Source organism: Agelaius tricolor, unplaced genomic scaffold (genome assembly GCF_023055355.1).
Source record: "Agelaius tricolor isolate 1412-34295 unplaced genomic scaffold, bAgeTri1.0.p SCAF_7, whole genome shotgun sequence".
In the NCBI taxonomy this organism is placed as follows: Eukaryota; Metazoa; Chordata; class Aves; order Passeriformes; family Icteridae; genus Agelaius; species Agelaius tricolor.
In genome coordinates, this window is record NW_027269267.1 from 35,950,806 (window position 1) to 36,080,799 (window position 129,994).

The 129,994-nt window shown below is 40.4% G+C and overlaps 1 protein-coding gene across 11 annotated transcripts; it reads right to left on the bottom strand.

Annotated features, from left to right (window-relative positions):
- Positions 1-2,125: 2,125 nt before the first annotated feature.
- MBNL2 (muscleblind like splicing regulator 2) lies at positions 2,126-108,741 on the bottom strand. Of its 11 annotated transcripts, XM_071430953.1 has the most exons (10): positions 108,467-108,603; positions 70,583-71,423; positions 36,342-36,506; positions 33,146-33,346; positions 31,744-32,007; positions 26,085-26,138; positions 25,240-25,393; positions 22,013-22,048; positions 20,507-20,601; positions 2,126-5,074 (listed from the first exon to the last, which is right to left on the bottom strand). In XM_071430953.1, the coding sequence occupies exons 2-10, from the start codon at positions 70,754-70,756 to the stop codon at positions 5,060-5,062; spliced, it is 1,158 nt and encodes a 385-aa protein (XP_071287054.1). In that variant the 5' UTR covers positions 70,757-71,423; positions 108,467-108,603; the 3' UTR covers positions 2,126-5,059. The 11 variants fall into 11 exon arrangements, with proteins under 11 accessions (XP_071287054.1, XP_071287058.1, XP_071287056.1 ...); XM_071430957.1 differs by lacking the exon at positions 26,085-26,138; XM_071430955.1 differs by lacking the exon at positions 22,013-22,048.
- Positions 108,742-129,994: the final 21,253 nt, after the last annotated feature.

The following is a 129,994-nucleotide window of genomic DNA, read 5'->3' on the forward strand; positions in this document are numbered from 1 at the left end:
CAGCATTGAGTAAGCACCTCACACCAATACCTTCCTTTCACATTTCTTAGTATTGCATTTTCCCCCCTGTTACAGCAGAAGGTATTTTCATGTAATTAAACATGTAATTTATTTTTGACAATTTCTATGGTTTTTATAATTACAGAATTAGAAGACTAACACTTTAGAATGCATTTCCATAATGTATCCATTCACAGATAATCAAACTATCTATTGCATACCTATTTATGCTCAAATACATTACATACCAGCAATAAAGCAACAGCTGAGGTGATTTTGCTCTCACAAACACCCACTCCAGCAATAAACATCATCTTGACCCATGTAAAAAAGCCCCCAGAACTGTCAATTATACGACATTAAAAAGGCAGGCTACAGGATAAAAGGCTTGGCTAGAGAACTGATTGCAGGCATAAAGAGCACGGTATGCTCAGATGACCGTACGATCAGATGCCAAGGAAGGTGTTCAGCAGTTCCAGGCGAGGTATTTCTTTTGGTCCCATGAATTCATGCAATGTCAGTAGCAGGAGATTCAATGCCTGCACTGTTGAGCAGCCTTGCTCACCAGTCCTTTTATCTATTGTCACCCACAGTACAGAAATGTTGGGTTGTTCCTGAGCTCTCTTCTGGAGTGAAACAACTCTTTTGGAAAGAAAATCCAGTTACTGTTTTAGTAACTTGCTCAAGAGTCATTCCCAAAGAGCAGCATGAACAAGGTTCAACCAGTTTTGGCTTCCTTTGCTGGATACAAACATGCAAAACTATCCTAGCAGTCTCTGATCCCTCAAATGTCACATTCCCTTTTGTTCCATGCTTTTAATTCCAGTGGATTGCGAGAACACCACAGTGCTCAGATTACTTCAGATTTTTGAACTGACAACCAAGCAAAACATAGAGAATAAGTCTTATGGCCATGGCTACCCCATGTAGGGCCAGGGAAGGTGCATGGCCAAGCGCAGGGGGGAAAACCAAAGGTTTCTAAAGGCTCTTCTCTAGAAGTAGCATGCTCCATTTTGGAAACTCTGATGTTATCTGAAGGGGGGCCACTCTGCACGTGGACACATAAAGACACTGTGGGTTTGCTGTGGCCCCTGAAGGCTCACAGTATCCATGAGCACTTCTCCAATGCCAAGAAAGTGTCAAAGTTGACAAGAAACAAAGCAGCTTTTAGACAAGAAAAGTGACCCTTCTTGGCAGCTGACAACTGTCCAGGGTGGGGTTTAACATAATAAAGTGTCAACAGACAGGCTTCCCGCTCCTGAGTCATTAGGAGTTGAATTTTAATCATTTGCTGCTCCTTCTCTACAAAGCCCTTGCAGCTCTCTAATGCTCCAGTCCTTCCCTGTCCCTGCAAGTCATCCTATTTCTCCTCTCCATCCCACATACTCATTCTCAGCAGGCTTCTGGCTCAGTATGTCTATGATACAGCCAAATGGACGGGTTGACCTGGTGGTTTTCCTCATCACTTGTGACTCTGGGCTCCTTTCAAACCAGCCCTGTGCTGATGAAACATAGACAACTTCATGACACAAACTCTTCTTGATTCTGCAGGATTGTATTTCCTTTCTTTAAAAGCATTTAAAAAGATAAATCAGTGAAGGCAGTGTGAAGTAACCACAGAGCTGCCAGCCAGAGTGTTTAATTTAATCCCTCCTCTGTCACTAGTTTGCCATGCAATCCCTGCCCGTTGGCACACAACTCCTCTGTGATACTGCTCTCTCCAGAGGAACTAGCAGATAACAGGGATTATCTGCTACACTCTTCAAGATGTAGGAAAGAAAAGAAGATGCAAAGGATGTGCCACCAAAAATTCTCCACAATGGTCAGGCAATTGTGAGCCAAGCCCTGGGATAACCAGTGCCTGCCTGCACCCCGGCATGCACGGGTGGGTGGGAAGGGCTCAGGATGGCTGTTGGAGGCGTGTGGTGCAGGAGAAGGGCATGGGCTTCCTTGGGTCTGCATGTCCTGCACTTGGGGATTGCACTTATGGATTTGTTACCTGAACAAGCAATTAAGGAAAAAATCCAATTTAAAAAATACATACTTTTAAAGATTCCTATTTTTTGTTACCCCAGGCCCCTCTTCCCAGAGCGCGCCACAAGAAAGGATCGCCCCGACTCCGCTCTCATTTTAAAATGCTTCTTTTTATTTCAGTGGTTGTACATTGGGTGAATGAATTTAACGTCACAACAGAAATAGAATGGCTATTTAACAGACCACTAGTAATTATATATGCTGGAAAAGAGTGAATGGAGGGGTTTCTTTTAACTGTTACTGAAATATTCATTGTACGTGTCGTCAATTATGCTGGATGAGAGAGGCAAACAAAAAGGTATTTTGGTGAGGTGCTGTATCCTTTGAAGAAAATAAGCACTGAGACATCTCAAGTCACTTGAAACCATGTCCCAGCTACAGTATTTACTGTCTCCGTGTTGGCCCATCTCATGGTTCTTTTAGGGGGTTATATTTCTTGTTGTATTTTTTTAATTAAACAAAGCATTTAAAATTTAATCATTTTCATTAGACTTTTTTTTTAAAATATAAACAAAGTTTTGGCAAATAATATTTATACAGAAAAATAGTTTTAGATCTTCCCAAATTTTGAAATAGTCTATAAAATTACTTTATAAATAAATAAAATGCAGAATCTGTTGTACACGTATTTGCACATCTCTGTAATTGCCTCCTTACTGTTAGCATAGGTTTGTACTTGTACAGTTTTCAGGAATATTACAAAGTCATAAAGTCGGAAAGTGGATCTCTTATTAAAAATACATTTTCTCTTTTTGTCTGTCAGTTTATCTGGATGAAAGACCTGATGTATCTGAAGCTTCGTCATCCATGGGCAAAAAATAGTAATATTGGATTAATTGTAAAAAACATAGAATAACAGTAATTTTGAAACATAAAAAGTTCACACAAAATGATGTCTTGAAGAGTTATCTACATAAAATATTTAAACATGGATAATTTACCATTTAGTATTATACAATAAGCTACCCAAATGCCTAAATTAACTATTATAAAAAAATAAAAACAACTTTGACAGATATAGGCAAGTTGCAGTGTCAACTACCTAGTTATAATGACTGAGAAAGTCTACAAATATTAGTGTTTTAATAGTATATAATGGTGATACCTTAACTGCTAAATAACAAGTTAAGATACGTTATTTTTCCACAAATTAAACTAACGCAACGTTACAAGCACTATGTTAATTTTACAACCAAATTGTGATTATTTTTTTTTCTTTCGGATGATCAAATCTCCAGCTTTATATATAAATAGATAGTAATTAGACATCGGACAAACAAGATTTAGCCTGGAAAATAATTTCCTAGACAAATAATAATATGGTTAGTGCCTTCAGTCGTTCAGAACAGGCAGTGCTGCCAAGGTTTAAAATAGTTTACAATCAATCTGAAGAGGTTAAGTTAAAATACTGCAATCACTAGTAATGTCCACATAGAAAACTTATGCTGCAAACAATTATACATAATATCCACTTATAACAGCTGTCTTGCTTTTTTTAAACAATAATTTAAAAACTATGTCATTTATGTGATACATGTGCAACATATAAAATGTGAAATATGAAATATTTGGTACAATAGTGCTTGAAACAAATCTCAAATCAAACAAATGAAATTTTAATTATACATATATAATTACCTTGTAAATCAACAAAGTATTTAAAAAAGTAAACAACATTAAAATCTGCTTCATCCATATATATGTATGTATGTATATATAACATGTATATAATTGTATTAAAGATATCTTCATACTTTTGTGACATAAAATATGTTTTTAAAGGAAAACAATTAAAAGAACTATTTTTTCTCCACTCTAATCTGGTTACAATCTTATAATCCAATTTAAAAAATGCAAATACAGTAATTTAAACTGAATCTTATTCTACATTCTTAGTGTTGAGTTAATAGCCTAGATTAAAGTCACCTATGAAGTCTCAGTGACTCAACTGAATTTTAATTAAATTAGAGTATCATACAATCTCTTCATCTACAGCCTTTTTTTTTTGCCTTTCCTTTTGTTAGTTTGGTCTTGGTTTTTTTTTTTTTGTTTTGTTTGATTTTACACTTCTAGAAATTACTTCTTAACAGCTTGGATCTTTTTGGTAACCTGACTATGAGTTTCAAAGATTATTCACGTCTGATGAGATTTGACTGTTGGCATCAGGCTCACTTTCATCAAGTCTGATGTGACAAAATTTAGGCACTTCTGCAAAGTCTATTTTAAAAACATTATAAATATACTCGTAAAATAATATTTTCAAGACTTTGTTCTTTTGGGGATTGAAAGGGGTATGAAGTTCATACTGTGCAAAATTTTTAAAATTTTCTTCTGCTATTCTGCTATGATTCAAATGCAACTTCTCCATACAAGTCAAACACCAACCATGTGCATCTAAAGACTTTGTGCTTTACTTTGGACTTCTGGCTAAAAATATCAGATTGGCAGGATGATGTGCAGGACACCGGGCTGCGTTTCACCTCCCCTGTCTTGGAATCAACTCACCAAGGGAGCAAAACCAAGATATTTTTTTAACTGAGAAGAAAACCCCGAATCATAGTTTGGGTGAAAATTAAACCTGCAACTGGGGAGAGTTTTTAGTGAATGCAATTCAATTATTGCTGAGCTCGAAAGATTCATAAATGTGGAATCTCACGAGACTAACTGATCTGGACCATTTTCGTTAGGTGTAGTTATGGAGAAACGACAATATTTGCAATAATTAAACTATGCTTAGAAAACCTTTAAAACTAAATGTTATCCTTTATGTCTTGAAACATCACAGCTGGTATCAGGTAGTTAACTATTTTAGGTTGGAGTATAGTAAGCATACCATATTTAATATTCATATATGACATAGCAGCACTAGCTTTTTTGAGTTTTTGATTTGTCCATAAGAACAAATTCTTGACTTAGCATGCAGTTTGTGGCAACTCTAGAGAGGAGGAGACGGGGTAGTATGTACAGTAGCCGTGCTTGGCCGTCCGCAGGGAGGCTTCGTGACACTCCGTCCCGCTCCTGCCGGCTATTTCAGGATTATCTGTGGAGAGAAAGGGAAAGCGTGATCGCGCTTTTAGGTGACGTGGGGACAGCAGTGCGCCCCCCGGCCTGCGCTGGCCTAACTGGGCTCAGGCACAGCTCACACAGGACAGTGTCCCTTGTGGGACAGTGCCCCGTGTGGGACAGTGCCCTGTGTGGGACAGTGTCCTGTGTGGGACAGTGTCTTGTGTGGGAAAATGTCCCCTGTGAGACAGCATCCCATGTGGGACAGTGCCCCGTGTGGGACAGTGCCTCGTGTGGGACAACGTCCCCTGTGGGACAGTGCCCAGTGTGGGACAGCGTCCTGTGTGGGAGAGTGCCTTGTGTGGGAAAACGTCCCCTGTGGGACAGTGCCCTGTGTGGGAAAACTTCCCCCTGGGACAGCGTCCTGCATGGGACAGCATCCCATGTCGGAAAATGTCCCCTGTGGGACAGCATCCTGTGTGGGACAGTACCCAATGTGGGACAGTGCCTCATGTGGGACAATGTCCCCTGTGGGACAGCATCCCATGTGGGAAAACATCCCCTGTGGGACAGCATCCTGTGTGGGACAATGTCCCCTGTGGGACAGCATCCCATGTGGGAAAATGTCCCCTGTGGGACAGCATCCTGTGTGGGACAATGTCCCCAGTGGGACAGCATCCCATGTGGGACAATGTCCCCCGTGGGACAGCATCCCATGTGGGAAAACATCCCCTGTGGGACAGCATCCTGTGTCCTCAGGCTGCCTGGGAGGCGTTTGTGTCTCACACACCTGGTGTCTTCTCCTGCACATGTGTGAGAACACGCAGAGAGGGAAATTTATGTGTCAGAATACTGGAGGGCAGTGCTGAACCCAGGGCCTGGCTGTAGGTGGGTGTGTACCCTCAGCGCCCTGCCTATCAGAGGAGGTGGAAGCCCTGCACCTCCCGGAGGAGCTCAATGTGCATCAGTGCCTGGGGCGATTCTCAGCTCCACTGTGCTCCCAGAAAGTCAGGAATGACCAGGGGAAACAGTGGAGACAGGGCTCCTTGCCATAACAAGCAAAAAGATGTACTGGCCTGGGTGTTTTCACAAAGCAAAAGTGTCTTTTCATTACACTTCTAGCATTGCTAGCATGCTTATTCTCTAAAAAAATTAACTGCAGATCAGTGAACTTGAGAGGTTTTATCACGCTTCCTTATGGCAAGGATTCCAGGGGGAATACTATAGTGGTACCTCTGTGCATCTAACTAGTCACTAACCTTGCTGCTTTACCTTCATGGTGTCTCAAATGGAGGGTGAAACAACCATTTTACAGGTGTATTTTACTTGTGCTTCCAATATTGCAAAGGTTAAATGCACAGTGTGCTCAGCAACCAACTCCACCTGCTCACAGTATTGGAAAATGGTTCAGATTTCCATCACCTGCCTGAAATGGCTGTCAGTGAAAGTGATATCAAAAGGCAGAGGTGTGATATTTTATCACACCCTTGCTATCGTGTGCTCCAGACTTAGGCACAAGTCAAGGAATTAAGAGTGTATTGCCTGCTCTTCCTGCTTCATTTGGCACGTGGCATATTTTTAAGCTGTATCTGCAGGTGGTATGCAAGGTAGTCATGACAGCACTTGGACCTACTTGTGTATTATGACGCCAGACCACTGCTTAATGCAATATTTATATTAAAAGGGGGGGAAAATGTGTTTGGAAAGTAACTTAAGCAACATACTACCTCTGACATACACACCACCAAAAAGAAACACACTCGGCTCTGCGTGGCAGGCGCTGGTCCCAGTCCCCTGCCCAGCACCCCACTGCTCCTCATAGCTGCACTGCCTCTCTCCCTGTACACAAGCACCATCTCCCTGACCCCGATGACCTTGCCAGCAAGCCAAAAAGCCATCTTTGATTGCCATCAGCTCTGGAAATCTGGTGACACGTGAGGCCCCATTGTAATGACACTGTACAAACACCTGCTGCTCCAAAGGACTTAACATCTAAATACATCATGCACACAACAAGGACATATATTTTTAATGAACTTCCACCCATTGTGAGTTTGTTAGCTTATCACCTATCTTCTGTTTCCTTTTAAAATAACAAAGAAATACCTTTGCTCAAATAATAAAGCCCTGTCTGTGATAACCCTGGTCCAGCTCCAGCACAGTGATTTGACAATACATATAAAGAACACAGCCATGCTGAAAATAAGAAATTACCAAGATTTTCAGCACTAGTATTTTTAGCATGTTACAACCCAACATTAATGTAATTAATAAAGCAGCTTTAGCTACACTGGGTTTAGCCATAGTCACACAAGTGTATTTAAAGGATCCTGAAGTCTCACTTAATGGGACATAACCTGAAGCTTACGCAGTAAGTTTTTTACTCAATAAAAAAATCCCAGAATTTTAGACACTACAGCTGACTACATCATCTGCCAACTTTTGAGGGGATAAACTTGCATTTCCTATAGCTTTTTTTCCTCAAGTACAGGGAGACAGCTAACTGCTCCTAGTGCCAAAATTACTTTGGTCAAACAGTCCCACAAGACCAGTATTCACAGTTCCCCCAAAATGTGTGACAGAGAAGACAGAGGGCCTAATCTCAGGCTGTTTCTCAGGAAAATGGTAGGACTATTCCTGGAACTGTGATTAACCCAAGTGCCACTCATCCTGCTGTGGACCATCCAGGCAGGACAGAGAGGTCCTGGGCAATGTGAAAGAGCAGAGACCCCTTCTCTTCCCTGCCCTAGTGAGTGGCAAAGCCCAAGGTAAGGACTTCATTGCTGTGTCCCCATTCCTGCCTTTTCTCTCCTCCTGTCACAACTCAGGAAAACAGCAAAGACAATGTGAACACTTTCTTTTCTGTGCAAGCATGTCCTGTTTATGGGCTGCAGGTGCCAGAGGAGCAGCTGGAGCTCTCCCTGCCATGCCTTCCCTGCTGCCAGTGGCTGTGGAGCTGGCTTGCTCCCACCGCATCATCCTCGATGTGCCGCCCCTTGTACAAGGGCCGTAACTAGGGCATGTTGCACCCAGCTATTTCTAGTACACGTAGGAGTCCTCCTAGGAAAAAACCCTCAAGTCTCTCCTTCAGAACAAGCTTCTCCAGTGCAGCATCACAGAACTGAGGAGCTACATTTCTTTTTTAACCTTAGCCACAAAGTGTAAAATGTCTCCCGTAGTCTTTAATTACATGTTCACACCCTATTTCTCAAAAGATATCACAACTCTGCCACAGCTACATACACAGGCATCAGCTTCTGCCACTGTTTTTTTTTTTTTTTGCTGTGTCTGACAGAGAAACATGAAATGCTAAACTACTTTACATGGAAAACACACTGTAAACCTCTCCTGTTTAATCTACAAATGAAGTAATAATCTGTGATGGAAGGCAGAAGTTATCTAAGTCTGCTAATTGCTCCATCACTTACATGTTGAAAAAGGAGGAGCTGTACTGGAGAAGGAACATCCCTGCAAACACTTTCTCTACAGAGTCTGCATTCCTTTGTTACTTGTAAATAGGTCCAGCCACCTTCATGTTCACTACTCTTTGAAGAATTACATCTCAAATGCACATATATATGACTTGTCGCATTTGCTCTGGTACTATTATAACATTGTACTTCACAGCAACGGGATGCAATGTCATGACACTTTTACTATAGTATGTATAAGAAAAAAACCTGAAAAACAAGACTATACAAAGACAGGTCAAGCATGGGAAAGCATTTTCTCCTGCTCTGAATGGTTAAGAACGACAGGTGTGGATACAGACATGCCAGAAAACACATCTGCTGCTGCTGCAGTAAAAGATCTAATAAGAAGACTAATCCCAGCATAAGCAAAATGGCCTGGCACTGAAGAGTCTTGCAAAGTAGCTCACAGAAGATTTAATGACAGAAAAGGGCATTTTCTGGGTACCCTTTCCATCATCTTTTTTCTTGGCACATGTTTGAAGTGGCAGAAAGCTGTCTACCCTTTAGATTAAAATCATTCACACTGTGCCAATGACAGTTAACAGACCTCACTGAAACTAGTAACACAAGTGAAACTAAATTTCTGCAAACTACTTTCTAAACTCGCTACTCAAAATTTTCCAGCTCTTTAGAGGTGACATTTTCAGCTCCTAAATGTCAAGACTTTCTTTCCTACCAGAGCATGCCTCTTTTAGACCTTTACTTTCAGGACTTCTGAGTGATCATAGTGGTCATTAAGCCCCTTGTGCAACACAGAACATGCCGAAATTCAGGGTTGCTCATAAGGGTGATACAGTTCTGCAGTGTCATCCAGGGGAATGACAACCAAGAGAGATATTACTGCCAATGGTATCAGCTTCTCACCAACTACCAGCGCAGATAAATCAATTTGGGAGTTCCTCAGACCCGGCAAAGGTGGCTGTGATCAGTCACTGTCTCAAGACTCAAAAAGTAATATTGAAAGTCTTTTTAAATTAAAGTAGAAATTCCATTTTTGTGAACTCTTTTCTGACACCCAGGTTACTGCTTTACTTGATACAGTTCATGGAATTGACCAAATTACAGAGAATCGTGACTAGGTTCTAGCAATTACAAGAACACTGTTTGGCTTGAGATTTTCTATTTTGAAGCTACAATTCACAAAGCTTCTTTACAGTCTCTGACTTAAATGCATTTTCCAGTTCCAGATTTATTATACAATGATGAATACAGAAAATTTACCATTCTGCATGAATTCAGTGTACATGAACTCTTGTTCAACTAAAGATCTGTCACAGTGGATCAGCTGGAAAACATGACTTTGCATCTACCACTGACATGTTTCTTTTTCAGAAGTTTTGAAATTATTACTCCAAAATATACTGTGCTTTATAAATCCTAATACATTTTAAGAAGATGTTAAAACTGTATTTGATCTTTACATTACAAAGCACTTACCCCTCCAAAAATTAACTCAGACATAGCAAAAATTCTGGTCTGCCCAGCCTTCCATTTTGAAAGCAATGTAGTAACAGGAGTTTCTTGTAAACAGGATTTATCTCAGAGCATTTCAGACATGAATGCCTCAGCCAGTCACCCATTTTACATCTTCCTAGGCTACCTCAGGCAACTTATTTTAGCATGAGACAGATTATCAACTCATGATGCTTTTTTGCCCTCCACCAAATGAAAGAGTCTGTAGTGAACAGTTTGCACCAAAGTATTTAACTTTTGAACACCTGGGTCAGGATAGATGAACCCTTCCACAGTGACATTTTCTGTTTGCATGTTTTTCACAGAAGTAGCAGACTGGTCAGATATATCTGGGGTACACATTAAAAATGACAGATATTTTCAGACAGCCGGCTCATATCAGGCTGTCTCATAACTTCTCCCTCTTTCTAAAAATAAAAGTAACACCAAGTATTTCTTCCTTATGACAAGGAACCCAAGACTATTTATATTTCCCTATGCCTTTGGGAAATGCCTCCATGTCTTTATTTTTCATTTTCTGTTAGAATGTTCTCTTGTGGTATGTGTCTTGTTCCTTTTCTTCAAAATAAACAACTTTTCTTTTTTTCTTTTTTTTTTTTTAATTAGTAGTGGAGAAAGATGAATAAATGTTCAGACACTTACTTAAAGTAATCCCTATTGTATCAGTTATGCCTGGTCTTATTTCATTGTTACATAGGCTTACAGATGGACTTTCCCCCCTCCTTTCCCCCACAAATTCTGCAGCAGCACCTCCATGGAGCACCATGCCAAACATTCTATTTGCCCACACCAGGGCTCCCACCAACACTGTCCCACAGGATAGGTTTTGTCCCTGCCTCAACCACTGACAGCTGAGCCAGCTCCAACTCTTGCTTGCATTAAATGCAGCCTGGACTTCTCCTTTGCTACTCTTTCTCCCCTGAAACCTTGTTCTGATTTCCAGCATATTATCATTTAATGGATATGCGCTTTGTTTTATTCACTAACCATGGTCCTCTCTTCAATCCAGGGCTAAAGGAGGATTTTCTCTTATTGCTTTTCCATTAATCCAGTTCAGCCCCAATATACTTGTCTACTTTGCTCATCAATAAGATGACCTCTGATTTGAACACAGCCAGTAAGATGTCTGGGCCACAGATGGCTGCCTGCCCATACAGGGTCTAATATGGGGACATCAGGTATTTCCTGAGGGCTGGAGGTCCTATTTCCTTGGCTTTCTCATAGCCCATTCCCTCACATGGTAATTCCGGTGCCCTGTGCCATCCTCTCCTCTCTTCCCTAAATTTGAGAGTGCCCAGTTTTGCCTGTCCCATATGTTGATGATATGCCTCTGGAAATGGCTGAGGGTCAGATGTCCATGCTGAAGTGGACACATCTGCTTGCACATTTTCATTCCATCAGGCACAAGCTGTTGGCCATTAGAGTGTCATAAAGCTGACAAAGATCTTGTCTGAATCCAGCTCTTCATGATGAGCTAAAAAAAAAGTTCAAGGCAATTATGGGATCCCAAAGGGTTCAAGGGCTCAGCATCACCATTTTTCTTATTTAATTGTCACAAGGTCCTGAGAGAAGAGACCAAAGCTACTTGTGCTGCCAACTCCTTAGCTTGCTTGTGAGCTTCAATAGGTATTTACTCAAGTAATAATGTACAATATTTAAGTTCAACTTAATAAGTATTTACTCACTCTGGAGAAACAGAGGATTACTTGGTTTAGAAATGAAAGCAATCTGGCTTTATTTATTCTTCTTTAAAGTAATAAATAATGCAGTGCTAAAAATTGATCATAACATACGCTAATATATTCTACCAAAATCTATTTTTAACTCATTGCAGAGGCAGCAGACAGACTATATGGAAGTGAGAAAACCACTGCTGTAGTATTTTAGGAGCACCCATGCAGTGACTGTTTTGGATAGCCACTCAATTTTACCTCCCAGCAGGTCCAAGCTACTGCAATAATCTGTATTTTTCATTTCCTACTTTTAGGTAATTTTCCTCCTTTTCTTGAATTTAAACTACCAGAATAGGCTTGTCCAGAGAAACTGAGAGCACAAATGTGTGAAAGCCAAGCACAAGTTGTGCATCATCTGTGGAAGTGCCCATATTTCTCTTGCAGGGGTGTTACTTCTCCACCCCAACATCCTCACTTAGCCTTTTTTTTAACAAAACCTGCTTTGCATTTTCCTTTTAGACACCAAGCATGCCCACATCATGCAACATGAGGCTGCCAATACACATACAGCATCCTTTTCAGGCAAAGGCACCAGTGCAAACAGAGCACAGCTGGCATGTCTGCAGTTATCACCACTCTGAAACCCCTCCTCTCCCAAAACCTGGCACTCCAGACTCCCTTCAGAGCAAGAGACAACATCCAGAACTAAACTTGAACACAGAAAAGGACCAAATTTATGTTCATCAAGGCTACTCATAAGACCTTGAGTCAGTTTTATAAAACTCATTATACTGATAACTTCTCTGAGGAAACCTTAACCTTCCTGACTTTTGACTACTTACCACTTCCTTAATTTTCTGCTTATCTGATTACTCTCACATAAACAGATGTGCATACCAGTGTGTGCCATGGCAGGTAACACTGCACCAAAAATGAAGTCAGGCAAGTTAGCAAATTTTTGCATCCAGCTGAAAGTCACAACAGATAGAATCAACAAAACTAAATATACAGATGTTTCCAGTGTAGCCTCCTGCACACTCAAAGCCAAAGACTGGCATTTCTAGTAGGCAATAAATCATACACCAAGATAAAAATATGATATTTGCTTAATTCAAGGGAAAGTAATTGGAGCACCTAGAGATGTCCAGATGCAATTATTCTAAAGGACAGGATCCCAGACAAGTACATCTGGAGCTCCACACTGCTCTGTGTTGTTAAAATTTTATGATGGAAAAACCCAGACTCACATGGAGCTGTGTGTATAAACCACGAAATAAACTCATTTTCCCCCAAATGCCTACAAAATTAGTGGACCTCAGAAATAATTTTCTCTGTTTAAATTATAAATGCCCCAAAAGACTTTTACTTCACTTATCAAAGTATCAGTTGTTGAATAATTGAATGCAAGAACATAAAAAGAAATTATCATATCAAACATCAACATTTTTTCTTTAAATTTCTGTAACAGGGAAGGGAAATCTGTTTTGGTTTTTGTTATAGAAAAGAATGAAGCCTTTGCTTACTGCTGATATTGTGTGACACTGCCATCTAGCAGGATACCAGAGGAAGTCAGGTTTTGGTCCTATACAGGGGAGAGGGGTATGATGGGAGAATTTCTAAAAAAAGCCCAAAACAGAACAGAGATTTTTCCATTTCTTCCCCACTGGCTTCTTGTATATGAACATGCAATCTAAAGTTCCATATACAAGCCTGCTGGAACTTTTTATCATCTACAAAGAAACAACATGCTATGTTAAGAGGCCAAAAAAATTTATTAAAACAAAGACTCAGTAAAGTTTGCATGAAACTAAAATAGAGTTCCATTACATTTTCCAGGGTAATATTTTAGTTTTGCTTCTCTCGTGCCTTAGAAAATAGTTTTGCCACTTATTTTGTACCATCAGTTGTTTCAAGGCAGTTCAAAGGATGTTTTCTTGACACTGTTCAAGATTTGCTGTGGGCTTTAATATTGGAAACTCTCACTTCTTGAGTCTGTGAGACCCAGCTACTTACCTGTGTCAGACAAAATAACTTGAGTGAGATGAGGTTTGTGATTCTTGTGTGTCTAGCATGAAAGAAGCAGCAAGCAGTTTAAGTTTGCCCTTCCTACTGTGACAAACTATTGCTATTTAAATATCTTCTCTAGAGAAATGATTCAAGGGTCACTTAGGTTTGTTTTTCCAGCCTGGTGCAGGTACAAAGCAAGATGGGCAGACATTAGGTGGGCTTGCTGGATGCCCAGCACTGTTCTCCTCTGAGCTGGCTCCCTGAAAGTATTCCCTCTGATAATGTCTGAGGATGGAACCTGTTCCTCTGTCTCCTTTTCTGGACTTTTCCAAGTCAGATTCAAATCACTCTTTCTATTGTTGGAAAGGAATTTTCTATAGGAGCATGTAACTTGGAACTTTATGGAACTTTTAGACCAAAACTTTCAGTCAGAAAAAAACCTAAAACAAAACTAAAACTATTTAGATACTCATTATTCCCAGAAGAAGCGCTTTCCTACCTGTTTCCTCATTCCCTCAGAAACTGCAACTAAAGGTTTTCTATGAATTTTGCATAGGCTCTTATTTGTAATGTACTTGTATGCTGGCACTAAGGATGTAAATAACATTTGTTTCCACTTCCCACCTTCTTTCTCAAAAGCTTGCTTTTAAACAACAACAAAAACAGTCCATTTCCTACTATTTACCAGATTTTTCAATTCATTTTCTCAGCATATTGCTACTTTTCAGGTTTCCATGAGGAAGAAAGGGAACGTGAGACAGTGAAAGCCTTGTCAGCAGTGCTATGGGCAGCTCTCTGCCCTGCCAGACAGCCCCCTGAGTTACAGAGGAATGGAGAGGAAGCCCTGATGGGGGACATTGAGGAATATTTGCACAAGGGAGCAACTGGCATGTCTGCTTTGTGCAGAAGGGGAGATCACCTCGAGCCAGTGCCCCCTGAGACATTCTGGTCTGAGAAGAATCTGCCTCCCTTGGGAGTGCTGCTGCCTTTGCAGGCACCTTGGCAAGGAGAGGTGCTCTGTTGCTGCATGTCCCAGCTCTGCTACCTCCTGACAAAGCCACCACACATGGTATCCCAAATCCCAAAAGCTTGGCATGTTTGCATTTTACACTATGTTAACTAGTTTTTGAATTCTGGGGCAAATATTTTAATTGTCCTTTTGTTTGCGACACTCAAAACATAACTATTTTTATTTTTGCTTCATTGTATTCTAACAGATTTTGACAGAACTGAAGGCTACTGAATGATTTCATAATTAATATCTGCATAATTGCCACCTAATTCAGTGCAAATGCTGATGCATAATTTAAAGCAGCTGTGCCAGATAATCACAAGCCTTAGCATGAGACAGCCTGTTGATCTTTTATTTCTTTTTAGACACAGGCTCTAAGTATTTCATTTTTCTTTTGGATATGTTCTTTACTATTTCCTTCTTGATAAAAGGTCGTATAACCAGTAGAATAATGTCATGAAATAACATCTTTGAGCAGCACTCTCTATTATGCTATTTTTATACTATCAGTCTCTGCCCATTTTCATTGGTACAAAAAATAAAGCCATGAACTGTTCTGAACTGATGTGATGTGAGCAAGACTCACATTGCTTGGAATTTGGTATATGTCCTCTAAATAACCAGGAGCTATGGAAACACTCACTGAACCTGAGGACATAGATTAGGACACAGAAATGCTGGTGTCTTAACCCCCTGCCACACTCACTGAGGTGACACAACCCAGTCAGTAAGCCTACACAGCCTGGACATCCCTTCATGTCCTCACCAGCTGCAGGCTTGGGCCGTGTGCTCAGCAGGGGTTGATACCACTTGGGCTAAGGGCTAATGTCTGCTGCCTGTTATCCCACTGCCAGTTCAGAAGTAGGTGTGCACATTTGTCTGTAGGTCCTGTACTGCATCTGCCAAGCTTGTGAAAATGTCTTGGGTAACGCAGACTTCCAAGGTTATCTTGGGACAATCTCAAACATCACCAGACACATGTTTAGGCAACTGAACCAAGCCCTGTGAGACTTTTGAAGGACAAGCCAGGCTACTCTCCAGATTTCATCTGACTGTGTTGATAAACTTCACAGTCTAAAATAAGTACTTAAACTTGTATCTTGCATGTAGACACCCATACTTAGACACCAACACTTAAGTGTCTTAAATTTTGGGCTGAGTTCTAACCTTCTAATCCTTGTAGGACTCACCAAGATATACATATATAAATGGAACAGTAGTGAGGCTTGCTTTCTCATTTAGAAATTTAAAGCCCTCACAAGGAGGTGCTTGCCATTATTTAAAACTGAACTTCAGCCCCAAAAGTCAGAGTAAGATCTCTCTCAAATAATGTCAGGATAAACCATCCTCTGTTAAATTACCTTTGGTGTGAAGGGTGGAGGAAGTCACATTTTTCTGCATTTCCATTAACAGGAACATCGTCATCTCCAAATAGGCTCTATCTGATCTTTCTCCAAATTTCTAATCCTGTATTTTCTCATAAACAGCAAAACAAGAAGAGAAAAAAAACCCTTCCAAAATAATTTTCCTTAGGATCTATGACTTATATCATCCTGAAACTGCAGCACTGTACATCTTAGCCTAAAAAAACGGTCAGTAAATATTGCTCTTCCCCTCTACAACCCCCTGAAAGGAGGTGGTACCAAGGTGGGGATTGGTCTCTTCTCCCAGGTAACAAGGGATAGGATGAGAGAAAATCGCCTCAAGCTGTACCAGGGGAGGTTTAGATTGGATATTAGGCAACATTTCTTCATGGAAAGGGTTGTCAAGCACTGAAACCATGCCCAAAGCAGTCACCATCCCTGGAGGTATTTAAAAGAGGTTTTCTTGCTGCACTTAGGGGCATGGTTTAGTGGTGAACTTGGCGTTCCTGGGTTAACAGTTGGACTCAGTAATCTTAGAGGTTTCTTCCAACCTAAATGATTCTGTGAATCTACCTGTGAGTGAAGCTCAGCAGGTAACAGTTTCCTGGCTTGCTTGAGTATTGCTAGTGCACTGGCTGAAAGAGTAACAAAAGCTTTGTTAAAGATCTCTGAAGTACATATTCACACACAAAGACTGTATTAATATTTTAGGCAGGACGTCCTCCCTACCTCTGTCCACATGCATGCACTAGAGGGAGCTAGGACCACATCCTCTGTATTCACATCCTAATGCTGCTTCTCACCATCATTTCACACGGTTTCTAACTTTGCTCCAAGAAAATGCTGTCAGCATCCCCAAACAACTGAACTGAAAGTTCACCAAGCATCTGCTGCTGAAGTGGGGTTAAGCAGCTGAGGCTTCAAGCCCCATCCTAGCAGGAATGGCTGGAGCAATTGTGAAAAACAGAAGAAGGAAAAGGGGAAGGGCCTTTTACCTTTGACCAGTCATGCTCCTGGACCTTTCCAGCTACCTTTCACTGGAAAGCTGAAGTCCCTTCCCCTCCATTCCCTCTCACCACAGCCTGGCAGCTACAGTAAGGGGGGCATTTTGCTGCATCCTGTTTAAATTGCATTGCACTAAAGCAATTCTCTTCCCCTCTGTAGTACACTGCAAGAAAATTACTTTTTAAACCTAGCCTTTGTAAGTCAGAAAAAGTAAGGGATACCAAATTTTCCATATGTTCTTAACTGGTGTCACCCTGCACAGATGTACACAGTACATTCAGCCTTTAAGTCTACATAATCTTCTCATGTGCCTCAGGCCGTACATTGAACACACAATGCCCAGAGCTGCTGGCCAAGCATGACTGACAGTGTGTGCCAGTGCAGGTGTGTTTTGAGCTCTTACTCATGTTATTTTCTGAAAGAAAGGATATACAGAAGACATGGGACTTAGTGACTTTTTTTTTCAAAATAGACACTGATAGCATGTACTAAATAATTTACTGGACCCAACAGAGTTATTATGTTTCATTAGCCATCAGCTGAGACTCCATAACTTTTGGGATGTTGACTTTTCCCTTCCACTTGTGCTTCAAAGACACTGGGATCATCACACTCAATCCCAGGAAGATCTGCAATCTTTCCCCAGGTCAGAATACTAAACTAAATGATATTAAGATAAATTATTAAGGCCCGCTGAAACTTTCTTTTCATGCCCAGAATTGTGAGGAGAAGCTGTGGGAGCTGAAATGGGACAAGCTGAAGGCTGCAGGTTGTAAAAAAACCTATGGTAAAGACATTGGAAAGAGGAAACTGTACCTCACAGATATTAAAGCAATGTAGCACAGACTAGAAAAGGAAATTTTATCTGGTTGGGAACAAAAAAGTCCTTTTCTGAAATACTCAGGAGAGTTGAAACCCATACAAGAGGACACAAAGAATGCTATGACCATGAACAAAGTCATGCTAATTACCAAGTTAATAACCTGCTCCTGCTATGTTTCTTGGGCTAAAGAAATACTGAGAATTAGAGCCACAGAGTTACCGTGGGGCTTTCCGGGCATTATAGCTTTGTCTCCAACCTTAGGATGTTGTAAATAAGCAGAAAACTTGGAGTTTTGTCTCTTATAAAGGAGAATGAAATACTACCGCTTTCCCTACTTTGAAATACATGTTTTTTTTTTTTTTTAACAGGAGCTTTTAAAGACTTAAAATGACTAAAACAAAGACAGGAGAGAGAAAAAAGAAGACTGTGATGGCCATGCTACAGAAGCCAACAAGCTCCTGAGGTGGGACTCATCTCCTCCACATGCAGTGGTGCAGAGCTTTGGTAGCACACCTACATTAATTCTACAGGCAAGGGACAGAGGCAAGACCCTCCGGGGCAATTTTCCCAGTCCTAACAGAGACTTCCAGAAAAGCAGATGATCTAGATGCCAAACTTACAAATGGCTGAAGTTAAACAAGTGAAAACCTATCCTCCTGTTAAACCATCCATTAATTTCAGCATGGAATTGTATGTATACACACACACACATATATGCAACTAGATAAATACAGACACTTTCTACAATTCCTGTTAAATTTAAAATGTTATAATCCTCCAATGCAAACAAAATCTGCACTGGGAAAGAAGGGGCTCTGCCTGCCATCCTGATGGATGAGGAAGAGCATTAAGGCACACCTTTGTCTTCTCAGTGGCACTAGTTGCTTGCATGACAGTGTTCTCATTAACTTAAAAAAGCCCACCTGCTTACTGGTCCTTTTGCAGGCACCCATGTATTTATTCTACCTTCAGCCCCAGTCAGCCCCTCTGGCACTCAGGAGTGCAGGTGGTGGAGCTGCCCCAGCTGCGTTCCTGTGCTGGAGAGGGTCCCTGGCTCAACCTCTCCCCAAACCATCCCATTTTCTCATAGTCCCTTAGCATCTTCAAGTCCCTCTGTCACCACCTTGAGATCACAAAACTACACTGGATACCACCAAACAACTTTCTGCTGTAGACACTGTTCTGAGAAAGACTGTGTAATGCACCATATGCCTGCTGCACTTTCATCCTTAACCCCAGCATTTTTCACAAGCTAGCTCTCAGAAAAGTAAGCACAAAACAACAATCCTCTTTTGATGGAAATGCTAGAAGCAAAAACATCACAATGTTGGAAAACGAACCTTAAAAAAACCCAAAGAAAATGGACTGGTTTGTATTTCTTTAAGAAAGTAGGATGTATTTCAGAGGTAGTATATTTTTCCTAAATTATTAAAAATAAACTCTTGCAGCAAGTTCTATTTTTCCATGAGATACCTCAATAGTTTTGGGAATGCCAGTAAAAAAATAAACCTGTTAGTATATCATTATTAAGCAAAACATTTTCACATATTTCTTTGTAAGTTCTTGGCAAGTGGAGGGGAAGGAACCAACAGGACAGCATTTCTACTGGGTCTGTGACAGCTTGTCAGTCCGTCCAGGAGCAACACAAGGAAGGATGATGGGGACACAGCCCTTTGCTTTCTTCTGGTGAGCAAATCTGCTTGTTTGCTTTTCCATCTGACCTCTCAGAACCTGAGGGGAACACATCTCAGGTGGAAGTGCCTGAGCATGGTCCCAGAGCATGAGAAAAGCCAGAGTGACCCAACTGCTGTGCAAACTCCTCTCTTGGCACATCAGGGTGGGAACCACCCCAACAGAGGAGTCAAAGCTACACACCCAGGGCTGCAATAGATATATCTTCCCTGGGAGTTAGGTCCTACAGAAGGAGGGGAAACCCAGCCAAAATGAAAATTGCCATTAACGTAAACTGCAGAAGAAGAGGAGAAAATATCATCTTTCCTAGCCTACCTCAGACAATAATCCTTGGGGTTCTTTCTATCAACGTTCTTCCTTAGGGAAATATAATTCCCAGGTTAAAGAGACACTTTCAAATATAAAGCAGGCATAGTCATAAATATCTTCATGGCTGTTTTGATCACTAGTATTTACACAAAACATTCACATTTTTTTTCCAGCTGCCTCGTCCTGCTCGTGATTTTTTGACAGCTTCCATGCTTACAAATTAGTCACTTCCACACCTCATGGAGAAGGCTACATTAACACACCTGAATGTTTGAAACCTGTGACGATCCTCCTTCTGAACTTAGGAGTTAATAAGAGACTTTTGTAAGTAGTCCAGTGCTACGGTGATTCTAACTCCAGCTGGGTTAATTACACAATAATTAGGTACAAACATCGCAACACAAAACACAGCTACATCATTATTTGCAACAAATGTTAACTCTAAATAAGTGCAACCTGTCCCACAAACACTTGCTATAAACGACTTAAAAATAAAAGTAAAATTTGATGGGGTAAACACAGAAATAAAAAAAAAAATTCTCTGTGAGAATTTTTTTTGTTAAAAAAAATAAAATAAAAATCTCAGCACTCATTTAGAGTTCAGGATCTTGTGAAAGAAAGCTTTAAAAGGAGCAAACCTGATTTGCTGTGGCTGTTGCGGCGAAGGGAACACTTGTTGCAGGAGTTGTTGCTGCAGAGACAGTGGCGGCCGTAGCGTTGTGCATCATGGGTACTTTCAGGAGGGGAACCATGGAAGCAATGAACAGGAGGGTGCAGCATTATGGTAAGAGAAGTGGTATTTTTGGCATGGTGAATATCAAGAGCGGCAAGCCATCGTCATGGGTTAAACCGGCAGATGGCATGCAATCACAGTGCAAAGCGAGAAAGCGTGGCGGAGAAATAAAAAAAAGGGAAAATAGCTTATTACAAGTACAATTAAAGGAAGGTTGTCAACACAATCGGCGATTCCCAGAAAAAAAGAGTAAGGACCACTGAAAATGCAAGTGCTGTCTCTAAGAAGAAGATTACTTGTGCAAATGAGGCCTTTACCAAAATAGCCCATTACCTGCGGATTGTTACCATGTGTAATTTGTTTTCCCCCAGTACAGCTATAATGCATTTCAAAATAAAATCCTACTAAAAAAACCCCAGTGGTTTATACTGGGAAGAAAACTGTTAAATGTTCACCCTAATTTTTAAACAGAATTAAAAATGAATTATTTTCACGTATCTTCATTTTGAAGTATGCTAGATACTCACTGTCTTTCTTTATAATCCAATTTATGCGTTTTTTCCTACTAGCACCGCATAACTGTTCGATTTTATCAGAGTTAAATTACCATCTGCTTGAGGCAAAAATCAGGAGAGGGATGATAATAATTATCCTGATATATATACTACTTTGTTTGATCTAAAAAAGCAAGATCAATTTTGTGAAAGACACTGCTTTTGCTCATTTTAAGAATGAATTTTAATCAGCATCTTCATAGGGGAATTATAATTTGATGTTTTAAAGGCTTGATATTTTAACTGTTTATGTGAGTGGGCCCAAAACCCAGAAATAAAATCACTGGATAGGACAACAGAAGAAAGATTACTTTTCTGTCTCAGAGGCTGTGGCATTGGACTTCCACTTTGCATGCCCAAAATATTAATTTCAGGTTGCAAATATATTTAAAGAAGGAGTGAGATTCAGACCACGAGTTTCAACAGAACCTCTGTGCATCAAAGTAGGCATTTCTGGGAAACGCTGATAAAACTTTCTAACACACAGCAAAGGAGAAATAGGCACACCACTATGAAACTTTAAAACACTGATGAAATTTGCTGGCTTTTTCCAGTATTTTATGATTTTATAGTACTAGACAATATAAAATATAAAGGGAAATAAAACTTTGAAAACTGAAAAGCAGACTGGAATTCATGGTATTATGCTTTTGCAGTGTAGTTGTTATAGCAGGTGATATCATGTCTAAACTGCAGCTTTCATCTACAAATCTAAACACTCTGCAAAGTCAACCAGAAGGATAAGCAAACCTTTAATTCTAGTCAGTGGCTAAATCTCGCCTAGAATTTTTGAAACAAGTGAATATACATGATATACGGTATAAAAAAAGAGATCAATAAAGAAATTTGGAACCTACCAATACTGGTAGCGGGTGTCATGCACAAAACTGACCCTGCGTGTCATGCAATGATAGGTGAAAAAAGTGGATAAAGGGAAGAAACAGGTTAGCTGTTTAGAGTTAACATTCAAAGTGAGATTCAAGCATAACCACAGAGAAGTAAGTTAGTTAAATGAAACTGTAAGGTCATTCACAGTTTTGCTTAAACACAAAGAGGTGATTGTGTTCTTACTAAACTCCTGCATATACTGTGTGGGTTTTGGCAAGTTTCTGTACATATTCAAGATACTTCATAAACTTTTTTACTTATTGATGTTATCCTTTCACTTAGTGCTTTTGCACCAACAGGTTTTTGTTTATAAAAACATCTGTGGTTAAAGACCACAGTATTTGGGACTTTTAGAACTCATTGCATAATTCAGACAGCTCAATATTGTGCAATCAACATTCACCAATTTTTTGACATGTGGCAGGAAAAGAAAGTGGAATTAAGACAATATTCTACTGCAGGGGTTTTGCCAAATTTGTGTTTGATGTTAGCCTACCCATTCTTAACACAAAGAAAACAGTACTTTGACAAGTCCCAGGCTAAACACCTCAAAGCGTGGAACATTCCAGCAGAAGGCTCCCAGTGCACCTCAGAGATGCTGTGGGATGACTGCTCACCTGCCATGCAGTTTACCTTTGGTGCCTAGTCCACCTTTAACCTTTCTGGAAAGGCCAAATGAAAGAAAGAGATCAGCCTGTTTCCAGCACAGTGCATACAGCAAGCTGGTGAAGGCAAGCAGGTAAGGAGACTAGTGTGAGGTAGTGCATATTTGACACAGGGTCAAATATGCTTCCTGTATTCCTGCTGAATTACTACTGCAGCCCCATATGGACTTGTGTGACTATGAATGACCTTACCCAAGAACAGTCCCCAGAGAATACACAAAGTTCCTCCTCTAGAGGCTATAGAAACACTAACAAACAGCAATGGGAAGAGAGAAAAGATCTGCTGTTTTTAAGATCGCTCACCGAACAATAAGGAGAAGGTGACAAAGCAATCAAACTGATGTAAAACAAACAAAGTGCAGAACTTTAGAGGTAAGCCATGCTAAGTCAAGCCCCACACTTTTTATTAGGGGAGCCAGTGGTTAATAAAGCAGAGAAGTTATATAAAACAATTAAGTTTTATATATATTCCAGCAGCAAAACTTGTCTTAAAATTTAACACACACGCACACAAGGAACACATTTGAAAATTATACCAGTTTAGAAAATATCACATAATCATTTAAAATCCAACAGATAATGTCATGCATTGCTCCTCAGACGTGGGTTGCATGACAGTCCTTACACCCACCAAATCCAACCTTCCCAGGAAATGTGGGAATATCAGATGTATAAATCTTTAATGGAAAGCTCATGACACCCATTCTTGCAGAGGGTCTTCCTTTTCCTGAACTCCTCCCATACCCCACTCCTCTCTTTAATATCCTTCCTTGGAGCTGATGGTGTTTGAAAAGAGCAGGAGGGTCATCACTTTAAGAAAGGTTTTCTACTCTGGGGCTTGGGCTCCATCTGGTATTTTATACCTTTGTTTCTTCATTCTTTTCATGCACTTTGTTGAGACTTGACAACAACCTGGACCTTAAGGTTTGATTCCAAGATCTACCCTTCCTACCACCAGAAATTGGTCAGCTAAAACTAGAATTACAACAATTAGCTGGAAAGAGGGATGGACAATAAAAAAGTACAAAAAATGAGCTACTTAAGGAAGCATGAACATTCCAAAAGTCTGGAAAATATCCAAATGCTTTCTCACTGAAAAAGGTTTAAACTACTGTATTTTCCATAGTTAATTTGAAGTCCTTGTCAATTGCAAATAAGAGCAATAAGCCCTGAAGGGGAGTGCTTAGGTAGGAAAAATACCTATCATGCTACAAATTCTCATAGTTTCAATGTAAAATAAATTTGTGGACATTTCTTCAAGCACAGGGCAGTCTTCCATTCATGTCCAAATAGGCGGTCTCACCATTTATTTATTTTTTTTCAAACACTCCCATAAATGTCAGTGTGTTTTCTGCCACACATATTCTGGTGCACCAATGTGCTAAAAATAAGGCAATGCTTTTACTTACTATTACAAATACGGGGGCAGGCTCCAAGGTTGTTACTGAGGCCTTATAGAAAAATTCCATGAAGTCAAAGCCATCTGTGTTTGTTTTTTATCTTTAAAAACATATGGGAATGCTGATAGATTGGGAAATCATCATGTGTTGCCTTTCATTCCTTGTTTAACCGACATTATTTCTATAAACTAAAATAACATTGCTGAAACGTCAAGCACATTTGCAAACATGTAGTTTTAAACTATTCTGAAGTTCACACTCAAGAACACCCTGACACTAAACTATGTAATTTGTTAATTACAAATGAAATCACAGAATTCCTTAGGAGGGAAATTCTCCTTTGGAAGTTGGAGTGGGGGTGACTGACACAATTTAGAGGGTTGTGTTGTAACTGCTTACACGAGCACCCAGCACATCCCTTCTCTCGCCCTGCTACCAGCCAGGATGCAGGTCCAGCCATCTCTGAACGCTCTGATTTTCATAGAGCTCTGAGCACTGAAATGTAAATTACATTCACTCATCTTCAGATCATCTCCATCAAGAATTATAACCCCAGCTATGAGCCACAAATGCTAGGAAAAGTTCTGGTGGTGCTCCAAAACCACGAAAATGCATCTGATGCCTGAAAACCCTTAAGTGCAGCTGTGGGGAGTGATGTTTTTTACCAGTGCTTCCACGCAGGTGTTGACTGGAAATTTATGGCTGGTGTTCCCCTTCTCAGGGTGCTCGTGTGGGGCTGGGGAAATCCCCACAGCTGCAAGACAGCAGCTGAGGGAGCAGAAGGATGCTGTGGCACCTCTGAAGCATGATGCTTTCCCCGGCATTTTTGTTAGTGGAAACAGATACGAGTCAAAATCCAGCCAATTTACAGTAGGCAAAAAGGGGCAAAGGCACACTCTGGAGAATGATGAGCAAGGCTATGAACGAGCAAAAAAGCAGCTTAACGGCATGTTGAAATTTCTGCTTGAATTCTTGTCCTTTGCAAGAGGAATTAAAATAATGTGCAATCATCTGTGCAGGCTTCACCTCAAGTGGGGAAGGGAGCATGACAAAACCTTCTGTTAAGTGCAAGTGCCTGACACAGAGGCTACCTCAGGGACACTAAACGGGTTCAATGTGGATACAACATACCTGTCGGGATAAACGCTGCATGTTGCTGCAACTGAGCATTGGCAAGAGCCTGTTGATAGTGCAAGACACTGGGATTGAAAACGGCACTGGCACCATTGCTTTTTTCAAGTGCTTGTCTCTTTGGTAAAGGATGAAGAACACCAGGAGGAAAGGCCTGTAAATAAGAAAGTTAGTTAAAATGGCTCCATTTTTAAGACCTTGTCCGTAACATATACATAAATACAAAAACTTAGTAATTTTAAAAGCGGCTAAGGATGCCTCGCCATGCATATTAACTCAAAGCACAGCAATGTAAAATGAGTGAAATTTTGTTATTGGTAGCAAAAGCATGGTACTATTCACCTAGAACTGCAGCAGCACAACTACTGAAAAGAAACGTTTGCTTTAAAGCAACGAAAATGGCATTGCCTTTAAGTAGGTTTTCAAATATTACAGGGAGAAAAAACCACTTGTGTTTCATTGCCAAGTATTTTCTTTTATTTTTAAATTTAAATATAGTTTCCTATTATTATACAGATTAATGGATTACGTTATGCATTTTCAATTACAAAAGCAGTTTTATCTCAATTCGACTTTTCATGAGAGATTTAAAAAAGATGAAACTGTGTTAGGAACCAAACTAAATCGTCTGCGGTCTATTACGTATGAGAATGAGATGGATAAATAGAGCTTCCGGTAAATTAATGAGTATGTGAAATCATTTCCGGTTGATGTTTGAAAAGTAAAGCGATACAAATTTCATTAGTTGCTTCTCTGAAGGAAAAAAAAACCAAAAAAAATTATAATAAACCAAAATAAAATTAAAAAAAGCTACATGCAAAGCAAAAGGTGAAAGGTCAAAGTACCAGGTCTACAGTTGCTTCGAGAGGTCGCTTCATTGCTTTGGCAGTCGACTGAGTCTTTTAATAACAGGCAGCGAGCACATGATGGCAGTGGGCCAATGGGAGTCAAGCGAATTAACATACAGGTAAACAGCAAGCAGAGGTGCGTCATGGGAACGGCATTGCATTTGTGGATAGGTGAGAAGGAAAAAAATATTCTGAATGCAATATACAACATACAAAACACTAGGCATGCACAACAACAAAAATGTCTTCTAAAGAAATGAATATTACATTTTGAATTAGTACCGAAGCAAAAATGCATCTACTATACCTTAGTTAAAAGCATATAAGAGAGTAAAATATAGATGTTTGAAATTCAGGAAAGTTGAGTAAAACAGCAGCTTGCAGACACTATTAAGCATCATATAAACACTTCACAGAGATGCAGAAAGTTTTAAGGATACACCTATTGGAATTCCTGATAAGTCAGTTCGGTCACATTTTGAAGTGAGAAAATTGATTTTGGAGGTTACATTTTCAAACACAAAAAACTACTGAAAGTTGTAATGCATTACAAATGCTATTAATATCAGTGCTTACAAGGTGATTGTCTTTTAATTTAGAGAAGTGAATCATTCAATGGTCAAAATGAGAGAGGTTCTCATTCACCAATACAAACCACAGTACATAGGATGTCCAGTTACACTAACTTATCATTAATTCCTTTTCTTTCCTCCTACAGCTGGGTCATTTTTGTAGATTTTTTTAATCTTGTAACTTACCACATTACATTGAGAGGGAAAAAGGTCTTTCAGAATTGAAAACATACTTTCTAAATTTTGCTACAACCTTCAGTTACTAGCTTCAGAAGCAGGGAGTAAAATTGGGCTCCCAGTTCATATGCCAACATTAACATATGAGTTATGATACTAGTCCAGCATTATTAATTTTTCAAAAGAAAGTATTTAGGCATAATACATAGGCATATACATTTATGTATTCTTTCATAGTAAATTCAAAATTATGGCTGATATGACAGCATTCTGTAAAAAAATTCCTCATATAAAATATTACTTTCAAGTTTTATAGTGTAAATAATTCTTACAAACCTTTAGAAAGGAAAGAGAAATTTACTTAGAAATTGAAATTTTTACTTTTGTTTCTTAAGCACGGGCTGATATTTAGCTCTTTTTAGAATATGCAGATTATGTCTACCTTGAAATCAGTATGTGGAAATAGGGAACAAAAGCTGAGGTGGAGGAAGAGGGCAAGGCACAAAATGCCTGAGAACATCTTGTGGTCATAAGTTTATCAGGTGCCAACAGGGTATTCTGCAGAACAGTCCTCAAAATTTTACTTATTTCTTGTACTTGTCTCTGTAGCATGAGTCTTGTCAACACCCTCCTCATCTCTTCTTTAGCACTTTTCTGGATTACACACCTGATCTACAGGATCTGCTCATCTCTCTGGGCCCAAGACCCAGACACAACAAGAAACACCTAGTCTGAAGTGGGGATCAGCACAAACTTCTGTCTGAGCAGGACACTGAGCAGGTACCACTGCAGAGGACATCACTGCACTGCCTGGGGCACAGCCTCAGAGCTACTCTGCCTCCACCACAGAGGGAAATCCACACAGAGGTGACACAGTGCAACTGAATTCAGCACTATGCAATGATGAAGTGCACAAGTTCAAATCAACTTCACCAAGACTAAAGCGTTTCAGTTAATTACCTTTCTTATCCAAATACAGATCTTGTCTCATCTCACTTGTTAACTTATTATCTCTCTGTTTATTATTGCCTTTCTCCAATTTTTCTCCATGCTCTTCTTAACATCACCTCCCTACTTTGAAGCTTTCTTCTGGCTTTCCCCTCATATTCCCCAGCAAGTTCAGTCTTAGTCTTCCCAACCCAAAGGCTTGATCTGTTCTAAATGTACTCATCAACCTTGCTTCCATGTAGTCTCCCATTCTTTTCCAGCTTTCAAACTGCCCATTTTGCTCTCCTACATTAATATTTTCTTTTATTTCATCCTGATAGTAACACCTCCTTTGCCTCCTTTTGTTCCATCAGATTATCTCCTTCTCAACATTTGATCTACATAACTAACAACCAACTAATCCATAGCTACAGGATAGAGAGGAAGAGGATACAAAAAGGAAATAAAGATAATATTAAAAATGATCAAACATCCAAGGCATAGTATTTGCCTGCCATACAGCACATTGGTATGCTATAATGTCTCCTGGAATACAAACAAGATCCACACAGCAGTGGCCTCCATGAATGTGCAAGGAGCTCCTGACTAAACTCAAATGAAAGAAGGAAAGCCCACAAGAGGTGGGAGCAGGGACAGATGCGTCAGGAGGAACAGGGACACAGCCTGAACATGCAGGGATATGTTAGGAAAGTCAAAGATCACCTGGAGTTGAATCTGGCAAGGGATGTGAAAGACAACCAGAAGGGCTTCTGAGCAACAAAAGGAAGACTAGAGAAAATGTGTTTCCACTGCTCAGTGGGGCAGGCAACCTGGTGACAGGACATGGAGAAGGCTGAGGTTCAGAAAATCCTTTCCATCTCAGTCTCTACTGGCATGACTGGCTTTCAGGCCAGTGGGAGACCAGTGGGAAAGTCTGAAGTGAAAAAGATTTCCCCTTGGGGGAGGATGATCAGGTTAGGGAACATTTAAACAAGCTGTATGTACACAGAGCCATAGGAACTAACAGAATGCACCCTGGGTGGTGGCCAATGTCACTGCAAGGTTACTCTTACTTATCTTTGAAAGGTCCCTGTGAGTGAGGGAAATTCCCAAAGTCTGCAAGAAAGTAAATGACAGTCCTATCTTCAAAAAGGGCAGGAAGGGAGGTCTGAGGACTAGCAGGTTGGCCAGCCTCACCTCAGTCCCTGGGAAAGCAATTGAGCAAATCCTCCTGAAAACCATCTGCAAACACATGAAAGCCAAGACAATGATGGGAAGTAGTCACCATAGATTTATGACAGGGAAATTGTGCTTAACCAGCCTGACATCCTTCTATGATAAGACTGGCAGGGGGGTGAAGAGAGAGCAAAGGATGTGGTTTCTCTTGATTTCAGAAAGGATTTCAACACCATTTCATCCTCATGGACAGATTTATTTATCATGGGCTAAACGGGAAAAAGGGAGGTGGACTGACAATTGTCTCACATGCCAGGCTCAAAGGGATGTGACCAGCAACACAGAGCCCAGCTGGAGGCCAGTCACCAGTGGTGTGAAACTTGGAGGAGTGGTTGATACACAAGATAGACATGCTACTGCTCAGAAGGCCTAGGAAGTCTGGAGAAATGGGCACAGAGGAACTTCACAAAGTCCAACAAATATCAAGACCTGTACCTGGGGGGGAACATCACAAAGCACCAGCATATGCTGGGGGCCACAAAGGCTTGGCAGAAAAGACCCTCAAGATCCTGGTGGACACCAAGCCAGCAATGTGTCCTCAAAAGCAAAGGCAGCTAATGGAATACTGGGCTACATCAGGAAGAGTATCACCAACAGGTGGAGGGAGGTGATTCTTCCCCTCCACTAAGCCCTGGTGAGGCCACATATGGAGCCTTCTGTCCATATCTGGGCACCCCAGTACAAGAAAGATACAGGTGTACTAGAAAACACTCCCATAAAGGACTTGAAAGATGATCAAGGGACTGGATACAGCCTACAGAAGATACAGGGGAATCTCATCAGCGTATACAAATACCTGATTCCAGGGTAAAGATGGAGCCAGTGGTGCCCGGGGACAGGAGAAGAGGCAATAGAAACAAATTTAAAGAAAAGAAATTCCATTTAAATGTAAGATTAAAAAAAAAAAAAGGCATTTCTTTTTACTGGAAGTATGGAACAGGCTTTCAAGTTACGGAGTTTCCATCCTTAGAGACATTAGTAAACCAAACAGGCACATCCTGGGCAATCTCCTCTAGCTCCTCTGCTTAAGCAGGGGAAACAGGCTAGAATATTTTGTACATATTTCTCTGCAAAATGTTACCCTGAATTACAGGTCCCTGTTGCCTTCTCCTGTGATATTAGACTGATAACATTTCAATTCTGTGTTTCCAAAGATGCTTCATCTTGCTTTGAGGCTAATGCAACTCTAATTAAGCCTTATTTAAAACCCCAGGATATATATCTGCAACCATTACCAAAGCGCAAAAAAAATTAATCCCCTCATCTCTCTCCTTTCTTATTTAGTATAGTGCCTAGAAATATTACATTCTCTAAATGAACAATAAATATTGCACAACAGAAGCTAATCAGAATAAAACCCCAATCTTCTCTGCTTTAATTTCCAGATGGTATTCAATTTCTGCAAGCACAGGAAACTTTAACTAAAAATCATCCAATTTGAAACACAGGCTGTGATGCTATTAGAGAAAGAATATTGAAACTTAAGAAATATTCTTCTGTATGATGGTTTGCTTTCTTGCATAACTTACCCTTTGTCCCTCAGAAAAGTCTGGTCTTTTCTAATTTGTTAAATACAATAGCTTGGGGTAGTTATGTACTGTACTGTATTGTGTTTCTTGTAGGCCTTTAGACCAGAGAATAACTGTATTGTCTATAACTATTGTATGCACTGCCCACAAGTCCACAAACCACATCTGCTTAATTATTCGTCCACTGCCAGCAATGAGGACAATGATTCTTTGATTTGCTGCCACAGTTTTGTCTCTCAAGTCAGATCCTGGATGTTAAATTTATTTAACTTTATCGATACCACTGCAAACTCATCAACTTTCCTGGTAGCAACTGTAAGAGGAATCCAATCCTGGTGAAGAGGTGGGCTGTCTTGTCTGAAGAGTTTTAAGTAAGAGGTTAAAATATCTGAAAATAAATCAGATTTATGATCACTCACTCTCTTTTCTTCTGACTGTAGCCACAATGTTTCTTTGCTAATGATTCCCATTACAGTTTACTACTTTAAAACCTCATGATTCAAGTAACTGGCCCATAATAGAAGGAGAGGCAAGAAGTCTCTAGGCATGAAATGTGTCTAACCAAAGTTCAAAAATACACAGGCAACACTTTTTAGTCATTGGGGATAGCTGTAGATCTACAGAGGGCAGTTCTTTCTCATCCTCAAGCAGGTACTAATGGTACATCAGATGAGTGTCCTGGCTTTTCTACATTGCCAGTACAGTGAGACCAAGGTGGCTGGCTGGTTGTCTCGTTTCTAAGGCAGACTGTGCTGATCTCAGTACAGGTTTCTGTTCTACTACTGATCTCTGAAGCGAACACTCTCTCTTTGCTTTTCTTCCAAATTTCCACATGTATATATCTGCCATCAAAGAGCTAAAACAGCATATGTGTCCCTGTTTTCCTGGGAACACTGAAGCTTATCAGTTTTGTTTCTGTTTGGAAATACGAGGGGCAAATTTACATATAATTAAGGCAGAGAACAGAAGTGGTATAGAGTGTCATTTGCTTCACTGTCTTGAATAGAAATACACATTAAAACAAGGGCATAAAGAAAAGAAAGTGCTTCCTCCCATCAAGCAATAGTAATAATTTTATAAATTCTTATCTTTCACCAAAAAAAACAAAATTAAAAAACAAAAGAGGCAAAAGAGAAAAGAAAGTATAAGCAAACAGCATTAAATTGAAGCAAAATAGGCATCAAAAAAAAGGCAGCCATACATGCCAGCACTTACCATCACAGTCGCAGCTGCCGCAGCTGCCTGGGCTGCCACTGCAGCCTGGTTGGCTTGGTGTTGCGCCGCTTTGATTTTGGCCTGCAAATGTGCAGGAGGGTGAAAATACTTGCATTTCTCCCTCATGCAACGACCTTTTATGTAATCCATACACACGGTTACGGTGTTGTCATTTGTGTCAATCATTGTGCTGTCTGCCGGATGCGCAAAGCGGCAATCAGTCTCTCCACGCGCACAGTTCCCCCGCTGGAACTCCCTGCACACCTACGCGCAAAACAACACACATTGCAGGGCACAGCTCGCTGCAGCCTGGAAGGGCAGGGAGGGTCCCACGCCCCCAAAAGACAGGCCTGCCCCCTTCCCCTGCTAGTTCAAGTTTTACAGCAACTTCAGTTTAATAAACCCTGCATCTTTTGGTGGGTGAGGGGAATGCACCTATTTTATCTTCATATTGTTGGCTCCTTAGGTAGCTCTCTGGTACTGTGGTTAAATAACAGAAGCATTCCCAAATGCCTTTTATTTTTTCCTGTTTAAAAAGCAGCTGGGAAGGATACTTACATAACTGCTCCTGCAAAACTAGCTGGGAATCACAAAATATTTTGTCTCTTTCTGACTACACTTTGTATTCTTGCAGGTGGGCTGGTAGGGAAGGAGTTCCTCTTGCTGAAACCCAGGGAAAATACACATCAGATGCACTGCATTTTTTATGGAGTCTACAAACAAAACTGAGAGCCTACTTAAAAATAATTTTCAAAAATAGGCAGAATGAATACACTTATTTTCCTAAGAAGAAATGTGCTCAAGACACTGGTGCTTAGGCTTTTGGGAAAGGACATTCATTTCTGCAAGAGCCATTTGGCCTCCTTGTGTACTCGGATCACAGATTCCACTGAGTCCAGCCACGCAGTGATCCAGCAACTGCTGCGAGGCTCTGCACATAGCTGGGGGATTGTCCCTTCAGACTGCTGCAGGGTTGGTAATATTCCACATCCCCATTGGCAGCTCAGGGCTGAAGGGCTACACCATTCCCCTAATACCAATCCATAAAGCTATAAAATTACCTTATTATCAGTGCAGAAAAACCTAGACAATTATTACTGAAATAAAAAATGTGCTTGTTAGATATTTCATCAAGGGATGCCTTTACAGGCATGTATACATGAGGTTTTTGAGATGATGAACTTTAAAAAAATGAAAACTCATCTGTGTATTAAATATAAGCAAAAACAACCTTAAAAATAACAGTGTTTAATTACCACTGGCTGCAAGTACAGAAATCCTGCCTGGTTACAAGTTTTTTATCTGTAGCAACTAAATTTAAGCTTCGCTTCTAAAACAACAGTCATACCCTCTAAGATCTCTCACACAACCTAACAGAGAATGTGCTTCTAGTCTACAGTACCTCCAGTTTATCAGTCCTGAGGAGTTTCTGGGTAGCAGTTGAACTGGGGACTGAAACTGGTGGACTTCCAGGAACAATGACAGGCGGCGTGGGTAGGATCTCAGTCGGGACTAAGCCAACTCCTGGTGTTACTGGCGTTAGGTAAGGAGCAAAGCTAATAGCCGTGTTCGTTCCTATTGTGGGACCCACCGGAAATGTGGGCTGAAAAAGGAAAACACACACCAAGGTGAAATAAATACTCCTTAATCAATAGCTTACTAGTTGTTCTTTGCTTGCTGTTCTTTCTGGCACTGGTTCATTTTCTTGCTGAAAAAACTTCAAACAGCTGGCAAAATACACAGCATCCTCTCTTCTTTTAATCATGTAACATATTCCAGCAGCACATGAAGAACCACCTTTGTAACTCTATTATTGGAAAAGAGTCTGCAGATGCAAAGGAAGTCCTACATTGAACCTGAATCTGTGTGGAGGTCCAGCTTACATTGCAGGCTTATTTACACACCTAAATGTAGAAATAACATAGACTTTATTGCTTTTTCTCAATACCTGTTTTCCTTGGAAAAACAGGCTGTTTTTCAAAGTATTCAGATTTCATAGCTGAAGCATTATTAACTATATTAAAGCCATATTTCTAATAAGAGTACATATAATGAGCTCTTTGGCATGTAACTTCCAGTATGTTTGCATACTGTATTTTGCCACCTCCTGCAATTATATGTTACTGTGTCTCATACACTGAAAAAACTCAACTTCACAAAATTTGTGTGCTCAGCTGTCACCAGTGGCAAGCAGAATAAATATTATAATCTCAGCTGGACACAATATTTAGAAAGGGATTATTCAAGCTTATATTAGTTCATCATATGAAAAACTTTGATTGGAGGGAATGATACGGGTCTAAAAATCTTGTTTTGTTTCTTCCTACAGTGAGTCAGTGAAGTCATGACCAGAAGAAAGGGCATTTGTGTGATGCTACAGCAGCCGTGATGAGGCAGAATAGTGGGTTTGTTAACACCAGCTCCACAGGGGGTGGAGGCAGGACATCACCATGGTCAGCTCATGCTCAGACCTGCAGAGTGCTTTAGTTCTGCAGAGCTGAGTACCCCAGAGAGTGAAGCTATAATTATAAATGAGGAAAAACTTTGTGCAAAAACAGGACACTGATCTCTGATCAGCTTTGTCAGAAATTAGGTTCCCAAATAAGCCAGCAGCTAGAAACACAACAGCACAACACTAAGACTTCAAAACACTTTAACAAAGGAGAAGTGTCTTTCTTGTTAAAGTGGCCTGCATTACATAAGGTATGTAGAAAATACGCAAGAGAAAACACAGCAGCTAGAAGGCAGTTGTTTTTCTTTTTTGTTTGTATTTAGTTTTCTTGGGATTTTTTTTTGTCTTTGGAACCAATTACTAAATTATAAATGGATGTGACTTAGCACCAATAAGATGCTCTGAGTATACAGATTAACCAGGATAAGCAACTATACAGAAATGGCATCTAACTGCCCTTAAGAGTTAAAAATGCTGTGTTCTAATAGTGATCAAATCTGCTTGATATCAAGCAACCCAGTTTATATGTCAAACATGAGCTAAATTCTGAAGAGCATAATATTGAATATTTATATGAAACAATGGTTTGACTATGTTGAAAACAATATGTGTTATGTGAAATACAAATAACAGCTTTGTGTCAGACATAATTTTATGAAAAAAATCCACTCATCAAATGACTTCTATGAAATTTTCTTTCACTTTTTATCCATTTGGTCAAGGCTGAGTCATCTTAGTCTGGCAATTTGTGTGAGACAGACCTGGCATTTTTATCACAGCAATCAGTACAGAAGGCATTATGTCAAAGAAATTGTAAAGTTCAAATGATGAAATGGATGAGAAGAAAAAAGTATAATTTTGCCACTTCAATTTTTCACATAATATTAAGTGGTGGAATCTATTACTTCAGCAAAACGTTTTCTGGTGAAAACTCAAGCAGTAAATCCCTAGGAAATATCAAGATACATTAGGAGGCCAACATCACCAGATACAATTTGATGAACATGTACCAGAAATTCAGGGAGTCCTGACACTCAATGCCCAATCCCACCTGACAGTGGATGTTCTGAGTATAAAAAGGCATTACTGAAAAAGGCATCTGGGGTGAGCTTCCTGTGACCAAATGCAGATGTCTTCTTCTGAGATACCTACACTTGACTTCTGTGGTAGCCCATGGAAAGACAAAGGCACTTTGAAAACTAAATCACCTAATCCAAATGCTGATGTCTGGAACAAGCCAAGCAAATAGTAATTAGGAGTGCCTATGTCTTTTGATAAACTATAAATGGACCTTGGAAACTCACTGCAGAAGTTGATGCCAACACTCCAGATGCCTCAAGTTAGAGAAAAAAATCCCACTCTAGTGGGATGCCTTACACTAGGAATTTAGATTGAAAAAACATCATTAGCAGCCATGTGTGAAAAGTTTAATTCAGATTACTTGCCAAACCATGCTTTAGAAGTCTGCTACACTGAGAAGCCCAACTGCAAGGACTGCCCAGAGCAACTGATCACTTTAGTGCATATCTGAAGATGCTGGTCATGCATGCTAGACTCTAGTTCTATATCACCTTCTGGATATGAAGTGTCTCAGGCACCGTATGAATCACCTTGAGACAAAACACTGAGTTTGTGAAGTGCATGCACCACCAATTCTCTGTCTTATCCTCAGACACTTCAGACTTCAACAGAGTAAGAAAATGCTAATCGTTAACCTTTGTTCTTGGTATGGGATTAAATAATATTTAAAGCCATTCAGACCCATAGACTCCTGAAAAACTTTGTGTTCCTACTCAAATTACTTACTAGCAAATTATTGTTATTATACAAATTTTCACCTCCAGAAGAATTATAGGTAAAAATCTTGCAAAATCTTAAAAATTCATGACATGAAATGCATCAAGGGGGCAAAAAAAGAGGGAAAAATGCAAATTATTATGGCATTAAAGAAAAATAAATCAAGACTACAGCAACACTCCATTACATCTTGAAATGCAAATCTAAATGAGCATATCTCCAGCATCTTGACCATTCGTTAAGTAAACAGACAGGGGCTATTTTTATTGATACTATTTAGAGAACTTTTGCAGGTCAACAGAGTCTTAAACTTTACTTACCATTAAGACCACCAGAGAAATATACTTACCACTGGCTGTAGTGGTGTCCCTGGAAACATGAACTGCATTTGCTGGGCGAGCATTGCTGCTGCAGTTTTTTGCTGGATTAAGTTGTTCCTGCCATTGATTTCCAGTTGAGTTTTTAAATGTGTTGGTGGATGAAGGTACTTGCAGTTCTCCCTTGTACAACGACCCTGGAAAAAGAAGTCACAGTAATCAGTCGGCTGCTTTTGATGATAGTTCAATGCCTTAGAGCAAAATATTACATCATAAACTAAGCAACAACTAATGAAACACAGGGTGTTTCCTGGGAAATATGTAGAGGGCTGAGAGGAGCTGATGGCCTTGAGCTCTGCCTCAGCCCACCACCTCTGATTGATCATTAAGGCTATTAGCCACGGAAAAACAAAAGAGAAAGGCTGTGAATCAGCATTTTTATTGTTAAGTACAGATCACTGCCATACAATTAATAATCTCAGAACTGTCCAGACTGCCTGAACTGCCTCTCATGACATCCTGGCTGAAGTATCTGGTGTTACTGTAACATAAAAGTTTTTTATTAAATGACATCACATGATGAATAACAAATTGAAACCTTCTTTAAGAGAAATGCAGCCATATTAAAAATAATTGTGTGATCATGGCAGGGAGGATCTAAAATTGCCACTCACTGCTTGTGTTCTCTCATACATTCAGCCTTATTCCAGTTCACTGCCTTCCAGCCTCCTGTTTTTATTACATCAGCACAACTTCGAACTATTTCCATTCAAGTATAAAAGAAGTAAAGGTGGTACTTTTACAGCCTAAATTTAGAAGCAGTGCATGGTCCTAAATCTGAAGATACACAGCAAAAGGACAGCTCCAATCAACATGAAAGGAGGAGTTTTTAGACAGTTACAAGACAATAAGAGACTAAAAATACAGGTGGGCTGTCATTTTGAGGTGGCTTGGGTTAGAGGAGATGGATGTACAAGCTGACCACAAACACAGGTAGAGCAGCGTAGGATGCACTGATATATTTTCCCCCAGAAAGGGAAATCGTAGGGTGCACCAGGAGGTTGTGCAGCTGCAGGGCAGGACCTGCTGAGATCAGAGGCTCCTTGATGACAGGGCTCACAAACAATCACAGAGTTTTAAGAGCTGTGACTAGAGGGCCTAAAGCATTAGTCAAAGCGCATTGGATACACTCAACCTGTATAAGTTGTTTCCAAATTGAGATGTTTTTAAGTGTTTTTTAAATTTCCCATTCACTGGTATTAGGGCTTTACTATTTGCAGACAAGCAGGAATATCCTTCTATAGTCAATAAAGCATCCAGATCCCTATGCAGGAATATCACACAGTAGACATACAATGACTCTGTGTATGCACACACACACACTGCTACAAAACTTTCAACATGCTTCAAATGTCCCAAAACCAGTGTTACTGTTATACTTTTGACTTAGACACCAAAAAAGAGTGGATTCTGCCCCTAATTTGCTACAAGGACGTCATAACTAACTGTTAAGGGGTGAGTTAAACATGGTCAGGAAGCTTCTCCTGTGTCAAGGCTGATGGGAATGCAAATAGCTATTTCCACACTATTAAACTATTGAGAACAGCCCTTTCCTGAACTGCCCCTGGCTGCTGCTGGGAGTATGCTAAATAGCAGAAGCCAGACAATACAAGAAAGCTAAAAATTTAAGAACAAGCAATGGCCTCAACACTCAGGAACAATAGTCTCAGTGCTGTTTCAACCTCCTAGTACAGTTGCAACCACTTTCAGGACATTAGGCCTTCCTTCTGTTGAGAGAATCACTAATGCTGCCTGATTTAATGAATTACACAAAAGGAACATTACTCTGTCAGCTGGCATGAGCAGAACCAGTAATAGCTGTGATTTGATGGACAAGAAAGAAAGCTGGCTCCTTCATTTGGGGGGAATGTGGCCTTTACCATCATAATGCTAAACTGGAGCAGATCCAGCACAGACAATGAGCATATGCTTTTTTATTGGCTGATGAGGCCAACTGATTTAGACATTTTTAACTGATATTTATTTTACCTTAGCCCATATTGTACATGAATGGCTCCTACAGCAAATCTAAAAATTAAAAAACCAAAATCATATCAAACTACTGAATCTGATGGAAATATCAACCTATGGAATGAAAACTTTTCCTTAAACAAGGACTAAGAGCAACTCTCATGCACAGTGGCTTCTGAAGTACCTTAAACCTGAAGAGTGCCTTCAGCCAGACCTCCAGTCTTACCTCTGAAAGCACACATCTACTCTATACCATCACTTCAAGCTCTGCAAAGCAAGCCACAGTGCACAAAAGATTGGTTATTTCTGAAAACTTTCAAAATAATCCAACCATACAGAAATGTACTGTCCTCTCTGAAGTTATTCATGTCTGTGCATCGTTTACCAGTTCTTTGAGCTCCCGGTTAGCAATGAACGTATGTACTATAAAAGAGCTGTGTGGTCTCACCACGCTGCTATAGAAAGCCCTCTAAACAGATCAAGCCTTGTTGAAATTAAATGACCCAAAATAAACTGCAGTGGAATGAGCACTGAAAATAGTGAGTAAATTAATCCGCCCTCACTACCAAAATTAAATAAATTCTGAGACTGGCTTTTTTACTTTTTGAACCCTTAATGGTAGCAGGAAAACATCTAGAGGAATTTTTCATTCCTTTTTTCCCATATGCTCCATTTCCCAGCTACTAATCACTGCACAAACAAAAATTCAGACCTGTAGTATCATTTCAGTCAAATGAAATTATATTGACCCTGAAATTTTTTGTTTATTAAAAAGTCAAATACGAAGTCCACCTCACATGACAGCACATATCAACCAAAAACCAGAACAGACAACTGTATAAAACATGCAGGAGTATTCAATGTATTGGCTGGGTCACCACCAATGAGTCCACTTTGTAAAAAACTACTATGCTAGAAAGCCACATCATCACAAATGCAGAGCCAAAAAGAGGTACTTTAACTTTCAGGTGCATCAATATCAAGCTTCTGGAGCAAGGCTTTCTTCATCTTAAAACCACAACAGTTTAGGAGCTGTTCCACAGACATTCAGTCCCTCTGGCACAGGACGGCACAAACTCAGGCAGGGAAAAATAATTGGTTCTTACAACTTTTAACCTGTTCCCAGATATGAGTCAGAGTCCTGAAACCGAGGGCACGGACAGGTTGGTTTGAAACTGGGACCCTAGAAACTCCTGTCACCCATGAAATGAAGGTTATCAACAAGCACATCATAAGTGGTTGTGCACTTCCCATGGGAGTTCATAAAAAAAAATCACTGTCAATGAGCTGTCTCCTTATCTGCAATGGATAAGAACAATGAACAGACATCAGATTACATTCCCAGCAGTCTGTTACTCCCCTCATCCTGGAAGGATGGTACCTAACTGACTTTTATTTCTTTGCCTTTGTCCTCTACAGCTGTCCAGCCTACTGCCCAGCACCCCATTTCAGGCAGGTAATGGAAAGTTTTAACAGAAAAACTACTTTTCTACTGCTAATTATCTGGACTAGAACATGCTGTGGCTCGCGTCAGGCTGTCCCACAGGTTTCCTTCTAGTAAAGCAGTGAGAGAGGGAAAGGGTGCATCGAGGAGCTCATCGGGAACTCAAAGGACTTCAGTGCCCAACACCAGGGCAGAGCAAAAGAGGCTGCACTTTTACAGGGGCAATGGGCTGGGGAGCTGCTAGCTGATTGGCTTAATTTCATAAACTGATAAACATCCCTTAACAAGCCATGTCACACCATTGGCTTTTTGCTTTTTTTTTTAAATCAATAGATTTTCCCATTAAGAACAATAAGTAGTTTGTCTAAGATCAATGCCACAAGACAGCCCACAGACTAAAGTACATTAAAAAGCTAGATATGTGCTTAGAATTTTACATTTAAAATAAGCAAAATGAGGTGAATGTAGAAGTAACACCCCATAACTTTGCATGTTAACACTTGCAAAGGATCCACATAAGGATTCATTTCCTGTCTTTTAATATTTCATAAATTCACAACTTCTTTCAGTATTTTACTCTTGCTCTAATAGTAACAATAAGAATAATTAATTCAAGCTTGAGAATTGCTTATGTATAATAATGAGATAGCTTTTACTTGTTAAAATTATCTTTCATAAAAGTAAGATGTTTGAACAGAAAAAAAAAGGCAAAACAATGTTTCTTCTATCTCTTAAGGCAAGAATCAACTAAAGCTTCCAGAATTATTTTGCTTAGGTATGGAATTTCAGGCAATTTATTTATGCTATTAGTGGGAGATAACAGAGCATGACTCCCCCTACTCACAGCACACTGTTAAAAAACAGGTCTCCCAATGAGAAGCTGAAAGTAGGAGGCCTGCTGCCTTGCAGGCATCTGTCCCTTGTTCCAAACCTCGCTCCCCAGCGTGCTTCCAGCTCTCCCTATTCAACTCTCTGTAAACTCCCAGCTTCCTACTGTACCCCACCTTCCTCCTTCCTTCTCTCCCTGAGCATCCTCTCACCTCCCCTAACTATAGCCCAGGAAGCCACTCACAGGATAATTACAACAGGCTGGAGCCGTGTGTGTCCCGAGGAGCCGGCCAAGGCGCACACGCTGCCGGCCGACTGCGCTCGGGAGAGGCCTAGTGCCCGCTCCTGCCTTTCCTTCATTGGGTAAAACTTTGCATCTGCCTTCTACCCAGACACTGATTTTTGCATAACCAGTAGGAAGTTTGAGATATGTCTTTGAGATGTCTGCTTCTAGCAGCTTTGCTTGAAATTGGCTACATTGTTCAGAAGTTATTAGGGTGAGAGGATGACGCTGGCAAAAATATGGACAGTGCATTTATGCAAAACCTGTTTCCTTAAGAAAACAAGCTAAACCTAAAATGCAGATGAAATTGTATGAACTCTTAAGATTGAATTGCTGTCTAATGAGAAAAGAAGAAAAGTATATGACTTCCAAGACATAAATGGTTTTAGAAGGCATCTGAGCAACTCGTTCTACAGGGGAAAAGAAGATTTTCTGGTTTCCAGATAGACACTATGAGATCTAAACATTTGCTGGAGTTAGAAAAGACATACATAAATTTTTAAAAAGTAATAATCACCTAATGCCACAACTATTCCTCCCACTCAAAAAAAAAAAAAATTTGCAATTTTCTGCATGCCTTGCACATGCCTGTAAAGATCAGAACACGTTTTAAAACAGTAATGCCTTTGCAGCTGTGGGCATGCTGCTTAGTTAAACATTGCCTACTGAAAGTATTACACACTGTCAAAGCCCCAGCAGAGTGGGAGCTAGCACAGGCCACTGTCCAGGGTGGTGGCAGCACATGGCAAGAATGGCCACAGAGACAGCAGTGTCAGCAGCTGGGGTGGTACCTAAGGCATAAACACTTCTTTGGAAGAGTTTCTGTCAACAGCAAAAACTGTTTTTTCTCCTTTGGGATTCCTCCTCAGCAGCCTCTCAGCAAATTCTGTTTGGGAACATGTGTGGCCTCACCCAATCAATTAAAAAATTTCAGTATTACATAAACCAGGAACTTTTCGATAGTGATAATCCTGTGCTCCCTGAGCCTAAAAATAGACCCAGTCAATAGGAGGGCAGGTATTTTGAGATACTTAAGCTTCTGCTCCTATACATAGACAGCCACACTAACTCTACCAGTCCAAAACTTCCAGTTCAGAAGTTATTTTTCAAATGCAGAAATATCAAAAAGGAAAAAAAAAAAAAACAATAAAGAAAACACTGTGTGTTCATACACAAATCCTTGTTCTACAGGATTTGAATGCATGCATTTCCCTACATATTTCAGTACATGAGAGTTCAATCACCAACAGCACTTTCAACAGCCATCGAAAACCCTCAGCCTCCAGTTTGGACTGAATTAAAAAGCATTTCCATCTAACATCACAATCCATGAATTCAGTTTTCCTATGCAGGTCAATCTTCTTCCTAACTGCACTCAGGAAGTAAAAATCCAGACACCACAGCTCCATTAAAGTATTCCCTTTGCACTTGCTGTGAATATGCACCACCTCACACAATCTGCAGGACTACACATGCTCATAGAACGAATGCATATGTCCAAGGACTTAGGGGATTTAGTTAAGCCTTAAGAATGACTAGTCAGAGATTTAAAAAAATGTAATGTAGCATTTTATTTCTTCCTTAAGGCATACAAAAAAAAATTCAATTTTTTTTCATTTTGCATAATTTCACATCTAGAGTACATTGCCTTGCAAACATGTATGCTTATGAAAACACTTTTTTTTTTAGCCTAAGCAGAATTTTACATAATTTCATAGAAATAAATGGAGATCAGAATAATATATCTTGAAAATGGGGCACACTTGAACTATTTGTGAAATTGAAAAATAATTCAAAAGGACCAAACTGTACTACTAATAGAAACACTAAGCTTTTGATGGTGAGTTCAAATACCTCAGACTTTACAGTTTGCCATACATCTTATAAACACAAAGACCTAAAGGAAAAAATGTATTTCAAAACAACACAAGCATCTCTTATATTACACTTGAAATGGTTCCGCTCTTGGATCTGTTTTCCTAGAAAAAAAAAACTGGACAAAAGCTACCCACAAAAACAACTTAAAACCAACTTTGAAACATTGCTGAGAACTTAGTTCTGTATTTATAAAGCCACCTTGCAAGTCCACCCACCAAAGTCAGTGAGTGTGCATACATATTTATACGCACCTACACACTTCCGTTTCAAGAAAAAGTAGAAGGCAAATTCACTTTCCTACTTTAAGGTAGAAAAGAAAGAAGGAAAAAAAATTCTCAGGTGACTTCAGTCTGATTCAGTTTCCAACTAGCTAAGAAAACCCATTAGCTACTCTTTTAATGGCTTCAATTTTTTGTAAGCTGGTAAAATAAAAATGATCATTTAATTCATAAAAGTAGAGAACAAGAACTGCCTGTAACTGACAGAAAAAATAGAAAAATATTGAACAAAAATGGAAGCCTTACAAAAAGATGGAATGTCTAAATGATGTAAGAGTCTTACCACTAAAGACTTAATAGGAGATATTTATTTAAATGGAAAAAGACAAAATGTTCTACTGAAGAGCACATTTGCAATGCACAAAGAGCTCTGAGTCTCTCAAGATGCTCTTTCAAACAAATGTTGAGCATAGCTATAGAGAATGGTTTAATAATTTCCCTTGCAATATCAAGGGAAGCGTACTCAATATTAAATTGCTCAGAAGACAAAGAAGTCAGGCAGATATAGCAGACTCAAAAAAAAACCACTTACAAAATTCTAAGTTGTTTGACAAACATCCTCAAGATTATTCTAACAAATAAGAAGAACACTCAGACAAAGAGACAACAGTTTAATATAAATTTATTTTATTTCTGTGTTTACTGCCTTGAAAATAATTTGAGAATAATAGGGCAATAGAGATTATTTCTTTCCGAATTATCTAGCTCTTTTTGTTTTTCTTTTCCCATTCCTCCTCCTTTACTGACACTCAAAATCAACCAGTAATTTTTATCTTAGCATTGTTTGGCTACCAGCATCTATCAGTAGTACATCACAAAAAATGTGGACAGTGGACAATCCTTGAAATAAATCTTCGCTCTAATTCACACAGACAACTTCCAGGGAATGAGAGGCAGCAAAAACAGGTAGTATAAAGGAAAAACCCAACAGAATGAGCCTAAAGAAAGTGGAGGGAAGCATAACCTTATTTAGATAAAATTCCTCAGATGTCTGATTTCTATTACATGGGTGGCGAGAGTGTTAACATGGTGTGAAGCTGCCTTGTGCAGGTCTCCAACACAGCTCCCCTGTGGGAGGACTGGATGCAGCCTGCCACAGGACTCAAGATGGGTTTGAAAAGCAGAGCAGGGATTTAAGCCCTCCAACTTTGCCCAGCCAGAGAAGCCAACATATGCACTGATTCCTGCATTATAGAAAAAAAATGCATTATAGAAAAAAATGTCTAAAACCTTTATAGAGTCTCAGAATAGAGCATTACACATAGTTTACTGATAGCTGGGCAGTTCTCACACATCTGCTCATCTCAAGGATTGAGTGTTTTTGTGGAAGACAGAGGAGAGATGTGTAAATTGCGGGCTGGACCACATAGTAAGTCAAGGTGACACAGAATTTTGCTGGTAAACAAAATACTACACCATTAAATTTAACTTGACTGAACAGTAAAAGAAGATAAGAGCTTGATAAGAGGCAATTTTTCTTCAAATTTTCTCCGTATCTCAAGAGCAGACAAAAGTAGCCATTTCAGAATTAATAACAGCAAAGAGAGGTACGTTGCTTGGCTGCAGGGCAGATGGCAAGAGAAAAAGTAACAGTGGTGTAGCAGAGCAGCAAAACACCGAACAAGAAGATGGGTATGGCACAGCACCACTTCCTGACATACCCCTTTCCCCACCTCCTCTCCAGTTCCCATAAAAACCTCAAGCAGACACGTGCTGACTTTAATGCAAGCTTGCTCATATGAACTGGACTAAGATTAAATTCCCTTGCTTTGGAAACACCACTTTGCAGTGATTAGGTAGGCAAGGGTAACTGCAGAACTGACAGTCAAGCCCTGAGACACCTTATTTCTCTCTCAGTGGCCTGTAAAGGAAAGGCACTGTGGGTCAGCACACAGACTTCTCCCTCCAATGTCCATAGCACATACCCTCCAGGTTAGAAAAGAAATAGTGAGTAATGGGGAGAGGTCTTTGCTGATGGGATAGGATAGGATGAACACCCCAACCAGGACCAGGCAATGGGCTGGTGTGCTGGCAATGGTTCCCTCAGCAACACACCAGGAATCTTAACACACCTCAGGAAAAGCCATAAACTCATTTATGTGGCATCAAGAATGAGCAGAAGATATGCCTTGGCATTGAGGAGCCTGGTTGACTGGATCAGAAAGAAAATAGGAGTAGAGTGCTAGGAAAGTGGTTACATTGGCTTCCTACAGCAATTCACCTGGCCAAGGGAGTCTTCAAAAGGTGCTTCATTTGTGAGTTGCAGTGAATGAAATGTGACTTGGAAAAGGCCCATTATTTGGAATAGTGTCACCATATGGAAAAGGTCATCAGTATGATGTACCAAGTCCCCATACTAAGGGATCCACTGGATCCACTAAGGGCAGGACTTAACGAACACCAGGAGCAAGTGACTGCCTTGGACACCAGCATGCCACTGCCCCCAGCTCTCAAGCAGGATGCCCAGCAGCCCTGAACTGCAACCAGGTGACCTGGTATGTCATTGGCGAGCCCCTGCACGGCTCCTTGGGAATATGCTTTCACTCCAGCCAGGCCACCCTGCACTCCTCTATTTGCTGGGGCTCCCAGTCCAGCTGGGGCTTCCTGGGACTCTTCCCTGTTTCACAGTCAATCATTTTGTAAACAAATGGAAAAAGCAAGGGCCAAGTTAAATACACAGATGGCCAAGGACACCTTACATAACTGCAGAGGTGAAAAGTACAGAGTCTTGTCCCTCTGCAGAGGAGGAGTGTTTACCCACTCCCAGTGGCAGCGCTGGCACCGCAGCTGCGTTATTAATAAATCATCGGCCTTGCTCATAGGACCAGCCAGCGAGGGCTGGAGTCTGACACCAGCTCTCAACTGACTGGAAAGTTCCTGTGAACAAACAAAAATTAAAGAAACAAACACCTAAGAATGAATATACATGCATTTTCAAGGAAGAATCACACATAAAATCTTCCTTCATTTGTATAACTGCTGAGAAGCAGCAAACAAATTATTGACATTAAAAGACACCATATCTATGTGGGGCTGCCTACAGAGAGAATCGAGTATACCTTGAAAAGCCAAGGGGAAATAGTGCACCTTTCCTCACCTTTTCTATACCCAGTTCATGATCCTCCTCTTCTAGGAATTAGTTTCTTAACATCAGTGAAACATTTCAGTTTCTGTCTTTTCTTGCAGTCTGACATACCTTGAATTTCCCTCCTCAGGGAATGGGGAAAACAGCACTACTAGCAAGAGGGGCACTGAGACCCCTGCTCTGAAGCAGCAGGACATAAGAGTTAGCAGTGAGAAATACCCAGAGAATCAACAAACTAAATTAGCTTAAAAAAAAAAGGGGGGGGGGGGGGGGGGAGAGAGAACAATGGTAAAAGGTCCATAAACTCAAGCAAGAGGAAAGAATGAAGCCCTGGCATTCCAGTAAGCTAAACCTCCCCTCCACCCCCTTTTCTTTTTGCTGAAAGGCTATCTAGACCCTTCCACCAGGTATTAGGAAGATTCCAGAAGATCTAGCAAAAATAGCAAGAAATATAATGCAGTTACATTTATCTGAAATGGTAGCTTATGGAATTAGGCAGCTAAATCGTGGTTATGAGAAAAGATAAGACACATTAGGATGTCTTATTACTTCCCTGAATACTATATTCATTCCAGTACTAGAATATAGGCTTGTGGTCTTGAGAGTGCTTATACCTTCTCAATACTGTGTTGAAGGAGCAGATAATTATTCTCTTCCTTAAGACAGATTCAGCACTGACTAAATAAAATTCTAGGTTAATTTCAAATTAAAATAATGCCTCTAGGTTTTCCAATGCATATATCCATGACTTTGGGAGGAACACACACACTAAACTCTCTAGCATTTATTATATAGCAATGACATTGGAATACCGTGATAATCTCCATGGTACCTGTCTTCATCAGTAAGAGCAGTGATACCAACCTCAAACACATAACTACCATTTACTATTTTGCACAGCCTTTTTCACCCAGCAAATAGGCAGTCAAATGGTATTTCTTTTAACCCTGACAGTCAGTGGTCAATACTCCAACACGTGTTTACTTACCTCCCGGCCTGAATGCAAGCTACTCACTCCCTTTTGGGCGTACGCATAGGGCTGGCTCTACAGGATCACATTAGCAATGGCTCCGTTAAAATTATTAATGGATTTCTCAGTCTTCTTGTGATACTAGACAGCATTACTCCCACTCTTTGCAGAATAAACTGAGACCAAATATGGTTGAACAGTTGAGAAATGCCTGCAGTTTTTGGCTGCAGGTGTCTGTCGTCCTTTCACTTTGCTGTTGCATCCACGTGGCACATGCAAATGCCTCACTAGACACCTACTGCCCTTGGGATTTGGGAGTCCCCCCACCTCATGGCTAGCAGCTATGATGCCAGTTTCAGGGACCCACTCACTGGTTTCCAGAGGAAGAGGTAAATACCTGACCAAGAGCGCATCTCCTGCCAACTCTGCCACTGCCCACCTCTCTTGCTGTACCAGCACTGTTTGGGCAGAGACCTGACCCCTCCATTTGCCATCTCACACTGAGGCACAGGGAAATACAGGGCTGGAAGAGAGCATGCACTAATGTTGCCTGGACAGCACGTCTCCCAACACATCTTCCTCAACTCTTGGCTCCTACCCAGTTCACCTGGCCAAACCCCACCTTGCCCCCCTCTCTCTCTCCATTTCCTCACCTTCAGCCTCTTCCCTGCTGCTGGCACCAGCACCTGACACCACATGGAGCTGTTTCATTGGTCTGAAAACAGCTGAGTGTATGTGGAACCTGCCTGTCTGCACACAGCCTCTGCTAGGTGTGCATGGATGGTGAGGTTTCACACTTACAATATGACCAAATTTGGGTGAAATTTCACAAAAATGGCAGAAGGCAAATTATTGATATCAGAGCAACAGCTGTGGTGCTGGATCTCAAGGTTCAGCTATAAACAATGAAAAATCAAGTTTATTATTGAGCCAGTTTAAAAAAAGTGGAAGGAAAACCAAGGTGTTTACATCTCAAAGATGTTTTTCAAAGATGGTTGAAGTGTTTCACCAAAACTTTAAATAAACACTCTGAGTCAGTAATTGAAATGTTTCAGCCCAGATAATTGCATTTTGAGAGACTTAGAAACCACAGAAAAGGAGGATATTATTTGGAAAGTGGTGGGGAAGATTAAATCCAGGTGATGATGATGGCACACTGTTTGTTGGTAATAAAACACTCATGTGTGCCTCATCAAATCATGCCTGACCAAAAGCTAATGATCACAGCAACCCCAAGCATTTATGGAGCAATGAAAGTATTTAAGCATAATGGCAGTAAGCAAAACATTCATGTTAAAAATGAAATCTGTTGGACCATTCATCCAGAAATACTTGAACACAAGCAGTTGTAATACGTTCAAAGCTGATGCACTCCACTGACAGAATAAAGAGCTACCAAACAGCATTTTGGAGAATGTAATGCTATAAGCACATTAACATAATTTCAAGGCAAACACTTTGTTCTACTTTAAATTCCATTGAAAGGAATCATGTACCAGTGTACCAAGACTTTCCAGTGTCACAGCAAAGTCACAATGATTTATACAGAAAGAAAAAGAATCATGACTTGAATTGACCCACTTGACTTGAACAAGGACTACTTTAATTTGATTTCTTCAGCATTTTGAAGATGATACCTTCCCACCTTTAACTCTTAGCAGGGAAAAGATGTTCATAAAGTATTAACAGGATCTCATAACATCTAGTATGACATGTGCAAACTCACTTGGCGAAAGGAACCACTTTTGTTTACTTGTTCTTCCTTTCTCCTAAAGTTTCTATGGGAGACAAGCAGGCTACGCTGCAACAGTGGCCAATTGACAACTTTCAGTGTTCTATCTCCTGGAAGCCTTCACAGGTTTGGCACCATGCTCCTCTGTTTCTCAGGAGAAACCCAGGGCCTGAAATACTGTTCTGCAAACAGGAACTGAAGTACAACATAATTTATGACTTTCCTTTGTGGGTAAAGTGTTTTCACTGCTCGCATCTTATCTGAGAAGGAGTCACAAGACAGAGATTCCCATCAGACCTCTTTTTGTCAAATGTTTCCTTTTGTTCGGGTGCTGGGAGGGAAGAGGCAGGATGCGGTCAGGAGCCAACAGCACAGCCAAGGCTTCTGTCACTGCTTTTTATGCCAAAGTGACAACAACCAAGTGAGAAGCTCTAAGTGAAGATTATACCACCCTCTCACTCTCTGCTCTCAAGCAGGAACAGAGAGACCAGAAGTGCTGAGAACTTTCCTCTCTGGAGCAGGAAGGAAAAGACCACAACCACCAAGACCTCAAAACTGCACGCAGACTTTGAGAACATACTCGGCTCATCACCTGGCTTGGTAGTGTGGCTGAACCATTGCTCCCAGGAGACTCATTCATCACAGCTACTTTAGAGAATATTTAGAATAAATATTCTTTATAAATGTCACAAGGCTGAAGAATACATTAAACTAAAACTCTACAAACCAAAACAAAGTTTTATGGAAGAAAAAAATGTATAATGATCTTATGCTTTCCACAAGAGTGGCTCTTTCACAGCCAGAAACCCTTCAGTATTTGTTTCTATATTCTATTCATCTGATGTGCACATCATAAAGTGATTACAGTAATTGTGGCATGTCAGATTCAACCTAAGGGACATACAGGTTAGAATGTAGTATGGTTAGAAATGTTACTCATAATTGAAACCATCTTGATTCAGATTTTTCAAAAAGCCTTTGTAATTGCAGACAGTCTGGAAAAGAAGTATTTAAATGGCCAATTCAGTGGTTTTTTCCCATCCTGCTGCTTTTCAGCAAAGAAAAATTGTGATGGATGGGTACCATTCATCAGGAGAAATAGTCAAAATATGAGATCACTAACCAGCAACTAGACAGGGTTTAGTCAACTCCCTTGTTTAATCACTGGGGATTCAGTGTCTGGATGGAGGGCGGGTGGGAGGATTCTTCAATTTAATAGTAACATATTAAAAAAATTTTAAGACATTATAACCATTCAAACCAGGCTGTAGTAGCCTATTTCCAGCAGAGCAGAGAGAGGCACTCTCTCAATCAACAGTGACTGCATGAAAGTCGGCGTATGTAGCAATAAAAGCTATTTTGGCATGTTAGCAAGACAAAGTCTAGAGTTAGATCTTCTTTGTCAAGTGCAATCTAAAATCATGCCCAAAAGATACAGTTCCTGATACAAGCTATCATTTATCTCCCACCACTCATTCACAAAGCAGCTTATAAAACATTAATTTTCAGGCTATTAATCCTTACACTATACTACTTAGCAAATAAATAAAACAATAAAAGCTGAAGGAAGTTGTCAGATGTGTTTTTACATCTTCAGGCCAGTCTTGGGGGCACACAGGCTGCTCTGTAGGGTAAGAGGGCATCAAAAAACACAGTATGGGAACTCATTAGGGATCTTCTAGGCGACCTGTGAGACAGATGGAGCATCTTCCTATGAGGGCAAAGCTGTGACCCAGGGCACTGCTGTGATTGTGAGCACACAGGTAAAAGATGGAGGAGTTTGGGAGGACTGCACTCATTTCCCTTCATTGGCAGGCAAGCCAAATGTTACAGAATCCGTGGATGATATATATATATAGGCAGACCAATCACATACAAACAGCTTTATAAGGAGTACCTCTACTTCTCTAAAAATAGGGCTTCTGACACAGAGATTGCTTTGGAAATGAGTTAAACATGAAGGCACCCCAAGCACGTAATTATTAGCTTCACAATTATAGAGTTTCCTTTGGTTTTAGATTTTTAGATACCTTTAAAGCAGACTGATTACAAGTATCTTGCCTTCCTACAAGACATATTGTGGAATACAGTAAATAATCTCAGTCTTCCTTGACAACTTCACAACAAAGGAATAAACTGCCAATGGGGGAAAAGTATTTTAATTAATTTAAAATCAACACTAAGATTACAGAAGTGCTGTCAACACTTTTTTAAGGAAATTGTCTCCTTCAGTACTTATCAACAGGATTTTAATTTATTTTACTTTACCATCCCACACCGAAAACCCAGTGTTTCGTCAGTGAGTATGTATCTGAATTCTTCCCACCAGTGGTAGTTTCAGTCTTAAAGTTTTACTGAATAGAAAATACCAAATCAGCTTTAAAAGTCAGCTGTGCTTTAAGAAGAAACATAGTGAATTTTAAAGGTGTGAGGGCCTCAGTAGGAGGTTCATCATATCTACAGCCACCCACCATACTGTAGACCATGTCGTATTTGTTTTCCCATGCTATAATCCTGAGAACAATGAAAGAGACAGTAAAGAATGGAGATGCATGCCTGAAGGACTCCCTTGGCTGGCTATATTTAACAAATGAAGTGTTCAGTTTTAACTAGTTGAAGAACATTTGATTAGCATATCATAGAAACCAAAGAAAAGGTAAGAGCTATGAAAAACCTTTTCAAACATCAAACAGAAATGAAACAAGCTTATAAATAGAGTTGCCTGCAAGCAAACAATTTCTGGAATGTACTGGGGGAAGCAAGGGAGAATCCCACAACAAAGGAGATTGTAAAAGCCAACCCAGTTTAACAAGTGGAATTACCAGTTTGGAGACTGCAGTGAAACAATGCAAAAACACCAGTGAGTCTGATACAAAGAACTTTTCTCAGCATTTAATAAAAAAACACCAACATAAAGGCCAATTGCTAGGCAATTAAACATGGCTCTTTGGAAACGCAAAGCCTTACACAGACTTGGTTAACTACTCATGGAGTACTAGAATTAATGAGGAACTGCAGTTCTCCTGGCATAAAGCTGAACAATTTCAGACACATCTGATCACAGTTGGAAAATGTTAAGCTACTTGAGTACCAGACAACAATTTATATATAATCAAACAGCTGTCTGCCAATTTATCATCTACTTCTTGCAGACACAAGAGATGATAACCTGGTAAGATCTCGAAACCACAATTCCAATACTTTAAATCTACCTTTTATGTGTGTTGGTAAAAACAAAGCCACCCATACACACTAGACCCTAGATGATGATGCATTTTTCAGATCTCTGACTGCAGCTAAGAGGATGATGACAACCCGGCTATGATGGAAACGTGATGCTTGCCACTGCTCTCCAACACCCTTAAAACCCCCACAAACCCCCTAAGGCTGTAGAAGAGTACAGGTAATTGAGATTTGCCAGTCTGGAAGTGAGAGACTCATTTTACAACATTTCTCCCTGCCCATGCATGGCCCAAGCAGGCACCGTGGCTCATGGATCCAAGCAGCAAGCTGGTGAAGTCCCTCAGCTGTTCAACACCACACAACTACTCAACGTCCCAGCTCCCACTGCCTCTTCCCACAAGACAGCAGGATTATCCAGGATGGCTCTGAGTAGCTGCACTGAGAGGTGTGGGATTGCTGGTGCTGGCTACAAACCAATGCCCATCTCTGAGGAACCAGCAGAAAAGCCAGCAACCCAATCCAACCCAACCCAATCCAATCCCCCTTACCTTAGCACTGGCAGTTCCCACAAAACATGAGGTGAGCCAGCCTGGACTTGTGTGTTCAAATAATTAGCGACATAAGCACCTATTTAATGGTGCTTATTTAATGGACTTCAGATAAACATCGTCTTACATTCAGAAAGGTAATTTATATACAAAACAAACTGCATCCAGTCTTGTCTTTTGATCATGTTCATTAACAGATCAGGGACTAACACTGATATCCCTACATCTCTTTTGCTGCCATATAATTAGGAAAAAAATAAATTCCTAATCCAGAAGTTTAATTTTTTTCCTTGTTTAAACCCAAAATAAAAAGACATGTAGGTGTTCCTTAAAATAAAAGTGCTTCAAGGACAGTGGAGTCAGATAAAAATATATTGCCTGTTGGCTACTGCACCATCACCAGAGAAGTGAAAATTGCTATTCCAAGTACTACAGCCAGGAAGTATTTAGGACAGCTATTCAGCCAACTTTAACTAACTCCTGAGCAACAAGTCAAGAAAGCCCAGTATCTGTAAATGCTCTGACAACTTAAAACATAAAGAAAGGGTGAAGGTTTGCAAAATTTCTATCTCCTTTTAAAAATATAAAAAAGAACATAAAGGTAGAAGGTGAATGCATCATGCAATAAAACTTCAGTTAAGTAAAAATCACTAACCTTCTTGAAAATAATTAAATCAGATGAAGATGTACTTCATTACAAAATCCCTTAATGATGATAAAATGGGTAAAAGTACAGTGAAAGTAAAGTAGAAGTCTTACTTTGGTGTCTAAACGTAAAAATGGTTGAAAATTCTGGGAACACAAATCCTAATCTTAATAAAACTTTCGTATTTACATATAGCCAAATAAGCAAGTAAAATTAATGCCCAGGAATACTTTCAGATTTGTCTCTCAAGCTCTCATTGTACAACCATTTTCCTTAGTCCAGTGCCATTAACAACAGCCACATGTGGGTTCACTGCATCATACCACAAATGCACTGATGAGTTCAGTGGTACATAAATTTGGAATAGCAAAAAAATTAATATCATAAGGCAAGTGAGTTCACATTTCGGTCTGTTTCTTTAAAAAACCCAACCAAAAAACAACAACATAACCACTAACTTCTTATTATACTGAAGTATCAAAATTAATGTTAAAACAGAAGTTTCAAAAAGAATAATGAAAGGTTCTAGCTGTGAAAGGGCCCTTATAGTTTTGCTAAGCTGACTATTTAATAAAATATTTACCACCGACAATTTTGATATGGTATTAGGGAATTTGAACACGTCCTCTCACCCAGTTTTCTCCTATTCCCCTTGCTGAGCAGTGGCAACAACAGCTACCAAGACTGAGGCAGATTTTGTTCCCCTCTGTCACCCTGTATTTTCCTCAGGAGTGCAGACTGGGGTAGCTGCCCTCTTTCTGTGCTGTTGCAGATTTTTTGTGAGTCACTCACTTTGTTACAACACATACATGCTCATTGCCTCTGCACTCCACAGAAGGTAACAATTAGGAACACTTCTGTAATTACTTAGATGAGCTGTTGTACACCTCTGAATTTGTCTTCATACTCTCGAGAGCAAACCGCAGACTCTGCTTCTCAAGAGCCACTGCAGCTGCATACAAGTAAATAAATAGAAATCTTTTTTTTTTGACAAATGCTTCAGCGTTTAAGAAAATAAAACAGCTGTACTGTGTTAGACCAAGGTCCATCAAACCCAGTATCCTGTTTCCAAAAGCAGTCAGCAGCAGATGCCTAGGGAGTAGTATAAGAACAATGAAACTATTTAATGATATATATTGAAAATATTTTTCACATATTCTTGATGGAAAACAGAGATGGAATTTTGACAGAAGAGGGGAAAAAAGCAAAAGAAAACAAGGAGTCCAACACACATACCCTTTGCAAAAGCATGAAACATTCCTTTCAAAATAAAAAGAGAACTGAGAGGAAGATAAATCTTACAGATTTCCTTCTTTTTTCTTTTTGTTTTTTAAAGAAGCCCTCAGGAGCAAGAAAAAAACAGCAACTTACTTGCTATTAAAAAAAACCAGTGTAAGTACATACTGATGCACATCACTGGCCAGCTAATTTTGAAGAACCCTTGACTATCAGTGTCAATGGTTTTTCTCTTGTGAAAGGGTCCTCATAGAAACCTACTGGTAGGGATTCACATCATGAAATCCCAGACGAGAACTCCCAAACAATTAAAATTAATGGATTTATAAATACAGCTTCAAAAAGTATATACCTCAGTCAGAGGGAAAGCCTGCTCCACTTAATTCCCTGGGTCAGACAAGAACCATTGAGGCACTAAACTGAAAATAGGCAAACCAGGCTGCACTTAAAAAAGTACACAAAGTGTGGGGACAGTGAAGTGCCCCATGAAATCAACTGGAGGTTTACAGTTGGCTTAGTTGAATACGGGATCAGTTGCAGAAGTCATCCATGGGGACACAGGCTGGAGGGGCTATGAAATCAGAGATGCAGAAACCAACTACTTTGATTACACTGTCAAGCTTCATATCTCCAGGACACCAGATCCATGTTTTTTAGATCTGTGTTTTTCAGAAGCTCCAACTAAGCTAATGAAATGTGGTGATGACTCCTGCTTATTTGGGAATGGGAAGACAGAAGCATCAGGGTATGACAGAAGATGATGAACTTGAAATTCAGAGAGCAAGAATCAGCATGAAAGAAGAGAGCATTTCTAGGATGTGAAATGAGCCCCACCCATAAGTGCAGACACAGACTGGAAGGTGTGCAGCTATAACCTGGAGAGGGAGCTGGCCATGGCAGAAGGGAACATCATGGATGCTTTGATCAGCTGCTGCCTGACGGTGGAGACACAGGTGTGACACACCATGGAAAAGGCAATCACAGCCCCAGGGATGTATCAAAAGATGACTGCTGGGGAAGGGCAGCAAGGCTTCTTCCTGTCCTGTGGCAACTCTACTCGCAGTGCCACACATGGCTCTGGTCACCAATGTCCAAATCAGCTGGGTTAGACCTGAAGCAGGCATGGGTGAGGGCTGCCAAGGTGACTCGGGGAAAGGAAAGCCTGTCTTACAAACACAGAAACAGTGTGTGGAGGGGTTTTTTGACTGAGTTAAACACAGGCTGAGGAGAGGCATGCACTAAACATTTCATCTGTGTGTCTGTATGTATGTATGTGAGCTATGCATTCATGGACTCCTAGGTGCATAATAACTTGTGTCAGAGACGCAGCTTTTTCCGGATATTTTAAAATACTCTCATTTTTTTAACAAGTGAGTACTGACAGGCATGCTCTCTGTTTCCAAGATGATCTATAAATATTACCCAAAGAAAGACATGTAAATACAAAAGTTGGTCTGTTTTTTCCCCAGCTATGTTAGCATGTCTAATAGAAAGGTTTGATTCTCCTTACTAACCTTGAACAGCTTAGTAATTTTTCCTACTTCTGAAAGAAAAAGAGAGAGTAAGCAAAAAAATCCCCAAACCAAATCCCCCCAGTTGCATCCTTTTCACAAAGGGGAAAACAAAGGGGCAGAGTTGTTAAACAATTTGCTTCAAATAACAAAGAACATAATGTCAAAAACCATCACTTAAAATAACATCTTTCAATACCCAAGGTTATCTATGACGCAAGTGCTTATTATGACTTGTAGACTGAAGACTGACTATTTCAGCTCAAAACAGGCAGATTCAGGTGTTTTGCAAGAGAGGTGTGTTGAAATATAAGATGGATATCTTCTCATTTACTACTCATAAATTTTAAGATTAATATGAGAGAAAGCCAGTCATTGCCAATTATAACTAAGATTTACAAATACTGTAAATGTTACACAGATTTTCAAGAGGTTTGCGCTGCATCATCAGACAAATGGAGCCTTAAACGGAGAACAGGAAAAAGTATCACCTTTAGGAAATTGTAATTACATCAAATTGAAGCACATCCTCTCCACATTCTTTGGGGAAGGGAAAGCATGCTAAAGTTGCTGTATTTATACTGATAAATTATGGTTATCTATTTAAACTAGGTTTTTAATTAGACACAGTGTGCACATAAGAAATGCAAAATTAAAAAAAAAATCAAACTAAATTTTAATAATGATCCTGCAGATACCATATCAGAAAGTTTCAGCCTTCCGTTCGGATCACTTGAGGGCTTTTTTTTCATTTTCTTTGTCTATAGTTCTAAAGTAATTTTTTTCCATATGATAATGCTGCTCTCCAAGCCAGTCTGAACAAAACAGCCAAACCTGAGAACATGCAGTACCATCTAAACATCCTCATAACAACGCCAGTATTCCCATGTTCTCTGTACCTGCTGGGTTTTTTATCATGCAGGAAACAATGAGTTTAGAGAGAAGGTTGCCTTGTGTCACACGCAACTGCAGCACATCTGTCTGCAGCTCTCCCCTTTCTCTGGGCCTGCAGTATTCTGTGGAATTTCACTGAAAAACCAACACAGTTTCCCAGACTGTGCTGTCCTCTCTGTGGCCTTCTGCTGGTATGCAGAGAGATCCAGAGCACCAGAGTCTACTGCTAGGCCCTGCTACCTCACAAGTGTCACTATCTCTTCCTTTGGACTGCTCTAACCACATCTCATTTCAAGCCATAAATCCGCTTGGGATCCCAAGGACGCTGGAAACAACAGAACCTGTTAGGTATAAGCAGTTAATTAATGTCTGTTGAACTGAACCAAAAATCAATTTGCTACCATTTCTTTATGGCTTCTAAAGACGCTACACATTTATTAACTTATTGCACTACTTTTTCATTTGATATTTCCACATCTGTATTAATAAGTTGATCCACTAAATAGAATTTGGCCATGTATACAGATATATTATGAATTAATTAACCTTCAGTTGCTACTTAATTAGCCAGTGATAACATTTCTCATTTCACATTAAAAACTTGCTGGCTACTTTCACACCCCTGATTCTCACATGCATTGCTGAGATGCACAGCTGCTTTATAGCAAATCAAAGCACACCAAGATACAGCTGACACAAATCACAGTGGATCTTTTTGCAACATTCAGGACTGAAAGGCAAATAACTAATTAGAAAGAACAGCCTTATTTAATTACCTAATAATAAACTCCCTTGCTCGTTAAACACATTACATATATCGTAACAGCTGGCATACTGAAGTATCTGATAAAAGAAAACCTGCTTATAGTACTGCTGGTAGTTCAGGGAAAGCTGGATAAATGGGATTTTTAATAGTAGTACTCATTTAAAACACAGTCTACAGGTCCAACAGTAGAGGACTTAAACTATACTGCAACAATACCAAGGCTGGGTGAAGAAAGTAAGAGTAACCATCTCTTACACCAGCCCTGAGTGATGCAGAAGACCAGCTTACTCCTGCAGGATCCAGGAACAACCCTGGAGGGCTGCTGCCCCAAAACCAAAATGAGGCGCTATGAGCTTAGGACAAAACAGCATATGGTTCTTACATAAAACACAGTCACCTTTTATTTCCAGGACAGTGTTCCTTTTTTTTCCTTCAAGTGTCTGTCTCAAGAAAAAATGCCTCCAGAAACCTAGCAGCAGGGATGGTACCTGCAAACCTCCTCCTTCCAGATGAGCACTCCCCACAGACTCCAGAGTGTTACATCTTCTCTGGCTCTCTCTTACTGCCTGCAGAATTTCTGTGGTGTTGTCTATACAACAGCCAGTGCCAGTGAGGGGTGTCACCTTCCCCACCTATCATCCAGCAGCCTTTCACTGCCTTGCACACCTACAAGACCTAAATCTGCATTCCTAGTGGAAATTTCCTCTCCCTGAAGAAAAAGAAGTCATGGTAAGAATATCAACGACTCAGTAAGATAAATTTGCTATTTGAAAAGACTGAATATGGAAAATATCATGAAAACTAGGCTCAAGAAGCAAGCAGAGGCTAAAGGTAAGGGGGAATGGCTGTAGGCAGTCCTTTGCCAAATGTCTGCCCAACACCATTACTATCATTAAATGGGTTGTGCTGCAAACATCTGCTTGAATGAGGGCAGGGCTTTATAGGTTTGATTGCAGATTCCAAACCCCAGTTTCTTTGTGGTTAACTGAGTTTCAAGGATTTCCCCTTGTCTGTGTGTTTTAAGAACCCCTTCCAAGTGAGAGGGCTTATGTGTCTCTCCCTTTTTCCACTCTAGTATTAGGCTAGGTGTTTTTTAAAAACTTGTAGGAACCTTACTATCCTTGAGACTATGATTTCTGTCAAATTTGACTGAAACTGGCCAGTGGGTTTACAAGTTAGCAGGGGAGGAGGGAAAGAGAAGCAGACTGACTCTGTAAGCCTCATTTCCTCAAGAATCCAGGCTAAAAACAATTATAGCCAGAAGGTTCAATTAAAGAAGGAGACTCATAGACATTTGCTGCACTTCAAACACAAACTGGTTCATGCATACTAATCAGTTAACACAGCTCTCACTGAAGGAACGAGAGTTTTGAAGCAAATTAATATTTATGTTGATTTAAAGCAAGAACTGTGGCAGGCTGGAATTTCAATAGCATCAACATGTTCAGCATGAAGCACACAATCACCCTCATATTCCTTCATACTAACACTAATTTACTCACATGATAAGATGCTCACAGTATCTCCACTGCAATATCCACACACCTGCAACCCTGCACATGCAAATCCCATTTTTAGTGATGCTGACACATATGGTATGACCAGTGCTTTGAAGCACAATGTGAGGCCAAATGCATGCAGGGAATAGCCTGCATTTTCATGACATCCATTATTATCCGCTAGTTTAGGAAAATTACCATTTAGATACTGTTGGAAAAGGAAATATTCTCTCTTTTGTATCTGAAATCAACAAACTACATGCATATTTGATTGCACTTCACAGATGTTCATATGTTCACATCTGCAAATGAAGTAAGGGAGAATTATACTTCAGAGGAACAAAACTTCCTCATTGTAAATTTCATGTTTTTTCAAATGCATGTTCTGGTTAATTTCTAGCTTTAAAATCTTCATAAAGCAGTAGTAATGGTTGGTATTTAATTTAAATTTGCAAAAGGTTGTCCATCTTTCTATTTTTAACAGGCTGAGTTCACTGCCATAACATTCCTAGAGAGGTTTTCTTTTTCATAGATTTACCTTTCTCATAGGTAGCAAAAATGAGCCCAGTTACATGGGTCACAACCATTTCAAACCAATGAATTTACATTAGCTGTTCATGTTACAAAGGGTGAATTCTAAATTACTCATTAGTTCATCCCCTTCCTGGACTCCACAAGGGCATTCTTCTGCTACAGAAGACAGGTTTTTCTGAGTCTGGCCTATATCCCAGCTTTTTTCTTAGCCAGGTCATCACTATGGCAAATGCACTGTCCACCCTTTTACCCAAAGCAGTTCACACCAGAGTTTCCAGTTAGTAAAAGAGCTAACACTGCCTCTCAAGAAGGGCTTCACTCTGTCACCACAGAGAAGTCAGCAGGACCACTTGGAGCACCCTGGGATATCCTGGAATGTTGCATGGTGCCAACAAAGGTGAGACACTTCTCTGACAAACAACTGAAAAGCCATCAAGAGTATCCAGTGCTTCTCAAATAGAATCAGATGCCTCTGACTGGGCAGCTCAATTGAGCTCAAAGACTCACATCCTATCCCCAGCAAATAAATATATATAAATTTTAAAGTGATGGCCTAATCTAGCAAATGATCCTTGAAATAACCCTCAAACAATCATGATACATCTCCTGATCTTCACATGTTATATCTAGCTTAAAAAGCTGCTTTTGTGGTGCATTTTACCCAGCTGGGGCTGAAGGTTAGGGGCGTGTTTGATAACAGCCAGTGGGGCTTGGTTCAATGTCTGACATGCTGAATTTTATTTTTTTGGCTCACTGTGAACCAACAGAGAAGGTCCCAGCAGCTCAGCTGGGCAGCTCTTATGGCCACAGTGTATCTGTACAGGTGCCACCAGCCTGCACTGGGTAAGCTCCTCTCCTGACAACATCTAAGATGGCAAACAAACCCATTCAGTCAGATGCACAGCTGCACGGTAGAATGTTCAGGGCCCAAACTGAATTTCAAACTAGAGTAAATAAATTGGGTTTTTGCCAAGTTTAAAAGTTGCCTGGCCTACTGGACATGCAGGTGAGGTGGCAGCAGCACACCTGGTGGGCTGCTAGCTTGCAGCTGCCATGACACTGCACACTGCACATCTCCTCTCACTCAAGCCAAGAAGTCCTGCGAGGAAGCAAGGGCTGAGAACTTGTCACATCTCAAGAGAAAGGGGAGATCTACAGTGCAGTGACTGCACCAGGTCACCTGTCAGTCAGGAGCATGGCACCAGTGCTGGACTGTGGAAGCAGGACACCTCCCTGGGGCCCCTGAGCCACCAAGTACAGACCAGGGTTTGCACCACACCTGCTACAGCCCTCATATGCTTTTCATACGCAGTATTCCACTGATTCTCCACTTCTTTGTCTTTACTGCTTGATGATTTGATCTTTCCAATCATTAGGGCCTTCTGACTCTTGAAGCACTGCTCACATTCCCCTGTAAAACAATTCATTAACAAAGCAGAGGAGAAGACAGTTTATTTTCACCATTATTAATTTCTTCTTTATTGTGGTCAAGACCTTGCAGGAATCTAATAGTTGGGTGGCACACCATGCCCACAGCCACAAGACAAACATCAAGGTCACAGAAAAAGGGATACTTCTAATTGCCTTTTGCATTTCAGTTGTGGGACTTATACCTCACAAGGGGCTTTCAATGATGTTCCAAAATCTCTAAAACCACCAGAGTTCTCCTTTTATTGCAATAGGTTTCCAATGAAGTTAATCTCCTGTAAAAAAGGTGCCAGTCCTCATATGAGGAGGTAAGTTGGGAGAGGGCACAGTTGTCAAACAGTCTTGCAAATAAACTCCCCAATTCCTCTTGTATTGATTTTTTAGATTTTAAATATCTTTTAAATGCTGGGGATGAAATGGACCAATAGGAATACAAGTCTTGTTTCTGCTAGGCTTTTCCATCAGACAAGCACAACCTTGTCCTTTGTATTTTATGATTCAGTTGAAGTATAACAGCTTGGGAAGAACAGCTGATGCCTGAGCTGAGTGAAAGCTACGTACACAAGGCCAAGGAGAATAAAAAAAAAAAAGCACCTGGAATGAAAGAGGAACCACCTGCCAGAAAAATAAAGGAGTAGGTGGGGAGACCTGGAGAGAGCAAGCCTGTGGGAACAGTGAGTGACCTGAGTTAATAGGGAGTGTGGGGGAGGAGTGGGCAGTGAGCAATTGCTCTTGTGTTCAAAATCCTAGTGATGGGATGAGTCAGAGACTCTGATTGAATTTTGCCTTCACTACACCCACAAACTGGTTATTATAAGGCTTAGGGGAGCATGGATCTGTGCAGCAACAAAATCTACAGAGTGAATTGATGGGTATATGAAACACCCTGGAGTGCCTGAAAATCTGAAGAACATCTGGCAAACACCATGCCCTTTCATCCAAGGTTTCCTGTGGCCATAACTAATCTGCCTTGCTGCTCTTCTTTGCCTAATAAGATTTAGACTGATAACCGAGTGGCAGCTGCATCTGATGTGAAGGGGTATGGCACAGCACCTGGAAATGTTCTTTGCAAGTCTATTCTGGAAGAAGGAAGCTTCAAAAGTTAACTCAACCCAGCAAGACTGCTGCCCAGGAACTACTACATACTCCTTTGGTCCTTCAGGATAACACACTTCAGTGAACAAGACGACAGATTTGTACTACCTCCCTCAGTGACTGTTCTTTAACTGCTTTTGCTTTCAACCATTTCTGCTTCTTGTGCTCATCCTCATCCCCAGTGCAGGTCCTGCTCAGCCAGCTCTAACACACTGAAACCAGCAGTGGAAACAGCACTGGTAACACTCCCTAGTTCACATCTGGAAACTGCACTGGTAACACCCCTGTGCCTCTCATCAGGTGGCCCTAACAGGCCAGAGGACGATGGCAGGCTGTTGTGACACATCTGCTGGTGACAAGTGCCGGCTCTGACCACAGAGAGGCTTTGCTGCTGAACCACACCACTGGGAAGCCACTTTGCCTGTGACTTCAGAGGGAAGGAAGGCCTGGGAAACTCAGTATCCAACTGCATTCTCCTTTGAAAATGGAACTTAAGTTACAACAAGGTGTGCAGTTTTCCAATCTGGCAGCTCAGGTGGTGACAGGTGATAGCAGTGACAGCCAGGATGGCTTCATGTTCTTGGTGTGGCTGCTGAGAAAGACAAAAGAGGAAACAAAACAGGGCCTTGAAGGAGACACAGCTTTTGTAGCAGGCTCTGTAATGAACTTCAACTGTTTCAACTTCTCTGCTCTTCACAGCCTCGGTCTGAACCTGCTGCCCATGCCTCTGCCTTAAGACTTGCTCCTCTGAGCTGCCTTGATGGCTAGTGGCCCTCTGCCACAGAGGCCAGCCCTTGGCTTAGCTCTAGCAGCTCACCAGGGCTCCTGCAGGTTAAGCACCACAGGTGGTTGGGATGAGCTGTGCCTCCAGACTGTCTTCTGAGATAAATCAAAAATGTTCCTCTCAGCAGAGAGACAAACCCTAGCAAAGAACATGGTGCCCTCTACAGTGATCAACAGCCTTTTAAAAAAAATAAGATTAAAAAAAAAATTAAAAAGCTAAACACCATGTAATACAACAGCTAAAGGCTTATTGCAGTTTCTCTCTTTACCAATTTAAGTCAAGCTCATGAATTTTTAAGTATGTCAGCCCAGCAGTTCAGCTACTTGGTTTTTAATTTTACCTTCCTTTTAACCCTTCAAAGCCAGAAGAGCTGGCATGGAGACAGCTGCATGAATAGATATGAGGGAGACAAACAGGAAAAAGGAAGTATTAAAGGAACTTGTGCCTGCTGAGGACTACAGGGGAACATAGAGAGTTTTTATCAGAAAACAAACAAGAACAGGTTATTAAACAAACAAGGAATACTAAGAGTCCCTAAGCTCAGAGATAAAGGAGAGGTCTTCAAAAAAAGCTTATCCATTTTTAAACCCCTTTTATCTCAATTTATGCAAGATGGTGCTGCCCAAATGTGTAGTTTCAACTTATATTTAACGTAGTTTTTCCCTTTCCTTTGGATCAACTCCAGTTGCATGGCTGCATGACCACCTGAACAGAGATAAAAATGGGGAGCTAGCTGTGATAGGCCTGGATGTAACCACCTCTTTTTAGCAGCTACTCACAGTTGCATGGATTTGGTATAAGATGAAATACAGTCTCAGGAAATAGAATGGCATAATTCCATGCAGCACTTTATTCTGAGTGCAAAAATTGCATAGCCTGAAAAAGCAGGGTCTTTGGGAATCATACCTGTCCTGAGAACAGCATTTTCACAAAGCAGATTTAAAACCTTCTCTCATAAGGCTTCCTTTGAAGTCACCAGGGAGAAACATGCCCCTTCCAGAGTGAAGTCAGCGGGAAAAAACGCACCCAGTTTCACCCTTAGGACAATTTACAGGAGAATCTCTTCTGTTTTGCAGTACAAGAACTGGGGGTATCCATGCAATGGGGAGGTTTGAAAAGAAAAACAGAAGTTAAGTTTCCATGCTGTATGTAATGAAGTTGTGGAGGAGGTTGCTGTGCATGCTGAATGTGAGCATGGTTAAAACCAGGACAAATCCAGTGGAAAGATGGTGACTGAGAACTATTGGGTACAAGAGTACCATGTCTGGCTCTCAATGCCTCTGGGAATCACATCCCTAGGAGCCAGCAGAACACCCCAGGAAGCCACTGCATGTTTACACACCACATCCAGGACACCCACTACTGGGTCATGGGGCTAAATGGGGCTTTGGTTGGCCTGAGGATGGCCATTGATATTCTGATACTCTGAGGGAGCCCACAGGGTTAATTCAGTCACAATTAATTCCACAGAGTTAATAGTTATCTAAAACTGGCCTTGATTGGCACTTTCTCTTCAAACCCACACTTTGCAGTAACTCAGACACATGAGAGCTTCTGCCAGGTAGTGTTCTCAGACTACCTAGAGATTATTGGACATTTTACAAGAAAAAAACAGAGGTGGCTGAAAAAGTAAGCTGTTCTGCAGGAAGAATGAGACCTGGATTCTGTATCCTCCATCTGAAAAGTTACACCCTGCAAGTTCCACATCCCCAGAGCCCACAACTACTGAAAAGGGCAGCCTATTCCCTAACATCCTGCTGAAACTGGGTCACTGTGAAGCAAAGCAGGCAGAATTCGTGGGCCCAGGAGGTATAAGCCACTCTGTTGCCCAAGAGAAATTACTTTGCCCATTTCAGTCATTTTTTCCCACCAGCTGTGGGCACAGTCCTTGAACTCACCTTGTCTTTGAACTCTGTCACACCACATAACCAAGTGATGGACAAAAATTCAGCCAGCTAGGACACTATAAACACTCATTTTAAATGCTTTCTAGTATAGACAAAACTAGCTAATCCCCTTTCCATGCTCATCCACAGTCTGTTCAGAATGTTTCACCTGCCAAGTGTGAGCAGGTACCACTTATTTCAAATTGTGAAATGATCCTGAGTCCCTGACATTTGTAAAACATTCAGAGACCCACAAAAGAATTACAGGAAGATAAATGACTACCTACTGCCTCCCAACTCTGAGCTCATTCTCGTACAAACAGATTGCTCACTTTACAAAGCCTTTTTCCCCCCTTTTTCTGAATAAAGCTGAGGCCATCTTAAAAAGATTATTTTCAGTTCCAAATCTTTCAACATAGTGGATGTTCCTAAAATTTCTATTTTTTTTCCCAGCAACCTTTTAGTTTGGTAAGCAAGTCTATGCACAGCTTTCAGTTACTTTTTATTCTGTGGTGCCAAATGAGACCAGATAGACATATTCTTAAAAGGCTTTCATGAAAATGCAGATGACCAGTTCACAACAGTCTGCTAGCTCAATACGTAGAAGAGTTTGAAGGGTTTAGGCACTAATGAAAAACCTAAAAAGTTATCAGGAGCTCCTAAAGAAGCTTTTGCTTCCTTGTTACCACCATAAAACTTGCAACAACAGTATCTTCAAGATACCATCTCTGTTACCTGCATTAACTTAGACAACATATCCTTCTAGTAGCTGACCTGCAGAAAGGGTATAAATCTGAGTCAAGAAATGACACCAGGACTGAAAATTCAGACTTGCCTGCAAATGTAAGAGTTAACTCTAAGCAAAACACATGATTGTATTTTCTTATCTGTCAAACTTTCCCCTTTTCCCCCTCCAAAATATCACCATTCATTTTAATGTGGTTTTTCAAAAATTATTCCAATTCAAATACAGCAGTGTTGCATGTTCTTGTCCTCACACATTATATTATATATTAGTATTCCTTTGAAAGGATTTTGTTCTTTACTACTACCAGGACAAGAAAGCCTTGAAAACAGACTTGCTTATAGTGTCCAACTTGGAGGGATCTAAATGTGATATATTAAATGTTATACATGCACACTATTCAATTTTAAATTAAGCTACTTCAACCCAGGGAGAAGTGCAAAATCATAAATGAAGCAGTTTTTGAAATTCAAACTTTTGTGTTAGGTCACTTCACAGCCGCTTCCAAAGGCATCCAAAGGGGAGCCTGTAAGGGCTCCAAAAAGGTTTCAGGATGGTTATGGCAGCAGACAAGGCTCTGGCAGTGCCTCCTCAGCCCCTTTATCCTCCCACCCACCATCAGGGCTCAGGGCCCTGCCAGGAAAGGTCCCCTTCATTCACCTCAAGCACAGTGACCCGGATTAGCCCAGAGACACTTTCATCCTCACATTAAGCTCACCAAGGTCACTTGCCCATAACAGTTTTGGGTGTGTTTGTCTGGTGACCCAGTCATGTGGGGCCTCTCCTGGCTGGAGCCTCTCTGCTGACGGCAACGTTGTGGCCACATACTGGGCACACATCTGTCCAACTGCTACATCCACCATCCACCACACAGGCATGATCCACCTGCCTTCTCTTAAAAACCCACAAATGCCCTGTTCAGAACAGAGCAGACTCTGTCCTTCACCAAAGAGGGAGAAACAAATGCTGAGCTGCCTCTCAGAAGCCCATACAGCAGAAGCTGGCTTGAAACCAGCAGGTTTCCGGCCTGAATCTGACCCAGGCTCATTAGTCTTTAGCTATTTCTGTCTAGCCTGGAGCATCTCACAGATGAAGGATATTCAGAGCCCAGACAGTCTTCCACAGCGAGCATTTTGGCTCCTCAAAGCTGTAATCAGTCCAACGGGTTGCTGTCGCAACTTTTGCTACGTTTAAAGTCAAGTATTGCAAGGATAGGTATTGGGAGCCAAAAATGCCTTCTCAGTTAAAAAAGTAAACAAGGTCCATTAAATTTTGTTGACCTTTTACTTGGTACCACTGGAACTACAAAGATACTTCTTTAATACAGGAAAATTTGGATTATGATGCAATTATGTTACTCCAGAAGGGCAGCCTAAGGCCACAGCACTGTCACTGGCAGAAGGGATCCAGTGCTCTGCTGGTGCCACATAGCCCTTTTCTCTTCTGCAGCAACTACAGCAACAACTTCTGTTTCCAACCTGGTACGCTGCACAATCACAAAGAGAGAAGTGGGAGCACAAAGGAGGGCATGGTAGGGCTTAGAGGCAAGTGTCCCTGGCTGGGATTACATCCTTTGGTCCCAAAAGCAGCTTTTGCTAGCTGAGAAAAATCCTAAAACTATGGAAAAGTCTATGTCAAGGTGCTTCTGTTCCCACAGTCACAGGATAGTTGAAGTTGAAGAGGTCCTCTGGATGTCACCTGGTCTAATCCCCTGCTCAAGCAGGGTCACCTGGAGACAACTGCCCAAGGACTGTATCTTAGACAGTTTTTGAGGATCTTCAAGGATGGAGACTCCACAACCTCTCTGGGCAACCTGTGCCAGTGCTTACAGTGAAAAAGTGCTCCCTGATGTTCAGAGGCAGCTCTTGTGTTTCAGGTTGTGCCTGCTGCCTCCAGCCCTGTCACTGGGCATCCCTGAGCAGAGCCTGGCTCTGTCCTCTTTGCACCCTCCCTGCAGGTATTTATACACATTGATGGGATCCTCCTGAGCCTTCTCCAGGCTGAACAGTGCCAGCTCTCTGAGACTTTCCTTATGAGAGGGATGCTTCAGTCTCTTCATCATCTTTGTGACCTTCCACTGGACTCTCTCCTGCAGCTTCCTACTGGTGCTCTGGTAGTCTGATCCAGCTGGCAGACACTGATAGCATGCTCCCTTGTCTGCCCTGGAAATCTGGTGAGAAGATGGCATGCAGGGGAGCATGCCATCTCCCTATCCAGAACAGGGACTCTTTTGATCAATCAGTGTGTAAAGGAAAGTCTGTCTCAGAGTCCTGTATCTTGTTTGACTGACTTCTAAGGGAGCAGCTGTAACTACCAGGCACTACCTAAATGTAACCAAGCACAGACTAAAAAAAACTAAAATTGTCTTTTCTGGCTAGAAAGAAGTTTATCCAGAGACTCAGCATAATTTATTTTTACAGCAAGTATACCAAACCAAGACAGTTAAAAGGCTAAGTCTCCAGAGCTCTAGATGCTATGTAAATAAATGCTAAATAATTGCCTGCATTTAAACTGTGGTTCAATGTTCAGCAAGGAAAATAGCTCTTGTTTTTCTTAAATTAAATTCTGATTTTATCTAGACTATTTTGCTTGTTCAATTACATGAAAAGTCATCCCGCTTGTTAAGTGCCAAAGCCTCATCCTGAAACTGTATGATTAACACCAGTTCTTCCAAAAGCTACATACCAAATAGGTTTTTGTGACTAACTTAAAGTCCCTCAGCTGGCAATATAAGCAAGCTGACCTAAGCAGGCACACACATTCTTGCTGTGGAAATGTCAATTTACAGGCACTCTTCTGAATAACTGAGATTATGACTGTGAGGACACCAGGCAGCACAGCCCAGAGCCCTGCACCCACAGTGGTCCCAAATAGTTTCCTGTGCACAGCAGGATCAGGTAACACTTGGGAATGCACAATTCCAACTCGTGCTCAGAGCCAAGGAGCTGCAGTTGAAGGCACTGTCATCCCCCTATTGGATTTCCCTCAACCTGTAGCAGAGTTGGTGGCAAGAAACCTGTGCCTCCTCCACCTCTGTTGCTTCAGGCCAAAATCTGAATTCTTGCTATAATCCCATCTTTCCCAGCAATTTAACCCATTAGACTCAACTAGAAGATGCAAGATGGAAGGCACAGGTGCATGCTCTCTTCTGCATGAGAGAGGGTGATGATGGGCAGTGGGACAGAGCAGCACCACTTCAGCCACCAGAGCTGGGCTGAAGTGGGCTGGCCCTTCAGGATAGATGTCCTCTCACACTAGGTGAAAACACGGCTCCTTGCTTTAACTACATTTTTTTACAGGGTTTTGGATTTCTCTCCACTGAGCAATGATGCTGGTTGTCAGTAAATTATCCACTGTGATCCCTCAGGATTTCTCTTCATGGTATTATTAGCTTAGTCTGTGACTCCAGTTTTTATTTGCAGACAATAACCATCCCTGAACAAAAATCTCCAGCTTGAGTAGCTGGCAACTCCACAGTGAGGCATCAAGGACAGGTGCATCACTGCTTTGGCCAGGATGATGCAGCAGCAGCACCTCCTTCACTGCAGAGCCACTGTCCTGCCAGCCCAGGGGTGACCGAGTCCTGCTGCTTATCTCCAGCCTCCCAGCCACAGATCTGAGAATTTACAGCACATAAAAATAGTACATAAAACCCCCTTCCACTGACCTGCTTAGTTTTTGTAAAATCAGAGTATTGCCCACTTGCTGCAGACACTAGTCTGCTTGTTTAAAAACAAAAATCCCACTGGCAGACAACCAACATACAAGAACATCTACAAAGAAGCTGTTACAGTTTATCGTGCAGTAATCCATGGATTAAGGTCATTAATAGCCCTCTATGACATACTGCCATGACTCCAAAGGTGCTCTTCTGCCTTACAGGACAGATATACAGAACATAACCCCCTCATAAATATCTCCCCTGAGATACTGTCTTCTAAATCTTCAAAAGAAAAGAAAAAATGAGAAAAACCAGAAGGCAGATGCCTAACACAATATTTTGCATTGCATAAAAAAAAAAAAGTTATAATGGAAATAAACCACCCTGAGTTTTCTTATCTTTCAGACTGATGTTTTCACAGTAAAAGAGTTGTTGATAACTGAAATTTTGATCCTCAGAGCTAAAAGAGCGAGCCAAGACATTCTCCCATGCCCAGAAGATAAAGTCATAAGTAAAACTTTCAAACTAAAATTTGAAATTCTCAATTCTACCCTTTAATTATTTATATGAAATAAGCTTTCTCCTTCTGTTGACATGAGAACACAAATATATCATCATGGAAAACACTGCATACTCCTCAAATCCCAAGGGATCAATCTTTTATGCAGTACATGAACTGTTTTCACAGAACTTTTAAAAACAGTTTTCTAAAGCATGCCTGATGTCATTAGGAAGTCCAAAGAAGCTGATACCCTAACAATATGATTGCTAAATACCCTCCAAAGAAGAAAATCCCTTTGCTCCTCCTAAACTTATGCTCATATCGGCACTATCCATACATGTAATTACCAATGATATTAATTTACCTGAGTCCCCAATACCAAGAGTAAATAACCCTTGTGTCAAATCTGAACTAATGGATAGACTTTTCTCACTTATGTTGATCTAAATGAAAAAATCTGCACTCTTTCCCTATGATTTGTTTCTTTAGGACTCTGGGAATGGCATAGTATTGTGCCACTGTGTATTTTCATTTACCAGGAAACAGTTATAATTAATAAAATGTACTCAGGAGAATACAATTGTCCTACCAGCTGCAACCAATTCTGTATCCCACAGTCACATGCAATTTTTGTAAACAACATAGTGACATTTGAAAAAGAAAAACCTTAGAAAGAAATTTTAAAAGCTTCAGTAAACAAACATTATGATATACAACATTTGTTTCAATATACATCTCACCAGGAACGAATCACTCATCATTTCCTATTTTACTTTCACTACGATATAGTAGCATTTTCACTACACATGCAGTTTCTTTTTCTTACCTTTAAGGAATCAAAGCAGGCAATAACTCTTCCATTTTCAACCTGGCAACTTTTAGGGGGGTGTGCAAATTTGCATTCTTCATCAGAGCGTGAACAAGTTCCCCTCTGAAACTGCCTGCACACTTCTAATGTCAGCCATTTTGTGTCTCTTACGGGAGCAACATTCAAAGCCATGATGAGAAGCTGATTTTGAACTTGTAAGTTGCTGTCAGGTGAATTATGCTGAAGAAATTTCCAAAACTAATGACAAAGGAAAGGGGGGGAGGGGGGGGGAAGGAAGTCAGAAAAAAAAAAAACTTCAATTCTAATGAAAAATAAAGTTAAAAAAACCAAGCAGTGGGGGACGATTAACGACGTCCAACGCACACAAAGCAGAACAAGCAGAGAAAGTTTATCAGCAAGCAGTCACTCATCAATCATTAAGTCCCGCTCGTAGACTTTTGGCTGGGAAAACACATGCTCAGTCGCATTTCTGTCTGTAAAACACGTGGGTTTGTTGATTGTAATCACGGATGCACTGGTTTAAAGCCAAGGTCCATCAATGCAATGGCACTCCTTGATAGAATAGCAGTCCTCTGATGGTTGCTTGCCGGTATTGATTACATGAGAAAAGCAATGCGGTCATTTGTTCATGTCCCAGGAATAATAATAATAATAATAATCCTTTTTCTGCTTTCAGTTTCCCATCAACTAATTGGCAAATGGAGACAGCTGAGGTATCTTCTGCCAGGTGTAAGGTGAAGGCAATGTCTGGCTGGCAAAGACGGGATTTTGAGAACACAGGCGTAGCAGTCCTCGCTCGTAAAAGTGACTTGGCAAAGGCACTTTTTAAGTCACTGACCTGACAAAACAAATACAGCTTCAGTTCACGTGCAACTCATTCAAATCAACATTATGAAACCTACAGTCTCTTTTTATCAGATATTATAAACATACAGCCAAAGTTCACTCTTAAAAAAAAACAAACAAACACCCTCCTTTGTGAAGTTACACGTGATAGGGGAATAACCAGTTGAAACACGTACTGCAGTAATATTCCAGGCAGCAATCCAAAAGTTGGGAATGATTTAAATAGATGAATGTGGCAGACACAATAATTAGGCACACTAGTTGTGAAACAATTCAATCAAATGTGCTTAGTCTCCAAAACTGTATACAAGAACCCTTTTCCATTAATTTATCACTCGGCCCTTTAGACTGTGTTACTACATTCTAAATTGTTACTCATTACTTGCTCTTCCTTAGAAACCAGGATGGTAGTACTCTGCTCAGATTTTTTTCATCTCCGTCTATTTTTTAACAAAAAAAGAAACCAAAAAATGTAATTCCAAAATTATAGGAAATAGAACCCCTCCAGATGCAGACAATATAGTTAGTCTTCCCATTAACCCACACGCTGTTCCATAAGGGCTTCATGAAAGGGCTTAACCACCAAGTCACCGTGCTCCAATGAGTCCTTTCTATTATGAAGCAGTCTTTATCTAAATATTCTTTTGGTTTAATTAGCCTTTGTGTACCTCTGCAAATACATCTTTCAGCATCAAAACATCAGATTCCAATATGGCACTTAAACTGTTTGGGCACTATAAAATACCTAGGATATTTTACAGAAAAACAGATTTGAAAATCAAAGGGTTAGATATTACAAAAATATTTAATCACGAACTATATTTTATATACAGACAGTGAAATCATGAATATGATGTTTCCTTCTACTTAGCTTCAAAGGAACACAACTTTTACTTTTCAAATACCAGCCAGAAACAGTTGATGGATTATTTTTGTGTATGAAAAAAGAAAAGGGGAAAGACTGGAATAAGTGAGATTTTAAAATACGTCAGTAAAAATATTTCTAAAATCACTGTCAGCTTTTCCATGTCAGAACAACTACCATTCTGTGCTTCCATTCACTGGCCTTAACTGAAGTCAGTATTGTTTGTTAAGGAAGAATTACTCACACCCAGTTTCAGGATCAGATCCCAGTTCTGACTTCTAGGTCTTCACATCAAAAGGCTTTTCTACTACTTAGTAATGCTACCAAAAGGGGTTTTACTATGTGACCAATACTTCCACCAAAAGTTCCTACTGCTAGCATGAATAAAGGAAACGCAATGCTAATTGCTGAAAATTCAGTTTCAAGTCCAAAGTGCAATAAGATGGGTCTGGATGACACTTAGCTTTACTTGGTCATGAAGAACAAGGTGCAAGAGAATCAGTACTTTTTGAAATAATTATATGCCATTATAGTACAGCACATAAATTACAAACTCCTCAAATTAAATATTCCATCAATGTTGTCTGACAGCATCAATGAAGAATGAGATTAAGCTAAAAGCATACAAAGAGGTGAGAAAATACTCATAACTGATGAAAGGGAAAGAGAGGAGGAAATACAAGAAGAGCCTCTCCACAAGGGCTTGTTGAGCTGATAGCTTGTTGGGCTGATGATTTAGCTGGCTAAATGTAAAAGAGGAAATACTCTCCCTAGAGCCACACATTCCAATTCAGAAATGTCAGTAACGGTTTTCAGTAATAGATGTAGGAGACAGACGGAAATTTTGGGAAAAGGGTAAATGTTATACTGCACACTGCTGAAAGTCACAAGTAGTAATACTCTGCAGGGCTGCACACCATAAAATTGACAAAGTTGTTTCTCAAGTAGTAGGTGTTAAGACTGAAAAAAACCAGACACAGCACGTGGCAGCAAAGCAAACAGCACACAGTATAGAAATGGCAGTAACCATGGTTTTTAAAAAAGAAGTGCACAGCAGAATCACATACAAGATTTGTGAGACTACAGCAAGAATTCACACCAAAAAGCATTTGGGGGGTGCAGGGTAGAAGAGTGAAACACAGTATCATCCTATTTCTTACCCTCATGCTACATGAAGATTTTCTAAAGAAAGGGAAGCACGAAAAGTTTGTCTCTAAAATCCATGTCTTGTCCAACATAACAACGCCATGTGATTTCTCAAGAGTCATCAAGTGCCTCAGGAGTTCCTACTGGTAAAAACTCAGGAGACAGAACTGAGTCCTGTCTCCTTTCTGAAGGAGGCCATGCCTTCAGCAGGAGGCAAGTTCAAACATGGTGAAGACAGAACAATTTGGAGTGCTTCATCCCTACCACTTACATGACCTATGCGTTCACAATCACGTGCTAGGCAGCTGTCATACCTCCTCTGCCCATCACCTGCACCAGGAGGATGAAGGAAGAGATGCCACCTTGAAAACCTGAACATGAGGGACACAAAACGAGGAGGAGGGAGAGAAAAGACAAAGCAGAGAATAAAATTATTCTTCTTGGAGAAGTCAAGAAAAGCAGAATTTAACACATGAGGAAAGTGCTCAAGAGAAGGAAAAAAATGGGAGAGGAAGGTAGGAAAAGGAAATGGCTGGTTGTGAAACTGAAAAGAAGGGAGAGACTTAATAGCAAGAAAGATGGAGAAAGGCTGTGAACATTGGAAGAGAGAGGTACAAGAGGAAATTTTAGAAGGAAAGCAGAAGAGGCTGTGGTTACAGGGAAAAAACTCCAGCAGTTTGAGTAAACAGGGAAGTAAATAAGGGAAATGAATGGAGTTTATATAAGAAAATATAACAACAATAATCCTCAATAAAATGCCTGCAAGGTCACACGCCATTATTAACATCATGGTTAACCCTGACCTTGCGTATTGCAAAACCCATCCATCTGGAGAAAACCAGTGGGTTTTGCAAATGCAAACTCTGCTCCTCTTCCCACTATTTCTAATTGTGTCCCAACACATCAGCTGAAGTTAGCTGTCTTGACAAAACTAATGGTACCTCACTGGCATAAAACCCTCAGCACGAAGTGTCCCTTATCCTGGCAGAAGATTTTGTTTGCCTTATGGTTTTGTTTAGTTGTTTTGTTGTTATTACCATTAATGATCCCAACTCAAGACAACACCCACCACTGTAGCTAAACAAGCTATCAAAACTTACAAACAAACAACTGAGCTGCAAAATATTCTTACTGAAGATGAAAGAAGTACTCAACATAAGAACAAATTATTTTTGTCTTTTTACAACTATTATTGTTTATTTTCAGTCTCTCACACAGTTGAATCGATGGAATTGATCAAGAATTCGCACTTACAAATGCAGCTTTTTGCAGGTTAAGTGAAATGAAATTCATGGACATGTATTTGTAAAAGTTATTTAGCTTTGGATCCCTTTTAGGATAAGCAGCATTTCCCTTTCACAGAAAGCTAGCAAGGCATAGGACTAGAAGGCCTTTGTCATGGTTAAGAAAAAAAAAATCCTTTTAATTAGTAAACAAGACAAAGCACACAGACATTAGAAGCCCAGAGAAAAAGTTCTCAGAGAAATACAGGGCAGCCTCATCTTTGGGAATTGCAAGTGAATACAAAGCCCTGCCCTATTATGAACCAGCTGGATTTTTCAGCTGGAAAATAGGAGCTCTTACTATCTACAAAATATGAGTTGCTTTGGTACAGTAGTTTTACTTATCAGCCAGATTATGTGGCAATGGATCATGCAGTATCTGTCTGATGGTGAAACTGAGACTTCCTGGACATGATATACTCATGCTTCAGTAGGTAACGTAGTAATGAGCAGCCCCATCTTCAAAAGTCATCTCTGCAGGTGATGACATCCAGTAAAGGAGCACAGTCTTCTACATGGTCTCACCACAGATATCTAGAGGAACCACTAAGTCCACCCAGAAGGTGTTAAAACAGTTTTACACTTTTTGAGGTTTAAACACTCTGTATTATTCATCACATCAAAATCTTCAGTAAGAGATGTCAACACTGGGGCTCAATTTGTTGCTCCTACTGTCAAAATTTATCAACATGATCCATATATTTCTTCTATAAATATACCAGAAATGTAAGAATTAAAAAGTTAGAAAACCCTCAGTTGTACTTAAAGGGGACTGTGCAGTTTGAAGTATATAAGCTCTTCTTTCCCAGACAGAAGAGATGTACTAAATATACTTAGCCAAGTACAAGTTTGATAATTTGTATTATTATTATACAAGTTTGATAATTTGTAAACAATGCTCTGTTTTAAAGACAAGACCCCAAAAAACCAAAACGAAAACATTCCTCAAACCCCAGAGACTCACTAAGCTGTGAAAGCAAGGTGAGCCTTCTCTAGGTCACTAGCAGGGAGGAACATGTTGACTTACAGACTGCTGCCCAAATTCAGTTAAACACATGACCTCAAGTGGGAAAAAACTCACCTTCTACAGCCTATCTACAGCCACCACAAATGACCTGCTGGATACTGCAATGCCAACACAATGTATTGAAAACTCAGTTTTCAAACCCAGCATACTTATACTGCCACTCTTCAGGGACAAACTGTTTTCTCATCCAAATGTAAGCTCTTTTTCAGGAAAACCAAGGTCAACTCTCTAACCCCAGGGAAACAATTTTAAGCCCTTGGCCCAAAACAGGTTGCTTCTACAACTTTTATCCATTTACACATAAACAAAATCTCATGTTGCTTTCTCACAGAAAATCATGGTTATAGTCTTAAATTCCAGAAACTTTTTAACAAAGAAACAATAACAATGACCCTGCAGGAGACACCAGGCCCAAAGAATTTAATGTCAAAATTTTAAGGTCTGGCTGGAAGCTGGAAGAAAAAGAAAAACAGTCTCTACCCTTAAACAGGGTTAACCATAATCATCACTAATTTCACATCCCACAGCACAAGTTCATGAACCAGCAGTGTCTTGACCACATACTACTTTAACTCAGATTCTCATGATGTTCCTTTTTGTTCAGGAAATAAACTGATCTGTAAGAAAAAAATAGTTTAGCGATTTCTTTCAACCTGGACTCACTAGTTTTGAATCAATGATTTTACCTGGGTCAGATGATGTGGAACAAAACACAACCATCTCCAGATGCCTCAGGACATCCGAAAACACAGATTAACCAATGTGCCCCACTACACAGATGCATCCTCAGACTACTGACAAGAATTGTGTTCCTTCAAAAAGCTGCTGCTTCTTCAGCAGTTGACCTATTTGCAAAGGAAACTCAAATCTCACTAAGTCATACCTCTTGTTTGCAGCTGCATAGAGGATTCCACTTTCAAATCCTTCAGGACACAGACGTATGTTTAGAAGACACCGGCAAGTGCTTTAGTCCAAAAGACAGTGGAACTTCGCTTCCATTTTTCAACTAAACCTCATATACGCTCTTCAATGTCCTTTTCCCCCCATTGTTTATGCTTTAAATAGCATTCAAAGCCTCCAAACAGAAGATAAGCTGCCCACTAAAGGACAGTCACAACTCCACAAGCTCACTCCACTGTTGCTTTAAATGCCAGCTACTTGCCATTTCCTTGACTCCCCTGTGAAGTTCTCTCTTGAGCTCCCCCAAACTCCCTGCTGAGGAAAGCAAGACTGCAGTTTAATCCCAGGCTGGATCCATTCTGATCTGCCTCATCAGGTGCAGAGTAGCACAGCAGCACAATGCCCCCTGCCTCGCACGTGCCAACTCAACAGAGACATGGCCACTGGCTCACGTCCCACTCCAAGGGAGCAGGGAGCAGAGCAGGCAGGACAGGGCACCCCACCTGCAGCAGGTCTGGCTCCTCTTTGCAAGCACCTTTAGCTGCAGTGCTGTATCCCACAGGATATCCTCCCTGTCCCTGGAAAGCAAGGCTGGCTCTCAGGCACCACACGCTAATTTAAGCCTATTCCCCACTAGTCAATACAAACAGGATCCTATATCAAAATATGCCAACATGAATTAAATAAAAAATGAAGTGATTTTACAGGCAAATAATGTGGCAGTCAGCATGCTTGTTAATCACATTTCAATAAACTACATCTTAAAGAAAGAACATGCAAGAGATTCTCCCATGGTGGACAGGCTTTTCTCAACCCATCAGCTTTCCAAACTAGGGAAACAGGACCAGAAGAGATGCATCAGTACAGAGGTATAATTCATCAATGAGTACTATGCCAGCTTTGTGTTCTTCTCTTTAAACCAGTGTCTAATATTCATATTTTTATATGTACCCTTTTACTAGGTATCTAAAAAAGACTAAACAATGCACAGTAGAGTTTAGTAGTGTCTGCAGAGTTATGTAAAAAGACAGCATTAAAACCAGAACCAAGCTTTTCGCTCTCCTCTGAACTGTTGTGGAGTCAAAAAAATAATAATCCCTAAATTCAAGAAACAAGAGAAAATAGGACAGGTTTCCACAAAACATCATCCACTCTTTGATGGCAAACATGAATGGGAAATCTTTCTGTCACCATAACATTTTTAAGAAGAGCCATTCAACTACAGGAGAGCATGTATAAATTCTTCTATAAATTTCAAACAAAACTTGCAAACATTTCTTTAATCACTTTCAAGCGTTTTTTTCCACTTTAAGATGTTAAGCAGCTCCCGTGTCACACTGAGGAAACCAGTATTTCTCAAATGAGGAAGAAGCCAGAACTGCCATATCAGGGAAGCAGCCCACTTGTTTGATCAGGTGGCTGGTAGCCAAAAATACTAAAATTCTAATCCTGGGTCTTGTATTAATTCAACATGAAGCAGCTCAAGTCAGAAGTGCCAGGACTTACAAAAAAGACATTATTTACTTTATTTGCTTGACTTGGAGATCAACTATTGCAACATGTCTTTGCCTGTTATACAACCAGCAATGAACACTTGTGAACTGTAATTCAGATGAACACTTTACACAGCGTAGAGACAATCCTAACTATTTTAGTTAAGCTGACTGAAGTTCAGGCCAGGGACAGACTAGAAAACCAGTCTGCTTTATTTAAACTGAGCATGACCTTCAAATCAGTTTTGCTAAACGAGCCATATTTTCCTTGTCACAATCACTAATGTGCCAGGTTCAGGCTTTTTAGTATGTCCCTCACTATTTACAGCATGGCAATGAGCTTCTTGTTAAAACCTGCCGCTTCCCTTTGAAGCTGGCTTTACAATATAATAACACTAATGTCCTTTGTCCCTGGGGAAGTAGGTGAGGAGGAAGGTGTACCACTGACTGTGAATCAACCCACACAGCCTGGGACCTTTTCAGCAACCCACTGTACTACTTTGCTAATGGACCGTGAAATATTTCTGCTGAACTTTAGGTCAGTGGATGACTACAGACCACAAGAGTATTTTCAAAAACCAAACTGTTTCGAAGTCATGCTGGAAAAACTAATGCTTGTTATACTTCAGTTAAAATGCAATTGCAGAAAAGAGTTTTCTTCTTCTAGCAAACTACTTTTGTTTTTATTCTACTCCTCCTCTCTTGGCTTGGACCTTTTCACAGTTTTTAACTTAAACACTTTCTAAGTCCAAATTAACCTGATTTTTTCCTCTATGTGCATCAATTTCATACACAAAATTCTGTTCCCACCTTGACAAAAGGGCAAAAGCAATTTCTGTTTCTGTGCCTCAGCAAGCAGAGTTAATCATCCCCGGCAGCAATGACGTTACCACTTGGCCTCTTGTGGACACAAATGTTTTGCTTTTGGCAGAGTGAAACATGTAATAGCTATTAATCAAACCCAATTCCCCAGGAAAGGGTACCCCAGTGCATTAGGAGCTTCCACTCACCCAGCTGCAGACATGCATTGTATTTATGTTTTTTTAGGACTGTAAAATATTTATAGAAAAGTGTGCTTATGTACTGTGAAATTTTTACAGACTGGCATGGAGGGAACGTGTGATCAAATGACTGTTCTCACCTGCCAAAGGACCGATAACATGCTGTTACACAGGAGCACAGTCTGAAAGAGCTCAGGCTGTTGTAAATTTTCTATTTTCTCTAGTCCAGTTTTGCTCTAAGCCAAGAAGGCAGAATTCTTGCTGAGGTATTTATGTGACAAACAGCACCCCTTTGCATTGAAAGACAAGGATAAATCTGAATAAACCAAGGACTGTATGTAAATTAATGACATATTGAATTCACAAGCTGCACATGTTTTAAGATGGCCAACAGCATTATTAATAATATATTATTATTATTATATATATTATTATACTCCACAAATTACCCAGCTCTGGGAAGTTGCATGGCACATCCAAACCAAGCTCCTAAGGTGAGGGCAGCAAGAACACTACCTAATGCTATTAACTCCAACTGCCTCTTAAGTGCTTAACCCATCCTGCTGAACAGATTTCCTACACTATATTCAAGCAGCATCACCATTCTGAGATAAGATACCAGCATTCCTGTGCCATTTCCTCCACCTTTTACCTGAGTACAGAATAACAATACACAAAAGGATGACCCTAGCAGATGAGCCAAAGAGTCCATCTTGCCCAAAATGCAGCCTGCGACTATGACTTATACTAGATGTCCTCAGAAGAGTGCAGAACCAGGGCAGGCAGGGTGTGATAATTTCCATGAATTTTCTCCCAACAACCTGTAACTGATGTCTTTGTATTTAATAGGTTTCATTGAATTTTACTTCCACGGATTTCCTCAATCCCTTTTACAAATGCTGCTGTCAGAAATGTCCTTTATAATGTGCATGAAAAGCAGGATACCAAGAAGCAGCCTGACTGCTCTCACAATTGTTGACAAAAGCACAGACTCTCAGGGGAGGAGCACGGATATGAAAGGAAACACTTCAGGACTTTGGAGATTCACAAAAATGTGAAAACCACATTTGGAGCTGGAGAGTAAGATGACTGATTACAAAAGACTTCAAGAGAATCTGCGTTGTTTCACCCGTACTCCTGAATGTGTTAAACTAAAAGCTCCAGGAGAAGTGGAGCTTGGAGAAAAAGACTTAAAAACCTACCACAAGAGAAAGAAACACCAAGACCCCTTCCTCCACACCCCAAGCTGCATCACCTAGGAACACTCCCAGAAGCAGGGATCTTTCTCAGCAACCCAACTGAGAAGGAAGAAAACCTGAGAGCCTGTCTAAAGGAGCCTAGGCAAGGCACTCTTGCATTCTACCAGACCCAAAGCATTTCACAAGCATCTCAAACATATTTTGGAAGAACAAACTTATCACAATGGCAAAGTGCTTCTGGCAGGGAAAAGAAAAACCTCAGTAGTATCTTTAGTACTCAGAGGGTTGCCAAGCAAGCCTTCACCAGAGTCCATTTTATCACAAGGATTCAATTCCCCTTTTGCTCCATTAGTAGCATGCACATAATACACAACACCAGTTTTATTTACTTCCAAAACTAAAGAAATCCTCATGAAGCAGAACATATTCAAGTGCTTTACTGCTTAAACATCTCACAGGACATACTGCAAAACCTGATTAGGTGCCTATGTCAGAATACTTCATATCTTACAGCAGTTAAAGATGGAACAGCAACCTAGCCTTAAAGTCACCTATAGAATAGTAGATAGTTAAATTAATAATCTTCAGAGATGATTTTTTAAAAAATATTTTTAAACAGTGTTTTTATACTAACGTTCAGACAGCAGCTGAAATCTCCCATTAAAAGCCATTTTTTCAAAGACCTTTCCCAGTTAAGAAAAAAACAGAAATGGGGGGTTTAGCGTGGCCTTGAAGAAAAAAAGTTAGTATTTAACAGGTTGGTCTCTATTGGTCTCTTCTGAAGGTAGATTGCCTTTTTGTGTTGTAAACAGAGATGGCTTCCTGCCTGATTATCTTTGGTCCTCCAAGGTGAATAAAGAAAATATTTAATCATGTTCCATGTGAAGATGACAGTAAGAAACTTCATTTTCAAAATTCATGCATTTGTCCACAAGAAAAAACAAAAACCCCTAAACAAAACCAACACATAAAACTTCAAAGGCTACCTGTGTTGTATTTGATAATACATAATTCTGCTAAATTCTGAAAGCTCTTTATTTCTGGAATAAAATAAATTTGCATTTAGTAAACCAGTATTCAGCTGTCAAATAGCTATGACAAGTTCAGAAAGAGAATGCTTTTCCCCTAAAACTGTTCTTGCAACTAGTGGCAGAAAAGAAGAGATGAGCTTTTCTCATATGACTTGCAACTTCTGGTGAATGTCTGTTTTCCTGGAAGTCTTGAATACTTCTATTTAGTCCTGAGGCAAATAATGGAGTTACAACTGGAAGGAGTGCACAGTAACCATCTGCAGACGTTGCCTACCAAGTAAACATTTTTTTTCCCCTGAGCTCCAGGATGACGAATTTTGGGGTTGGTGTGCAGTACAGCCACTGACCTTCCTTTTTGCTTGAGCACCAATTAAGAAGCACTGACCCAATAAAAATGGGTCACATTGATCTGTTGTTTTGATTTGTGTAACATGTCTCCCTCAGTCCAAAAAGCTCACCACCCGTCGCCACTTGAAGAAAGTTACTTTTCAACTCAGTTTCATTTTAGAGAGTAACTTCTTTTCTTTTTTTTTTTTTAATTTACAACTAACAGGAGATAAAGTACTTAAACACAGAAAGGCTACACAGAAATCAACTCAGAAAGTTTATTGGCCTCCAGTAAGGACATTGGATGAGTTCATACTCATTTTTCTACCATGTATATCGTCTATTTGTTTGTAACAGTAAGAGGAGATAAACTACATTCAGGTTTATGTCAGGAAAGAGAATCACAAACCACAACAAAACTCCAGCCAGCATCTTTCAAAAGCAACTTCAATATATAGAGTCTTGGTTTTAATTTCTCTTAGCTTAAAAGCTGAAAAGGGAATGGATTTAGGCAGCCATACAGGTTAGGCAGTGTTAGCCTATGTCTCAGAGCCAGGCATGTCCCCACTTTAAATCAAAAAATTTTCTCAATATTCAAATTATAGCTTCTATTTTAACTCAGCTATTTACTGTGAAAAGAGCAGTAGGAAAAAAAAAACATTGAAAAATCAAGTGCTTTCATGCTTTGACACAATGAATTGCAATGTTTTGCAGTGAAAACTGAACACGTTTCCTATAAATGGTTTGACAGAGCCCTCTTCCAGACCTTTTTCTAATATCTCTGTTTACTGGTAACTGCACAGATTTCTCTGTCCTGCTGGCAATGGCAGAACAGGTAAGCACAGCCTGGCATTTTTGAAAGACAGTGTCAAAATTTCTGTGTTACAAAGTGAATAAATAGCAAAAAAGAAAAAATAAATTTGATTTGGTCAAATAAATAACATCATCAACAGCACTCAGGGATATATAAACATAAGAAGTGGACTGTTTCTGTTATGCTTACACACATTTCTATTCCAAAAACAAGTTTTCAAAAATTACTTAAATGTGTTTTGAATGTGCCTCATTTTAGTGCAATATTTGCTTAGCTAGTAAATAAGAGAATTTACAACTTCTAGCCTTCAGCCTGTACATGCTCTGATCCCAGATACCTGTTAAAATTTCTTCCATTTCATACAGCATTTCCAGGATAAAACAGGTGAGACATAAAATCATACCAGACCAGAAAAAAAATAACCCAAACAAAAAAAAAAAAAAAAAAAAAAAAAAAACAAAAAAACAAACAAAAAAAAAACCAAAACCCACCAAAACAAAAAAAAAACCAAACCAAAAAAAAAAAAAAAACCAAAAACAAAAAACAAAACAAAACAAAACAAAAAAAAAACACCAAACAAAAAACAACCGGTCAGAGTTATATGCCCTCTAGTAATGCTCTACAACTTGAAGGGATGCAAAGTTTACACTATCAATATTTGGCTTTCACAGAGATAAACACTTTATAACAATGCATAGGTTCTAGAAATCCTGAAAAACTACTTGAATGGCTTTTCTCCACATTTATCCTTCCGCCCATGACCTGAAAGAACAGAAACCATGGTACCACTTTATAGCAACTGAATAGGACTGTCCACTATTAAAAAAAAAAAAAAAAACAACAAAAAAACCCCACCTAAAAATACAAAACATTCCAACAAAAAAAACCAACCAAACAAAACCCCCAAAAAATCCAAAAGCAAAAAAAATATACAAACAAAAAGCCTCCAGAAAAAAAAAAAACAAACCAAAACCAAAAAGAAACAACAAGCCAAACCAAATGCCCTCCCAAATCCACCAGCCCCTGCCAAAAAAACCACCAAAAAACCCCCAATCTCCCAAAAAATTATACTCTAAAAAGACAGAAAAGAGAGGGACAACAAAGATGCAGAGGTATTCTAGCTCTATGCTTTCTTACAACAAAAGTTCACTCAATTTACATATTGGGGGAGTGGTCAATTTAATTGCTATGATTCTGTAAAATTGAATGAAAATCCACAATTTAATGTCCTATATTTTTTCACCTCATGAACAAAATACATCAGGAAAGCAATTAAAGAATAATCCTGCATGATGTACCCTAAATTTCCACATGAACAAAGTACATCAGGAAAACAATTAAAGAATAATCCTGCATCATGTACCCTAAATTTCCTAAGTGCAAAACTGAGTCAAAATAGCCACACAAATTAAAAAAAAAAAAAAAATTGAAAGCAGAAGAGTAGAAACCTGTCCACAAATTTTAATGTCCTGTTTCAAGAAAATCATTTTTACCTTGCAGTGAAGCACTTCAAAGATTATAATCATCACATATACTTTTCCCCTAAGTGAAAAGTATGCTGATGTTTTGCTGATTGGAGACCCAGATGGGATAGATACAGGTGGTTATCCTCATCAAAGCAGAATATTACTACTAAGTCTGTTTTAATTCCTATTACAAGAATCTTCAAGTTTAAGAAGAGAAGCCACTGCAGCACAGCTATCTCTTGCCCATTTCACTGGAAATCTGAAAACATCAAGTGCATTTCATAAAACCTTATCACCTACAAGTATGTTTACAAGCAACTGCCAGTTTTCATTAAGAAGTACAATTCTGACAATGGTAAGGAAGAGCTAGGAAATACAAATCCTAAAAGCTCAAAATTAAGCAAAATTAAAGCAAACTAATCATCTCATCTTTGCAACCTGATGATTTTTGTGGAACCCAGTTATCGTCATGACTTAGGCCTTGTGGATGTTAAAGAAATTTAATTTAAAAGAGCAGCAAAAAGTGCTAAGCATTGCAGATAATATGAAGACTAAAGTCAGTGCAGAAGTTCACAACAAACTCCCAAGATGAAATATCATGTTTTACTTCTAATAATATACTGTAATTTTCATAATTAGGTTTGCCAAGAGAGTTTCCTTCTCTGCTTTGCAACAACAGCCATAATCAATAAGACAGTTTGCAGTTAGCATAAAATTTTTGCGAAGTCATACCTGAAGCCAACTGTGAGGAGTTAGAAAAGGATCTCATGATAATGAGCTTGCTAGGTGATAAAATGACATCAGTTTTAACATAAAGATAGGCACAATAATGCAGATGAGGGGAGAAAAAGACAACTAATGAATAGCAAACACACAACACTAGGTTCCAACAAGACACTGCTACAGAGGAAAGATCATGTGGACATTAGAGGCAATTCGGTGAAGACTTCTGCAAAATATTCAGCAGCTGATGGAGTATAAAACAAGCAGAACATTTGGCACTATCAAAGGGAAACAAAAAGGAATTACACTAGTGTGTATAGTCATGGAGCATGTAACTCTGGAGTGATAAAAGAGTGAGAGAACAGTAACAGCACCATCAGCACTGCAGAAAGGCTTACATGTACAAACAGGCAGCAGTGAGGTTTTTGACAAAAGAAAGAATATGAAATTCATACAGGCTGATGATGAGGATCACCAGATCCTGACTAGGAGGCAGGGAGTGTTCAGTCATTTACCAGTGGGGAAGCCACAGAAAAGACAGCTGTTTTTGTACACAGCAAACAGCACAAGGATGAAGTTAAATGGCAGACGACATGTTGAAAGTAAAAAATACCAACAAGTTAAAAAATAACTTTTTAATTAAAAATCAGATTATTTAAATAGTCATCAGAAACAACAATGGCTACTATGTTTGAGAAGGAAAGCCCCCCTCAAAAAGCCTCTCACCCCTGGCAGCTCAAGCCACATGCCAGTCAAGGCACTGCCATCTTCTGCCTTCCTCATTTTTGGAGGGCAGCTCCTTACAAGCAGCCTAGCTCTGCAACCAAGACTGGCTACAAATCCATAGGAACACACTGATCCTCAAGCCCCAACGCAAGAAACTCAACATTTGAATCTCCTATTTCAAACAAATGTATTTCAGAGATGACAGACTCATCCCACCTAGCTTTGAGCATTTAAATGAGTCATTGGTGACCAAAAAGCACCATCTCCTTCACCCTCCTTGTGCCAAAGGGGAGACAAGCACCTGGGCCCACCATGAAGCCACCAACCTAACTGGACAGACAAATGCCCACAAGGACCAGCAGATGGATTGTGGCACTGGCTGTGCACTCCAGAGGAAAGATTTAGCAACTTGAGAGAGCAAACAAACCCAAGCACAGCCATGTTTGCTCTCAGGCCTTACTCTCTCACCTCTCAGTTGTGCCCTCCTCCTCAAGAAAGTGCTGGGACAGAACCAGAGTGAAAAGCCAGAGAGATGAGAGGGACTGCATCCCTCCTGTCCTACAGAAGTGTCCAACCAGTTTTAGCTCCACAGATGAGGTCCAGGATACAGATTCAGTTGCAGGTATCACTCTCCAGCTCCTCCCACTGAGAGGGATGTTGTGGCTTCTTACCATTTAGGACCTTTTACACCAAGGATTAAGCTGAAGGCTTGTTCCCTGCTGGCGTTTCCACTTCAAAGAGCTGCTACTGTGGATACTAAAGCCTTTGAAAGTGGCCTCACTGCAAAGTCCTGAGCATTAAATGAGGTCTTTAAAAAAAGGAGGGGGGGAAAAGTGGAAAGTGCACTGGCTTTATAAACACATCAGTAGGGCTACTTTCAAAGCCTTTCATGCCATCTACAATGTGACAGAGAAAATCTTGGAGTTTTAGCCACCACCCCAACTTCCTTAAAATTATGGCAATAAAGTGATCCATCCCCAGAGTGTTTCCCAGCATTAGCAGCAGGGAACTAAAATACACAAGGGAATTGTAAAAAAAAAACAAACCCACACACAAAGCAGAAAAAGTTTTTAAAGACAAGCGCTAGACTCCAGGACAGCGGCGCGCCGTGCTGCCAGAGCATGTTCAGCATGCCAATAAGGACTGCAGCACTGCAATCCCCAGCACCAGCAGCCCACGCACCGGCGGCCTCCTCTGCACAAGCCTGATGCCAGCTGCAGGAGGTGCCCCAGGCAACAGCACTTTTTGGCTACGGGGTGAGGAGATGAAGGTGAGAAAGCTGGCATTGGTCTCCTCACAGCCACAGGTGAACACAGCCATCACAGAAATCCCACACCTGTTATCACAGGCTTTTAAGTAAATAAGAGTGAGGCAGTGCTGAAGTCCTGAATCATTAACTGGGTGTGGAGGTATGCTCCTGCCGGCAGTGAGCCTGCCTGTCCTGCCAGGGGCACAGCCAGAGGGGTCTGCTGACAAACTAAGGCAGCTCTAGGCTTGAAATATGCATACAGCTGCTGATAACAGCACTGCAGATAGTGAAAAGTGGAAGGAAATACCTGAAAAATATTTAAATGAACTAAAATAGGGCTTTGCCAGTCCTACGAGGCAGCCACTTTACCCACCAGACATTAGCAGGAGTGTCCCGCAGAGAGCTGCCAAAGGAGACTGTGAAGGCACAAAGCTGACATGCTGAAACACAGCATTGAAACATCATCCTTCTGAGCAACGGGAAAAAATGGAAAACTTGTCACTGGGAAATTGTAGGTTAGTTTTAGACTAAGTTCAAAACACTGCCTATGACACCTGTAAAGTACATAAATCATGAGAGATTCAGAAAACTAGGGGCTGGGGGACTGTGCCATTTAACATACCTGAAGTATATATATCAGAGCAGTAGGGGAAAAAACAACAACATAAAATTGCTCAGAAACTCAAGTTTTAAAGTATTCAGTCTGGATAGGAATGAACACTAGAGGGTTAAAACCCCAAAAATGTATTTCCTAGGCCTCTTAAAAGTGATCATACACAAAAAAACATACTGAAAAGCTGCCTTCAGAATTCCCACAAAAAAAAAGAAAAAAGGCATTTCTAACCAAAACTTAGCTTTCTCCTTCCATAGAACTACCACAGGTAAAACTTCCTGCATTTTTCTTTACTTGTACTCTCTAATTCTGCCTGCTGTCACAGGTGCTGTATTCCCTGCAGAAGAGAAGATTTTACAGCTCATGAACCTCCAGACTGACCTTGTCTCTATTTATGAGATCAGCAATGTATGATACCCGGATCTTCCCAAAACGCCTCCCAAAATGTTTATCATCCACTCAGAAACTGATGAAAAAAATCATTAATCTAAAATAGAAAAAATTAATAGACTCTGATATGAACCATCTGTTCCTATTTCTTGATCCACTTCTTTATGCAATAACTGTATCACTTAATCCCTCCCACTGTCTTTATTAGCTATTGTTTTTGTATAACAAAAATCACAAAGATGAAAAATTATTTTTTATGAGTGTGTGTATATTATGTACGTGTGTAAGTATTCGTGGACATATATCTAGGTATAAAAAAGAAGGGAGAAAAGAAAAGGAAAAACAAAAGGAAGAAAAAGAAAATAAATAATAAAAAGAGCATGAACCTCTGTGTTTATCAATTTGTTTACAGCTGAGCTGTTCTAGCTGGCAAAGTTTCAGGCATCACAAGCCCACCAGGTCTTTTGCCAGACTTATGACTCCAGAAATCCTACAAGTCTTCTGCAGCAGCAGCAAACTGGCAATTCTCAACAGCTTTAGTAATCATCAGTAGCACAAAGAGTCCCCTACATAATTAGTATTTCTTTGTGTTAGTTATAAGGATTGTGCATATAATCCCCTGTTAGGTATGCTCTTCAATCTTCAGAGCCCCAGACTTTTCCTTTTTTAGCAGGACTGAAATAGGGAACGAAGAACTTGACGTTGCCAGCATTATCAGAGAGAGAGCTCGGTGTTTTAACAGCCCGGTTACAAAGGAATAATAAAAAATTGTGGCGATTAAGAAGTTAGCAGATTCCAGAAAGGGCATAACTTCTTTCTCCTCATGCACTCTCTACTCCAAATAGAGCCAAAAAAGTTTGCTTTTAAAAGAAGACTTTTTAAAAAGAAGACTCTATATATCAATAACCAACAACTGTCGCTGCATTTGCCAATAATGTATAAGGAGATTAGTTTAATTAGTCAAACAGTTAATACTGCTATTATTTGAACTAGTTTTCAGCACTGACACTCTCTTGAAATGAGTTTTATTTTCCTCAGGCTATAATTTCAGCCTGTTTACAGACCAGTTACATAGCACTGGTGCACATTAGTTAACCATAATACATTGTATAAAACACATCAAATTAGCTTCACAATCACAGGTTTTAAAAAGAAAATACACACTAACAAATTTTTTTAAAAGTGATTTAGCTATCTTTTGCTCCAATTTTGCAACAGCCATATTCATAAAAAAGGGGAAAAAATAATTTGACTTTAAAAAAAGTGTTTCTTCCCTGGAAGAGAAAAAACAATCCTCAAAGTCAGAAATTTCTAGCACAGTATCACTAATAGCTATCACGTGGAATTTAAATATTAGCAATGTGTTAAAACTGTTTGCAAAATGATTTATTTCAATTAAACACTTTATTTCTCATCTCTCAGTATTATAAAAATGGAATATTTTACTGAGCTTTTACAAGTAAACACAGTACAGATAATTTCTGACACATTTCTGAGCAACAGAGAAGATAATTCATTCACAGCTGAGGTGATACCTGAGTGCCGGAAATCCCACGCAACATTAAGAGCCATTTTTCTTGCTCAGAAAAAAAAATTAAAAATGGTAGCACATAATTATCTCACATTTCTGTAAAACGTACATTCACACACTAAGAAGTTGATTTGCCTTTATAATCACTCTATTGTCAAGCACTATACTTCAGGACCTCTAGCTCATTAGAAAATTCTATCTTAGGAAAATAGAGTCATTCTAAACAAAGTAATTATTCCTTGAAAACAGACAGACTGCACATTGGAAGGTTACCACACTAATAGCTCTGATGAAATACACAGAGCAATTAAGTAGAAAAGATATTACTAAATTAAATAGACACCAGAATCTGGTCTGAAATACTTTTAATACCAAATAAATGTAAACACAGAATATTTACTACCACCTCTACTCTGTAAGCTGAAGGTTCATTTACCTAATCATATAAAGTAGTAGTACATATATGCACCTTTACCAGGAAATAATTTTTATAAATCCTTTTGTCATTTGAATGTCTGTCAGTAGTTTGATACAGACTACTTGACTAAGTGATGAATGCAAATTTTCATTCTGGTAGTCAGCCATAACAAGACAACTCCAGATATTGTGATTTACAAGGTACAGAAACCAGACACTGAAATTTTCTGAAAGAGATTGTCTCAAAACAGGAAACTGAAAAGTTTTCTCAGAGAGCTCTGCATGAAAACAGTTTTCTTTGCAATAACTAAATATTTGTCTCATATTTTACTGAGAAATTTCTTGAAAAATATTATTTTACTTGCTTCTAATTATCAGTCTTTGCCTTGCATGCTTAACACAATCTGCACACAAGCAACACATTTAACTCTCAATCAATAGTTATAGAGAGTTAAACATATATATCCATACCCTATGGATTTGTAATAATAATGCTCTACATCCTGACATTTGTTAGCAGATCTTGAAATTTTCAAAAGACACAAGGTTGTTTTGACTTAGAAGACTGTAGCCTTCAAAAATAACTGGTTCATGAACTGAGTATGTGTCAACAACCCAGCCACAGGTCTCCAGCAAGTACTTGGCCGGGGAGCAGGGAAGTCGTATCAACCTTCCCTGAGCAGAGTGAGCTGTGAGGAGTTGGGAGGTGATATCAGGAGTTCTGAGTGCATGTGCTGTACTTCTCCTTGAAGAATGGGAGGGGCAATGGACAGTGGTTCTATGGACAGTTGGGCTAGAAGGGCCTACTTGCCACAATACTGTTAAAACTTATGTAATTCATTCCTAGGATAAAGGAAATCTTGAAACTTTCCCCCCAAAATTACGTCACCGAAAGTTTTTTTAGGCAGCAAAAGGTTCTTCTACCTGCTTTCTCTTTAAGAAATTGATCTTTAGTCTTCCTGAGTACATATACTTATTTTTTCTATTGACATCTTAGCTGAATACAAGTATGCAATGTACATGGCTATTACAAAATAATTAAGAATACAACATTTTCTTGTCTCACCAACGGGTAATCTTAGTGGGAAAAAAAATTAAAACCCAAGTATAATATGTACAGTACATATAAATGATGCTGCTATAACACAACTGAAGTCAGCATGTTAATTTGGGTCACTAACTGGGTGACATCCTGAAAAGGTACTGAGTACCATCAATGCATATGGCAGTGTGAGAAAGTTGAAAAGGCTTCAGCATATAACAGGATGAGGAAATGTTCTCAGACCCCTCCTGCAACATGATGGTAAAGTTTGCCTTCTATCTAAAAAATAATAGTAACAACTGAAAACTTCTCTATTCTTCCAGAATTTTACAGACTTCTGCTCTCTCTAGAGCATTTAACATAAATCTTCTCCATTCCTTACTGAGGCTCCTCCTCTGGAAGAAAGTTGATGTGCCTTAGCACAGTGAAATCATTGCTCTAAAAGCCAGCCCGCTCATTAAATTATTCTGCTAGCTGTGTGTTCTCTCATTAAAAATGTATAAAGATCAGATAATTGCAGCACATATTATTAACCTTGTTTTCCTTGTTTTCATGTACAGGTTCTGTTTTGCTGCCTAGACAAAGATCTGGAAAGGGCAGTTTTCTACAATAAACTACAGTAAGCTAAACTACGTTATGAAAAATTCCCCCGGCTTTCATTGAAGAGCACAAGGAATCACAGCACAGTGAAAAAAACCCTATAGTTTTATAACAGGGTAAAATACTGTAATCTTGTTGTATACTCCTACAAATCTAAACCAGGCAGTCTTGGCTTCAGTTAAAGCTTCCGATAGGGAATTATTTAGATCAGCCGGTCTAATTCACCTAAATCTTCAAACATAGCTGCTATAAACTTCACAGATTTCCAGGTTGACTCCTTCTCCTTCTTAAATCTAGGCTGCACTTCCAGACAACAACCCAGCTAAAAATCCAATTAGGGTAGCAGCACTTCTGAAACACACTGACCTATTTCTTTTTTTACTTGTTTTAATATGCATATACTCATGTTCTATTTCTGAAGAGAGCTATTTACACTGGAAATTAATACCCTTTGAAAACAAGTTACCATAAAATCCACCTATTTCACCCAAACAGAATCCATTCACAGGAGACACAGTGTTTTCCTGACTGCCCTAAGCAACACATACCGTATGCAGTATACTGCAGCAAACTCTTGAAACATTGGATAAAAGACAACGATCCTCCTACCTTGTTTAGCCCTGTCTATTCGACACATTCCCAACGTGAACAGGAACATCTGATACAAACAAACAGCCACATCTTCCCCATCGCATCATGGTAACTAATTCTCGCACAAAACGATGAGCAGCCTGTAATGTTTTGGGGTTTTTTCTCAGAAAGCCTTGTGACTTATCGGGGGATTTTTCCTCAGATGATGAAGCAGACACAGCCTAAACTCTGTTGCTGAAAGACTGCAGCCCTTCCTTCTCACAGAGCCCTCCCAGCATATGGCAGCCAATCACACCCAGCTTCGTCAGCCCTACTGCTCTTAAACTGATCCTAACGGGATGATTGACACAGCAACACAGCACTTCTAATGTGTAAAAACAATGCATCCATACCAATGAACCAGGAATTTCCCTCGCACAGGGAAGGAGTTTTACTGGTGAGGCAAAGCGATAGCTCTGTGAAATAACATACACAGCAAAAGCAAAAACAACTCCCTTTCCCTCCACTGCAACAGCAGCTTCAGCATTTCTTGCACAAGGATTTTCAAAGCTTTTGCTAATCGTAAACGCGTGCACAAACAACGTTTCTGAAACTGCAAAACTGCAGTGGTGCTGTCTTGTTTGCAAAGGTGAGACATGCACCATAATAAATCAAACCATCTGTCTTTTATTTTAACATGCAGCCAAAACACCCTCCGATTGAGGCAGTAATATTCTCGTTTTAATACTGCATAATCTGTGTCTGCATTTAACAGCAATACAACCATAACGTCTTTTCGATTATTTCAGACCGGTTGTTAGGGACTGCAGGTATGCTTCTCAATGAAAACACAATCTATATGATGGTGTTTTAATTCATATCCATGGCAGGCAAATCCCATCAGCAGCATCTAAACTGAAGTCCATGCAATTAGCTTGCAACTGATGTTCATTTGTGTCAAGGTTCTGGCATAAGGACTACGATACCAGTTGCCATTTTCAAGTCAAGCTGTGGGCAGCTCGACATGCTTGGTACACAAGGTCTGCTGTCAACCAGTTTTCCTATAAATTTTTCTAAAGTTTTAAAACATGAGAACAGAGCAGCCAAGGATTATTAAACAAGAGTTGCAATTAAGAAAAATACAAAAAGGAGCTTAAGCTGAAAGTCAGTTTTTATCCAAAAAGGGATAAAGATTGCAGGGCAACAGTACTTTAGGCAGCAGTTTAGGCAATTCAAGACATTACACAAAAAAATGTGTAAAATGTGTTTAAAATGCCACTAAAAGTTTAGAAATATGAATAGACAAGAGGAAAACAAAGCTCTCATTCACTGGCAGCTCCGTCCCAAGGCCCCATTGTTTCCTGTGGACTATTTTGCATATTATAAACACAGCTTCCCAAAAATCCATTATTCCTCTATCCAGCAAGCAGCAACTCTCCTTTGGGTTCCACCATCTCCCACACAATTTGTGAAAACCCTCCCCTTCCAGGCATGGCTGAAACGTGTTCCTGCCAAGAAGGTTCCTGCCAGCCAGCCCTTACTTTCTGTTCAATCACCCTCTCCATTCCTCTCTATTCTGCCCTATATTAAAAAAACCCAAAACAATCCTCCTGAAAAAAAAAAAAAAATAGTTGATTTTGGTGGGTTTGAGAGACCCTGGGGACAAGGATAGTAACTCCACCCATTATTAAGATGGCTTGGTGCATCTCATCAGGATTTTCCACATTCTTTTGACTCTGCCAAACTTGAGCTGCCCTTGTTAAAAATTTTCCATGCTGGACATCTGCTGCAGGATTTATTGACTTTTCTGCCAAAACACAGTTTGCCTATTTCTGAGATAACCTAGACAAAAACATGTTGCTCTGCCATCCTTATAACTCACTGGGGAACTCTGGCTCCTCTGCCGATGTTGGGGCAGCCTTGAAATTTGGCAAAGTGCTTTTTTGATGTTGCTTTTCGGGGTGTTTTTTTTTTTTTATATGGAGGGGTTTTTATATGTTTTGCTAATGCATATGAAAATATTTTCCTATTTGACAAAGCTTTAAAACCTACTAATATTCAGCTGACTCACAGCATCTTTTTAATTTTTGTTTCTGATCCCTACAGTGCAAATCTCGGAAAGTGTTCTGCAGCGAGCGTCTGATTCCTTCCTTCAGCCATCCGTCCATATGTGGCTGGAAAGGCACCAGCCCCACAGTGCGACTGAGCATGTAATGGGCTCAAGTTACAGGAGATTAGCAGGATTTCCCCTGTAACTGCTGCTCCCATCTGCCAGAGACCAGACATTGGAGCTGACAGCAGGAAGACAACCTCGCCTGTTGCTCTCATGACCCTGCGGCTGGTGCCCCACGGACGTGCGTGAGACAGCCCTTCCGAGCACACTGCAGAGGGGACCGTCAGAAAGGGCAGGTGGGCCAAAACATACCACGAGGCTAGGCAGAAGAGGGAGAGAGTGATGAGAGGGAAAGGGAGGAATAGATGCAGGAGCCAGAATCTGGCTGGTCTAGTCGAGCAGGTTACAGCAGAGAGGAGGATGGTGCCCCTGCCAGACGAGGCAGAGTAAGCAGCACAAGCAGCACCAGTCAGCAGGAGCTGGATGCCCTCTCCACAGAGCCGGGCACATCCATACCACAGCCCCCACCGACAGCTTCTGTGGCCCATTAGTTCGCTCCAACTTGCAAGCTCCCTCAACCCTTCCCTGCCACAAACCCAAGGCAAGTCACTGCTGACACAACCTTTGAAAAGGCACGGGCTCAGCACTGCCTGCACAACCCAATTTCTTGTGCCACTGCTTCACAGTGCACACACTGTCTTCAGCCACTGCAGAGCTCTAACTGCACTCAAACGGGGCTGGGGTGCTTCCAGACAGCATTCCCAGGACTCCTGAATCACAAACGCAAAGCCAGCAGCCACACACCCACCCAGATCCTCATGTGGGTTGTTATGTTATAGATTCTCGCATGACACAGGATCAGAAGGCCCTCAACCCAATTCGGCATGCTGAAAATACATCACATCCCATTTGTGAACCCTTTAGTTAAGACCCATCAAAAAGCTCAAGAGAAAATTTCTGCTCTTTCTCAGAACTGGCACTTGAGTAGTATCGGAGTAAGGCATGACTTCATTCATGCAAAAAAAAAATATAAATTAAAAATAATTGCTCTGTACGTTGAGGAGTGAGTAGTTCTCAAATGGAGATGTGCCCATGTATCCATTCATTTTTCACATCAGTTACAAAGAAAAAGACCAGAAATTAAATTTTCAGTCTGATTTATACAACCATATTATGTATTTAATTGCAAAACAATATCATCTTAGAGAAGCTGAGAAATTCACATGTCAAACTCAACAAAGAATAACAAAGGTAAATTCCCAACTCAAAAAATGCCATCTGCTCTGCCTGATATGCTCCTGTAATTAATGAATCAAGGGAAAAATGCTTCTATCAGTGACTATTACACACAATTTTCTGAATGGTCTTGATACAACTTTTGAAGAAAAGTTTGGAAGCAATAAAGAGGAGGAGAACTGAAAAATGCAGAACCCACACAGTTATTTTTCCTTCCTTACTCTTGAATCACAGCAATTAGGTCTAATTCCAGAAGCAACAAAACTTGTCAATTTAAAGGGAGTTTTGCAAGAAGGGTGGAACATATGTAACACTAGCACCGAAGTCACCAAGCAATTTATGTGATATTCAGTTGCAGCAGATCGATGATTTTGAGCTGTGCCTAGATGACCTATGGCAACAGTGACGTTTTGGTAAGTTTGGCAATGACAAAAAGAACTGTAAAGCCATTTCCTGTGTCAGTAATAGACTCTTCCCTTAGTAACTTCCCACAACTGTTACTACAAGCAAAATTCAGCTTTGGTAGCTATGGTCTGAATGACAGCATAAAGAAAAGTCAAAGCAGCTGCCAAGATTTTAAAACTAGGCACTCATGCATAATACCACTGTTGCCAGCTTTTGCAAAATACCTCAATATCTATATTGGGGCTGAAAGGATGGTGGAAATCATTATTAAATTAAAATTTAGAGAGTAATATCAAAATTCCAAGTTACTAACTGGGAACAGGTTCTGAAAGAATGGGTCTAATTTTTGTTTTAAAAATAGGCTTAATCACAAGAACTTTAAGTCTGGCTTTTCAACTGTTTTAATTTCCTACCTCCCAGACATCCCAACATCTCCCTAACCTAGGAAAACTGGAGATTGTGCACAGAAAGGAAAACTATTTTCATCATATATATGCTGAGAGAAATATAAAATGGAAACACTCCACAGAAGCAAGCACATATTCAAGTTACATGTTAGGAATCAATCTTACCAAAATTAAGGTGGCTCCTGGAGGCTTTCCAAATGCTCCCTCTCCTTCCGCTGCTTGCACAAGGAGTTTAAGCCATGTCTAAATTGTGAGATCCAAACACATGGGTTCAGGCACACATCCAGTCTGCATCCTGACTTTATTTTAGGATGACACCAATTCCCCATCAGGATGAAAACTAAGTACATGTGCACAATTCCTTTAGAGGGTGGTTCCAGCTGGGAAGGGTGATGAAGGCATCAGCCAGAGAAGAACTGCAGTTCACTCCAACCAGGCTTTTGTAGCTGAGTGTTTGAGGCACATACACCAGGTGCCATGGAGAGCTGAGCTGCCTCAGGATTGTAGCCTTATGCACTTAGCTCAAAATACATTTGACCAAATATAAACAACCACATTTCACTGAGTCACTCTACTCCCCCTCTCTCTTTATAGTCACTGAAGAGAAATAGGCATTTGTGGGCTGTGATTCATCCTATCCCAAAGTAGCTATTCTAAGAGATTCCATCATATCCTAAAAGCATCTGTGTTTCTGTATTGGTTACCTGAGATGGTCACCCTTAGGCTTCTTCTATCATGTCCTTCATTAAACATGTAGGAGATGAAATCTTACTACAGAAGAAGCCTTATTAGGAACATAAATATTTAGATATTTCTGTTACATACACGGGACAGCACTTGAGATTTTCAAAATCAGTTCAAATAACTAAAGACATTAGCATAGGGCTAAAGGACACCTGTATTTTGACAATGTACAGTCACAGCTTTGGTGTAAATCCTCAGCTTGCCATAAGCATGTTCCAGCTATGTTGCTATATAAGCTACATAAGCTTGTTCCCTAAGCTATGCTGAACATGTTCCAGGTTTTTTTTTTTCCCCTGACTGAACAGCAATCTTTGCACTTGCTCACGCTTTCCTCCATTGAACAACTGATGGACACCAAATTAATCTAAGAAAAGTTGAACTGGGATTCTCCTCTTGATTTTCTTTTTTGTTTTGGAGGGGACATTTTTGGGGAGAGGGAAGGTTGGTAAAATAACCATTATCTTGCTGACTCTATAAGGCAGATACTATAAACTGGCAAAATAATAAGCTCAGAAAAATAAATTGGCAAACCACCTACACTGCCTTACTCTTAGAACACTGACTTATGCAAAAGTTTTTTTCAGGAAAGTGATTCTGTTTTTCTTCATGACAGCTGAATAAAAAGCAGTTTTCAGTTTGCTCATCTGAAACACCAAATCATGGAAGTATTAAAACTGAAATTTTAATAATCCAAACCCAGATATCTAGTTTCTTCTAGACGGCCTAGGGAATTTCTGTTGGCCTTCAGTGGCCATCACTGGAAGGACTGGGTTACTGGTATGTCTTATATCTGCCATACCCACACAGATGTCCCAGATATAAAATTGTCTAGTGCCATTTTAGATGCCATATATTGAGATACCTGTACCCATCCAAAAATGGAACCATTTCCTCAGAAATATTCCTATCAGAACAGATCTTCCCAAAACTTCCAGCAGAATGTAAAAAGGTTATATACAAAACAGAAACCCTTTATCATCAGCTGCTGAACCCTGTCCAGAATATGTTTTATGAATCACAAGGAATCACAGTGTAAAAGTACAAGCACTATTTAAGCCAGAAACATGTATCATAAATTCAAGATAAATCTCTCTCTGCTAACTGACTTCATGTCCTCCTAATTTGTACAATACATGCCACAGCCAGGGACTTACCTGATGGAAGCCTCCTGAGTCTTTGACTTCAGCTGAAATAAACACTAAATGCTTAAGCCTTCATAAAAATGTATTGCAAATCCATGTGGTTAGAAAGAATACTTCCCAAATGTATCAAATTAAGAAGAAAGTGAGCATTGTACCTTTAGGTTTTTAATACTCAGCTGGAAACAATGCAAAGGTGTAATCCAGCCCCACCCACTGATGCATAAATCATCTTTAGCAAGACTCCCATGTACTGGGAAGTTCTTCCATCACTGATAAAAACATGCTCCTTCCTCCTCAGACCCCTCCATGACTAATTTCCTCCATACCCATTGTTCTGGCCTCAGATTTGGAGTAGTTCCTATTCAAAGCCACAACAGGAGGAAACCATTTGATAAATCACCTTTTCATAAAACCTACTAACCTCAGCCACAAAGTCACATGGGCACAGGAAAACCCTCTTGTGTTTCAAGGAATGTAGTGGAGGATGCATCTACTAAACTTCTGCTCCTTATCTTGGGGATTTCCAACATATTGGGAAGACACAGGAGCAAGAGTTTTCCTCCAAGAAGCTCGTAAATTACTAAAATTAGTACTTCATGTAACTATATGAGGGATATAGTCCAAGTAAGTTTTCTACATGTAAACCCAGTAGTCTTAAATCTATGAAGATTCAGCCATCAGCCTCAAATATATTTGCATATAATTCAAGCAATGGCCCCAAATAATACATCTTTAAATGAGTGATGTAATGAGAACTCTCTAATTATCCTTTAAATCAAAAGCTCTATTTTATTAATCCTTTATGAACTCAAAGGGAAAAAATGCTACTGAAACTAAGCTACCTTTTGAATTTTCCCATCTTCAATTAGCATAAAAATAATTCAACTTGCTCTTTCTAATTCATTAAAATTATGCTATTGTTTTTGCACACTCCTGCAATACAGGTGTAAAACAACCTAATTTAGGAGGTGATGCTGCCTCCCATTTCTCTACAAGCTGCCTCTTAACAGCCTGAGTCTGTAGGGTAGATGCTCAGGGGCATGCAGCAAAATCAGCAAGCAATCTCCACTGTAAGCAGAGAAAATAGGCTCCAGGAAACTTCACAGAAAATGAAAGCCAATTGGATAATTTTTGTTTTTTAAAATCAGTAAGAGCAGCTTTCAATCCCTCACCCCTTTACAGCAATTAATAACCCACACATGTAAGAGCAGAGGACTCTATATAATTAAAAAAGCATTACTTTGGCAAGAAGAGAGGGCCTGGAATATATAAGTGCAGGGTTTTATTTCTTTCTGTGAAGTATGGATGACAGGTAGGAGAAAGCTATGCCAAGTGAACTGTTGGCAAGCAACTAGTCTTTTGGTTAACAGGTAGCTCTGTTTTGTGAAGTCTACGAGTTTGTGCTCACTTAGGCAAGCTTTTCTTTAAACATTAGACTTAGATGCATTCAGTCATGAGTTTTGCACCAAATTTCCATATGCACCTCAAAAGAGGTTGCTTTTTTTCAGCTTGTTTTCTGATTACTGTGAAGTGTCAGGAACACTTTGTTGTATAATGCTTTTAAACATTACATGTGGATCTTTGCCTAATTACTCTGCCACAAAATACTATATACATGAACATGAACCTTCAGTTTTCCCAAATGTCATGTAACAGAAACCAAGAAATAAGTAACTGTAAACACAAAGAGAAACAAGAATTGTTTTCACATAGAGAAAAAAAAAAAAGCAAACAAGTATGAGTAATGCAGGGCAAGAAACAAGGTCCTCTAGCAGAAGTACTGTGTGGGATAAAATGGCATCCAACAGCATGACCTCTGAAAACAGCATGTTTCAAGTAGCACGTGTCAATATTTAATCCCACCACCAGAAAAATGAAGCAAATTACAGAAAAAAATGTTTTAAAAATCAAAATGCATACAGGACTTCATTCACCAGAGAGCCAAAGATGGAATGGAGAGTTTATTTGTAGTGAAATGTCTACAAAGGGATAGCATCCAGCTTTCTAATACAGCTACTTCCCCCATTCTGTATTTTTCTCCAACTCTCCTCTTCCTCTCTCTCTTTCAAAAGAAAGTATTATAAATTGACAAAACCATTCATTTGGCTGTTCCCCCTCATATCAGCTCTAATAAGGATAAATAAAACCACTAACACATATTAGTAGAGCCACAATACAATTAGAACATATCCTGTCCACTACCTTTGGCTTACCTAAAGGTAGTACTACTAAGGAAAGGGGAATGCAGGCAAAAAGTACAAGATTAAGACTGCACAGGTGTCTTGCTGTGGGGTGTATAGACTTATAAACTTAAGATTTGAAACTAAATTTCACTGCCCTTTTGGCAACTGTAATGTCACCTCATCCCCCAAAGCTATCTTCAGCAGACCCACAAGGAGAGGTTTGCCTGTTAAGACAGGATTGCATTAACCATCAAAGAGTTCTGTCCCTTCCTTCAGGGACAGGTTAGAACAAAAGAAACCTGTTGACAAAAATATTCTGCTGATCCTCAGGTCATAAATGCTTAGATGAACAATACTAATCTAAGTACAGTACACTGAAACATTACTATTTGAACATCATGAAAGTAAGTTTACCACCAAGCATCCCACAGTAGCTGGTCAGCTCAGTCCAAAGTTGTCTAAAAAATTCTTCATTTGAGAAGGAAGGTGTGGGGGGAATTCTCCTAGAAATTTGGATTGTAAGAAACCTAAGGGGCTTTCTTACCTAGTCCAGCTTCTGCCTCGAAAGAAAACTATCATCAAGAGCAGACTGGGTCAGCATGCCTTTGCCTTGATGAGTCCTGAGAAGCAAGCTCAGAGGGCAGAAACTTGCTCCTCTGGACACCCTGCTGGTGTGCTGCACTGCTGTACTAGTAACAAGATTTTTCCAACATCCAACCTGAATCTCCAAAGAAACAATTGGTTGTCACTCTCCCTTGGTGTCACCGGGGACTACTAAGTAAAGTTTGGTCCTACTATTTTCATAATCCAATAGCTGTAATAGCTACTAAACTGTCCTTTGTCATCCAAGCAAATAAGCCCAGCTCCCTCAACCTAGACCCCTACTCATAAAAGTAACTTTTCACTGGAGCTAGACATGGCAATGGAACTTCATCTGAGCTAGAAGTACTGCCTCGACAAAAGCTGTGACCATGTGCTCAATTAACACTGGAAGAACTAGAAAGACTTCTGCTTTCCCCTTTACTACTGGCTGCATATAGAAGGGACTACTACTCAGATGTTTTGCATTTGCTTCTTTTGATTCCTCTTTGTACTGCTGACAGAAGGGCTATGTTAAAAGCCTTGCATCCTGTACAGAAATGTCCACAAAATTTCAGACTTTCAGACCTTTCTATTTCAGTACTCTCAGATATTCTGCATATTGAATGCACTTTTATTTTACAAAGGTATCTAAAATCAAGACACCTAACAATAAAAAATGAAGTTACCAGTGCTTATTTTATATAGGAGTTCTTTATGGGTCCTTTAAAAACTCCCAAATTTTATCCAGCTGTTTCCAATTACGGCCATCTCTAAAGATTTGTTTTTGAGACAATGTAACTTCAAGAGTACTGGCAGCTAAAAAAGAAAAAAAGGGGGAAAAAAGGGGGGAAAAGGGCAAATCAAAAAATCTGACCTCTATGGATATCCATTCATTCTGCTCCTTTTTTCAGTCTATTATGCAGAAATCAACAAATAACTAAGAACTCGCTGACAAAATCTTGCTGGAGTAAGCAAAGTGGAACTACAGCAGTTTCAATTATTCTTCCTGTTTAGAAAATACATTATCTCAATCCTAAAAGCCTTCTGCACGGTTCTGCACTAATGACATTTTCCCCCACCCCAGTATGTTTCCAGCAGCAGACTCCACCAGGGACTCGGCAGCAGTGGGGACCAGCTCTAGCAGATTAGGCACTGCTCGTACCACGTAAGGAAAAACACTTCAGTCATTTTTGAAATTTGTAAAGAAGTATGGTGTAAGCTTTCCAGAAAGCAAGTACAGTGCTGTCGTAATCCTCCTGTCAGCCCCAGGGCCATCACCACAATTCAGATGACCAAACTCTTCTGCTGCTTTGTGAGGGAGGAGTATTGAGATCCACCCAGCTCTGGCCTCCAGTTATTGCCACACCATTAGTCAAGTGGCCTCTTTACAGCTCAGGAAGCAGACAGATTTTTCTTCTCCCTTCCTCTAACTCACAACAGCAAGGACAGGTTATTGTAAAATAAAAAATGACTGCCTGAAACCACCAACACCATCTTCTGATGGAATGTGCCTTAATCTTAACATTACCCTGCCCTCATCCTTCCTGTCCACACTCACAACTCCCATAGGAGGCATATCCAGGTCTACCCATTCCTAGGATTCAACAGCTTGTGTCTCCAAGACAAATCACATGCCTCTCTTGTGGGACCCAGCAATCCAAATGACATGGCACACTTCATCTGCCATGGTATAAACTGGATTGGGTTTTCCAAGGAATTAGAGGGAAAGAACCAGAGAAATCAGATACTTTCTGGTAGCTGCAAGTAGCAGAAGAAATACACTCCACTACGAACAGGAAGCAAAGAGCACAAAGCATTATGAAATTAAGTGAATGAATTGAGTAATGTAAGACCTACCTCTAACTGCCAACAGGCAACACACAATCCTGAGAGTGAAATACATGATATACATTGCATCACCCAAAGCTCTCTCTAGATGAGATATAAATCCCATGTCTTTTTTCCCTGCTCCTCACAATACAGCGTCCAAGACAAGCAGACATGAAGACGCACTTTGTTCACCTGTTCTGCAAATGTGAAATCTAAGGTGCTTATATTAAAGCATCTTTATTAGATTTCATTAACCTGAAAAGCCAAAGCTAAAATTTATTCACTCAAAGATTACAATAAAGAAACAGCTTTAGGAAGGCTAGCATTAATATCTTGCAATGGAAGGTAGCAGAATGTCCCAGAATTACGAAGCTTGAGAATTTCAGCAGATACTTTGACACGAGGTTGAACATGATGAAATCCCCAAACTTTATCACCTGGTGTTTTTTAAGAAAAGCCAATTCCTCATAGTCCTCTTGGCACCTTCACAGATCACACCTGGAACAACCTGCAAAACTGATCATATTGTTGACACTTGACGGAGAAGTTGAACATTATGGATATCACAACACTGCAGTTATGCAAAGAGCATTGCCTCATTCAGGGAAGTGAAAGCATGGCCAGCTTCCCAGGAACCAGAGAAAGCCTAAGCAGAGTAAGGGCTGAAAAACTCCAAAATCTTGCAGATCTCATCAACAGCAGCAGGGCAAGAGCCTGAGGGCTCAGAGACCCACACATCAGCAACGATCAAAACCACAGTCAACTCCTGACAAACACTGCTCCAGTGACATACCCAGCAATCACCTTGGTGTTATCTATCAGTATCTCACAATAGGCATAGGACAGAAACTCTCAAATGAAGAAATGGCCAATAAATGCTGAATAATCAAAGCCTATGCTAAGGCTTTCCATGCTCAAGGCTTGTGACATCCATACAGTCATACTGCACAGCAAGGAAATACTCCCCTTTGTGAAAGTCTTGTGCACACTTGGAAAGCCCTCTCAGGAAACAAAACCGTGCCTCGCCCATATCCACCAACAGCCAGCTTACACAGCTCAAGCCAACCACATTTAGACATCACCTAATCTTAAAACAGGGTGTCTTTTTTTCTCTGAGACCTGAGAATTCAACCATTCTCCTTCCAGTCTGAAATCATTAAGAAAATACTTGGAAGTCTTCTTCCTCCTTGAAAACGTAACAGTCCTACCACTGCTGAGGAAACTCATAGTGGATATACTGTCTTGAGCAACCACTGGTTAGTGCCAAATCTCCCATTCCTGAAAAAGATAAGCAACAAAACCAACTATTGACTCACTTCAGTAAGCCCAATGGAACAGACCAGGGACATCAAACTAGAGAAAGGACATGGATCTTCCCATACTTAAAATTATCTCTTTTCAGAGGAGGTATGGGACGATATAAACTCAGCCTCACAGACCTCCTTTTTGATACCATCAGGCACGAAATATTTGTCTCTCACCAGGGGGGATACCTCAAAAGGGCCCACAAAAATATAGTTTAGGTCCTTCCTAGATAAACTAGGGGCAATGGAGAAAAGGCAGCAGTAGAAAGGTGCTTCCACATCACCTCTTCCTTCCCCTGTAGAGACCAACTAAGCTCAATTCCCTATACACTAGTTTTTAACATCAGTGTCAAACCACCAGGTGAATTAGCCAGCAACAGTCTCAAATTCTGCCAGTGTGAAAACACAACAGACCTATTTAACATTCAGCACAAACAACTGCAGCACCATCCAAGCAAGGAGGAATAGCTGAAGTTAAACCTAAATCTGGAATTCAGTGGAGAACAGAGGAAAGCCCTGTCAAGAGTTTGCAGCCACAGACAGACCCTAGGTTTGTTGCTTTAAGATACATGATCCCAGCTGGTCATAGGTCAGAAGTATTTCTGGACTTTACACTGACATTATACTTTCACACTGAAACACTACTCAATAACAGCATTGCTGTCTCAGCTCTATCTAGGCAAAGAGTCATCTGTGTCCCCATGGGCAGCCCATGAAGCCTTCCAATCTAGGAAATCCGATTATTCCAGAGTGTGTTGTGTCCTGTTGCTCCCTAGGAACACAGCGTGATACCATCATCCTCCCATGTTCCAGGCTGCATCCTCACAGAGCTCAAACATCTCCCCAGTATCCTACAGCTCCCTGAGGCCCCAGCCCTGGGCAGCAGCAGGGCTGCCTTGGGCTCTGCAGAGGAACAGCCCCTGACAGGCACCCAACGCGAGCTCAACGTGGCGCCATGCAGCTGCAAGGCAAGATAAACTGTGGAGTTCTTCAGCACTTCAAGATTTTTGAGGAGATCTACTCTTTCCTCATACCTGTGGTTGATTGAGCCATATATTTTTATTCCAAAGCCAGCTGAGTGTTTTGATACTGTGTTTCTCTAAAGCCCTAAACCAATCGATTGTGTCAAACGCAGTTACCACAAATAATCCAACCACAATGATCAAGACAGCAAAATGCACAGGGAAAGAAAGTATCAGCTGTATGAAAAAAAAGAGATTGTTTTTGTTTTTGAAGGTTTATTCACGAGAAATGAGTGACTTGAAACTGAAAAGCATTTTTGATTAACACTCTGCCTTGACTTTCATTTCAATGACATTTTAATGAACACTTTCTAAGTAGCTCTACTTGCAAATGAACGTGGGAGAATATTGAAGAAAGGTAATGGGAGGGGAAAAGAATAATCCATCAGTCATTTTATTTCTTAGGTGCCTCTGAGAAAATAAATAAAATTCATCGGGGAAAAGTGATCCAGCAAAGATTCGACTGTTAAAAGACATCTGGAAAGGAATAATAAGTAGAATGGAAGAGTCTGAATTATGATAGAGGGCTATGAAGAAAGATACAGTGTGATCTGGAAGCCAATTAGGTGACTTTATAATTCTTCAAAGATGAAGGCAGTGTGTTCACATCTGTCCTGAGTACTTCAGCCACAGAGAGCTAACAATAAACTGTCAGAAAAAAATTTATAGAAGAGCAGTAAATATGATTGTAGGACTGGCTGGAGCCATGAGGAGTGAGATTTCTACCCTGGTAACTGACAGCATGAAAATACCTTCTTTGATAACAAGTTTAATGTGATTCATAGTTCTTTATTTCTATTTTAAACACCAGATTCAACAAAATTCAGAAATGCTCAAGTAGAGCTATAGTAAGACCTGTGAGGGCCTATTAAAAGGGGAGTGGGGAGTGAAGGCAATATAAACAAGAAAACCGTTCATTCACCTAGCATGGAATGACTTTCAGTGAGAACATGCCAAATCTAAATAAATTAGGCTATATAATTCTACTTGGCAGCATAAGGAGTAAAATAATCATGTAGTGTTGCTGAGATTCCAAGAGCTACTCAGAGGATGCAAAAAATCTAACACCATCAGGCAGCAATGGGAATACCAATTTAATACATTTTTTCTTTCTTCCTGCCATAAATCAGGACAAAAAGTTAGCAGAACTTTTCCCAGTGCCTTGTAGCTAATCTTATAACCCAAGGAAAAGCAAGACTAAGAAGGTTCCCCAAACAGCAGTCACATGCCATTGGTGGCAGCACTCATGTACTACTTTTCTATGGTAGGCATTACCACAGTTTAAGAACCCCTAGGTTAGGAGAAAAAGCATTTAGTACTGCACAGTACAATTCTAGAGACTGTAACCAGCAGAGAAACTGCAGAGCATCTGGAGTATAAGAGATGAAAATTTCACCCACCAAGTGTTAGCAGCAAGTAGACTTTATTTTTAATCTTCTTATGACAACTGTTATTCTATAAAAGCCAAATTTAAGAAAATGATGCTCAGATGAAGATTTCAGCATCACAATCCCAAACATACCAATTCCAAAGATTAGAGATCTTGGCAGAGCTGCTGTTGACTAAACCCAGGCCATTTCTTCAGAGAGGGGGCCATAAATAATAGAGGAGATAAGTTTCAGAGGAGAAGGTATGTTGAAGTGACCCGTGTTATATCATCCACCCACTTATGTGTACAATGCAGACAGGTACCACTCCTGTGGTGACAGCAGGGATTCCACAACAGAACAGCCCCTCTCTTCAGCTGCAGGAAAACAGACACTGTCCCACAGGTTACTTTGCACGGACAGACAGACAGACCCCTCTACACTGTACAAATCACCAGGGTGGCCCACTGCTATTCCAAATTTCACTGCCATGCAGAAAAGCCATAGCATATGCCTGCAACTATGCAAGTGCCGAAGACTGGCGTGCCCTGACTGGGAGCTCCAGCCTGTGGCAGAAGTTCTGTTGCTATGATCTCCAACGAGCCCCACTGGAGCTGGCACCCCACCACCACCTTACCACTGGAGAGAGAACCACAGGGCTGGCTCTACCCAGGGGTTCATGCATCCTCTAAAAGCATGAGGTTTACACTGCACAAAAGGGCCTTGTCCACAGTGGGAAAAACTACATCCCTTCCAGAAGCAGTATCAACTGTACTCACAAATGCAAATAGTATCCGTGCCAAATACAAGCTACAAATTGACATAATTGATGCTGGAGCAACTATTTTTTTAACTTTAAATATACTCAGAAACTGTATGAAAGATGTTTTCCACTAGTCCTTGAGAGTAACTTTAGAGCATTTCCCAGAAGAGATGAAATATGCATTTGGCCCTAAAGCTTACCGCAGGTACCTTTTTCATTTGTGCAGTGTGGTACGTGCACACACGAAGAGAAAATAGAGGACAGATGGCTAAATCTATGCATATTTACCAAGGTACGAATACCACATTAAAATCATAAGCACTAGGCCAAGTCACATGTTTAAAATTAATTACACTTCCGCTACTACCTACAAGTCCACACTGCTTTAAAAATCTACAAGTCTGAACAAGATACGTCAGTGTGACACGATCACTTAAGTATATTAATCCCACATGGATATCCTCTGCAGCTGAATTAAAGGCACACAAGTTATTCCCTGCTACTGCTCAAATACATATTCAGCCACATTACTGTTGTCTGTTTCCCTCCCAGCAGAAATGTAAATATGCCCAAAAGAAACAGAAAACAAAACATCTGGAAACAGAAGCCTATAGGCAATGTTCTCACAGTTCAAAAACTACACGTGCATTTTCTGTGCCTATGCAGACAAATACATATGTGCGTACAAGGAATAAATATATAGGGTATCCACACAAAACCAGGAGTAAGAAAAACATTTAATTTCTGAGTTTTTTCCTCCTCTGTCACATGCACCTTCACGGGTGGCAGTCCCGTGTCGTGTCCCCCCCACGAACCTGCCCAGCGCTATTCCCCGCTGCCTGCAGCGAGCCCCCGGCGCAGGGATGAAGCGGGCGGGCATGGAGCGGGGAGGGGGGATTTGGAGGAAGCCGCTGGGGCGGCGACGGCCCCACGGGGCCCTTTCCCTTTCCCTTCCAGAAGTAACACAAAGTTATGACTCCCGCTCGCCGCTCTCCCCGCTCGCACGCCGTGCCAAATGCTGAGTTAACAAAACCATAAATCACTGCTGAACCAGACGCGACGGCCCGGCAGCAGCGCCCGCCGCCTCTCGCCCCGTCCCACGCCGCGGCGGCTTCCCCAGGGAAGCGAAGGGGAGGCGAGCGGCGGGAGCAGCGGGCACCCGAACGGGCGCGGGGCTCGGGGCGCCTTCCCGCGCCCTTGGCGGCGGCGGCAGCGGGGGAACCGCGGGTCCAGGTGCGGCGGGACGGGCAGCGGCGGCAGCTCCCCGCGCAGGGAGGCGCCGCGGGCCGCCGCGGCCGCCAGGCTCCCCCGGGGCCGGCGGCACCGCTACCACGACTCCTGCCCGGGGCGCGGGCAAGCCGAAGTCCCGCCGCCGCCGCGCACCCGCCGCGTCCCCGCGCGGCCCGGCCCCGCGGCGAGAGGACACGGGCTGTCCCAGAGCCGTGGCTCCGCAGCCGCCCCGGAGCGGGGGTGGGCTGGCGGCGGCGCGGGGAGGACTGGCGGCGGCGCGGGCGGCTGCCTTACCTCGGAGCGGAGCGCGGAGCGCGGGTACACCCGCTTCTCCCAGCCGGGCGGAGGCGGCTCCGCGCAGCAGCGGCTTGTCACCTCTCCCGCCGCGACCGCGACGGCGGCGGCTCCTCGCGTAGGGGCGGTCCGGCCCCTCCCTGCCGGGGCCGAGCGCCGCTCGCACCGCCCCGGGGCCGGGCCCGCCCGCCGCAGCCCGCGCCGTCCGGCCGCTGCCGGGGCCGGGGAAGGGGCAGCGGCGGCGCGGGGCCCGGGGCTCCGGCGGGGGTGCTGCGGGGCTGTGCCTGGAGCCTGGCCCGCCTCCGGGACCGGCCCGAGCGTTTCCTCCGCAAAACAACGGGGGCAGCGGCGGGCGGGCGGTGCTGCAGAGCGGCCAAAATCCTGGGTTTGCGTCGTGTTCTTCGGCTTCCTTTTGACTGCTGGAGCTATGGCGTGTCACCGGTTACCGTGGACGATTTTCTGGAGGAAACAAACGCGTGGCTTGGCTGTCTGGGCTTATTCTTCCCGCATTTTGACCCGAATTCGTGAGCAGTTCCTGTTCCCGTGAAGTGTCGTTCACAGGCAAAATGGGCTCTCTTCCCCTCGCCCGCAGCAGCCGGCGCAGGCCCCCGGTACCCCTCTGCCCCCGTTCTCCCACTGGCCGCTGTCCCTAGAACAAGGGTTGGCACCTTTCCCTAAAAAACATGGAATAGTCCCCATGCAGAAAAAGGGGCAGCTGCAGTGATTCCCGGTTTGCCTCCAGCCCATCAAACTGTGCTTGTGCTCGTGTGCCGGGTGAAGCTGGAGGTGCGGTGGTTCAGGGGAGCGCTGCCCGCTCCGGCCCAGCCACCCCTGGCCCCACGGTCCCAGCGAGCCCCTGCTCTGCGTGCGGCAGGGCTGAAGCCTCTTGTGACAAACCCCACAATTCATTTCCAGGCAGCTCCGGTCCCTGAACAGGGTCTCCAGAAAGCCAGGCAACATCCAGGGGTGAGGCCGCAGCTGCCCCATCCTCGATGGATCTCAGCCGCTGCAGCATCCCAATGTAAGGGTGGTGGAGCAGGAAATAAATCATAAAACAGCTGCAGTTCAATTTCAGGTAAATTCCTTTAGACTGTCTCTGAGGTCTTTCACAAGGATCAGTAACCGAACTGCTACTGAAAAATGTGTTACATTTTGAGAAGAAAAGTGACCCTTTCAACTCGGACACATCCTTTTGGTGTTAGGACGCTGAAAAAAAGCAAAAAGAAAAACCTGGGGTTTTAAATTTTTTTCTGTTTAAGAAATGAGCAGAGTGACAAATTATTATTTTAAGGCTAATTGGAAACCTGTTTTAACCAGTCTGTTCAAGGCAACCCCATGGTTAAATATGTTTGAATATACCCAATGAAAAAAATTATGGTAATATTGTTCTACTTTGAAAGGGAAATAGAATAAATGGAGTAAACACAAAGCCAAGCTAGAGCCTAGCTTTGTGTTTACTCCAGGCACCAGGTACAGTAAGCACCCTCCCCCAGTTTGTAGGAGGAGACAATGGCTTTGAAAAGGGTGGAAAATAAAATTTAAAACTCTGCTGCTGCTCCAGCATAACCCAATGCTGATCATGGTAGCCCCTAGGTGACCAGAAGCAGCAACAGCAACATCTCTATTTCTTCCCTCCTTTTGTATGATTTTGATCTTGGTGAATGGCAATTTTGTGAAAGAAAATAAATGAGATTGTAGCATTTTTTTCCCTGGCACATTGTTTTTAATCTTCATTAAATGAGAGAAAGCAGAACTAAAGAAGTTGTTATATATGCAAAAAGCCTCAACAGGAAGTTCCATCACTGAGAGTTTAGTGCACAGCTGATACCAGAAAAAGCAGGCTCTCCTGAGGCCTTCTATTAAGCATCTATGCCCTGAAGCAGAATTTCAGGCCAAATCCAACATAGGTTTTTACCCTGCTTTTAAAAACTACCCATGAGGTGCCTGTTCTCTTCGGGCAACTTGATGTGCCCATCAACTGGCTTTGAGCAAGCCCCTCTTTCTGCAAATTAACCTGATTAAATTCTGTCTTCCTCTCTTGGCTGTGGAGGATGACTGATGTTATCCTATTTCTGACAGTCTTTTACATATACTTCTAAAGCTATAATGAGTTATATTTCCCCTTCAGATTTTACATTTTGATTCAAATTGTCACATTTTCTCAAACTTGTATCATTCTTTTGCTCTCCTCCAGTCATTTGAATGAAACATCCACAATAGGACACTGTAGACCAACCAAGTCTCAGAAGTAATGAAGAAAGTAGAATAATTAATGGTGACTTACAAATAGAGTTTTTGCCAATAAATCCCTCAATGTAATTTGTTTTTGTTGCAATGGCAATTTCATGCTGACTCATTGAGTAGTGGATCAGTGCCAAGGGCACCCTTTCTTCACCAGCTCTTCCCTGTATGAATTTCATGCCTTCCTAAGTGCCTAGCCAGCACTTGGCCCCATCTTGTTCATTTTGCATACCAAATTGAGAGTATTTTTTAGTAGTAATAGTTTATCAATGTACGTTCTGAAGTGGCTTATTGATCTTGCAGTATGGATCATTAATTTTGCATTTTTCTTTAAAAGATTATTTCTCAATCAGCTTAATGAGGCTTAGTCAATATTATCCTACTTGGAAAGGTGCAGCCTAGAAAACTGATGAGAAGACAAGACAAAGTTAAATACCATTAACTCTTTAATATTTGCAGGGATTTTTTTTGTCTTATTTGTATTATTAATTTTTACTACAAATGTACCACAAGGACTAAAGGGGTTTAACTGTTTAAACAAGATGTTTGAATAGAACTATTCATATTTTATAAAATCATAAAATGACATTCAGAAATTATGCTGCATTTTGCTAAAACTTGCCAGCTTATCTGTCGAATCTGTGAACAGAACATAAGATCCGTGTTTCTAGGCTCCATCCTCGCCTTCCCTGCTGCACCAGGGGCTTGCCCTGAAGCTGCCCACTAGCCATGGAATCCAGGAGAGTCCTAGGAGCCAGCCCACAGAAGGGGCCAGCACACGTCCATTTTCCACCAGCAGCCATCCCCCGCCCAGTGGTGCCCTCATGTGTCTCCACACGTGAATTTCAAACCCTGGGATTCCAGGAATTCGTTCGACTTATGTGTCACTAGAAACCCGGCATATGCATTCTCTGTGCCGTGCAGCGCCTTTCTCTCTACCCCAAAATCGTTTTGGGAATTTCCTACATGGGAAGGATGTATGGAGTGAAATCACTTGAGTCCATACCGACATAATCTGGGTTTTAATTTGCTTTTATATAAAAATGGCTACCAAGAAAATCCAATCCAGTCAGTTTCAGACCATGGCAAAGTTCTAAATTCAGATATGAATTCTCCTGTCCCTTTTATTTTCAAGGCTACCAGTAAAAAGAAACTTTACAAATTACCCTTTTGTTCTATCTATATATTCATGTACTGCGGGAAGGGAAAGTTGGCATGGTTTCACTGACATTATGCCTGTCTCCACAAGTTAAGATTAATTTGCTGTTTCAAAGGCCATCAAGCCAGTTCAAGCCTATGTCATTTTTTTGAAGCACAGGAAAATTCAGCTGAGTATCAAGTTTTCCTGTGTGTGGGCACCAATATATGTACATACAGAGGCCATTAGAATTCATAGCTAGGGCCATACCTCATTCTTTTCCCTATTTTTTTTAATAGTTAGGAGAAAATATGAACTCATGCAAGTTAATTGTACAAATATTTTATTATTAAATGTTGGAGCAAAAAATTATCATAAACAATTCACCCAAAATTTGTGCAATGCCATCATCCAAGGAAACAAAGTCTGCAAGCTGCTGCCTCTGCACAAGTTTTGCAATGTCTTTTTTTCATGTATGCAACATTAAATTTGTTCCTGCGACAATTGCAGCATCTGCCCCATCTGTTCAGGATGCTCTTGGGAAATAACACTTCAAATACATTCACGATACATTTATTAGGAAGTTTTGCGGTCTTTCATTATTTCAGGACTCAAGGCCATATTGAATCAATAGATTACAGATATACCATGTGCCATGTGCTATTAAATTTTCTCAAGGCACAGCCACAGAGAGCCAGCCCAATGACATTGTTCTCGACTTCAGTAATCACAGCAGAAGCTGTCTTACCCCACAGCAGACTGAGTTTTGCATGCTATGCTCAAAGAAATGGAGAAGCTGAAGTTGACCAAAGGCCTGGTAGGGGCTGGATTCTTCTTTAATCTGCGGTGATGCCATATTGGCAGATGATCCTAAGAGAAAACCACTGCCCTGTTCTTCAAAGGAAGACAGAATACCCCTGACTTGGAAGCAAATTATTTCCCATTTATAGATTAATTGAATTCTTTGCAACTTTATTCACTGTGTGAAAAAGCTGTAGAAGACAAGTATGTGAGAAGAAAGATTCTCCATATAATTGCAGAAAATGAGTCCTTCCTACCAATATTCCAGCTCATTTCTAGTGTGTCAGAGTAACCCTCTACCCACAAAGTACAATTGGGCTGTTGTGCAGCAGAAAGAACTCTTTCCATACTGTGACAGCCAACCAGCTGAAGCCCAGACATACAAGATTTTAATACATTCATTGTGTTAATGAAGAGCTGTAAATGAAATTAACATGCTCAGGGCAATACAGTGCTCATGTCCTCCAGGAGGACTGTAGAGGGACATCTCCATACTACCTACACATGACTCTTCTCTGACCCTGACTCTTCTTGAGTCTGTGATCAAGTCACACTTTGTGTTGCATGCACATGGCTAAACTTTCTTCTAGTTTACTTCCTTTCTTAAAGCTGGCCACATTTGTTCTGCTTGGTGTGCACAGTTATTCCCTGCTCTTAGAACATGGTGGTGGTGTGAGTTTGCATGCTCAGTATTGTCAGAAGGTGAGTCATGCAACCATACCATGTGGTAGGTAGTCATTAAACAGTGCAGACAAAAGCTGACTGCCAGTGCTGAGCCTGTACTCTTGCCCTGTGCAGTTTACTTCTGTATATGTAACATTGCAGAGTTTTCTGATCCTGAGTTTCCTACTCTATACATACAGCTAATGTTGCCAGATCCCATGTGTAATTCATTCTATTTGGCCTTTTTAATTTGACTTTTTTTGTTGGATTGTGGCTCTCAATGAGATGATTCAGACTCACTGACAAAAGCAGTACGTGCTCTGCAGTATTTACTACCATCTGCAAACTTTGCCATAATATTTTATCTTGTCTAGATCATTGATAAAAGTATTAAGCATAAAAATAAGTTTCTGAGGGAAAAAATCATTACAATAGCTTCTTTTGTTTATGTCTTTTCATTAACAATAACATGTGGAGATCAAACAGCGAGTCAGTTTTTAATCCATGTAATGTTAATTTCGTATAATGGATCTTCTTTTAAATCAAAGTGTTATTGCTGTATTGACTGGGAAGCTTTGAAGGGATCAATGGCTGTCATGTGAACACAGTTGTCTGTAGCACTTGGAATCACACAGTTTTCAAAACAAAGGAGGAAACACAGACACAAACTCCCCAGTAGAAGAACTATAGTAACTACTTTCTTGGGCGCTGTGTTGACAGATCTTAATGGTATTTTGACCTCTAATTTTTGCTAATTAGATCCAAAATTAGCAATCTCTTTGCTGTGGTTATGAATGACACTGTTAGTTATTCAATAAGTCCTTTCAAACTTTTCAAAAGTGATGCAACTTTGACAATATTCTTCTGGAATCACCCACGACTTAGGAAAATGCCTTATTAGCAGCTGAAGACAGGTTCTTGAAGCGTGATTTCAGCAGAACTTGGCCTGCTAGCTTTCTTGCAGGTGATTTTTTTCTCCGTCTCTCTCTCAGGATACATAATCCCTTTGTTACAAATGCCAGAAATCTGTTGTGCTGTTTACCTATCGTATTTCATGTGTACTTCTGGTAAGATCCTTCCTTGCTTTTCCTCCTAATATTTATGTAAAGTGCCCTTTTACTGCATTTAATCCCGTGTCCTGCTACTTCTCCAGCAAGTAACTTTTAATTTTCTTGCTACTTTTAATCCCTGTCATTAATTACTTTGTTTCCCCACCTGAGTCTTTACAAATTGATTTTCTATTTTCTCATTTCCTCATTTAATTTTTTAACCAGGGTGGCTTTCTGCCCAGTAAAAGCTTTACATGCTAATGAAATCTTGTCGATCTACATATCCAAGTGGCTATCTTTGAACGACTGGCAGTTTTTCTTAAAGCTTTCTACTTCAAAGCCCTGTTCTCTGTCCTTTATGCTGACAATTAGTCTAAGCTTTGGATAATTAGCTCTTTTAGAGTTTCACAGATGAATATTGGTTGCTACCATTGCCTGTTTAGGCAAATGGAGTGTAATCAGATTCTAATGAGAAATACATAAACAACAGGGTAATTTTTAGAGTGACAATTAACTATACTTTGTCAAGAGAAGGTCTTATAATGACTCATTCCCTTTGGGAGGAAGGATACCGCATTAAGAAGATTTAAAAAGAAAATAATCCTTCTCCTTGAATGTCATCACTTCTGGGGTTTTTTTTTCTTTTTTCTTTTTGTTGTTGTTTTGTTTTGTATTGTATTTTTTCATTTTTCCCATGCAAACTATCCAGCAAACATTCCCTGGTTACAAGTAACCAATTATATTTATTTTCCATCAAGATGCTTTATATGTAGATCATAAGCTTTAGCATAAAACATATTGTCATTTGCTAAGATCCAAATGTTTTGACAACTCATACATAGGAGAACATATTTCAGGTGTTCTTTACCCTATAGCTTTTTAAGGCCAGTAGAGACAACAGCAATAATCCAACCAGGTGTGCATTAAAATAGGACTTACACCCAGGCCACATACACCTAAATTCAGGGCATCAAGAAATCAGACATAGTCCTGTGGTCATGACATTCTATAAAAACAGCAGAAGTTAGTGCTGCAAGTTCTCTGCTGAAGAAGTTGTATTTTTAAAATAATATTCTTTTATTTTTATACAACACTTCATTGTGTACCTCTTTCACCACATGCCTTTTTAAAATACCATTTTTGTACCTAAATGTAACCAAACCATTTAACTCTTTAAAATGACAGCTCACATATTTTTAAATATTGTTAGCCCTTGCCAGAGCAGTTTTCTTAGACCCATTAGAAAGGTTGCTAAAGTTCATACTGTACAGTTGCACCTACATCTATTTAATAATTTACAGGCTGGGAATTGCAACACTGAATTCTGTTTCAACAAAGCACTTAACTTTAAGGATTTGTTTAAGTTTATCGCTATTTCTCAGACCACTTAAGTATGTCTTAAAGTTCCAGTGGAGCCTTGGTATGTTTAAATGGTTTGCTGAATAGAGATGAATTTAAGAACATACATTTGTTTTATGGTGGGTTTTTTTGTAGGTTTGGGGTTTTTTTCTGGAATAGAGATTTATTCTTCAATTTAGTTTACATTTTTCAGCATTTCTCCTATTAAATGTCTAAGAATGATAGCTGTTTAAGAACTTTGGTTTTAAAATTATCCAGGAAAAATAGGCAAATATTTTTTTAGTTTATCATTTGAACTAGAGAATGAATCCAGACATCCAGTGCCTTATAAACTATACCAATTTTTTAAAATTTGCAAATGACTCTTATAGGGATATGCTCAATGAATACATAACAGATCCCTAGAGCTCTATGTCAGAATTTTTTACCTATACAGTACTTGTGCAAATGAATAAAGTTTAAATAATTAATTTCCTTCTACATGCAATGCATCGACAAGCATAGGTGCCCTCCTATCTACCTGAGCCTCAGTTAAGGTGTGGAAAAACAGGTGAGAGTTTCTGGAAGCAAGAAGGTACAAAACCAACATAACCATAGAATCATTTAGGTTTCAAAGAGATCTTTAAGATTCTTAAGTCCACCTGTCAACCCAACACTTCCAAGTCCACCAATAAACCATGTACTTAAGTGTCATATCTACAGTCTTTTAAATACCAGCAGGGAAGGTGACACAACCATTCCCATGGGCAGCCTGTTCCAATGCTTAACCCTTTCCATGAAGAGATTTTTAATATGCAATCTAAACCTCCCCTGGCACACTTTGAGGCCACACATTACCTCTTGTCCTGGTGCTGATTTCCTGGGAGAGGGATCCCGACCTGGCTACTCCCTCCTTTCAGGTGGTTGCGGAGTGTGATAAGGTCTCCCCTGAACCTCTTTTTTCCCAGCTAAAGAACCCCAGCACCCTGAGCTGCTCCTCACAGGACTTGTGCTCCAGACCCTTCACCAGCTTCATTGCCCTTCTCTGGACACGCTGCAGCTCCTCAGTGTCTGTTTGTAGTGAGGGGCCCAGAACTGAACTCAGAATTGGAGGTGTGGCCTCACCAGGGGTGCGTACAGAGAGATTATCACTGCACCTGTCCAAGCCATGAGCAGCAGGCTTTTTCCAGGAGAATGCTGTGGGAAGCAGTGTCAAAGACTTTTCTAAAGTACAGGCAAACAACATCCACAGCCTTTCTCTTATCCACCAGATGGATCACCTTGTCATAGCATGAGATCAGGCTGGTCAAGGATGATCTACCCTTCATGAACCAATGCTGGCTGGGCCTCATCCCTTGGCTGCCCCACATGTGCTCCATGCAGTCCACGGTACTCAGGATGGTCTGCTCCATGACCTTGCCCAATATCCAGGTCATGCTGACAGGTCTGTAGTTCCCTGTCTCCTCCTTCCAGCCTTTCTTACAGCTGGGTGTCACACTGTGTAGCCTGCAGTCCGCTGGAACCTCTCCGGTTAGCCAGGACTGATGATACAGGATGGGAAGTGGTTCAGTGAACACTTCTGCCAGTTCCCTCAGTGGCCTGGGATGCATACCACTGTGGCCATATAGACTTGTGTGCCTCTAAGTGGTATAGCATGGCACTGACTATTTTCCCTTGGCTTATGGGGGCTTCATTCTGCTTCTCGTCTTCCAGCTCAGAGGGCTGGGGGGTGCCCAGAGAACAACTGGTCTTACTACTAAAGACTGAGGCAAAAAAAGCATTACAAACCTCAGGCTTTTCCTCATCATTAGTCACTATGTGTCCCTTCACATCCAATAAAGAATGGAGATTCTCCTTAGCCCTCCTTTTGTTGCTAATGCATTTATAGAAACATTTTTTATTATCTTTTGTGGCAGTAACCAGATTAAGTTCTAGTTGGGCTCTAGGTCTTCTAATTTTCTGCCCTGCATAACCTCATGACCTGCCTTAATGAAGTAAATAATGTAAATTCTGACATGAAAAATGACTGTTAAAAACAAGAGGCAGCTAACCCATTTAAATGTCTTAATCCATTAAAATAAAATAAAATAAAGCAAAAGTTTCCCAACTGCAATGAAGCAGACTCACAGCCAGGTGATTCTGAGTGCCCCAGTTCCAATTACCATCTGAATTGGGTATTAAAAATCTATCTGCAATCAGAGAGAAAAGGGTTGTTGCAACCAGTTAGGAGCTGCAGATGAGACAATCACATTGGGTGACCCTGGCAGAACATGGAACTGGAACTAAGCAACTATTTGAGCAGCACCAGAAGAGTTTTTATTTCCAAATCAATAGAGCAATACAAAGCGAAGCAGCAGATGGGAAAGTGATACATGCTTTCACATCCACATAATTCACCAGCAAAGTACAATTCGTATAAATGCTTCCATGTGGATGAATTCAACACTGCACTGTGAAGAAGCAGCGCATCATGGGTTAACTTATAGAGTATCTGTCAGTAAACAGGGAAATCTTGTACTTGATTTCACATCTTGTACAGATGCTACATATGGAATAAAAATCTGATTTGACAGCATCCTATTCTTATTGCGATCTGGCTAGTCTGGACCAAATTTACAGTATGTAGGGTACAAACAAGGCTTTAGGTATGTTGAATGTCGGCCATGACACTTAATTGTCCTTCTCTACTTTGTTTTACAAATCTGAAAAACATTTTATCTTTGACTCTTCTCTCATACGTTTTGTTGTGTCCTTTTTTTTTTTTAACCAACATAATCCAAAGGAACTTAGCAGTGGAAGTCCTCTACTTACCTACGTTATAATCCTACCTATGTTATAAACCAAAGAAAAGAAAAAAACGACCCCCCCCCCCCCCCAACAAAAATCAAAAAAATGCAGCTGTGAAACTTGTTTCTCCTGGAAGCATTATGGAAACATGGAACTTCACCATGGCAAGTTCAGTTGTGGTTTGTGACGCTAGGCTATATTGTCTTAGATACTATAAAAATATACAATATAAATTCATTTGACTTAGTCTTATGGATAAATCATCCATCTTTAAAGGAATGTTTATTTTATAGAGCAACATATCTTAAGGGAGCTAGGTAGGGTTGAAATTATATAAGAATATTTCTGTAAGTTCTCACTGGATTTACAACTGGACTGCAAATCCAGCTGTAGCTAAAAATTGCAAACCTGTGAATTCCGAGGTAAAAACAAAGGCCATCAGAATTTAGCCCTTCTTATTGTGTTGTTTTACCTACCATTAGAAAATGTCCCATTGCTGTGGCACTTGAGATCTCTGCAAAGCAAATTCAATCCACTGGAATGATAATACAAAGTAAGAATGGCATCACAGGAAAAATGAGTCAGGCAAAATGGATATGAAATCACTGGATAATAAAAGAAAGCACTGTGTATAAATTGAGGGGGTTGTTACAGAACTATTTCTGTTACTGATCTTTCTAATAAATTTGGAAAACTGAGGGTTTTATGGAATGACTAACTTGGGGGAAATCTGAGTTTTGGGCTTAATTTTGTCATTGCCAAAAGCAATGCTGATAATTTTTTACTACCAAGGAAAACTATCACTGTCTTTTTAAATACTCAATGCCTTCTTTTTGCTGCATGATCAATACTTCACAGCACTTTGCCTCCTCAAAGTGCAAAGCAAGTGCTATGAATTAAATATAATGTTAGAGTAAAGTTTAGCAGGCTAAGGATTATATTCATTTAAGACAATGCTATCAAGTCAGAAATTAAAGTGAATCCTCTTGTTTGTGTTATTGATTAGAACTATGTGTGTTCTCTTCTAAGGCTTCTATGCCCACCTACATGGGTCTTGTCTGTTTTAATAGGGACTAACACCAATCCTATACCATCTGATTTCTTCTACACTTTCCCTGCCTGAACCATCATAGAGTTTGTACTCACTTCCTACCCATACTGCAATACAAACAAAGATTTGTGCCTTAATAATCTGCACATAAGTTTCTTCTTTGTGTTGAATTTATATGAAAAGAATGTCTGTCACACCATCCTTTTTCTTCCCTGTCTTTTGATATGGATGCATATGTCTATACTAAAGGATTTTCCTACTTGGTCCCATTGAGCCTGCAATAAATAAAGCAAATACTAGTGGTAAATATTACTGGCTTTCTATCTTAGGTATAGGTTTCCTGAGATGATGCCTCACATGTCAGGAAGAAAAGGCAGCAGTGGCACATTTCCCCTGAGGACAAGACATAGAAGCTGTCTGGATCATGTCCAAACAGCCTTGGCATACACACCACAGGTATATATATTCTTGGTGCATCAGGCTGCCTGGGCTCAAGAGAGGTCTAAGCAAAAGGAAGACTTTATTTCTAGGCCTGCAAAGAAGCTAACAAGCAATATACTAAGCCAGAGCCAGAAAGCACAGATACAATGAGGGATTTGAGAAAACATGTATTCTCCAGGGGAAAGATGAATGTGAGTGACAGAGGCTCTGGAAAGAAACCAGTTTTGTCCAGATCATACATGCTGGGCTGTCTTAAGGATAAATACTGGTTTTGTTCCTTTCCTGTATCTGAAGAGGGTCACCCTGTAGTTAGATGAGACAAAAATTATGTATAGGTTGTTTGCTAAAAAAAAATAATTTCTAAGCATCATTTTACTCAATTTGCTAATAATTTTCAGCTTGCTTTCAGAAGGCATTTTTCTCATTCCTATCATGATTGCCATGACAATGAGAAGTTGACCCAGGAGATACAGAACCATCTGGTCGCGGTCAAAGAGAGTCAAAAGTACCTACTTTCTGCATCACACAAAAGGTTATCTTTGTGGTTCTTCAGGAATTTCTTGGCACTCAAGATCAGAATTTTATATTCCTTTTTTCCCATAGGAGTCTGTACAAGATCATCAGTGCTGTTTTGTCCGTGTATTTAAATCTCCACCTAAAATATGTATTCTGGTAATATTTTTAATAGTATTGAAAGCAGAACTCATTTAGTTGTGCATTCCTACTCTTGCAGATAATGCAGAAGACCTTTACACACAGTTTGCAGCTGTGTACTAGCACTGTAATGCTTCCAGAAGATCCTTCAACATTCGGTACATACACACGTAGAGAGAGAGCCTGATTCATATTCTCAGTCCTTTAGGATGATGGATTTTGGACAGAGAAGTGGATATTTACAATCATTTCAGGTTCCCAAAGAGACATGTAAATGAGGCCTGTTGTACAAGTTCTCATTTCTCATCAGATAGATCCAGAAAAAAAGCAACAGAGAAAGGGAGAGATCTGGACACAACATTTTATTATGCTGGAATTCCTTACAAGAGGAAGGGTGATACCACAATCTTCTTCAAATTGTCTTCTGAAGCATGTGAAATGGCAATGAGCAGAGACTGATATTACACTTGCATTATTTACAACCCTTTAAAAGGCAGATTTAAATTATTCTTTTAGTTACTATGGTAATCTAGGAGACCTTTGCAGCCTCCAGCTTTCTGAGTAAGGAATGAACTGTTGCTTCAGAACACTTTCAATATTGCTACAGAAGATTATTTATGGTGCTTTTTTTTTTTTTTAATCTTTCCCTTTTATATTTGTTTGGTAGGTAACACATTAGATTTCTGTCATTTGGAGGGGTGACTTTAACATAATAATTCTGCCACCAGACCTGTAGACAATATGGGTTAAAGGCTTTTATCTTCTTGTACTAGGATGTAAACCTAGAATTGCCTCATGTCAGATCATAAAAGTACTCCCGATTTATAAAATATGAGGCAAAAATTTGGAATTTATTGTACTGTGATGTTACATAGACTTTCTCCTCCCCCTTTTCCTATTTTTTTAAAGTCTTCATTGCAGGATTTGCATGGAAGATAAGATCTAAGTTACTCTTACAGATATGCTTTCTGTGTTGGAACTTACGAAAAATGTTTACAACTACTACCCTTGACCTTCACTGGAGAGTACTAAAAATTGGTAAACTGCTTTAAAATATTACTCTATTTTTCAAATTTCATGCAACCTGTGTGCAAATAAATAATTTATTTGTTTTAAGAAAGGAATGGCATGGCTGTGAAAGGTGAGATACTGGGAGAGCTGTGACACCTTGACTCAGAGAGAAGGTGCAATGCCGAGTATTTGGGTACTGCAGGTTTGTGTGTGTCTTCACCATTCTGCCCACACCTCAAATGAAAGCATTAGCAGGACAAGAAGGCATTTCCTGTCTCTATGCTTCTCTACTTGCTTACTGTCCAGATACCTGAGTTCCTTGTTAGGTGTGGTGGAAGTGGGTTGGAGTTTTGTGATACATGCATCAGTCTTCAGGAAATCAGCCTGACATCACCTGTATCAGGGAATGGTCATCCCAGTGATAACAGCTTTCAGACATTACTGGCTTGGATTGATTTTAATCACAGATAAAAGGATTAGCTTGAAACTTGTTTTCTAGTTTATTCTTTCTTGTTTTAGTGTCAGTAGATATAATTTGAATTCCTTTCATACTAGGCATAACTCTCAGTGTTGATTAGAAATTGTGGTTTTAATTAAAACATATATTTTTAAATCTTCTGCTGTTGCATTTTTCCCAAGTTTGTAAAGGTAGAGGCTGCTAAGCATTCAAGAAGCTTGAGCAGGATTTGCATTCAAATAACTTGCTTTGTCCAAACTCCTCTATACATCACTTGGAAAAATTCACAGAAATATAACATAACTTTCAAGTTTGTGTGAACAATCATGTTGCAGTGGTAGCCACAATTTCAGGACTTCTGATAGCCTGAGTTGCTTCCCTGGAATTTAAATAATTTCTTATGCAGCATCACAATGTAAGTAAAATTCATATTGACACAACTCACGTTACTTCCCAGAGAAAGGCATTTAAATAAAAATTTGGATTTTTCCACCTTATTATGGCCCATTCCTCAATTTCAAACTGCTCTAACGTGCTCTTTCAAGAGAAAGCATTCCATTCATATGGAATGACACCGGATTTTGAGTTGGACATAAATTGTACACATCGTGTTGATCTGAAGGAAATGTTGAACAAGTGAGCAAATATAATTAGAAAATTAATTAGGCTGTGTCTATGCTGAGATTTTGGCTTGAACCCTTAAAGCAGTTTTGAATCAAATTCCCTAGTCGGTCACACTTGCTGCACATTGTTGCATAACAGGAATGGGGCTTGTATATACAAAGTGTATTTCCTTCAGAGGAGCTAAATCTCAAGCCCCACACCAGGTGCTCCCCAAATGTGCTCCATCCCCACAGGGGGGGCCAAACCACAGAGCCCAAACCTAACATCAGACAGTTTCTAACCACGTGTGTGCCAGAGACTTCTGGTCCAGAGCACCCCATTAGACCTACTCAGAGTCAAAGCCTCGGACCAGGTTTATTGAAGATGTAGGAGGCTCAGCACCTACAGTAGGCCCATTGATCTGCTCCTAATGCATCATGGTGCTGGTTGACATGCACATGGTCTCCGTTCTCTCTGCATGTGCGGGCCTGCTGCAGCCGGAGGAGGGGGTGTCTCTGCGTGCCTTTGCAGAGCATTGTGCAAGCCCTGTGCTGGGACTGTTGCTGTGGTTGACTGAACCACAGCTATTAAACCTTGCCCTGGGACGTGCTGCTCATTGCTCTAGCTCTGCTACAGGGCTGCTCTGTGCTCAGCCTGCAGGCCAGCTCATGCCTGCCCACCCATGCCTGCGTGCCCATCCTCAGGGCACTGTTCCACACGTGCTGGATGTGGTTCTGCACGGAGCTTCCTTAAGAGCAGGAAGATCACCCAAGGATGCCGCTCCCAGGCTCGGGGCCTGTTCCTTTTCCCCTCGGAGGAATGTTCTAATGATGGCATGTGAAATTATACAACGCTATCAGATTTCAGCCAAATCGGACCATAGGTCACGTACAACACAGAGATGTCTGGAAAACAGATGCTCCTCGTAGCTTTGGTTATCTAAATGTGTGTGGTTGATTGCTTTTTTTCATGTTAATGAATAGAAATCATGGGAAACCTTCACATATGAGGTCAAAATAGAGGTCCAAAGATGTTTTGCAAACACATCTTAAAATGCAACAGCTCTGAAACTACAGTGAATACTTGACACAAAGATTTGTCTCCGTCAATATGCATAATGTTCTCCTTATTGTTGTTGATGAGATATTCAGAATAAAATTTTGAGGCTTATTTTTAAGCCTATTTGTGGATTACTTCCAGCAAGTCGGTTTTACAAAACAATCCTAACAAGAAGCACACGGTGTAGCTCTTTATAGCAGTATATTTCCTATTCCTCCTTTTTTATAGCTACTTTATAGTCCGCCCATCTTATCACATAAAAGGAAAAACACTTTCATTACTGAGAACTGACTTTCATATGAAATAGCATAACTCAATATTTTTCTGCTAGGTAGAAAAATTAATCCTCTCTTATTAAAAAGAAAAACTGTTTTCATTTTACTCTTTTCTCTTTATCAGCCAAAGAAAAGATGAACAGAATTCAAGCATATGTTCAGTATTTCAGCTAAAAATCTACAAGTGTATTTGAAAAAAATCAATCTTCAAACAGGCCAGAAGATAGTTTCTTTCTTGTGACACAAGTTTGAAGGACACTTGCCCAACACTTACACACCCACTTCCTCAGCCAGAGAATCTTTTAGTAGCTAGAGATTACAGTTCAAGCATACATTTAAGTCCTAAGTACTAATGCCCAACATCAAATGCTCAGCCATCTCTACAGCCACAATGCAAAAGAGCTTTGCTTTCTCTTTTTCTGTCTTGCAGTTACTTCAGCTGCTTGCCTGCACTCATCTTTTCCTTTCTTATCAGACATAGAGACATTGTAAGACTAATATCTATAACAGCTTGTTCAAAAAATAGCTTTTTTCCTGCAGGGTACAGAGGACTGGATGGCCAAGCAGTAAAATTTGCTACTGTGAGATCTATTCCTACAAACTAAATGAGGGAGAAGGGAAGAAATTATTAATCTTCTTTAAAAAGATAAATTCTGAACAAAACCTTGAAATACTTCCTAGCATTTCACAGAGTTCCATTTTCATAAAATTGATCTTACTGCTTAAAACTTCAAGAAAATAAAAGGAAAAAAATCTTAAATTAGTAACTCCTGACTTTCCCAGCTCAAGACAAGTAATCTTCAGTGTGCTAGAGATCTTGCTGGTTTTCAAAGTCACTTAAATCAGCCAAAATAGTCCCATTGGAGTCAAGAAAAAATTAACACCACCTAGTCCTAATGTGACCTCAGCTGGAGTCCAGTGGCCAGCTCTGCCCATCCATGCTTAAGAGAGAAGGGCTGAAATTCCAGCAGTTGCAAATGATATTCAGATAATCCAAGGAAAGGGGAGCTTGTTTTACAAGAGTAAACTAAAAGGCCTTGGATTGCTTAGTCTAGCAAAAGGGTGACTGTCGGGGAATGTGATTCATATCATGTGCTTGGACTTGCTCCAAGCTGTGAGGATTCTGAGCAGCAGGCCAGAACACACGTGCTCCTTGGTTAACGGGAAGGCTGAACAGATCAAAGTCATGTTGGACTCTCTCCAACAGTGGCCTGTGATGTGCTTGCCTACCTAGCAAAGCTTTTAGTTCCTTAAAACTCACAAAAACATCACCTTTCAAACCCTTTGACAAATTCAGCTGAACTGGAGCCATGGCTTCAAAAGGTACTGAGTTTAGAGAGGACTGAAACAGACCGACTGACAGGCACAGACAGAATCAATAGTTTCTTAGGAAAGCGGCTATGGACACCTCATTAAAAATGTATAGTGACAGTAAACATATCTAAAACAAGGAAACAATGGAGAGACAGAGAGGTGAGGGAAAACAAGAGATATTTGCATACATTGAATAAGCCAGGCGAGAAAACAGCTCATTTATGTCTTTGATCAGCAGGAACAGTGTGTTACCTTTTGAGCTTCTCCATTAAACAGATGTAGACTGCAAGTAGGAACCTCTACATAAAGGATACAATAAACAGCATACTGCATTATTATTTCAGATTACAGCAATCACAATTTAAGGAACTGCACTGCTGGAAAAAAATCAGCAGTGTGGTTAGTGAATCTGCAGCATAGTTTGCCTACAATAATAATGCTACATTTTAGCATTTAAACACTTATTTTATGAAGGTTGGTTCACCAAGGTACCCAAAAAGCGAAAGAGATGGGTGTCTCTGAAGACCTCTACCCCTTAACTTCTTAAAGGACCTTATTTTGGGAATGGTTATTCAACAGGCATCCAAAATTGAGCTACAAGTCAGTTTCCCAAGATACATGAATTGAACAGGATACTTACAGTGAAGTATCTTCTAAAGCCCTCTATTTTTTTTAATCAATACCTTATGAGCTGTAAGAAAGCTCATTTAGTAAGAAACTGTAAAAGTAAGCACTGTAAGAAAGCGCTTCCTTATTTTTTACGTATTTTACAATATCCTGGTCCCTAGCATTGTGAAGTGTAGATCCCTCCCACATACATTCAACATTTTAACATCCCACTGAAACTTTTATATCTAGTTAAGGAGATGACTTGAAAGGCTGAATGATCAAATAGATTTAAATAGCTGCTGTCATTCATGAGTTTACATAAGACAATGTTGAGGTTTTCTCCTTTACATGTCATGAGGGAATTAAACTATTTGTGCAGTCAGATTTATTTACAGGCAGCAAGAAAAGAGTTTAACACTCTGCAGAGTTACAGACTCGAAGGACTTGTAGTCAAGAATTAAAATATATTTGAAATACTGAAACATTATTGTATTGTGCTTATGGATTTTAATCAGCAAGAGGCATTGGTGACACTTTGTGTGAGTGTCCAACTTTTACTTTGCACTAGGTATTGATTGCAACAGATGTCAGTATCATACAGGAAGATTTTCTCAGGGGGATGAAGGCAATGAGAAACAGTAAAAGAAAACTTAGTGGGAGATGGAGGGTGTCCTGTACCACCTGCAGGAGGAGCATTGCCAGGCGGCTTTTGCATAACTTCTGTGGAGCCTGGCTTTTGAGACATACACACAGCAGAGAACTGGAAAAAAGAAAAGAGTGCAGGGAATCCCATGTCACTCATGGTCAAGTACAAGGAGGATTGTTTAGTCACATCACTCAGCAGGGTGATGTATGCAGCACCCCAGGTGGCTCAGAGAACCTTCCTCCAAACTGCTGAAGATGGCAGCTTCTCTGCCTTCCTATTGCCAAAGGCAGTGCATGCCAAACAAATTGAAATCCAGAGGCTGGAACTCTCTATGGTCCTTGTGTTCTGGATTTCTACCAGTGAACACAAGCATAATGGTGAACATACCATGATCCTCTGAAAAACACGTCCCTGTGAAGAAACCATGTGGAGATGCAGAATTGCATCTTTACAAAGGTGGGGACTTCTTTTCAACAAAAGCGTAACTCCTTAACAAGAAAAAAAACAAAACAAAAAAGTAAAGAAAAAATTAAAAAATGAAGACCCCCAACAGTATATTCTAGGCTGTTTTGCAGTCTAGTTCTCCACAGAAAGCCTGTCTAATCTAGCAATTTCCTCACAGCGACTCCAGGTCAGTAACTGAAAATTATCAGAAGACCAGCACACTGCCATAAAGCCCAACTGAACTGGACCACTGCTCAAGATCAGGTCTATCTAGCATAATTAAAGTTTTTTCGGTGAACACAATGTATTTCAAAGAGAATGATCTATTTAATACTTACAGTATTCTAGCACTTATGTAAGACATTAGAGACTGCACAGCTAAGCACAGTCTGGGCAGATGGACTGAATGATTCAATATAATGAAATCCTTTCATTTCCAACATCTGTAACAATGTCTCCATTTGGCATTTGTGACAATGATCTTTGCTTGCTGTATTTTGGATTAGTTCTCCAGCTGATATCCTTTCCAAGTATTAGCAGACAGAATAATAATAGCTCATCCTTGTAGACAGCAGCAGGCGTAAACAGTGGGAGATACTAATTATCACCTCTTTGGTTTGCAGCAGCAGAGACCACCATTAAAAGAAAAAATCCCAAGTAAAGGATAACCCTTCACTATCAAAGCTTCTTTTTCTACCGAAAGGTGACTTAAAAAAAAAAAGAAAAAACTTGAGATTATGCCATATTTGGTTTATTTTTGTTTATTTTTAGTGCAGTATAGAGGAAGTCTGGAAAAACATTTTTGATCCTCCAATTAGAAGATTACATTTGAAATTATGATTTGTTGTGTGTGGAGAACAAAAGGAATGTGAGATGTGTGAGTCTGAGATGTGTCAGTAGAAAGCAAGCACGAAGAAGCGAGGGACTTAGATGAGTGTCTGCCTATATGTTGGTAGTGACAAGACAAGAGTTAACTAAGACAAAAGGACAGACATCACAAAACCTAAAATTCTCCTTACACCTCTGTCAATACCTAATTTTTTGATGTAGCCATATTATCTTTTGCTTGGTGTGACAGTAGACTTTGTTGCCTCAATTGCAGTTTCTTCTTTTCATTATTACATTAATAAATCTGTATTTTATGCTATAAGTATTTGGGGCATTATTGCAGGGAAGACTTTCAAAAGTGTAGTAATTTGTGGTATCAAACCAATTCATAGCAATTGAAGAAGTGCAACATTCATCATAAGCATAAGGTTCTCTATCTGTGTCATGCCTCCCAACCTTATTACACTTAGACAATTTTTGTCAAGGTTTTAGAAAAGGTAATAAAAAAATCATGTTAGCCCTGAAGTCCCCCTTAGAAAGACATGGATTAGGGAATCTTCTCTCAAAAGGAGATTTGATTTAAGCTGAGGCTATAAGAATATACTAGAAACATTTTTAAATGGTTAGGATAGAATTGAACTTAAATCATGTAATGCTGCTTTACTCTGGAGATCTTTGAGTGCCAAATATGCATCTTGAGGTAATCCAGCAATAATTCTGTTTTATCAGTTTCATCTATTTAGATTTTCTGCATGTAATCCTGAAATTGACCAGAGGTGTTGGATATAAAGGCTGCATAGCAGCCATTTGGGAAACAGTATGCATTAAAACCAAAATCTTTTATCGCAAAGAAGATTTGACACTGATCCAACTGACCTATCACAGCATAAACACATTGCTGCTATACCACATCAGCTTCTGCAAAACTGACCTGTGTGATTTATTGGCTTGTGTGTTTGTAATCTCATCCTCTGGGTTTTCAAGGCTAATGATTCTTCATCTGCCTCTTGTTGGAAGTTCCTAATAACCTCGGCTATGTATCTGATGTTTGATATATACCGAACCAATCCAATTCGATTTTTAATGAAGCACCCCAGCTCTGCTTTTCAACAGTATCTCATACCAAAAATTGGATGAAAGCTCTTGAAGTCTCCCTTCTGATGAGATTCCAGGAAGGAGAATTCTGGGACACAGGGGGGCACACACACAGCAAAGCCACCTGTGGCAGGTGAGGTGTTCAGCCTGGGTATCCTCAGGCTGTTTGCTGATTACACATACTTCTGCATAAAGCTTGTTCTAGCACAATTTGCCATTCTTGAAGAAGGCTGTAAGTCACGGATTGCTTGGTTGGCAGTTTAAGGAAGCACTGCCACTGAAAGAAGGGGTCCCCCATCTCCTGCACTCTCTGTGGCTCATTCCCATTGTGGACGCAGCTGCTTCCAGAGCTCCGTGCTCGGTGGATGGGACATGGGGATGGGACATGGGGAGGGGACATGGGGACAGGACATGGGCTCTGTCCCCGTGCCAGCCCTCAGCCAGCCCTGTGACCCAGCCTGGCTCATGGCGTAACCGCGCAAACACGCACGGCTCCATAAAGGAGCCAGCAAGCAGCTGGGGACCAGTGAAAGCTGATTTGGGCTTAAAGAGTTTCTCAAATTACAGACCTGGCCATAAGCCACACTCTGTGATGGCTATAAAGGCTGGAAAAATCCTGAAAAGACCCCCAGGAACATCAGAGGGACTTAGCCTAGTGAGGCAAACAAATAATATAATGTCAGATTAAGCTCAATGTCACTGGATAGCACACGTGTGAAGGGAAACTTGGAGTTATTTGGAATCCTTATTCAGGAATGACGCCTGTTTACCACTAGGGACAGCTCAAGTGAAAGCCTTTCTTCAGTATGCAACTATATTCAGAATCAAAACCTGTCCTTATATTGCCTGTGCATTGAGAAAAAATACATACAAAAAATTACTATGTACCCATTATATTAAAAGAAAACAGGTTGCAGCAGTACTGTCACCATCTGCCAACAGAACACAGTACAAAACAGAGGTTGTGGGTATTGAGAGGAAGGCAACAGAACTGATTAGGACTGCAGAAAACCCCGTACATGGA

What these genes read in the sequence shown, in the direction of transcription:
- MBNL2 (XM_071430949.1), bottom strand. Translation starts at nt 70,756, where the DNA reads ATGGCTTTGAATGTTGCTCCCGTAAGAGACACAAAATGGCTGACATTA. An exon ending in CGGCAGCTGCGACTGTGATG is followed by an intron (nt 26,139 to 31,743) that starts GTAAGTGCTGGC and finishes TGTTATTAAAAG; the next exon opens with ACTCAGTCGACTGCCAAAGC. An exon ending in GACACCCGCTACCAGTATTG is followed by an intron (nt 5,075 to 22,012) that starts GTAGGTTCCAAA and finishes TTCTCTCCACAG; the next exon opens with ATAATCCTGAAATAGCCGGC.